General features: G+C 36.6%; 20 protein-coding genes, 1 long non-coding RNA gene and 10 other non-coding genes across 41 annotated transcripts; 24 read left to right on the forward strand and 7 right to left on the reverse strand.

Moving 5' to 3' along the window:
* The first annotated feature begins 7,924 nt into the window (after positions 1–7,924).
* On the forward strand, positions 7,925–9,040 carry LOC115996962. Its single transcript, XM_031236405.1, has one exon. The coding sequence runs from the start codon at positions 7,925–7,927 to the stop codon at positions 9,038–9,040; it is 1,116 nt and encodes a 371-aa protein (XP_031092265.1).
* A 14,891-nt stretch (positions 9,041–23,931) lies between these two features.
* LOC115997337 (secretory carrier-associated membrane protein 1-like) lies at positions 23,932–27,590 on the forward strand. Of its 2 annotated transcripts, none has more exons than XM_031236880.1 (13): positions 23,932–24,132; positions 24,651–24,689; positions 25,344–25,442; positions 25,564–25,626; positions 25,843–25,876; positions 25,968–26,090; positions 26,181–26,246; positions 26,310–26,403; positions 26,589–26,634; positions 26,741–26,808; positions 26,919–26,967; positions 27,045–27,110; positions 27,201–27,590. In XM_031236880.1, the coding sequence occupies exons 1-13, from the start codon at positions 24,079–24,081 to the stop codon at positions 27,285–27,287; spliced, it is 888 nt and encodes a 295-aa protein (XP_031092740.1). In that variant the 5' UTR covers positions 23,932–24,078; the 3' UTR covers positions 27,288–27,590. The 2 variants fall into 2 exon arrangements, with proteins under 2 accessions (XP_031092740.1, XP_031092741.1); XM_031236881.1 differs by having other exon boundaries at positions 26,352–26,403.
* Positions 27,591–33,708: 6,118 nt separating this feature from the next.
* Positions 33,709–36,724, forward strand: LOC116033986 (beta-glucuronosyltransferase GlcAT14A-like). Its single transcript, XM_031276544.1, has 4 exons — positions 33,709–35,124; positions 35,393–35,468; positions 35,557–35,672; positions 35,949–36,724. The coding sequence occupies exons 1-4, from the start codon at positions 34,527–34,529 to the stop codon at positions 36,464–36,466; spliced, it is 1,308 nt and encodes a 435-aa protein (XP_031132404.1). The 5' UTR covers positions 33,709–34,526; the 3' UTR covers positions 36,467–36,724.
* A 395-nt stretch (positions 36,725–37,119) lies between these two features.
* Positions 37,120–40,792, forward strand: LOC115997058 (H/ACA ribonucleoprotein complex non-core subunit NAF1-like). Its single transcript, XM_031236521.1, has 3 exons — positions 37,120–38,131; positions 39,047–39,124; positions 39,273–40,792. Exons 1-3 carry the CDS (start codon positions 37,232–37,234, stop codon positions 40,545–40,547), a joined length of 2,253 nt encoding a protein of 750 aa, XP_031092381.1. The 5' UTR covers positions 37,120–37,231; the 3' UTR covers positions 40,548–40,792.
* An 8,560-nt stretch (positions 40,793–49,352) lies between these two features.
* On the forward strand, positions 49,353–52,895 carry LOC115997263 (protein ULTRAPETALA 1). 2 transcript variants are annotated; one of them, XM_031236781.1, is made up of 4 exons: positions 49,353–49,506; positions 49,803–50,054; positions 51,469–51,793; positions 52,479–52,895. In XM_031236781.1, exons 2-4 carry the CDS (start codon positions 49,838–49,840, stop codon positions 52,651–52,653), a joined length of 717 nt encoding a protein of 238 aa, XP_031092641.1. In that variant the 5' UTR covers positions 49,353–49,506; positions 49,803–49,837; the 3' UTR covers positions 52,654–52,895. The 2 variants fall into 2 exon arrangements, with proteins under 2 accessions (XP_031092641.1, XP_031092640.1); XM_031236780.1 differs by lacking the exon at positions 49,353–49,506 and adding an exon at positions 49,516–49,649.
* A 1,121-nt stretch (positions 52,896–54,016) lies between these two features.
* On the forward strand, positions 54,017–55,825 carry LOC115995792. Its single transcript, XM_031234936.1, has 2 exons — positions 54,017–54,227; positions 54,362–55,825. Exons 1-2 carry the CDS (start codon positions 54,042–54,044, stop codon positions 55,715–55,717), a joined length of 1,542 nt encoding a protein of 513 aa, XP_031090796.1. The 5' UTR covers positions 54,017–54,041; the 3' UTR covers positions 55,718–55,825.
* A 153-nt stretch (positions 55,826–55,978) lies between these two features.
* Positions 55,979–58,418, reverse strand: LOC115995793. Of its 2 annotated transcripts, none has more exons than XM_031234938.1 (4): positions 58,213–58,418; positions 57,999–58,069; positions 56,864–56,950; positions 55,979–56,292 (listed from the first exon to the last, which is right to left on the reverse strand). In XM_031234938.1, the coding sequence occupies exons 1-4, from the start codon at positions 58,334–58,336 to the stop codon at positions 56,281–56,283; spliced, it is 294 nt and encodes a 97-aa protein (XP_031090798.1). In that variant the 5' UTR covers positions 58,337–58,418; the 3' UTR covers positions 55,979–56,280. The 2 variants fall into 2 exon arrangements, with proteins under 2 accessions (XP_031090798.1, XP_031090797.1); XM_031234937.1 differs by having other exon boundaries at positions 55,979–56,304; positions 58,213–58,417.
* A 2,246-nt stretch (positions 58,419–60,664) lies between these two features.
* LOC115997470 (phenolic glucoside malonyltransferase 1-like) lies at positions 60,665–62,363 on the forward strand. The gene has a single exon (XM_031237025.1). It carries the CDS (start codon positions 60,696–60,698, stop codon positions 62,097–62,099), a length of 1,404 nt encoding a protein of 467 aa, XP_031092885.1. The 5' UTR covers positions 60,665–60,695; the 3' UTR covers positions 62,100–62,363.
* A 253-nt stretch (positions 62,364–62,616) lies between these two features.
* Positions 62,617–62,705, forward strand: TRNAY-GUA. The gene is given in 2 exon segments: positions 62,617–62,653; positions 62,670–62,705. It is a non-coding gene; the product is annotated as a tRNA-Tyr (tRNA).
* A 347-nt stretch (positions 62,706–63,052) lies between these two features.
* Positions 63,053–65,222, forward strand: LOC115996210 (F-box/kelch-repeat protein At3g23880-like). 2 transcript variants are annotated; one of them, XM_031235357.1, is made up of 2 exons: positions 63,053–64,328; positions 64,956–65,222. In XM_031235357.1, exon 1 carries the CDS (start codon positions 63,136–63,138, stop codon positions 64,309–64,311), a length of 1,176 nt encoding a protein of 391 aa, XP_031091217.1. In that variant the 5' UTR covers positions 63,053–63,135; the 3' UTR covers positions 64,312–64,328; positions 64,956–65,222. The 2 variants fall into 2 exon arrangements, with proteins under 2 accessions (XP_031091217.1, XP_031091218.1); XM_031235358.1 differs by having other exon boundaries at positions 64,959–65,222.
* A 3,073-nt stretch (positions 65,223–68,295) lies between these two features.
* LOC115996967 (homeobox-leucine zipper protein HOX15-like) lies at positions 68,296–69,319 on the forward strand. The gene is made up of 3 exons (XM_031236413.1): positions 68,296–68,667; positions 68,746–68,825; positions 69,040–69,319. Exons 1-3 carry the CDS (start codon positions 68,296–68,298, stop codon positions 69,317–69,319), a joined length of 732 nt encoding a protein of 243 aa, XP_031092273.1.
* Positions 69,320–69,603: 284 nt separating this feature from the next.
* Positions 69,604–74,371, reverse strand: LOC115997044 (protein LAZ1-like). 2 transcript variants are annotated; one of them, XM_031236494.1, is made up of 8 exons: positions 73,992–74,367; positions 73,849–73,905; positions 72,109–72,217; positions 71,729–71,913; positions 71,531–71,619; positions 70,992–71,253; positions 70,462–70,713; positions 69,604–70,295 (listed from the first exon to the last, which is right to left on the reverse strand). In XM_031236494.1, the coding sequence occupies exons 1-8, from the start codon at positions 74,181–74,183 to the stop codon at positions 69,945–69,947; spliced, it is 1,497 nt and encodes a 498-aa protein (XP_031092354.1). In that variant the 5' UTR covers positions 74,184–74,367; the 3' UTR covers positions 69,604–69,944. The 2 variants fall into 2 exon arrangements, with proteins under 2 accessions (XP_031092354.1, XP_031092355.1); XM_031236495.1 differs by having other exon boundaries at positions 70,155–70,295; positions 70,458–70,713; positions 73,992–74,371.
* A 1,664-nt stretch (positions 74,372–76,035) lies between these two features.
* On the reverse strand, positions 76,036–80,240 carry LOC115997046 (putative pentatricopeptide repeat-containing protein At1g03510). Of its 6 annotated transcripts, none has more exons than XM_031236498.1 (3): positions 78,816–80,240; positions 76,778–77,042; positions 76,036–76,634 (listed from the first exon to the last, which is right to left on the reverse strand). In XM_031236498.1, exon 1 carries the CDS (start codon positions 80,158–80,160, stop codon positions 78,871–78,873), a length of 1,290 nt encoding a protein of 429 aa, XP_031092358.1. In that variant the 5' UTR covers positions 80,161–80,240; the 3' UTR covers positions 76,036–76,634; positions 76,778–77,042; positions 78,816–78,870. The 6 variants fall into 6 exon arrangements, with proteins under 6 accessions (XP_031092358.1, XP_031092360.1, XP_031092359.1 ...); XM_031236500.1 differs by having other exon boundaries at positions 76,036–76,378; positions 76,456–77,042; XM_031236499.1 differs by having other exon boundaries at positions 76,036–76,210; positions 76,311–77,042.
* LOC115997045 (putative F-box protein At1g49610) lies at positions 76,368–78,060 on the forward strand. The gene is made up of 3 exons (XM_031236496.1): positions 76,368–77,312; positions 77,383–77,556; positions 77,647–78,060. The coding sequence occupies exons 1-3, from the start codon at positions 76,386–76,388 to the stop codon at positions 78,016–78,018; spliced, it is 1,473 nt and encodes a 490-aa protein (XP_031092356.1). The 5' UTR covers positions 76,368–76,385; the 3' UTR covers positions 78,019–78,060.
* Positions 80,241–81,572: 1,332 nt separating the features above from the next.
* LOC115997048 lies at positions 81,573–84,913 on the forward strand. The gene is made up of 2 exons (XR_004093682.1): positions 81,573–81,737; positions 82,948–84,913. It is a non-coding gene; the product is annotated as an uncharacterized LOC115997048 (long non-coding RNA).
* LOC115997703 lies at positions 81,791–81,940 on the forward strand. Its single transcript, XR_004093798.1, has one exon. It is a non-coding gene; the product is annotated as a small nucleolar RNA snoR134 (small nucleolar RNA).
* On the forward strand, positions 82,031–82,118 carry LOC115997702. The gene has a single exon (XR_004093797.1). It is a non-coding gene; the product is annotated as a small nucleolar RNA U36a (small nucleolar RNA).
* Positions 82,157–82,248, forward strand: LOC115997691. Its single transcript, XR_004093786.1, has one exon. It is a non-coding gene; the product is annotated as a small nucleolar RNA Z223 (small nucleolar RNA).
* LOC115997701 lies at positions 82,811–82,893 on the forward strand. The gene has a single exon (XR_004093796.1). It is a non-coding gene; the product is annotated as a small nucleolar RNA U31b (small nucleolar RNA).
* LOC115997689 lies at positions 82,975–83,055 on the forward strand. Its single transcript, XR_004093784.1, has one exon. It is a non-coding gene; the product is annotated as a small nucleolar RNA Z195/SNORD33/SNORD32 family (small nucleolar RNA).
* LOC115997690 lies at positions 83,100–83,184 on the forward strand. The gene has a single exon (XR_004093785.1). It is a non-coding gene; the product is annotated as a small nucleolar RNA Z196/R39/R59 family (small nucleolar RNA).
* Positions 83,322–83,461, forward strand: LOC115997700. Its single transcript, XR_004093795.1, has one exon. It is a non-coding gene; the product is annotated as a small nucleolar RNA F1/F2/snoR5a (small nucleolar RNA).
* Positions 83,740–83,806, forward strand: LOC115997694. Its single transcript, XR_004093789.1, has one exon. It is a non-coding gene; the product is annotated as a small nucleolar RNA Z267 (small nucleolar RNA).
* On the forward strand, positions 83,950–84,034 carry LOC115997699. The gene has a single exon (XR_004093794.1). It is a non-coding gene; the product is annotated as a small nucleolar RNA R44/J54/Z268 family (small nucleolar RNA).
* Positions 84,914–85,544: 631 nt separating the features above from the next.
* LOC115997411 (external alternative NAD(P)H-ubiquinone oxidoreductase B1, mitochondrial-like) lies at positions 85,545–90,300 on the forward strand. Its single transcript, XM_031236965.1, has 10 exons — positions 85,545–85,728; positions 86,769–87,045; positions 87,145–87,351; positions 87,515–87,765; positions 87,939–88,158; positions 88,252–88,356; positions 88,817–89,080; positions 89,197–89,318; positions 89,825–89,944; positions 90,034–90,300. The coding sequence occupies exons 1-10, from the start codon at positions 85,646–85,648 to the stop codon at positions 90,119–90,121; spliced, it is 1,737 nt and encodes a 578-aa protein (XP_031092825.1). The 5' UTR covers positions 85,545–85,645; the 3' UTR covers positions 90,122–90,300.
* A 653-nt stretch (positions 90,301–90,953) lies between these two features.
* Positions 90,954–92,747, reverse strand: LOC115996467. The gene has a single exon (XM_031235691.1). It carries the CDS (start codon positions 92,630–92,632, stop codon positions 91,238–91,240), a length of 1,395 nt encoding a protein of 464 aa, XP_031091551.1. The 5' UTR covers positions 92,633–92,747; the 3' UTR covers positions 90,954–91,237.
* A 3,023-nt stretch (positions 92,748–95,770) lies between these two features.
* Positions 95,771–97,447, reverse strand: LOC115996418 (malonyl-coenzyme A:anthocyanin 3-O-glucoside-6''-O-malonyltransferase-like). The gene has a single exon (XM_031235622.1). It carries the CDS (start codon positions 97,293–97,295, stop codon positions 95,922–95,924), a length of 1,374 nt encoding a protein of 457 aa, XP_031091482.1. The 5' UTR covers positions 97,296–97,447; the 3' UTR covers positions 95,771–95,921.
* A 6,304-nt stretch (positions 97,448–103,751) lies between these two features.
* On the forward strand, positions 103,752–105,375 carry LOC115997665 (phenolic glucoside malonyltransferase 1-like). Its single transcript, XM_031237258.1, has one exon. It carries the CDS (start codon positions 103,783–103,785, stop codon positions 105,178–105,180), a length of 1,398 nt encoding a protein of 465 aa, XP_031093118.1. The 5' UTR covers positions 103,752–103,782; the 3' UTR covers positions 105,181–105,375.
* A 5,105-nt stretch (positions 105,376–110,480) lies between these two features.
* On the reverse strand, positions 110,481–111,692 carry LOC115996968. The gene has a single exon (XM_031236414.1). The coding sequence runs from the start codon at positions 111,690–111,692 to the stop codon at positions 110,481–110,483; it is 1,212 nt and encodes a 403-aa protein (XP_031092274.1).
* A 2,861-nt stretch (positions 111,693–114,553) lies between these two features.
* On the forward strand, positions 114,554–115,837 carry LOC115996969 (phenolic glucoside malonyltransferase 1-like). Its single transcript, XM_031236415.1, has one exon. It carries the CDS (start codon positions 114,554–114,556, stop codon positions 115,835–115,837), a length of 1,284 nt encoding a protein of 427 aa, XP_031092275.1.
* Positions 115,838–130,488: 14,651 nt separating this feature from the next.
* LOC115996970 (protein RKD1-like) lies at positions 130,489–131,498 on the reverse strand. The gene is made up of 3 exons (XM_031236417.1): positions 131,285–131,498; positions 130,846–131,210; positions 130,489–130,785 (listed from the first exon to the last, which is right to left on the reverse strand). Exons 1-3 carry the CDS (start codon positions 131,496–131,498, stop codon positions 130,489–130,491), a joined length of 876 nt encoding a protein of 291 aa, XP_031092277.1.
* Positions 131,499–132,168: the final 670 nt, after the last annotated feature.

The following is a 132,168-nucleotide window of genomic DNA, read 5'->3' on the forward strand; positions in this document are numbered from 1 at the left end:
TGTTTATGTATCTAATTGCAAATTTAAACAGTTTGAGGGCCTAATTGACTGTACAGATAAAGTTTGATGTCTTATTTGATACATTTTATGCCAAAAAAAGTGACATATTTATTTACCTGTTATTACAGGTCACTAACAGGTAATCATGCCTTGATTACTAAATCGACATGTTTATGTATCTAATTGCAAATTTAAAAAGTTTGAGAGCCTAATTGACTGTATAGATAAAGTTTGATGGCCTATTTAATACATTTTATGCCAAAAAAAGTGACATTTTTATTTACCTGTTATTACAGGTCACTAATAAGTAATCATGCCTTGTTAACAAAATTTACATGTTTATGTATCTAATTGCAAATTTAAACAGTTTGAGGGCCTAACTGACTTTACATATAAAGTTTGATTTCTTATTTGATACATTTTATGCCAAAAAAAAGTGACATATTTATTTACCTGTTATTACAGGTCACTAACAGGTAATCATGCCTTGATTACTAAATTGACATGTTTATGTATCTAATTGAAAATTTAAAAAGTTTGAGGGCCTAGTTTACTGTACAGATAAAGTTTGATGGCCAATTTGATACATTTTATGCCAAAAAAAGTGAAAATTTTATTTACCTGTTATTATAGGTCACTAATAGTTAATCATGCATTGATGACTAAATTGACATGTTTATGTATCTACTTGTAAATGTAAAAAGGTTTTGGGCCTAAATGACTATACTGATAAAGTTTGATGGCCTATTTGATACATTTTATTCCAAAAAAAGTGACATTTTTATTTACCTGTTATTACAGGTCACTAACAAGTAATTATGCCTTGATGAATAAATTGACATGTTTATTTATCTAATTGAAAAATTAAAAAGTTTGAGCGCCTAATTGACTGTACAGATAAAGTTTGATGGCCTACGTGATACATTTTATGCCAAAAAAAGTGACATTTTCATTTACCTGTTATTACAAGTCACTAACAGGTAATCGTGCCTTGATGACAAAATTGACATGTTTATGTATCTAATTGCAAATTTAAATTGTTTGGGGGCCAAATCGACTGTACAGATAAAGTTTGATAGCATATTTGATACATTTTATTCCAAAACAAAAAAGGACATTTTTATTTTACTTGTTATTACAGGTCACTAACAGGTAATCATGCCTTGATGACTAAACTTACATATTTATGTATCTAATTGCAAATTTAAAAAGTTTTATGGCCTAATTGACTGTACTGATAAAGTTTGATGGCCTATTTTATACATTTTATGCCTAAAAAGTGACATTTTTATTTACATGTTATTACAGGTTACTAATAGATAATCATGCATTGATGACAAAATTGACATGTTTATGAATCTAATTGCAAAATTTAAAAAGTTTGAGTGCCTAATTGACTGTACAGATAAAGTTTGATGGCCTATTTGATACATGCTATGCCAAAAAAAGTGACATTTTTATTTACCAGTTATTAAGGATCACTAACAGGTAATCGTGTCTTGATGATTAAATTGACATGTTTATTTATCTCATTGCAAAATTAAAAAGTTTTAGGGCCTAATTGACTGTACAAATAAAGTTTGATGGGCTACTTGATACATTTTATGTCAAAAAAAGTGAAATTTTCATTTACCTGTTATTACAAGTCACGAACAGGTAATCATGCATTGATAACAAAATTTACTTGTTTATGTATCTAATTGCAAATTTAAACAGTTTGAGGGCCTAATTGACTGTACAGATAAAGTTTGATGTCTTATTTGATACATTTTATGCCAAAAAAAGTGACATATTTATTTACCTGTTATTACAGGTCACTAACAGGTAATCATGCCTTGATTACTAAATTGACATGTTTATGTATCTAAATGCAAATTTAAAAAGTTTGAGGGTCTAGTTTACTGTACAGATAAAGTTTGATGGCCTATTTGATACATTTTATGCCAAAAAAAGTGAAAATTTTATTTACATGTTATTAAGGGTCACTAACAGGTAATCGTGTTTTATTTACATGTTATTAAGGGTCACTAACAGGTAATCGTGTCTTATTTACATGTTATTAAGGGTCACTAACAGGTAATCGTGTCTTGATGATTAAATTGACATGTTTATTTATCTCATTGCAAAATTAAAAAGTTTGAGGGACTAATTGACTATACAAATAAAGTTTGATGGGCTACTTGATACATTTTATGCCAAAAAAAGTGAAATTTTGATTTACCTGTTATTACAAGTCACTAACAGGTAATCATGCCTTGATGACTAAAGTGATATGTTTATGAATCTAATTGCAAATTTAAAAAGTTTGAGAGCCTAATTGACTGTATAGATAAAGTTTGATGGCCTATTTAATACATTTTATGCCAAAAAAAGTGACATTTTTATTTACCTGTTATTACAGGTCACTAATAAGTAATCATGCATTGATGACTAAATTGACATGTTTATGAATCTAAGTGCGAATTTAAAAAGTTTGTGGGTCTAATAGATTGTATTGATAAAGTTTGATGGCCTATTTGAAACATTTTATGCCAAAAAAAGTGACATTTTTATTTACCTGTTATTACAGGTCACTAACAGGTAATCTTGCATTGATGAATAAAATGACATGTTTATGAATCTAATTGCAAAATTTAAAAAGTTTGAGTGCCCAATTGACTATACAGATAAAGTTTGATGGCCTATTTGTTACATGCTATGCCAAAAAAAGTGACATTTTTATTTACATGTTATTAAGGGTCACTAACAGGTAATCGTGTTTTATTTACATGTTATTAAGGGTCACTAACAGGTAATCGTGTCTTATTTACATGTTATTAAGGGTCACTAACAGGTAATCGTGTCTTGATGATTAAATTGACATGTTTATTTATCTCATTGCAAAATTAAAAAGTTTGAGGGCCTAATTGACTGTACAAATAAAGTTTGATGAGCTACTTGATACATTTTATGCCAAAAAAAGTGAAATTTTCATTTACCTGTTATTACAAGTCACTAACAGGTAATCATGCATTGATAACAAAATTTACTTGTTTATGTATCTAATTGCAAATTTAAACAGTTTGAGGGCCTAATTGACTGTACAGATAAAGTTTGATGTCTTATTTTATACATTTTATGCCAAAAAAGTGACATTTTTATTTACCTGTTATTACAGGTCACTAATAGGTAATCATGCCTTGATTACTAAATTGACATGTTTATGTATCTAATTGCAAATTTAAAAAGTTTGAGGGCCTAGTTTACTGTATAGATAAAGTTTGATGGCCTATTTGATACATTTATTCCAAAAAAAAGTGAAAATTTTATTTACCTGTTATTACAGGTCACTAATAGTTAATCAGACATTGATGACTAAATTGACATGTTTATGTATCTAATTGCAAATTTAAAAAGGTTTTGGGCCTAAATGACTGTACTGATAAAGTTTGATGTCCTATTTGATACATTTTATGCCAAAAAAAGTGACATTTTTATTTACCTGTTATTACAGGTCACTAACAGGTAATTATGCCTTGATGACTAAATTGACATGTTTATTTATCTAATTGCGAATTTAAAAAGTTTGAGGACCTAGTTTACTGTACAGATAAAGTTTGATGGCCTATTTGATACATTTTATGCCAAAAAAAGTGAAAATTTTATTTACCTGTTATTACAGGTCACTAATAGTTAATCATGCATTGATGACTAAATTGACATTTCTATGTATCTAATTGGAAATTTAAAAAGGTTTAGGGCCTAAATAACTGTACTGATAAAGTTTGATGGCCTATTTGATACATTTTATGCCAAAAAAATGGACATTTTTATTTACCTGTTATTACAGGTCACTAACAGGTAATTATGCCTTGATGACTAAATTGACATGTTTATGTATCTAATTGCAAATTTAAAAAGTTTGAGGGCCTAATTGACTGTACAGATAAAATTTAATGGCCTATTTGATATATTTTATGCCAAAAAAAAGTGACATTTTTATTTACCTGTTATTACAGGTCACTAACAGGTAATTATGCCTTGATGACTAAATTGACATGTTTATGAATCTAAGTGCAAATTTAAAAAGTTTGTGGGTCTAATTGATTGTATTGATAAAGTCTGATGGCCGATTTGAAACATTTTATGCCAAAAAAAGTGACATTTTTATTTACATGTTATTACAGGTCACTAACACGTAATCATGCATTGATGACTAAACTGACATGTTTACGTATCTAATTGCAAAATTTAAAAAGTTTGAGGGCCTAATTGACGGTACAGATAAAGTTTGATGGCCTATTTGATACATGCTATGCCAAAAAAAAGTGACATTTTTATTTACCTGTTATTACAGGTCACTAACAGGTAATCGTGCCATGATGACTAAATTGACATGTTTATTTATCTAATTGCAAAATTAAAAAGTTTGAGAGCCTAATTGACTGTACAAATAAAGTTTGATGGGCTACTTGATACATTTTATGCCAAAAAAAGTGAAATTTTCATTTACCTATTATTACAAGTCACTAACAGGTAATCTTGCCTTGATAACAAAATTTACATGTTTATTTATCTAATTGCAAATTTAAACAGTTTGAGAGCCTAATTGACTTTACAGATAAAGTTTGATGTCTTATTTGATACATTTTATGCCAAAAAAAGTGTCATTTTTATTTACATGTTATTACAGGTCACTAACAGGTAATCATGCCTTGATTACTAAATTGACATGTTTATTTATCTAATTGCAAATTTAAAAAGTTTGAGGTCATAATTGACTGTACAGATAAAATTTGATGGGCTACTTGATACATTTTATGCCAAAAAAAGTGAAATTTTCGTTTACCTGTTATTACAAGTCACTAACAGGTAATCATGCCTTGATAACAAACTTTACATGTTTATGTATCTAATTGCAAATTTAAACAGTTTGAGGGCCTAATTAACTTTACAGATAAAGTTTGATGTCTTATTTGATACATTTTATGCCAAAAAAAGTAACATTTTTATTTACCAATTATTATAGGTCACTAACAGGTAATCATGCATTGATTACTAAATTGACATGTTTATGTATCTAATTGCAAATTTAAAAAGTTTAAAGGCCTAGTTTGCTGTACAAATAAAGTTTGATGGCCGATTTCATACATTTTATTCCAAAAAAAGTGAAAATTTTATTTACATGTTATTACATGTCACTAATAGTTAATCATGCATTGATGACTAAATTGACATGTTTATGTATCTAATTGCAAATTTAAAAAGTATGGGGGCCTAATTGACTGTACTGATAAAGTTTGATGGCCTATTTTATACATTTTATGCCAAATAAGTGACATTTTTATTTACCTGTTATTACAGGTCACTAACAGGTAATTATGCCTTGATGACTAAATTTACATGTTTATGTATCTAATTGCAAAATTAAAAAGTTTGAGGGCCTAATTTACTGTACAAATAAAGTTTGATGGGCTACTTGATACATTTTATGCCAAAAAAAGTGAAATTTTCATTTACCTGTTATTACAAGTCACTAACAGGTAATCATGCCTTGATAACAAAATTTACATGTTTATTTATCTAATTGCAAATTTAAACGGTTTGAGAGTCTAATTGACTTTACAGATAAAGTTTAATGTCTTATTTGATACATTTTATGCCAAAAAAAGTGACATTTTTATTTACATGTTATTACAGGTCACTAACAGATAATCATGCCTTAATTACTAAATTGACATGTTTATTTATCTAATTGCAAATTTAAAAAGTTTGAGGGCATAATTGACTGTACAGATAAAATTTGATGGGCTACTTGATACATTTTATGCCAAAAAAAGTGAAATTTTCATTTACATGTTATTACAAGTCACTAACAGGTAATCATGCTGATAGTGAATATACTCCAGGACCGGTAGGATGCACTCCAGACCCGATCTTTTGCTTTCGGTCGGGGAGTCGGCTGGTCGGGATTCTGATGTGGGCTCGGCCGTCACGGGTCGAACAGTGCCCCGGCGGGCTCATGATTCGGCGTGCCAAGGACTGCCACGTACTCCTTGCCGCTTGGGCGTAGAGTGAAGAGGGCGCATGCGCGCCACGTTCCCGCCATGCCGGAGGTCCGGCAACCGTACCTTTTCCTCCCTTATAGATAGCACATTTATGAGGAAGGGGAGGATCTTTTGACTGTTTCTAGACGAAGACTTAAAGAGAGCTCGGAAAGTAGGAAAACCCACTGCCGACCTGCCGAGCCCTTTGAGCATTTATTGACTTGTAACCGGGTTTGGATCCTGGAGTTAATAAAGATCGTATTTTCCGGTTTTACTTGGTGCACGTATTTTACCACATCATTTTGGCGCCGTCCGTGGGGAGACGCGACTTAAAAGCGGTCGTTTGCGGTCCTACCATGTATCCGAACATGGATTTTTATGATAACCAAGAAGCCGACGACAATTACGATCTTCGCTCTCACCTGAGCTCCCGACTGGATCACAACAACATGGCTGGAGTGCCGCCACCGGAACCAGTAAACGTTATCCACCAAGAGGTCCCTTTCCCGATCCCTAGGGGCTCGGTACCCTACCATTACCCTATGCCCGGGGGACCGATGCCGTACCAGTATTCAATGGACCCAACCATGCAATGGTGGCTAACTTCTCCGAGGTTTTACCCGCATCCATATGGTTATCCGCCTATGCAGCCAATGTATCCCGCCATGCCCGTTAGGCCGGACGCGACGAAGGCCGAGACGACCCCTGCTGTCCCACCTGCACTGCACCGTTCCCAATCCGAGCGACGATCCCGTGGGTCTGAAACCATGCCCACGGCACCGGCTCGGAGGTCGGCACTATCTCGGCTTAGTACGTCGGACCGGCCTAGGGGGGTGCCACATGCGGGGGCATCGCAGGCGCGGACAAGTGCTTTCGATCGGATTAATCATCCCAATATCCGTTCGCGTGGACGTGCCGCCCGAGAACCTCAACCGATGAGCACCTCAACAGCCAGTCATTCCAGCGAAACGAGCTCTTCATACACGAAGCCGAAGAAGGATCGCCATGATGGGACGAGCCGGGGCCTGGCTCGGGGAGTTCTGGACCAAGTGCGAGCAGAATTCAACAAATTGAAGAAGGAACAGGCTGAGGTCGGCCCCGGAGGAATGGAAAGCAATTTATTCCGGGCCCGTTCACTCAAGACATNGGAGGAATGGAAAGCAATTTATTCCGGGCCGTTCACTCAAGACATCATGGACCAGCCGTACCCGATGGACCTTCGTGTGCCGGGAAGTAAAGACTACTCTAGGCAAACTGATCCGGAGGAACACATTAACTTTTACCACGGGAACATGTTGATGATGGGGGTGTCTGATGCGGTGATGTGTCGAGCGTTCTATTCGACTTTGACTGGTCGGGCGGCCGAGTGGTTTGCCTCCCTCGAACCAGGATCCATTGCTGACTTCGCCGAGCTGGCGAGGAAATTCATCCACCGTTTTGCAATCTCTCGAGCTGCCAAGAAACACTTCACCTCCCTGGAGAAGGCCAAGCAACGAGAAGGCGAGTCCCTGACCCTTTTTAGCGAGGCCAAGCAACGAGAAGGCGAGTCCCTGACCCTTTTTAGCGAAAGGTGGAAGGCCGCTGTGGCGGAGATAGAGCCGGTAGACGATCGCACCGCGGTTAACCTACTGCTCTCTGCGCTACGGGCGGGGCCTTTGTATCAGGACCTTGTTCTTCACCAGCCGAACACTTATCAAGAAGCCTTGAAGAGGATGGCCGATCACGCGGTGGCCGAAGAAGCCAACGCTGCCAAGCGCCTGTTGGAGACCGAAGGACAAGGTCGGAGAGATATGCGACGACAACCCGATCCCCGGAGGAAGGATCAGGATGGGAATCCGATCTACACTCCCTTATCAAGGCCAATCGGCGAGATCCTGGAGTACGCCTAGTCCTGCAATATGATCCAACTTCCGGCCCAGGCGAGAGATGGCCCCGACAAGGACAAATACTGCGCCTATCACAGGAACCGAGGACACGAGACTGATGAATGCCATGTCCTCAAAGGGCTTATCGAAGACCTCTTGCGCTCGAGAGAATTGGCGCAGTTTGCGGCCGAGAAGAAGAAGAACCGACGCCGGGGGTGGAAGAAGTACTTCAAGAAATCTGACAAAGAGAAGAAGGACAAGGGACCAGAACCCGACCATGACCCTCCTGCCGCCGGGTCGAAACAAATCATTCATGTTATCTTCAGCGGGCCGGAGGGGGGCGACAACTCGGAGCGCCGACGAGCTTGGTCGAGGGACTTGCCCGTATGTTCGATCAGTACCAGTCAACCTGGGAAGAGAATGAAAGATGAGCCGATAACTTTCACCGACCGAGACCTTCCCCAGGGCGGAGATCAATCTGCCGAAGCCCTGGTCATCACGGTCGACATCTGTGGAGCCGAGGTCCGACGGGTGATGGTGGACACTGGTAGCAGCGTTAATGTGCTGTACTTAGAGGCCGTCCAAAAGCTGAGAATTGAGAGATCAGCACTAACGCCGGTCCGAACACCGCTGTCGGGATTCACGGGCGATATGGTCCACCCAGAGGGAATGGTCGTTCTCCCGGTGGAAGTCGGAGTCTACCCGAAAATTCTGAAAGTAGAGATAGAGTTTATCGTCGTCAATCTGGCATGCGTACACAATGTGATCTTAGGACGCCCAGGGATAGCTCAGATGAGGGCAATCATCTCCATGCCCCATCTCTGCATGAAGTTCCCGACCCCGGAAGGCGTCGGAACAGTCCGGGGAGATCCACGGTCGGCCAGATTGTGCTACGTTCAGGCAGTAGAAAAGCAAGCTGTGAGCACGTCCCGTGTGAACACCATTGCTCAACGGAAGGATGAAGAAAGGAAGGAGCAGCCTGGGCCCTCCGAGCCCGTGGAAGAAGTGCCTCTGGAGTTGGAGCGACCGGGACGATGCATCAGAATCGGAACATCCCTGGACCCGGACCTAAGGCGATCGATTCTTANTCAGCCCGACCTCCAAGCCTGTCAAACAAAAGCAAAGGCACTTATCCGTCGATCGACGTGAGTTTGTTAAAGGGGAAGTCAAGGCCCTGCTCTCGGCAGGACACGTCCGAGAGGTTACGTACCCAGAATGGGTCGCGAATGTAGTCCTGGTCCCCAAGCCACCGGCTTGGCGGATGTGTATTGATTACACCGACCTCAACCGCGCATGCCCCCTTGACCCGTATCCGCTCCCGAGCATTCACCAGATGGTTGAAGAGACGGCGGGGGCAGAACTCATGAGCTTCATGGATGCCTTCAAAGGGTACCACCAGATCATGATGGCCGAGGCCGATGAGGAGAAGACTGCCTTCGTAACACCGGACGGGCTATACTGTTAACGAGTGATGCCGTTCGGATTGAGAAACGCCGGGGCTACGTATCAGCGAATGATTAATTCGGTGTTCGGGGGACTGCTCGGACGATCTATGGAGGCTTACATTGACGATATGCTCGTCAAGAGCACTACTCGGGCCGAGCATCCAGGTCATCTCCGAGCTTGTTTCCAAGTCATGCGCGAACATCGATTAAGGTTGAACCCAAAGAAGTGCACTTTTGCCGTACAGACTGGGAAGTTTTTTGGCTACATGATGACCAGACGCGGAATAGAGCCGAACCCGACCAAAATTCAAGCCATCCTGGATATGCGGCCCCCGACCAGCATTAGGGAAGTGGAGCAACTCACCGGCCGATTGGCCGCGCTCAGCCGATTCCTCTCTAAGCTAGCCGATCGAGCTCATCCCTTCTTCAAAATCTTGAAAAAGTCCAACGGCTTCACTTGGGATGATGACAGCCGGGCAGCTTTCGAAGACCTCAAAGCCTATTTGGCGTCCCCGATTGTCTTGTCAAAGCCCGAGCCAGGAGAGGATCTTGAGGTATATCTTGCTGTTTCCGATCGGGCCGTCAGTGCGGTCTTGTGCCGGGTTGATAATGAAGGACTACAACAACCGGTGTACTACGTCAGCTACGCTTTGCAGGGACCGGAATTCCGATACACTCGGCTGGAGAAAGTGGTGTTCGCGCTAGTCACGGCGGCGAAATGACTGACGCCTTATTTTCAAGGTCGGAATATTCGAGTGTTAACAGATCAGCCGATTGGGGGCATCCTCAGGACCTCAACCTCTTCGGGACGCCTGGTCAAGTGGGCAATGATGCTGACGCAGTTTGCATTAGAGTATAAGCCCCGACCATCCATCAAGGCCCAAGCTCTAGCTGACTTCATGGTGGAGTGCACCGCGCGAGACACTGAAGCCGACCAGAATAATCCCCATGCCCCTGAATGGTGGGAAGTTAGTACCGACGGGTCCAGCGGGAAGAAGGGAGCGAGGGCGGGGATAGTCATCACGACCCCCGAGGGCTTTAAGGCTTATTACGCTATCTTGCTCCACTTCTCGCCGACCAACAATGAGGTCGAGTATGAGGCCCTAATCGCCGAACTACAACGAGCGAGACAACTGGGGGCGAAGGCCGTCCGAGCGAAAACGGATTCCGCGCTAGTCGTTGGACAGGTTAACGGCGAGTTCGTCACCAACGGGGATAAGCTGATGATCTACAAAGATCGGGCGTTGGCCATCCTGCGACAGTTTGAGGCTCATGAGCTCACTCACATCCCCAGGTCAGACAACGCTGATGCCGACATGTTATCCCGGTTGGTACATGAGGCCCCCGAGCATATATCGAAGATAGCCCACATCGAGGAAGCGACTGCGCCTTGCATCGACGCCCTTGAGGTGGAGCCGGTCGGAGCGGAACAGGACCTATGGATAACCGACCTCAAGGAATACCTCCAAGATGGGAAAATGCCTGACGAAGCAGATCGAGTGCGGAAAGTGAAGCTCCGAGCCCCCAGGTTTCAGGTCGTGGACGACCGGTTATACCGACGATCCTACAGGGGCCCTTTGATGAGGTGCTTGAACGCATTCGAGGCGGATGTCGTCATGAAGGAGCTGCACTCAGGCCTATGCTCGGCACACCAAGGGGGCCGATCACTCGCACGCCGGATCATGGTTATGGGATATTATTGGCCGTCCATCCAATTTGATTGTGAAAGCCTTGTCAGAGCGTGCGAGCCTTGTCAGAAATTTGCAAAGACTCCCGGTCGGCCGGCGACCTTTTACCAACCAATCAACACGGCTATCCCATTCGCACGCTGGGGGGTGGACATCATAGGTCCGTTCCCGATCCTGGCAGCTCGGAAGAAGTTTGTGATCGTCGCCATCGATTACTTTTCAAAGTGGATTGAGGCGGAACCCTTGGCGACCATAATGGCTCAGCAGTGCGCACGTTTTGTATGGAGGAACGTCATCGCCCGCTTCGGAGTCCCCGTGCACCTGATCACGGATAATGGAAGGCAGTTTGAGAGCCAGTACTTTCAAAATTTTCTAGCTACGGTCGGCACGAAGTCCATCCGATCGTCTGTGGCGTATCCCCAAGGCAATGGACAGGTCGAGAACGCGAACCGAACGATCTTAGATGGGCTGAAGAAGAAGCTGTTTGATGCTGGTCGAAGCTGGGCGGATGAATTGCCTTATGTATTGTGGGCGTATCGGACGACTCCTCGGGAGGCCACCAAGGAAACCCCCTTTGCACTAGTCTATGGTGCTGAAGCTCGGCTGCCGATCGAAGCTTGGATCCCGACGTCCCGAGAGCGGGGTATGACGAGGATAGCAACGAGCGAATGATGATTGCCGAGCTTGACGCCGTGGAGGAAAGAAGGGAGGTCGCGGCCCGGAGAATCGTTGAATATCAGAACAAAATAAAGCAGACCCGAGACCTTCGAGTTCGGCCGAGATATTTCCAAGTGGGAGATTATGTCCTTCGAGAGCGAAAGGCTAGCCGACCAAATGAGGGCGGAAAGTTCGCACAGACTTGGAAAGGACCATATGTCATCTCCGCGGTGATCCGACCTGGCACTTACAAGCTGGAAACAGCCACGGGGAAGCCAGTGGATCGGATTTGGAACTCAGAGCATCTTGTCTTGTTCCACCACTAGTTAGGAGGTTGGATAATGTAATCGGGCCAAAAGGAGCCCCCCTTAGTGTAACGAGTCTACGTTGGTTGAATGAAGAGCTCCGGCTCAGTTTGTTTGGACATTGTTGCTCTGAATCGAGAGTAAGGTGCCCGATTATGCTGGCCAGCCGACCCTGTGGCCCTCGAGGCCGATGGGAGCAAGGTGCCCATCTCGGGAGCAAGGTGCCCGATCACGTAGGTCTACCGACCTTATGGCCTTCGAGGCCGATGGGAGCAAGGTGCCCGATCTTGTAAATCTAAGGAAAATAAGTAATGCACTAAGCTAGAACCAAAAGTTTTAGTTAAAACCGTTTGAGGTGCTCGGCACATAGCGGGCCGAGCTCCGCGCGTTCGAAATGTTACAAAACCCTCCATTTGGCCGTTCATTCCGAGGGGCCTGACTTAGAATAAGGCCTAGGGCCGGGGTCGGCCACCTCGCCAGGGAGCAGGGCCAGCACGGCCGGGAGATCTATCTCCTCAAGGCCCTCGGTCAGGGCCGTGTGAACTTGCTCCTGTATGGTTCGGCAGCCCGAGGAAAAGGCCCATTGCCCATACACCCAAGTGAGCTTATCGCCAACCTCCGTGTTGATGAACGCGGTGAGGAACTCCTTGGCGATGGCCTCGTCGGTGCAGATAAACCGAGCAAGGCTACTGGCATCCCTCATTTTGTCAATGGCCTCCTTCTCGGCCCGCTCCGCCTTCTCGGTTCGGCCCTCGGCTTCGCCGAGCTTCTTCTCAGCCTTCTCGGCTCGGTCCTCGGCGGCTGCAAGCTCCTTCTCCAGCTCCAGAATCCTTCGCTCGGCCGCGGAGACTTGCTTCTGGAGTGGCACGACCTCTTTCTCTCGGACGCCTTCCAATGCCCGAGCCCGGCTAAAGAGGTTGGTCGTCGTGTGTGTGAGCTGAAGGAGACAAAGAAGGTTAGGCACCCGTACCCGATCAAAGGATGATATAATATTTTGATAACGGAAACTTACCCGGAGGATATCCTCGGCGATCTGCTCGCCGAGCCGGTTGCACGACTACCCCATGATGGTTTCCATGCAGGGGACCTTGTCCCTTATCTGGTCGACGAGGGTGGAGGCTAGTGCGTCCCTCTCTCGAAGGCCTTCTTGGAGATCAGAAGATCGGGTGCTGGCAGGGCGCTTGGTACGCTTCAGAGCGAGGACCTCCTCGATCTCCGCCTCTTGGCGCTTTTCTTTCCCTCACCGGCTCGGGCCGAGGGCAACTGGAAGGTCGGGGGCTGCGCCTCCACCTGACGAAGCGTCAGTGGGGGCGGGATCGGGAACATCGATGATCGGGGGATCGGCGGTTGTCTTGGGGGCGGCTCTCTTCGCGCCAAGGGCCACCTTCGTCTTAGGGCGAGGGGCGGCGATCGGGGCGATGAATGTTCGGTCGGGCGACATACCTGCACGAGTAACAACGGGTTAGTTCGAATGATCGGACTGTAAAGACCAATCTGGAGGAGTTTGAGTCTGGCAAAAGCAGTTTCGACGACCTTGACTCGCCCCGGCCAAAGAACCTTCGGCGACTGGAATGGCGATCGGCACTGGCTCATACTTCCCGTCACGGCCATAGTCGGGGGGTTCGAGGTTGGCGTTCTTGTAACTCTCCGGGGTGCGGAAAATCAGGTAGTCGTACACCTCAGAGGAGATCTTCGCGGCCGCGTCGGTGAGAGCTCGGGTCCGCTTGGGAAAGCTATGCGCGGTAAAATGCGTAGACCACACTCGGGGGACCGGTAACCTCCACTTGTACTCGACCGAGAGTATTCGATTCTTCCACCCCTTGTTGCTATTGGGCACGTTGGTGAGAGTGCAATGGTGCCCTCGGGACTGAAGCATCAAATAACCCCCGCCGTGTTTGGCCGAGAGGGGTCTGACGGCGTAAAGAAAGTTGAACAGTTCCATCGTGCACATCAGCCCGTGCCGAGTGCAGATCTGGGGAAAGCACGCGATCATCCGATGAGCGTTCGAAATGATCTGCCCCGGAAGGACCTCATAGTACTTCAAGAAAGCAAGAAGAAAAGGAGAGAAGGGGAAGGTCAGAGGCGCCTTCAGGGAGTCCAGATGAATCCCGAGCCAGTCGTCGACGTGTCGATCGATAACGTTGCCGAGCGACCGACTGACCTTGTAAGGAATCCGACCGCGTAACAACGCGTGGATTTCGTCTACCTCGGCTCGGGTGAGCAAGCACTTCTGCTGTTGAACGACCTCGCTGTTGAGGAAGAGCATCTTCTTCCGGGTCGCGGAAGGTTCGTTGGCGGTCTGATCGGCCTCTGCTGGGGTCGGATCCGACGAGCTGGTTACCGCTGGGGCGTGCGATGCTGACGACTGGCGGGGGTTCGGCGCTGATGGACTCGCTTCGCCAGGGGCCGGGAGTGCGCGGGGTCGGGATGAAGCCTCGGGGCCCAAGGCACGCCCTGGGGCTTGTAACTTCCGAGGGACGCCCTTCCGAGCTAAAGAGACGGCAATCTCCTCCACGGCGCGGGGGCTGAGATGAGGGAATATCTTCGAAACCACTGCTCGTGGCGATTTGCCCCGGCCCGACGAGCTAACACCTTCGGTGGAGGCTGAGGGTCGCGGCGGCCCTTCGTTTTCCTCGGCGATTGGAGAGACGTGTTCCACCTCGTCGATCTGATCGAAAGTGGAGCCTCCCGTTGAAGGAGAAGAGCTTTCGCTGACCGCTTCGTCGCCTTCGTCGTAATCCCGAGTCAATACGTTCTGGCTGTCCGAGTCCGACATCCTAATTCCTATTTAAGCGAAGGGATTGGGGTTCAGCTGGGAGGCGTGGCCGACCTAAACTACGGGGTCTAATCTTGCTAAAAAGGAGCAGGATAGAAGGCTTACCGAGTATGGGGGCAGCGGAAGAGAGCAAAGACTTCGCGATGTGACACGGCGATTATCCTTCGTTTCCGCTCGGGAGGCTCTGATCTCCGAATAGCTGTGGAGGCGAAAGTAGGCGTCGAAAAGTGGAGCGCTTATTTATTGGCGGGGAGGGGTAAGCGACGGCCGCGGTGACGGTTCGGTTTTCGAGGGTTTTCCCGCCAAAGGTGTTCTCCGCCGTGGGCGAGCCCTCACCAAGTTCCGGTACATCCGCGCAGGAGAACCACGACGACAAGTAGCAACGCGGTCTGCTTGACCTGAGTTTTCACCCCAAACCACTCACTCGTGCTTCCGCTCGTCGCGCTTTGGGGTGAGGGGGCTAGATGATAGTGAATATACTCCAGGACCGGTCGGATGCACTCCAGACCCGGTCTTTTGCTTTCGGTCGGGGAGTCGGCTGGTCGGGATTCTGATGTGGGCTCGGCCGTCACGGGTCGAACAGTGCCCCCGGCGGGCTCACGACTCGGCGTGCCAAGGACTGCCACGTACTCCTTCCCGCTTAGGCGTAGAGGAAAGAGGGCGCATGCGCGCCACGTTCCCGCCATGCCGGAGGTCGGCAACCGTACCTTTTCCTCCCTTATAAATAGCACATTTATGAGGAAGGGGAGGATCTTTTGACTGTTTCTAGACGAAGACTTAAAGAGAGCTCGGAAAGTAGGAAAGCCCACTGCCAACCTGCCGAGACCTTTGAGCATTTATTGACTTGTAACCGGGTTTGGATCCTGGAGTTAATAAAGATCGTATTTTCCGGTTTTACTTGGTGCACGTATTTTACCACATCACATGCCTTGATAACAAAATTTACATGTTTATGTATCTAATTGCAAATTTAAACAGTTTGAGGGCCTAATTGACTTTACAGATAAAGTTTGATGTCTTATTTGATACATTTTATGCCAAAAAAAGTAACATTTTTATTTACCTGTTATTATAGGTCACTAACAGGTAATCATGCCTTGATTACTAAATTGACATGTTTATGTATCTAATTGCAAATTTAAAAAGTTTAAAGGCCTAGTTTACTGTACAGATAAAGTTTGATGGCCTATTTGATACATTTTATTCCAAAAAAAGTGAAAATTTTATTTACCTGTTATTACAGGTCAGTAATAGTTAATCATGCATTGATGACTAAATTGACATGTTTATGTATCTAATTGCAAATTTAAAAAGGTTTAGGGCCTAAATGACTGTACTGATAAAGTTTGATGGCCTATTTGATACATTTTATGCCAAAAAAAGTGACATTTTTATTTACCTGTTATTACAGGTCACTAACAGGTAATTATGCCTTGATGACTAAATTGACATGTTTATTTATCTAATTGAAAAATTAAAAAGTTTGAGGGCCTAATTGACTGTACAGATAAAGTTTGATGGCCTACTTGATACATTTTATGCCAAAAAAAGTGAAATTTTCATTTACCTGTTATTACAAGTCACTAACAGGTAATCATGCCTTGATGACAAAATTGACATGTTTATGTATCTAATTGTAAATTTAAAAAGTTTGGGGGCCAAATCGACTGTACAGATAAAGTTTGATAGCCTATTTGATACATTTTATTCCAAAAAAAAAGGAAATTTTTATTTACCTGTTATTACAGGTCACTAACAGGTAATCATGCATTGATGACTAGACTTACATGTTTATGTATCTAATTGCAAATTTAAAAAGTTTTAGGGCCTAATTGACTGTACTGATAAAGTTTGATGGCCTATTTTATACATTTTGTGCCAAAAAAGTGACATTTTTATTTACCTGTTATTACAGGTCACTAAAAAAAGTGACATTTTTATTTACCTGTTATTACAGGTCACTAACAGGTAATCATGCCTTGATGACTAAATTAACATGTTTATGTATCTAATTGCGAATTTAAAAAGTTTGAGAGCCTAATTGACTGTATAGATAAAGTTTGATGGCCTATTTGATACATGCTATGCCAAAAAAAGTGACATTTTTATTTACTTGTTATTACAGGTCATTAACAGGTAATCGTGCCATGATGACTAAATTGACATGTTTATTTATCTAATTGCAAAATTAAAAAGTTTGAGGACCTAATTGACTGTACAAATAAAGTTTGATGGGCTACTTGATACCTAATTGACTGTACAAATAAAGTTTGATGGGCTACTTGATACATTTTATACTGTACAAATAAAGTTTGATGGGCTACTTGATACATTTTATGCCAAACAAATAAAGTTTGATGGGCTACTTGATACATTTTATGCCAAAAAAAGTGAAATTTTCATTTACCTGTTATTACAAGTCACTAACAGGTAATCATGCATTGATAACAAAATTTACATGTTTATGTATCTAATTGCAAATTTAAACAGTTTGAGCGCCTAATTAACTTTACACATAAGGTTCGATGTCTTATTTGATACATTTTATGCCAAAAAAGTGATATATTTATTACCTGTTATTACAGGTCACTAACAGGTAATTATGCCTTGATGACTAAATTGACATGTTTATTTATCTAATTGAAAATTTAAAATGTTTGAGGGCCTAATTGACTGTACAGATAAAATTTGATGGCCTACTTGATACATTTTATGCCAAAAAAAGTGAAATTTTCATTTACCTGTTATTACAAGTCAACAGGTAATCATGCCTTGATGACAAAATTGACATGTTTATTTATCTAATTGCAAATTTAAAAAGTTTGAGGGCCTAATTGACTGTACAGATAAAGTTTGATGGCCTATTTGATACATTTTATGCCAAAAAAAGTGACATTTTTATTTACCTGTTATTACAGGTTACTAACAGGTAATAATGACTTGATTACTAAATTGAGATGTTTATGTATCTAATTGCAAATTTAAAAAGTTTGAGGGCCTAGTTTACTGTACAGATAAAGTTTGATGGCCTATTTGATACATTTTATGCCAAAAAAAGTGAAAATTTTATTTACCTGTTATTACAGGTAACTAATAGTTAATCATGCATTGATGACTAAATTGACATGTTTATGTATCTAATTGAAAATTTAAAAGGGTTTAGGACCTAAATGACTGTACTGATAAAATTTGATGGCCTATTTGATATATTTTACGCCAAAAAAAGTGACATTTTTATTTACCTGTTATTACATGTCATTAATAGGTAATTATGCCTTGATGACTAAGTTGACATGTATATTTATCTAATTGCAAATTTAAAAAGTTTGAGGGCATAATTGACTGTACAGATAAAATTTGATGGCCTACTTGATACATTTTATACCAAAAAAAGTGAAATTTTCATTTACATGTTATTACAAGTCAACATGTAATCATGCCTTGATGACAAAATTGACATGTTTATGTATCTAGTTGCAAATTTAAAAAGTTTGAAGGCCTAATTGACTGTACAGATAAAGTTTGATGGCCAATTTGATACATTTTATGCCAAAAAAAAAGTGACAATTTTATTTACATGTTATTACAGGTCACTAACAGGTAATTATGCCTTAATGACTAAATTGACATGTTATTTATCTAATTCAAAATTTAAAAAGTTTGAAGGTCTAATTGACTGTACAGATAAAATTTGATGGCCTACTTGATACATTTTATGCCAAAAAAAGTGACATTTTTATTTACCTATTATTACAGGTCACTAACATGTAATCATACTTTGATGACAAAATTGACATGTTTATGTATCTAATTGAAACCTTAAAAAGTTTGAGGTTCTAATTGACTGTACAGATAAATTTTGATGGCCTATTTGATACATTTTATGCCAAAAAAGGGACATTTTTATTTACCTGTTATTACAGGTCAGTAACAGGTAATCATGCATTGATGACTAAATTGACATGTTTATGAATCTAATTTCAAATTTAAAAAGTTTGAAGGCCAAATTGACTGTACAGATAAAGTTTGATAACTTATTTAATACATTTTATGGAGAAAAAAAAAGGGACATTTTTATTTACCTGTTATTACAGGTCACTAATAGGTAACTCTGGCTTGATGACTAAATTGACATGTTTATGTATCTAATTGCAATTTTAAAAAGTTTGAGGGCCAAATATACTGTTCAGATAAAATTTGATGGCCTACTTGATACATTTTATGCCAAAAAAAAGAGAAATTTTCATTTACCTATTATTACAAGTCAACAGGTAATCATGCCTTGATGACAAAATTGACATGTTTATCTATCTAATTTCAAATTTAAAAAGTTTGAGGCCTAATTGACTGTACAGATAAAGTTTGATGGCCTATTTGATACATTTTATGCCAAAAAAAAAGTGACATTTTTATTTACCTGTTATTACAGGTCACTAACAAGTAATCATAACTTGATTACTAAATTGACTTGTTTCTGTATCTAATTGAAACCTTAAAAAGTTTGAGATTCTAATTGACTGTACAGGGCCTATTTGATACATTTTATGCCAAAAAAAGATACATTTTTATTTACATGTTATTACAGGTCACTAACATGTAATCATGCATTGATGACTAAACTGACATGTTTATGTATCTAATTGCAAAATTTAATAAGTTTAAGTGCCTAATTGACTGTACAGAAAAAGTTTGATGGCCTATTTGATACATTTTATGCCAAAAAAAGTGACATTTTTATTTACCTGTTATTACAGGTCACTAACAGGTAATTATGACGTGATGACTAAATTGACATGTTTATATATCTAATTGCAAATTTAAAAAGTTTGAGGGCCAAATTTACTGTACAGATAAAGTTTGATAGCCTATTTGATACATTTTATGCCAAAAAAAGTGACATTTTTATTTACCTGTTATTACAGGTCACTAACAGGTAATTATGACGTGATGACTAAATTGACATGTTTATATATCTAATTGCAAATTTAAAAAGTTTGAGGGCCAAATTTACTGTACAGATAAAGTTTGATAGCCTATTTGATACATTTTATACCAAAAAAAGTGACATTTTTGTTTACCTGTTATTACAGGTCACTAATAAGTAATAATGCATTGATGACTAAATTGACATGTTTATTAATCTAAGTGTAAATTTAAAAAGTTTGTGGGTCTAATTGATTGTATTGATAAAGTTTGATGGCCTATTTGAAACATTTTATGCCAAAAAAAGTGACATTTTTATTTACCTGTTAACATTTTATGCCAAAAAAAGTGACATTTTTATTTACCTGTTATTACAGGTCACTAACAGGTAATCATGCATTGATGACTAAACTGACATGTTTATGTATCTAATTGCAAAATTTAAAAAGTTTGAGTGCCTAATTGACTGTACAGATAAAGTTTGATGGCCTATTTGATACATGCTATGCCAAAAAAAAGTGACATTTTATTTACCTGTTATTACAGGTCACTAACAGATAATCGTGCCATGATGACTAATTTGACATGTTTATTTATCTAATTGCAAAATTAAAAAGTTTGAGGGCCTAATTGACTGTTCTAATTGCAAAATTAAAAAGTTTGAGGGCCTAATTGACTGTACAAATAAAGTTTGATGGGCTACTTGATACATTTTATGCCAAAAAAAGTGAAATTCTCATTTACCTGTTACTACAAGTCACTAACAGGTAATCATGCCTTGATAACAAAATTTACATGTTTATGTATCTAATTGCAAATTTAAACAGTTTGAGGGCCTAATTGACTTTACAGATAAAGTTTGATGTCTTATTTGATACATTTTATGCCAAAAAAGTGACATTTTTATTTACCTGTTATTACAGATCAGTAACAGGTAATCATGCCTTCATTACTAAATTGACATGTTTATTTATCTAATTGCAAATTTAAAAAGTTTGAGGGCCTAGTTTACTGTACAGATAAAGTTTGATGGCCTATTTGATACATTTTATGCCAAAAAAAGTGAAAATTTTATTTACCTGTTATTACAGGTCACTAATAGTTAATCATGCATTGATGACTAAATTGACATGTTTATGTATCTAATTGCAAATTTAAAAAGGTTTAGGGCCTAAATGACTATACTGATAAAGTTTGATGACCTATTTGATACATTTTATGCCAAAAAAAGTGACATTTTTATCCTATTTGATACATTTTATGCCAAAAAAAGTGACATTTTTATTTACCTTGATACATTTTATGCCAAAAAAAGTGACATTTTTATTTACCTGTATACATTTTATGCCAAAAAAAGTGACATTTTTATTTACCTGTTATTACAGGTCGCCAAAAAAAGTGACATTTTTATTTACCTGTTATTACAGGTCACTAACAGGTAATCATGCATTGATGACTAAATTGACATGTTTATGAATCTAATTTCAAATTTAAAAAGTTTGAGGGCCAAATTGACTGTACAAATAAAGTTTGATAGCCTATTTAATACATTTTATGCAAAAAAAAAACGGGACATTTTTATTTACCTGTTATTACAGGTCACTAATAGATAATTCTGGCTTGATGACTAAATTGACATGTTTATGTATCTAATTGCAAATCTTGATGACTAAATTGACATGTTTATGTATCTAATTGCAAATTTAAAAGACTAAATTGACATGTTTATGTATCTAATTGCAAATTTAAAAAGTTTGAGGGCCAAATTTACTGTACAGATAAAGTTTGATAGCCTATTTGATACATATTATGCCAAAAAAAGGGACTTTTTTATTTACCTGTTATTACAGGTCATTAATAAGTAATCATGTATTGATGACTAAATTGACATGTTTATGAATCTAAGTGCAAATTTAAAAAGTTTGTGGATCTAATTGATTGTATTGATAAAGTTTGATGGCCTATTTGAAACATTTTATGCCAAAAAAAGTGACATTTTTATTTACCTATTATTACAGGTCACTAACAGGTAATCATGCATTGATGACTAAACTGACATGTTTATGTATCTAATTGCAAAATTTAAAAAGTTTGAGTGCCTAATTAACTGTACAGATAAAGTTTGATGGCCTATTTGATACATGCTATGTCAAAAAAAGTGACATTTTTATTTACCTGCTATTACAGGTCACTAACAGGTAATCATGCCATGATAACTAAATTGACATGTTTATTTATCTAATTGCAAAATTAAAAAGTTTGAGTGCCTAATTGACTGTACAAATAAAGTTTGATGGGCTACTTGATACATTTTATGCCAAAAAAAGTGAAATTTTCATTTACCTGTTATTACAAGTCACTAACAGGTAATCATGCCTTGATAACAAAATTTACATGTTTATGTATCTAATTGCAAATTTAAACAGTTTGAGGGCCTAATTGAGTTTACAGATAAAGTTTGACGTCTTATTTGATACATTTTATGCCAAAAAAAGTGACATTTTTATTTACCTGTTATTACAGGTCACTAACAGGTAATCATGCCTTCATTACTAAATTGACATGTTTATGTATCTAATTACAAATTTAAAAAGTTTGAGAGCCTAGTTTACTGTACAGATAAAGTTTGATGGCCTATTTGATACATTTTATGCCAAAAAAAGTGAAAATTTTAATTACTAGTTATTACAGGTCACTAATAGTTAATCATGCATTGATGACTAAATTGACATGTTTATGTATCTAATTGAAAATTTAAAAAGGTTTAGGGCCTAAATGACTGTACAGATAAAGTTTGATGGCCTATTTGATACATTTTATGCAAAAAAAAAGTGACATTTTTATTTACCTGTTATTACAGGTCACTAACCTGTAATTATTCTTTTATGAACTAAATTGACATGTTTATGTACCTAATTGTAACTTTTAAAAGTTTGAAGGCCTAATTGACTTTACACGTAAAGTTTGATGGCCTATTTGATACATTTTTTGCAAAAAAAAAGTGACACTTATATTTACCTGATATTAAAGGTCAATAACAGATAATTATGCCTTGATGAACTAAATTGACATGTTTATGTACCTAATTGCAACTTTAAAAAGTTTGAGAGCCTAATTGACTTTACAGATAAAGTTTGATGGCCTATTTGATACATTTTATGCAAAAAAAAAAAAAAAAAAAAAAGTTACATTTATATTTACCTGGTATTACAGGTCACTAACAGGTAATTATGCATTGATGACTAAATTGACATGTTTATGTATCTAATTATTCATTTAAAAAGTTTGAGGGCCTAATTGACTTTAACGATAATGTTTGATGGCCTATTTGATACATTTTATGCCAAAAAACAAAAAAAAAAAAAAAAGTGACATTTATATTACCTGGTATTATAGGTCATTAACAGGTAATTATGTCTTGATGACTAAATTGACATATTTAAGTAACTAATTGCAACTTTAAAAAGCTTAAAGGCCTAATTTACTTTACAGATAAGGTTTGATGGCCTATTTGACACATTTTATGTAAAAAAAAAAAAAAAAAAAAAAAAAGTGACATTTATATTTACCTGGATTACAGGTCACTACCTGGTAGTTATGCATTGACGAACTAAATAGACATGTTTATGTAACTAATTGCAACTTTAAAAAGTTTGATGACCTAATTGACTTTAGATGTAAAGTTTGATAACCTATTTGACACATTTTATGTAAAAAAAATATAAAATAAATAAATAAAGTGACATTATATTTACTTGGTATTACAGGTCACTAATAGGTAATTATGTCTTTGTGAACTATATTGACATGTTTATGTATCTAATTGTAACTTTAAAAAGTTTGAGGGCGTAATTGATTTTTCAGGTAATGTTCGATGGCATATTTGACACATTTTTTGCAAAATAAGTGATATTTACATTTATCTGATATTCAGGTCACTAATAAGTAATTATGACTTGATGAACTAAATTGATCTGTTTATGTACATAATTGCCACTTTATATCCTAACTCTTATTTTATTTTTATTTGAATTTTTAAAGTCAAGCAGTCTAAGTTTGGTTGACACCTATGACCTATATAAGCACAATCGCGCCTGTTTTCGCTCCCACTCAGGAATCGCGGGATTCGGCGTCGAAGGCTGACAAAATTTCTATAAAAGGAAAACATAAAAACTGAAACTTTAACGTCTCTTCCTAATCAATCGTCTATCGTCCTGAGCACAATACCGCATTTTTTCAATCTAAAAATTCTAAACTCCATGCTCTCCCACATTCAATCAAAATTATACCCATTTTCCCTTTTTCCCTTTTTTTCTTTAATCAGATCTGCCAAAGTTTTCCAAAAAGCGTGAATTTCATATTGTTGTTCTTGATACTGTGCTGATTCGTTCTCATGGCGTATGATAATCCATTCGACGAAGAAGAAGAAGAAGTTAACCCGTTTGGGGTATTTCCCCATTTCCATGCAAACATGCTATATATGTTATTGCGGCTTTGATTTTATGGTTTTAGTTTTGAAGATTGTCCGTCGCTTTGGATTTTAGGCCTGTTTTATTTGCATTAGGGAGCTTATGGATTGATTTTTAGTGAAAGTGCATTTTGTTGGTCTGTACTGAAATTTCAAATTGAGATTCTTGCTATTTGATTAGCTGTTTGGCCTCAGAAGAATATAGTCAATGTCTTTTTATATGATAGGGACAATGTTTTTTTTTTATATGTTGTCTTTGTCAATGAAATTGGTTATTCATTTTCTGGCAACATGGTTGTCCTTTCAGATGTGAAATTCTCTGAGAGAAAGATATGAATCATCATGTGATGATGTGAATGATACGTTGGTGAGCTTTAAATGTGATGTTTTTTTTGTTTTCTGAGTCATGGCATGAAGAATGTGTGGCTTTCCATTTGATTTTTCAATGAAATGTTCATAACTCACACTTTAAGCATGATGTTTGCTTCTGATTTTAGGACCAAAGCACTCAAGGTAGCGGTCCATTTAATATGGCAGTAAGTTTATTCTTTTTCTTTTGAATTGTGTCCTTTGTAATCTCTTCTTATCCTGGAAATTATTTCTGCTTTTCTTTGAGAACTTTAACATGGTAGCTTCTTTTTTTTTTCTTCTTCCCTGTTATTGTATTGGAATTGTATAATTAAAGGCCCATTTGGTTCCTTGCTACTTTGCATTAAAGAAATGATGGAAACTTTTTTTTTTTTTTTATGTTAATGATGAATTGAACACAGTGGACTTAATGTACATTACAACGGGAACGAAACCTTCCTAGTAATTGTGCTGAGCATGTAGAATTGGTCTTGACTTGCTGCTATCGAGCCAGTTGTGGTTGTGCATTAGTGCTGGTTCTGGTATTGCTAATGCTACTGACCCTTTTTTCACCTCAGATTGTGCTCTCCCAAAGCCTAAATGGTTATGGGAATTTGGGAAGGTTCATTGTTCAATTCAAATTCAATCTGTATTTCTGTAACATTTAACTCACAAATTTTTGCTCTAATAAGACAGCTTTACTTCTGTATTTCTGTATTTCTGTATTTCAATTCAAATTCAATCTGTATTTCTGAATTGGTGATATTCTGTAGTTCATGTATATAAGCTGTTCACCGATAATTTCATTGCTTATGAATTACTGTTCTTGCTGAAATCACCAGAATCCTGGGAGCAAGCCGTCTGCATCAAGCTCAAGACTTTCCCCTCTTCCACCTGAACGTGCTGATACTGTAGATATTCCTATTGATAGTACCGCCATGGTGAAAAACAGTGCTATTGATCTTTTTCAAAGATTTTAGATACATTTTATAGTGTATAGGATACTTTTTTACTCTCTCAAGGATTACAATTAAAATGGCTTGTTTAATTCTATGAATCCAGGAATTAAAGAGGAAGGAGGAGGAACTTCATGCTAGGGAGGCTGAACTGAAGAAGAGGGAACAAGTAGGATTCTGAATTTTATTTTGCATTCTTTTGATGCTATAATACACTAACATAATCTCAAAGTTGTCATCTATAAGATTGATTTTGTATGTGGAATGAACTTTTGCTTGCCATATCTTGTCATTTGGGGTTCTTATTTGTAGCCTGAATTCCTATCCTTTTCAATTCTTCATCTGTATACAAACATATGTAATATATTCTTGGTGTTTTATTTAGGAACTGAAAAGGAAAGAAGATGCCATAGCACGGGGTAGGTCTCTGTAATGTCTTTGTATACTTTTAAGTCTTATATAGAACTTGTTTAAATTAAGCTCTCCACTGCACTTTTTGTATTTGCTCAGCTGGGATCGTTATAGAGGAAAAGAATTTTCCACCATTCTTCCCTATTATTCACCACGATATTGCGAATGAAATTCCAGTTCATCTACAGAAGATGCAATATGTGGCATTCCTGACACTATTGGGTAAGCCTAACTCAGTTGAAGAGTTTTACAGGATAACAATCTTAATACGCTACTGTGGTAGGTTCACATTTACTTTTTGGTGATGAGCAGGTCTTGTTGTCTGTCTTGCCTGGAACATTGTTGCCGTTGCCTTAGCAGCTTGGGTGAATGAAGAAGGTTGGTTTCTGGAATTCGATTATGTTTAGCGACTTCAATAAGGTTAACTTGTGTTTTTTACAGGTCCAATGATCTTCTTTCTTGCTATCATCTACTTCATAACAGGTGTCCCTGGAGCCTATGTGTTGTGGTATCGCCCTCTCTATCGTGCGATGAAGTACTTATCTCTGCTTCTCCCTTCATCTATTTATTAATATTTTAAATCTGCACATTTAGCTGAACTACTGTAAACAAAGTCCCATAAAACAGTGCATGATAGGTTCCTCTGATTGTCACAAAGTTTAAATTTGTTAAGAACGACTTGATGAATGGATGTATTGTTTTTAACTGCACTGAATGCAGGAGCGATAGTGCATTGAAGTTAGTTTGGTTTTTCTTGAGTTACATGGTAAATGCTTCTCCTCCTATTTTCGTCTTTCTGCTTGATCGAAACCCTTGAACTGTTGCATGTGTTGACGTTTGATTTCCTTTTTCTTTAATTCTTCGCGGTGAAGTTTCACATTGGATTCTGTGTTGTTGCTGCTGTTGCGCCTCCCATCTTTTTTAAGGGGAAATCTTTGACGTAAGCTGCTCTGCTTCATCCCTGAATTCAGTACATTATTATTCGGTGTCACCATTTAATTTTCCAGAATGTGGACTCATAGTACTTCCTCTTGATCTTCCTATTCACAGTGGTATCTTGCCTGCACTCGAAGTTTCTTTCAGCAGTTCTTTCGTTGGGGTAAGTGCATATTGCATAAAGATGATCTGCAGAGTGTCTGTATTCGGTTTTCTCATACATTTGCATTTCAACTGCAGATATTCTACTTTATTGGATTCGGGCTATTCGCCATCGAATCACTGATGAGCATATGGGTCATTCAGGTTCAGTTTATATGATCTTCTCGACAAATTTCACCCTGCATGCATGAAACTTGTCGTTTGAAAACGCTCACTGTTCGTTACAATGTGCAGCAAGTGTACATGTATTTCCGGGGAAGTGGCAAAGCGGCAGAGATGAGGAGGGAAGCTGCAAGGCAAACTATGATGGCAGCGCTATGACACCACAGCTGTGGAGTGGCGGTGGGTGGCGGTAGCGCTGGTCTGGGCTTCGGGCTTTGGATTCTTCGATTGCTTTTATATCTTTTCTCCTCTCAATTCAACCTGCAGATCTGAACTGGCCACTGGTACTAGATGAACATATACAGGCTGTTTATATAGTGACACTACATTAGTCCTTGCATAAATGCTGCATTTACTGCATACTCAACATTGAATTTGACTGATAGTTTTTTACCCCCTTTTTCTTTTTCCTCTTTTCTGGTTAGAAGTTTTTGTTTGTTTGTTTTTTGCAACTTTTTCAGATGTATAATATGGCTGAACTTCTTTTTTCATGTATAGTTCGTTGTATATTCGTTTTGACAGAACATAGTAATACCTTAAAAACAATGAATTTTGTGTGATAAATGTTTGTTTTTGAGACTGGTTATAATGGAATGCTGCATATACCGTCGTTATACCGTGGACCATGGTCATGATTAATACTGCAGTTGTATTGAAAGGGAACTGCAGTTGCGCATAACAGAGGCCGTTTCATCCGTTAACACAACTGCAGTATCAGTTCAACTGCAGTTCCAGATGGACGAAACGGCCTTGTTCCGCGCAACGCAATTCCCTTTCAACACAACTGCAATATCAACAATGACCATAGTTTACAATGCAGTGTGGACCATGGTCCACAGTATAATTTGCCTTGCCCAGATGCTTTAGTTTTTATGTCCACTTTCTGTACCTAGTACTTATAGTTAATTGTTTCTGTACATATCAACAAATAACTTGATAATTGCTAGCACATAATATGATAACTATAAATACAGAATGTGTCAACTATAAATACAAAATTTGAATGTTATTTTTATACAGTGTAATCAAATGTTAAAATTGTTAACGTTTGCGAGCAATGTTGCAAAAATCCTGCCTAGGCGCTAGGCGTTGGTCGACCGCCTAGCGTATCACATTAAATGGTTGTCTAGGCGGCTGGCTGGCTAGGCGACCGCCTAAGCTCCGCCTAGGCCACCAAAGCACCGCCTAGGCGTCGACTAGACCGACTAGGCATCGACTAGGCCTTCTAGTCGGTCGATTAACTATTGTTCTTTTTTCTGAATGAGTTATTTCACTCAAAACAACATCGTTTTGAGCGAAATAATCCTAAATTGTACAAACTTTAGATATTTTTTAGGTTAATATTTAATATTTTAGTATTAACTATTAAAGTATTATATAATTTATAATTATTAGTCTTTAAAAATTAAAAATACTTAAACAAATTTTTAAAAAATAAAAAATAAAATAAAAAATACACGGACGCCTAGACACCGATTAATCCTCGACTAGGCGTCCTAAACGCTAGGCGCTTCCCGAGCACCTAGGGAGAGCCTAGCGATTTTTTAACCATGTTTGCGAGACAGATGTAAATTGTCGCTCAGGAAGACCGGGTACAAGTGGCCAAGTGGGGCATGCGATTAATTAATAGGTCATAGAAGAATGTGTTTCCAGTTGGCACTTTAACCTACCTTAATTCCAGCTGGACAATTTCAAACCGTCCTAAAGTTATTGCTTAGCCCAATTGGGTCACAGGTGTATGGCCTTGATTCATTCCTTTAGCCGGACTATTGTAGTTTGGTGTGGAGTAGTAATTTTACCGGCCCCCTATCACATTGAGTATACCAAAAAAATATCATTAAAAACAATTAAATATACCTATAAAAATGCAAAGTCAAACACCTATCCAATTTCATTTATACAACATTTATTTCATTTACAATATCCAAATCTAGTAATTTTTTAAAAAATTATAAATTATAAAAAAAAATTATAACTTTTAATATGACATATACATCAATTATTGACCATTTAACCTTACAATTGTATTAATAATCATTTTATCATATGCTACAAGCTTGAATATTGTGATTTGTGATTTGTGGTGATGAATTCATTGACCATTTATGTGGCAAATTATATCATGCACCTTAGGATTCACCTTGTGATGTAAACAAATTTTTGCCATCCAAGGTATAAGTATTGACATTTTTTTTGTTTGCACGGGTAGCTCAATTTGATTTCTGTGTGGTAGATTGTGGGCAAAGACACAGTATTAAGCTATAGCAGTTGCAATGTGAAAGTTATACAAAATGTGGTGGGCTCCTTGTGGACGCTATCTTAGATATTGCGACCTAATAGGTCACTAATAAGCCACCGTGATTTACCACAACCATAAATTTTGTCAGGCCAAGGTGTGAAGGCCCTATAATAAAAGATTTCATCTTTTGTAAGCAATTATTGACAATTCAGTCCACCAAGTAAAAAAATTTCCAATATTTTCATTATCTTATCCGACTTGGATGTATGTTATCTTTGTTCTCTAAAAAAAAATAATTTTAAAAAATATGAGTTGACCTTAAAAATTCAATTTCATAATGTTTTCAATTGCCAAAAGAATAATTGGGGGGAAAAAAAAAATTAAAGTCAACAGCTAAGGCTCAACTGCCCACTGCAGGGATTTTAACTCCCCCCCGCGTAAGTGAGCGTAACTGTATTCTCTTCACGTGCCTATAAATACCTCACCACCAAATAGAACCTCCATTCATAACTTCTCACAACTACACCCTTCATCTACCAATCCCTCTCTCCAATTCAACAATGGTCTGCTTCTGCTTCCTGGTCGATCAGACGAAGCAGGTCCGCCGGAGCAAGCCGGCGGCCGGCACGTGCTCCCGCTGCGGCGGCGGCGCTAGCGTCGCCGACATGAAGACCGCTACGCGCTTCTGCCACGTGCCGTTCTACTGGAAAAACTGGAAGGCCATCGTCTGCACCTTCTGCGGCGCCATGCTCAGATCTTACCACTGAAAAACCAATCCGATCAGTTTTCCGATCAATTAGGAAGGCTTTCGGATTTTCCGGCCAGCGCCTGCTGCCCTAGGCCCTAGCTTTAATTTTAGCTCGCCTGCTTGTACTAATAATTCATAAATTCATTTTTTCATTTATTTTTTTTCTGAATGATTTCTCCTTATGTATGTGATTTGGCATAGGGAAATCATAGCTAGGTATAATGTAATCCGCTAACAATTACGGAGTATTATTATTAGCATTAGTATTATTACGTTAAGTTGGTCCATTTCCAGTAATGTGAATTCAAAAAAAATATATAATATAATAATTTTTTTTTGTAATTTTGGTGATACTACATTACTACCACAAAATATCATAAAAGTGATTTCGAATTTGATTTTTGTTGTTACTAATATACAATGATTACACCCAGTCACTAACCATATAATATTACATAGCTGTCATATTTAAAGCTTTATAAAATTTCAGAAGCATTCACAACAACTTACAACACTGAAATTGTACTCTTCTCACACAACCATTAATATACAAGCTGGTGGAAATGAATTCGTATGGAATTGGTTGAGTCAATTGAGATAGCCATTAATATACAAGCTGGTGATTTCCAGCAGTGTGAATTCATATGGAATTGATTGAGTCAATTGAGATTAATGTCGAGTTCAAATTTTATTGTTTTGTCGATTTTATAAGAATTTTAATTTTGTAATACGTGATAATTATACAAAGTAGTATTTAAAAAAAATATTAATATATTAAAAGAGATTATCGAGCGAATAACGAATAAATGCATAAGAATTTTCTAAAATAATTAAAAAAAAAAAAAAAAGAATGTTCTAATAAAGTTTACCAATAATAATTCAGGCAGTCACATGCAAAGCCATTATGCATGCCTGGGATGGAAGGAAACGCATAGCTGTAATTTCGCTGTCCATATTTAATGTGAATGCCAAGTAGCTAGACGTCTTTCCCCATCTATCATTTTTTATGTTGATATAATAATTATTATAAGAGTGATCTTTAACTTTACTTTTAAATATTTATCTCGACATTACATGATTGGTTTGTTTTAATTTGTACTACGTATTTGATTAGTAAGTGAATTTTTCAATTTGCGATGGAATCCACAAACCAAATCATAAATGAGAAATGTTGTAAATTCCTCTTGGATTTTTTCTATAAATTTCTTGGTCCCCTAATGTGTCATCATGTGATTGGTAGTTAAATTTATTTATTAATTAGTGGTTAGTCAATTCATTAGCACCGGATGAATGAAATACATATACCATATAAGGGAACAGTTTGGAGCTTGTAAAAATTAAGAAGAGAAATAAGCATTATTTTTCTACATAAATAACTAATAAATATAAATAGTTCTATTGTTCCGTAGGATAATGATTAATGCATATAAATATTAGAAAGTAAATTTATGAGCGAAAAATGAGTAGTAGTTTTTAACTATTCATGGTATATAAAAAAATGATAATCATATGGTTGAAGAATTAAAGAACCTTAAGAGTGCCCTTGCAGAATTAGCTAAGCTTAAGCTCATTCCATTAGGTTCGTTACAGAATTCACTAAGCTCATTAGGGAACTAATTCAATTGAAATACTCAAACATAATAACACTAGTTAATTAATACCTAATTCAATTAAAGCCATTGCACTACAAGTTTGACTTGCCAATTTGGATATCCGCGTCGCCATTTAGTCGCCCCAAGAATTGCTTCAAATGGTTGACTTCTTTTTTTTCATCTAATTTATTATTTTCATTATATATATGAACAAATGCGAACATACCTTCCTGTGTGGACGTGCGGTCATGCACCACCAGGTATGCATAAATGCGTCACCACGTGTTCAAAAATGTACCAGAGTGAAATGCACAAATGCACTACACCCGATTACATTTCTGAACACGTGGTAGTGCATTATTGCATACCTGGTGATGCATGACTGCATGTCCACACGAGAACCATATATATATGTCCTCGTTAATATATTTATGCTTGATGGAAACATATTGGGTATTTAACAATTTGTTAATAACTGATTGTGTTAGTCGGTTTGACCAGCTACATATATTAATATGTTACAAAAACGTGTTTGATAAATTAATTGTTTGTAATGATTTTATGTAAAATGACATGTAAGAGTATAAGTGTATTATGTTACGGAGTATTTACTAACTCTTAAAGTATTATTTGACCAGTCACATAAACTAAACATTGACTAATAAATAAAATTTTTATATCATCACTACAAAAGACATAACATTAGTTCGCTAAATATTCAACACAATAGAATTTCGTCGAAATTAAATTGAGGCCCATTGGATAATGTCCTATCAAGAGGATATTCCTAGCCCAAACATTATTGTTTTGTTGGATTAAAGTCCATTCATCCATAGCCCAATAAGACATTTGGCCCATCTTGTGGCAACCGACAAATTTTACTATGGACCATGGTCCATGTAGCAACGTAAATCATGAAGAAAGTATCATTTTAATTATATATAAATTTCATTTGACAATATTGTTATATTTTTTAGTTTTATTTTTTAATTTTTATACACACTAGTTTCATTATAGCAATATTAAATTATCATTTTTTTAGTATATTAAAGTATCATTTTAATTCTACTACAGTTTTTTTTTTTTTTAAATTCTACTACAGTTTAATTTGACAATATACATTATTGCATGAGCTCTATTTTTAAGTTTTGTTTTCCAGAAACACTAATTTAATTATAGTAATGTTGATATATTATTTTAATTACATTTCACACTCATCTGACAATATATGTTATTATATGGGTTCTGAATTTTATTTTCATTTTTCACACACTAGTTTCGTTATAGTAATATTAAAATATCAATTTAATTATACTACGATTTCATTTGACGATATACGTTATTGAATTAGCTATACTTTTCAATTTCATTTTTCACACACAATAGTTTCGTTATAGCAACATTAAAGTATCATTTTAATTATATTATACTTTCATTTAATAACCATGGTAAACCAACATTGTATACATAGCTGGATAACTTAAACCAATAAAGCTAATATAGTAATAGGTCGCTCCCATTATGAATTAAATTTGTAACTGATTACAACTTTCCCAGCTTCATTGGACTAATTCTAAACAAATAAGACATTGCCCCTATAACCTCTTTGGAGCCCACCACTCCCACCAGTAAGATCCTAGTATTCAATGTTATTCGATTCTCCACTGCCGCTTCTAATTATGACATTTAAATTAGGCGATGAGCCAATTACCTTAAATCCTGAGAAACAAATTTTGATCTTATAATTGTAGTAGCAGTTTATTTATGGAACACTTTGTATTAAAATTAATTTTTTATAAAAAGTCAAAATTCCAATTTTGTACTAGTGTTACTGTGTTAGTGTACTGCCTATGAATACGAGGGAAGACCATGGACAGCGAAAGACCACTGTCTACTTTACTTCCTTGCCTTACAAACCAGCCGTCAAAATCAGGGAGGCGTATGAATAAAGCTTTTCCCATAAACTGGTGTGTTTTTTATTCTAAACTCCAACTAAAACTCTTAATTACTGCATATAAAATTGCTAAGCATTAAGCAATAGTAATAAAATACTCCAATCTTTTTGTCTTACCCACAATTTAAGCAATCTGTACGGTCCCCTCTCTTTCTCTCTGTGTTTGGTGCCTTTTGTTTTTTTTTTTTACAGCTACTCTTCTCGTTCAAATTGTAAAGAGTCCCGTCTCTTCTGGATTGCAAGTTGTAGAAACTATTTTACCCTGTTTTGATATGGGGAAGAGAAGAAAGTTTCTTGATCTTTAGTGTCCCTTTGTTTTTCAATGGCATTTCCTTTTTCTTTCAGCTCTGCTGGCATTTTCTGTCTAAAGATGAGGTCTTGAATCAGAAACACTTTTCTTTTTGAGTTTATTTTGTTCTCTTTATTTAATCCTGTGTTATCTCTCTGTTTAAGAAGATTTCCAATAAATCTTTGAAGGGTTTGGTTCTGCTATTCTGTGTTATTCATTGGATCTGATTTTGAGAAGTTTGAGCTGAGAAATCTGTTTATTGATTTGTGTAGAATCTAACTGTTTGGTTTGGGTTTTGTTTTCCATATGAATTGCTCCATTATCAGCTTTTGCTTTGCTGTTGTTACCTTTTCATTTGTAAATTGGACCCCCCCTTTGGTGCCATTGATTTGTAAGGTTAGCTTCCTTAGTAGTGGAATTGATTTAGGGTTCTTGTGAACTTCAGCTCTATTGTTAATCAATTTGGTTCCCCAGTAACCATCTTATCAACACTAAAGTTTGAAGCTTTAGAATTCTTCATTTTTCAATTCATTTGAAGCTTGAGGCCTTCTCTGTATAAAGAACCTGAGTGTTACTATGAGGAAAATTGTGAATTCTCACTCAGGAAGGGTGTTCAGTGACAGAAAGTGGAAAGTTCCATTCTTTACATGTTTGCTTGTATCAGTTACTCTATTTAGTGCAACCATTTGTGCGCTATACTCGTCGTCTTATGGTAGGGATCAGGTGGAATTCAATGTGATTCCATTTGATGAGCCAGAAGACTCGAGTGAATATTTTGTGGAATCAGATTTGAGATCAACAGTGTCAAATGCAGTTCCAAGAACGGAACCCCCTAGGTTTGCTTATCTTATATCGGGAACCAAGGGGGATAGTCAAAGACTGTTGAGGACTTTGCAAGCGGTTTATCATCCGAGAAATCAGTATATTCTGCATATGGATCTCGAGGCTCCGCCTCGTGAGAGGTTGAATTTGACAATGTCGGTGAAGAACGACCCTACTTTCCGTGAAGTGAAGAATGTCCGGTTAATGGAACAATCCAACTTGGTGACTTACAAAGGCCCTACCATGATTGCTACTACACTTCAAGCTATATCAATAATGTTGAAGGAAAGTTCAGATTGGGACTGGTTTATCAATCTCAGTGCTTCTGATTACCCTCTAATGACTCAGGATGGTTAGTGCTTTTGCTCTTTTGATACTTCTTTGATCATTATTTTGCCTCTTCAATGCTTTACAATTACAACAATTGTTTCTATATTCATTATTTTGTTAAAGTGGTACTGATAATAGTTAAAGAAAAGCTGAAATTGTTTTACTTTGAAAAATTTGAGAGTAGTGCTTGTTGAGAATGTATTGCTTTTCACCAAAATGGAACATCGCCATTGTTGAACATTTCTTCTGAATTGCTACGAAAGCACTTAATTGAGTACCGATTACTGCAGATCTACTTCATGTTTTCTCAAATTTGTCCAGAAGTGTGAATTTCATTGAAAACGGGCAGCTTTATGGCTGGAAATTGTAAGTTATTCAATACGGAACTGCTGGTACATAAGTCTAATCTTCGCCCCAATTATCATTAATTAATTTAGTTTACTGATGTTTTCAGAAGCCACAGAGGAAAGTCGATCATAATTGATCCCGGTCTGTATTTGTCCAAGAAATCTGATCTTGCTATGACTTCTCAACGTCGATCACTTCCAACATCTTTCAAGGTGTTCACTGGTAAGTTCTCTGAACATATACTCCGTAGCTTTTTTCTGCTTCGGTTTTATTCAATTTCATTCTATAACACAACATTTATTAACAGTATGAATTGAACTAAATGTATATGTCGTTTAGAGTGATTGTTTTGTTATCGTATGTATATTTCTCGATAGTAGAAATAAACAGAGGACCTAGGAAGGTAATTTTATGTCTGCATTGCGTTTATGTCTATGAGTTTCCCATACCCATTCCTGATTCTGGCCATTTGAGCAAAATGTTCGATTTACTGCACAGGCTCAGCGTGGGTAATATTAACTCGTTCTTTCGTGGAATATTGCATATGGGGATGGGATAACCTGCCTCGGACCATACTCATGTACTACACGAACTGTATATCCTCACCCGAAGGCTATTTCCACACTGTCATTTGCAACACGGAAGAGTTTCGGGACACTGCCATAGGCCACGATCTGCACTACATTGCCTGGGACAACCCGCCCAAACAGCACCCTATCGTGCTGACGCTCAAGGACTTCAACAAAATGGTGAACAGCAGCGCTGCATTCGCTAGGAAATTTCGCAAGGACGACCCGGTTCTAGACAAGATCGACGTCGAGCTGCTCGGTCGCAAGAATCGGTTTGCACCCGGGGCTTGGTGCGTTGGAGGCGCAGAAAACGGAGCTGATCCTTGCTCTGTGCGCGGGGATGATTCGGTGTTTAGGCCCAGCCCTGGCGCGAAGAGACTGGAGGGCTTAATGCAGAAACTACTATCCGAAGATTTTCGTAGTAAGCAATGCATGGGAAGAAGTTGATCTGGGAGGCATTATGTTTGTTTTCTGAGGCAATTTTCATGGCAGAAAAAGGGAGAAGCTCTGCAGAAAAAAGGATTGTTGCAGTTTGAGAAGCTCTTGACAATTTTCAAATGCAGATAGTTTTCTCACAAAGGTGAGAATCTGGATAGCCCAAATTGTACATTGTTGTAACAACAGATCATAGTTGAAGTGTAAAGATTTTGGAATTTGATTTCATCATTAATTTTTCTTTAAATAAACTATGCTCTTCATATTTTAGCGGTTGCCGGCTTTCCCATAAATTAAAGAATAAGTCTTATATAGCCTATTCTTGATAGGCCCCATTTCAAACAATTCTCTTATGGCACGTTTGGTTCGCGGAATAGTCCTGAAATGGAATAGCATTCTCAGTAATAAACCTATTTCGCTGTTTGGTATATTAAAAATGTATTTTTTGTTATAGTCCACAGCACTATGTGGACCATGGTCCACATAATTATTTGCCGGGGGCGAATTTGCATGTCATGTCTTCCTTTATGCAATCTTAGGCAGCTAGGCCCAACATCAAAGCCCAATTAAATATTTTGTTTTTATAATTTTTTTTTGCTCGGAAAAATATTGACTCATTCGCCCAATATATAAATGCTAAAACCCTAGCCCGAAGAATTAGGGCTTTTCTCTCCTACGTTCTAAATCCGGCGTACGTGCTTATATACACACAGCTTTACTTCCATAACGCTACCATGAAATTGACTCTTCCAGAGCTCAATACTTCTGTGATCGACCATGGTGGGGTTTGTGCACAGTCCACCCGGTGAACAGGGAAGTTCAGAGCCAAAAACTCAATCCGTTTCAGAGCAGGGGAAAGCAAGCGACCCGCTTGTTGAGCAGTTGCTATTGGACGTGGAAGACTATTCTTTGTCTTTCACTAATTCTTTTCTTGATTTTGATTATTTAAACGACTGGATTGACCCGAGATCTGACCCGTATAGTATGGAGGCAGGCGATTTCGGTGCTGTCAATGCCGGTGGTGATTTCAGTAGTAATGGAGCTTGTGAACAGGTAGAATATTCAGAGGGACGTGAAAAGATGGGTTCTTTGAGCTGTTTGGGACCTGAGAAGAGTGTGCATGGGAGTTTGGACAAGGGAGTGGAAATAGATTGTGGTGGGGAAGTTAAAGTGAAGGAGGAGATATTGGTGAGCTGTGGAGATGGGAAGGTGGGGGAGTTGGGTTGCTTGATTGAGGAGGAGATGGGGAAAGTTAATTTAAATGGTGTCTTAAATGTAAAGGAGGAAGATGGAGTTATGGACAGAGATATGAACAGTGTGGGGATTATAGAAGATGGAGGTGAGGGTATTGCCATGAATAATGGAAACGAGAAAGGAGTAACTAGTAATGAGTTAGTGCTTGGTGAAGATGAGAGCAGTGGTGATTCTGATTCTGGGTCTGAGACTGAAAGTTCATCTTCTTCATCTTCTTCTGCCTCCAGCAGTGATGATGATGACGAGGAGGAAGAAGACGAGGGCGAGGACAATGATAATAGCAATAGAAGGGGTTCAGAAATGGAAGAAGGTGAGATCCTAGCAGGTAGTGCATATGATATAGTTGCTTGGAGTGCAGATGAAGATGATGATGTTGATGAGAGTGGTCCTAAGGGCCCAATAAGGTCTAAGAATGAGCTTAAGGTAAAATCAATGTTGCCTTTGTATTCTATTACCTTGATTGTGTTGTGAAAAGTCACGTCTCATTTTGTTTGCTTAATGCTTGTGCAATTGTGCATATGCCCCTAAATAACTTATGCTTAAGTTTGCAGTTTGCTTCATAGATTTAAATGGGAGATAATTAGGTTCCTGATATAGCAGATTACACTTGACCATTTAGCTAACTCTGTACTAATATATTATGTAAGAAACAAAGCTGCAAAGAGATGCTTTCTAAGTGTTGAGTCATTTTGACAGTTTATAAGGATGTCTGCTTGACATTTTTGGGTGGATGCTAGACAGTTCTATTTCAAGGAAACAGTGACTTCAACTGTTTTCAACTTCTTGAGATTCTTCACATATTTTCTAAAGAAATAAGCAATGAACCTGTTTTCTTATGTAGAAATTTTGAAATTCTAGATGTTATTCTATGATCAACATGTGCTTCTGACATTTGCCCAGACAAGCATTGTGGCTATACTATTTCTGTACGCATTTACATGTAAAATAGTGCTTATGCTCTGCACCATATTGAATATTGTAATGTAATTCTTTGAAATCTCAAGATTTTCATAGCTAGCTCAAGCCCTCGCATTCCCTTCTTTCTCCTGTTTAGTTCAACATTATGTTGAGTGTAGTCAGCATTGGTTGGTGAGTTTTTTTTGAGCTAAATGAGTTGGTCAGTGTCAATTACATTTTGTGTCAGTTATCTTGGAAAATCAAGTAAATCATTCTGTTTGTCAAACCTGGTAAATAATATGCATGACTACAGAAATTTGACAAGTTTATACGTTGTGGATCCCTGATGAATTCAGCCACGCACAATTCGTGCATTTCATTTTCACGTTCTACTATGCCACCAGGAAGAAGCTTGAATTTTGCTTATTTTATGTTGTGCAGGACCTCCCTTATGTTCCTCCTGTGAATGTGACTATACAACCACATCACCAGACCTTGCCAGTCGGAAATATTTCTTCGGTAAGGCCATGAAACCAAGAAATAAATGAGACTATTAGATAGCTATAATGTATCACATGCTATTCACTTGCTATTTGAACTTGAATGTTTATATATATGCCTATATAGGTTCAGATGTCTTATCTTACTTGTCGATGTTATGATGCAGATAATTGGGGCCCAAGTCATTGTTGAGGGGGTGGAGAAGCACAATCCTCTCAACGAGGGTTCCATTCTGTGGATCACTGAAAGCAGATCCCCACTTGGGATAGTGGATGAAATATTTGGGCCCGTGAAGAACCCATACTACATTGTTAGGTACAATTCTGAAAATGATGTACCTGTAGGAATCCAACAAGGCACTTCAATTTCTTTTGTCCAGGAATTCGCAAATCATGTCCTTAATGACAAAAATATTTACAAAAAGGGATATGATGCATCCGGAGATAATGATGAAGAATTATCTGAAGAGGCAGAATTTTCAGATGATGAAAAGGAAGCTGAATACAAGAGATTGATGAAAATGAAAAAGAGGGGCACAAGTGAACAGAAATTTGGAAACAAGACAATGGACAAGAAGAAAGTAAAAAATCGACCAGTGAATCAGAAACAGAATCAAGCATTTGCTCCACAAGCATCAACTGGTAATGTTAGTGGAAACCTTAGCGTTCCGGTTGACCAAAGCCAGCAATGTGTTCCACCTTTTGCAGCATCGGGTGATCAAAGGAAGAATGTAAGCACTGGTGGCCAAGCACAAGGTTCTGGCAATGGTCCTTGGTCAGATCCCGCATTGCCTCAGATGGCACAATTCCACAGTTACGGTGCACCTTCTAGTGGACTGGGAATGAATGGAATCCCTTGTCAGCAGCCACAGAACGCTGGGCTTCCTTCTTTCCCTGCACCAACCCAGTCCCTCGGTTTTGTTACACCTCCCGGGGTTTTGACAACTGGAGTTCCACCTCAGCAGCAGCAGCAAAGGATGCCCTTTCCGAGTGTCTTACCTGCTATAAACATGCAATGGCCACAGCAGAGTCATCCCCAGCCTTTTTTTCAAATGCCCTTTCCAAATATGTTACCACTTCAGCAACAAATGAGTGCTGGTCAAATGTTTCCTTCTAACTTTATGCCAGGTGGACAACCAGGTTTCAGCACAGGCTCAGTTGCACTGGGACAAGGGATATTCAACCAACCACCATTTGGATTGGGCTTACATAACCAAAACACTCCTCTCCCAATGAATTCGGGCCAGCAAGTGGTGCCACCCAATGGACCTCAAAGTGGATCCAACAATGATTCATGGCCACCTCCTTCCATTTCCACCACTCCCGACTCCTCTTGGAATTCTAATCAGCCTAGGCACTCTCACGGTGGCAGGCAAGCAAACCGCAGGGGTGGTGGTGGTGGTCGTTTTAGAGGTGGACGAGGTAGGCGACACAACAATTGACTTTTCAAGCAAGTGGTATGCACGGCCACTGCCCCAAGAATAGAAAAAAATTGTAGGGAGGAGTATTGTGTGATCATATAAAGCTCTTGTTAGTTCTGGCTATATTACCAGAATACAATATGTGGATGCTATGCCTTTCCAAATAGGCGTTTTATGAATTCATATTAAAGTGAGAATGTTAGCATTATTACATTGTGTTAGGGAAAACAAATGAATGAGTTGTATCCAGCCAGTTTTTTTGTTTTTGTTTGTTTGTTTTTTTTTTTTCCACAAATCACTGCCTTAATAGTCAATAGTTCATGTTCATTTACATACCGAATGTTCACAATACATTTTAAATATATTCGGAATAAGTTTTTCTAGTTCAATGTCAATCTTGTTTTTCTTGCATATATAAAAAACACACAAAAAGATTATGAAAAAGTTACCAAAATAGGGTATTGGGGTGACATGATATGTGAACATATCTTCTCATCAATTGATGGATTTTATTGTCCAATGTAGGGCCTCTGCCAAGATACTACAAGCATGCCAAGCCTAAAACGAAACTAAAGGTTGCCTGCCATTATAGTTTGTTTTGGACGAGGCACCAGACAACAGTTGAGTTCCGATCTGGCTACTTGTTTGCCACCTTTGTTACTTGTTTTCGTTTTCTTGCAGGTTTTTTAGGGTGTCATTTTGCCCTACATCTAACCAGAAACCACCACTTAACGTATGTTGCTATGTATTTTTGTTGGTATAAATTAATTCAGTGGTTCAATTATAAACTGAGTAATCGAATTAAATAAAGAGAATAAGTTGAGAATTCGGGCTGAGCCGAAGGTCTTATGTTATTAGAATAGTAGAGTATGACATTACCTCACATTTTGGTTATATATGGCTTAATTAATTAATGCGGATGGAGTAACAGTAGTTCAAAGCTGTTAGCATTTATTAAGGTTTCATTACTTGACCTAGGTTGAGGTGGAACTTATGGTTCAGAGAAATGATATCTCAATAACAGCTACCAGATTTCTCTCCCGGACATACGCTGTCACGATAGTTGTTTGATTATTAATGATGATTTGATGGATGAGCAGATCATACTGTGTGGGTTTTGAAAAAATTTAATGCTTTTTAGGTAACTTTGAAAATTGTTGTTTTACACAATTCAATGGTATTTGGTGTAGTACAGGTATATATAGATTTTTGGGTTTTCTCTCATGTGCCAATCTGATACCTAGTAGAATTAGAGAAATAGATATATTATTGACCCGGTTCACCTTGTCACAATTTATATAAATAATTTAAATTGTGGACATTCAATATGTAAGTTGTGAATATTTAATTATGAAAATTCAGTATATAAATTGTGTATCACCTTGTAATATAGATGCGGGTCCATAAAATAATTTGCTGAATTTAAGATGGTCATTATTTTAAAAATCGGTAAACAATTTAGTTTCTTGTTTTAAGAGAAAATTCAAAAAACGAAATCAGGGATGAAGATTAATTTGTAATCTATGTCCGCTGGGTTGATGATTTTTATTATTTCTTAAATAATGAGTTATTAGTTTATGGTCAAAGTGTAGGAAGGGAATTGGGGATTTTCAACTCTCATAAAATCTTCGTGAGGACGGGAGTGAAGAAAATTTTTAATCATCTCTGATAAGGATGAGAACATGGGCAGGGAGCGAGTGTGAAATTGTCAGGGACACGCATATTCCTTACATGGTGACTATTTCTAAGTACAACTAAAATATTTGCATGGTTGTACCAAGTACCATACAAAACCCTAAAAGTTCTTATAGATTTTATTAAATTGAATAATTTTTTTTTTCATCAATTTTATTAAATATTGATATTGATATCAAAATAGAATCTTATTGATTTAATTTATTAGAAAAGATGTTTGACAATAAATTATATATTTATATATATAATGTAAAAGGGAAATCTTTTAGCATATGGTAGTGCAATCTCATGAAAAAGCATGGGAATAAAGGTAGCAAGTCCATAAACAAATTACAAAAGACAGCTGACTAACTTTATATATATATATATATATATAATTTGAGACTTCAGATCAAATATTTAATATAATTTCATCTAATTAATTAATTCATTCATACTGGTTTGATTAATTAGCTCCTAATACTTTTAGAGTGTAAATTATATTATGAATTAGGGTCCATCTTATATTATGGAATTTGACCTAAAATGAGCCCCTTTTATATTAAGTTGTTAATCACATCAATTAGTGCATTATGTTTACTAACATTCATCTTACACATTCATAATTTATCATGTTCATAATTTTTGTTATATAAATTCATAAATATAAACATTAAATTGCGATTATATCTTATATATAGACATGCACTATAGTTACTATACTATCAACACACAAACCTTCTACTTATTAACGGATTTTCATTGTCTAAATAGTAGTTTGATTGTGTTTTTTAACAAAAAATTGGTAGCCGTTGTTCGAATATGGACTGTGATATGGATCAAACTCGTTTTATGTACATAATTGATATATAAAAAGATCACAATGAGATAAATCAGCATGTCTATGTTGACAATAGTTGATCAGCGAGCTCAAGTAAATACGGCTAATTGAGAGTTTTATTGAGAATTAAACTTAATTGAAACCTTATAGTTAGCAAGTGAACTGTCCGACCAATTTAGTTAGGTTATATATCTTAGTTAACTTAATTGATTGGATTATAAAACTGTTCCATTATTCAACTGAAAAGAAAGATAACTAATTATCAAATCATGATTAGGGAAAGCGAGCAATGCAATTAGGGTAGGTGGGTACACGCAGAAGCTACATGAACATACATGAATATGAATATGAATATATGAGCATGAACTAACGTGAAACAAGAAGACATGGAGAGTAGAATAGGTAGATGATAGGTCGGCCAACCATATGCCAATTTTGAAAGTGTTTTCGGCAGAATTGATGTTAAAGTCTTTCCTTTTTGAAAATTCTCTGTTAACCTTTTTACTTGTCGAAAAGATTGCCGTGTCCACAGCTTGCGTACGTGTTGCCTTTTCAACCCCTCCGAATCTTTCAACACTTATCTCTTACTGTTCCTTCCTACATATACATACCCATACGGAATAACCTCCGGGGAGTATGAGTGTATTTACTTAGTACGTATCACATGAGAGACACTTATCGATCTTAATTGACTTCGTATAGGTTCATTTAGACCCGAATTGAGGTACAGATTCATCCTTTTAGATTATTAGTTATTGCACAATACCTTTCAAGCTAAGCTCGGTCTCAACCTTAGCTTGATGACCGGACAGCGCGAGTACCACTATCAGAATGCCTTCCACACTAGAGGGTAAAGTATCAATAACACCGCTTTGCCCAACCACCTCATAATTAGACTCGTCATGAATCATTCCCTACATGGACTTACTAGAGGAGCCGCCGACCATACCAGTGCAGTGGAACATGTAGTGAACATGCCGAACACTCGTCGTATGTCCCCTCCTAACCCCTATAAATAATGCATTTAATGCATGTGGGAATGATTTTTTTTTTTTAATTCTCTTATTGGAAATATCTTTTAGCTTGAGAACGTCTGACCCAAGTCACCCGAGCTCACACACCTACTTCATAGTCTATACGTAGGAATATTTCCATATCCTTGTATATTTCCCACATCACATACATTAGTTTCTCTGCCAACTTTTAATTTACTAAAAAGTATGTCACCCTATCTGAATTGGTTCTGGATGAAGTTCATCTTATAACTCTAATAAAAAAGAACTACAATAAGAAAAATCAGAGTACACCCAGAGTCCATTGTTGACCAATGAATAACTCTAAACTTAAAATTAAAAAGTGCTTATAATTGATTGACACAAACTAAGAATGTCAATATATAGATAATTAACTTAGAACTATGTTTCTTTGCCAACTTGTCAATTATTAACTTGTATCTCTGCAGGATGTACGTAGAATAGTCAAACAACGTTAGTTACGTTTCTGTTTGCATGATCTGATCTGGGCTACCTGTAGAGAAAGAATATGAAATAACATGGCTTTGGTTGGTTGATTGGTTGGTTTCTTGAATGTGCAGAGAGGGTGAAAGGCAGATGACAGCACACGATGATTTAGCAGTAAAAAGTATAGTATATATTACCCTATCATCATAAGCCTGTCTAGTCACAATAGACTTGATTTTGAAAAACAATGCATTATTATAAGCTTTTTTAAACTTTTAAAAGAAATGCTTAAGAATATATGGATATTTTGCAATGACAATTATTATAAATAAAAACGATTGTATTTTGTAAATAAAATAACAATTTTATTCTTAATATTTACAAAAAAAATATCGTTATTCCATTTATTTATAATAATTGATGATTTTACTATTCAATAACATAATTTTTTTTCTAAAGGATTATATCTCAATCTCAAGGCCCTTATCATTCTGTCCTAATCTCTTAAAGATTTGGTATGAAAAGTTAATCAGGAGATGGGTCTCAACTAACAATCTAGTACCATAAACTATGGTCTACAGTGCAATGTTAACAATTGACATACATGTTCATTTTTAATATATTGAAGATTCATTTATATACTACAAGTTCATTTTTTAAGGTTAATATTTGTATATTGCAAGTTTATTTGTAGTATGTTTAAAATGAGCATTTATCAATGATATACTTTACAATGTGGGACATAATTTGCCATCAATTGAATTTAGCCGTAGGCCATCTACATTAGTAGTTTTCGGACCAAATTTTGAGAAAATTTTGGTGAGGGGGAGGTCCAAGAAGAGAGGTATGATAGAGATAAAGGTAGAGATCCTCTTCCAAGGATGTGATTTTTCGCAAAAATGTGGGACCCACTGCATTAATAGGTCATTCGTGCACGCTACGCGTGGCTGTCACAATTGCGCCTAGTTGTGGTTGTTACAATTGTGCCTAGCTAGAGCATGCACCGCACGCGCCCGCGGGGCACGTTAATGGCGATGTGTTTAATTACTTTGTTGTTGTTGTTGTTGAAATCAATTTTTTTTCCCATTTTCCTACCATCTTCTCTTTCCTAATCACACTTACAAAAACTCCTAAAAAAATCACACTATTAAGGATGGCTCTAATATAACTCTATTTGTTAATATTTTTTAAATATTATATTATATTATAAAAGGGCTAATTATTGATATGGCTGGGCTAAATAGAACAACATTGTATGCAAATTGCAAGACTAATCAAAGAAGGTAGCTAGGATGGTGTAGTGGGGGTACGGTTATGAATAATTAATTAAAGACAGCCACTTAAAAACATGGTATTAATCTCCCCATGCCATGATATTGATACCACCCCACGCCGCAAGTCCAAGGTTAAGATCGAATCTTTCAACATTAAACAAACAAATTAAAGCAAAATACCAAACTACTTGCTAGCAAGTTGTCATGCAATAATTAATTAATATTAATTATATAAACAGTGCATTTATAGAGCATTATAATATGCAGAGCTAAGTGGTTAATATATTACATAGTACACAACTACACATTAAAACACCATAAAATATTAGCATTTCACACTTGATTCGATGATTACAATTAACCCTTGTGGGTTGTTCTTCTCCATGTCTCCATCACTATTCACTACTACTATTCATTTTAGTTGCAGATTTGGAAAAAAAAAAATAGCGACTTTGAAGCGATGAATGCATGGTGTATTATTACAAATTGCACCTGAGTAAAATTAAAGAACATTATACTTGATGGTACATACAAATGCACTCAACATATATGACTCAAAATGTATTTGATGATATATCTAAACGTGCATTGCACTTTCTCTTATTACTTGATGTACTTGTAGTATTGTTCGGTGCACTTTCTAATCTTAGTCATTGCATCTTAAAATTTGAGATATTTATCAAAAAGTTAGCACATTTTTTCATTGCTTTAGAGCTGGTGATTATTCTCAATTTAAATCAACAGGATATGCCATAAATAATATATATAATGAAATTATGAAAATCAAATAAATAATAGTTAGTCTTATTATTAACTTAATTAGGCGTGTAAAAATAATTAGAATACAATTGTCTATAAAATCAAATCTATAAATAACAATGCAAATAGTAAAAGTTAAATCTAGATACAAGATGTGAAACTATATATATCAACGTTGCCCTTGAATATTAAACATCTAGTTAAACATCTCATTACAATAATTTCAAAGTAAATTATTGTCTTCAGTGACGTTTAATGCTATCAGTAAACACATACCATCAAACTTAAACTATCACAAGTTTGGATCGTTACATTGGGCTAAATCTAAATCAAATCTTAGTTCAATAATATTCCATCAATAAAAAAAAATTATTCACTTATATAAAGTTTGAATTAACCTTTCAAATAATTTTATCATTCTAAGAATCTGATTAGAATTATTAAGAAAATTTCCAGTCAGACTCCAATCAGTACGTCCATCATACATCTGATCTTTTATGAGGTTGTGCTATTTCATGTCCCTAAGGGGCATTTGGTTCACGGAATGTTAGATTACCTTAGGGAATGTTAGATAACTGTGTTTGGTTTAAAATTGAAGTAGGCAAATAAGACAACAGAAATAAGATAAATTGATTAAAATTTCAAAAGCTCAATATTAGGAATAAGATAAGGGAATGTGAGATCACCTAAGAAATCGGGGTGTATCTCACATTCCCTTCCAATAGCTAAAAACTTCCTCGGGAGGTTATGTTACATTCCTGAGAATCTTACATAACTTGAACCAAACATAGGAATCATATATTCCCAAACAAATATAACCTTAGTTATCTTATATAACTTAAACCAAACGCCCCCTAAATACAACCTCATACCACAACATACGAGGCATATCTCCCTATCGAATTTCTTCGTACAAACTTTTTCCCTATACAATAGTTGCCTCTCCCTTAAACCTTAGGGTTCTTTATACATATAGGTTATGATTCACAGACCTCTCCGTAGAGACGTACAGTCATGTACCATTAAGTATGTAAGAATGCACCACAACGTGTTTAGAAATGCATCAGGGTACAATGTATTTGTGCATTTTATAGCTCGTAGTAGCGGAAGCAGAAACCGTGTAGATATGCAGGGTGTTAGCCGTTTTGACCCGCGCTTAACTCAGAACCATGATGGTTTATTGATATTTTCTGAGTAGTATGAATACCATAACTTTAGGTGTTATATAATTGTGTGTCCTGCATCCCATCAATACATGCTTTGTATATGCATAATGGTGGAATATGGACAAAACTTAAATGTCCAATCCAATCAACTACTTAATGAGCCTAGTCCACTTGCATCACATAATTAAGACACACAATATATAATAGATATTATATGAGAAAAATCTTACATTTTACCGTAATGCATTTATGAATACATGATGGTGCATTTATACATACCTGGTGGTAAATAACTGCACGTCCTAGGGTGAGGTGCATTTGTGCATTTTCTCTTGGTGCATTTTTTAACACGTTGTGATACACTTATGCATACCTAATGGTTAAGATATGTAGGAAGACCATTCGCACTGAACTGGTTTAAATTTGTATTTATCAAGCAAGTTAGAAAGTTAATTCCCCGTAAAGCTTTTCGCGCTGCCTTAATTATTGTATTACAACATATATAGACTAATTAGTTGTCTATTGTCACCAACCAAAAGCCCAACAAACTATAACACACACTGGTCATATCAACAAATATAAATAAGATCTCGCTTGTATGATCCATATATCTTCTACTCTATACTACCACTTGTGCTAAGAATTAAAGTATCTCTTCCATCTCAACTAAAAAGTTAAGTTTGATCATAATATCTTTTTTTATTGGGTGACGTGAAAATGTTGATTCTAATACCAAATTGAAACATCTTGCTTCATTTCAACTCAAATTTAAGCTGGTAGTTAGTTGAGTTACACATTTTTATATATTATATATGCTCAACACTAAGCAAATATCATAATAATATATCATAATTGATGTGATAAATGCATTGATTCTCACAAATACGTATGAGTATTGATGTCAGATTGATTCCCACAAATACGTATAAATATTGAGGTCAGATCGCGTAAAGATCCTTCTCTAGTCTGCTCGGTGGTTTAAGTTTGTAAGCTCGGGGAATTGCATGGAGGTTGGACGATCTCGAGCTTGTGTATGATAGGTGGAAATGCCAAAAGTCCCTCTTCCTCGCCATAAATGCGGTATCTATAAAGGGGTAAAGGGGCACATGCTGGGAGCCCGGCATGACTGCCACGTGTAACACATGTACCAAGTAAGCTTGGGAACAACACCTTGACGCCCACAGGGCTTAGATTCTTAACTACCCACAGAAGAGTCTATGTTCAGATCTCAAAGTAGCCTTACTTGGGTCACGCGTCCCAACCCAAAGTGGTCTGGCCCAGACTCTAACCGTCGAAGCACTACTATAACTCCTAATTACCTCAGTTATCACATTTAGGTCAGCGCGATCAAGCGTATAATCAGTCTAGTTTGAAAATGATTCCCCTGACCAAATACCAAACAGATGTATAGCGTATATAGAAAAGTATGCTCAAAAAATATTCTCTATTAGTATAAGTCTAAACCTTTATCATTAATTGGTCCGTTTTATACTCCCACTGATAATACAATAAAACTATTCAACTCATATAAGTCATAACTCTCAACCACTTGACCACCAAAAGTCGAAATTCCACAAATGTAGTTTATTAATAAAATAAATAAATAAATCCCAAATGACTTTTTCTCTCTCTAAAACAAAACCCAACCCAGTTCTGCTGTAGCTGTACAGTCCAGTCTCGCTCTATAAAAAGCGGTAAAGCATATATTTTTCAACGCTTTCTCCACCAGATCTCTTGGACTCGCCTCTTGGAGATGCGTGCTCGCTGAAGCTGTTTCTATCATCATCGCCATCGCCACCCATCTGGGTCTATTCTCTTTCTCTCTCTTCTCTACCGTTGCGTTTCTTTCTTACACACAATATTAGCTCTGTGACGCCGCTCCGGTCGGCTATTGAAATATATATTAGATGTATGTATTGCGCATAAGCATATGTGTGTGTCAGTGGGTGGTATGTATATGACTATATAAGGGCATTTATTGTGTTTGATTTTCCTTGTTGTTTTCTCTCTGGAAAGGTTCGATTTTGATGCGATATACTTTATTTTTTGTTGCAATAATCCCTTGTTTTGTTTGCCGTGTTGCGATAATAAAACTAATACAGAGCGTTGTTCGAGGGGGAGGGGGATAGAGAGAGAGATGGAGAATGGAGTGGAGAAGAGGCAGCGTGTGATGGCGGCGATGTTCAGCGATGAGGAGGTGGGCGATATAAGCGGCGTGAAGATAGGGGATGATTACGTGGAGGTGACGTGTGGGTGCACCAGCCACCGCTACGGTGATGCTGTTGGGAGACTTAGGGTTTTCTCCACTGGTGAGCTTGAAATCACCTGCGAATGCACTCCTGGGTGCCAAGAAGGTCTCTACTTTTTGTTTCTTTATCGCTCTTTTTGTCATCTTTGCCTCTTCTTCTCGAATGGGCTTGCGTTAGAATGCATGTTTCATGTGTTCCTATGCTCAGATTTTATCTTAGGCCCTGTGTTTATCTTCTTCTTGGCTTTCCTACTACCATTTCAAAGTCAGTGTTTTGTTTAGGATATGCATTTCCAACTGTATGTTAATTTGCCTGAGAGAACATAAGTCATAGTAGATGTATATAGTCAAGCTACATGGCCTGCTATATGCTTGTTTAAGTAGGTTGTTCATTGCATTCTTGTGTGAAGTTTAGATTGAGCAATCTGTTGTAGGTCCAAACTTGAAGGTTATTGAGCTGAAGAGAAGAACCTGCATTGTGGTTTTTCAATATGAGAAAACTTTCTTAAAAGGGTTTTGTGGCAAAAGCATCTATCTTTGATGCAGAGTTTTCTTTGATGATCATTATGTGTGCCTTTCCCTATAAGGGTTCTTGGATATGACATCATGGTTGATGGTTGTTTTTTCGTTGTTAGATCGTTATGTGTGATTGTGAAGGAGAGTGCCTTGGCGTTGCAGTTTATACTGATGTTATGTTGGGACCATGATAACTTGCTGGAAGTCACCATTTCCTTGTGAATGTTTAGTTGAACTGCCATGTGGGTAGGTTGTTAGGTTTTTCTTTGCTTATTTATAGCTTCAAATGTGAACATGATAGAATTAGGTTTTACATCATGGCTGGATTGGTTATGGTGTGCAGCAAAGGAAAGAAGTCCCATGACTCTGGTACATGATATAAATTAGCTTTTATACACTGTAGAGTAACAAGCCAAACAGGCACACAATTGTTCTTAACAAATAACTTGCCACTGGGGATATTGAATTTCTTCATCAATCATTTGCTTATGTTTCCAAAGTCTCAAAGGAGGTGTATTTATATCAAACTCAAAACTAAATCAACAAACTCCACTTTTTTAAGTGCTGATCAAAGAAATTCACCTATCACCCAATTTGGTATTTTAGTAGCAATCTAGCAGTCTCTTGAATTGTTAGTTTAATAAGCTAAAAGTCTATACTAGCTGGTATCGATCGATCACCTTTTGTGTTGTTTTTGCATGCTTATCTGGAAGTTATAGGATACTATATGAATTTAATCCATGCTGTGAAAAATGATTGCCCAGTCTAGACGTTGCGTTGCTGTATTGTATAAATTTATTGATCTGTTGAAGGACAAAAGGGGAATAGTCACCAAAGTATATACCGGTATCATACTTGCAGTATAATCAGTGTTGATTGGCTGTCTTCATATCTTCTTTACCCTTTTGCTGTTAATGTCTCATATCTATTTATCATTTAGCACAACCTATTTACGATACTTCTTCAAATCTTTCTAGTAATATTTTCTGTGTTTTTGTGAATAGACAAGATGACACCAGCTGCTTTTGAGAAGCATTCTGGAAGAGAAACTGCTAGGAAATGGAAGAATAATATTTGGGTTATTGCTAATGGTGAGAAGGTTCCTGTGGTAAAGACTGCACTGCTCAAATATTATATTCAATCTTCGAAACATGCAAATGGCTCAAATAGATCAAGCAATGGAAAAGCCTGCCATCGTGATGAATTTATCCGATGTACTGTCTGTAACAAAGAGCGCAGGTTCCGTCTTCGTACGAGGGAGGAATGCCGAAGTCTCCATGATGCTTTGGCTAATGCTAATTGGAAATGCTCTGATATGCCTCGTGACAAGTATGTTTCTGCTTCCAACTGTCTACCATTATTTAGTTATGAAGCATGACCTTTGACAGTATTAAATGAATAGTAGCCCTGGGTGATCTATTGCCAGTTAGGCTGAGAGGAACCTTGTCTCCTTTCCCTAGTGTTTAAGAAACAGAGCTAGTGCTGCCTATACAATTTTCTAGCTGGGCTTTTATGCAGTGCATAGCCCCACAGGCCACACTATATTATTTCTTGGGATGAACTGCCCTTTAACTATTACAACTTCTCAGTCCAATTCCTTAATTGACTAGTTCTATGATAAGAAATAGTAGTTTTTATTAGATATCATGCTGTAGACTCTCTGCATTCTAGCATGCTACCTGTAGATTTTTTGCCCATGCATTCTTTTAACTGCAGTCTCGCTTTCTGTCATATTAGAACCATTGATTTATGCGTGTTTTTTTGGGCTTTGACCGGAAATTTACAGACTATACCACCTTATAATATCTGTGCCGTGAGATTTGAGCAAAATCCATTTCTATTCTTTCTTGATTTAATGTGTCATAGAAATGCCAAGGCAGCTGTCCCACCCAATAGAGGTGCCTACAATCCAGTGAGGTGGTTAGTCAAAACCTTGGGCTACACCAAAAAAAAAAAAAAAAAAAGAAACTCCTGTCAAAATTTTAACATGCATTGCGGTTATGTTGTGTTGTAGAGTTACATGTGATGACGATGAGGAGCGAGCAAGCCGGAGGGTGTACAGAGGATGCTCCCGCTCTCCAACGTGCAGAGGCTGCACCACCTGCGTGTGTTTTGGATGCGAGGTCTGCCGATTCCCGGACTGCAGTTGCCAGACTTGTATCGATTTCACTAGGAATGTCAAAGCTTGAGGGGAGGGGCCAAACAGCCCAACCATTTCCCTAATGCCTTAAAAGTTTTAGCTTTATAATCCCCAATTTGAACATTCTCTCCACGATTAATTTATTTAAACTCTGCACAGATGTTCTGCAGGGAGCTGTTGCTAATCTTCTCTTATAAGGTTTGCCTTCATTTCCAGTGATCACTTTGCCAGTATACATAACTCTTTGTTTCTTAGCAGAAGATTGAAATTTCATTCTTTGAATTATTTAAATGCCCATCTTTGGGTTCATACCAACACATGCATGATACTCTATGTCTAAAGACATTCATGGAACATAATTTTTACATAATACTTATGATGCAAGTGACTACGTTCTCTCACAAATTTACAAGAATTTTCACAAATTTACAGGAATTATTGTTAGTGATTTTACGTTCTTTCATAAATTTATGAAAATTTTAAAATTTCATAAAAATAAAATGTTTCAGTATAGCTGTTACATGAATTTATGCATGAAAAGAAGTTTATTCAAATGGCTTATACATTAACAATTTTTTACCATAAATATCACCGCATTATATGAATTCATGCGTCTCGTGTGTGGGCCATGATCGTTGTCGTATGAATTTATGCCCCAAAAAAAAAGAATGAAATTATGGAAAAAAGTTTATTCAAATGAGAATTCATCTTAGCAACTTTTACACGAGTGTCACTATGAATTCACACTTCTGGTATGTGTGGATTATATTGAACTATGGCACATTGTCATATGAATCTATGGCCAAAAATTGAGATCATAAAAAATATTTTATTCAAATTACTTATACCTTAGCAACTAATAACCCAAAAAAAAAAAAATATAGAGAGATCATGACAAAAAGTTGATTCAAATGGCTTAAACCTGAATTCAAGGCTAGACCTCGTTAGTCACGACAGATCACAAGCATCCTTTCGTTGTACTCCTAATTAATGTCTGTTATGGCCAATTTGCAAGAAGATTTGACCGTTCAAATTTACATTGGAAAACAGCCAATTTTAAAAAAAAAAGAAAAACTGGAGAATAAAGTACGGAGTAAATGTTTTGGAGTTGTATTAATTGATCTGAAGATGAAGTAGTTACTGAAAAGAAGTGAAAGTAAAAAGTGGGAAGAGAACGGGCTGCCTGCGATTGCCATTTGCCAATGATTTTGCATGCATTTTGCTAATGTTCATACTACGTGGCAACCACTCATTAAGAATGAAGACAAAAGCGAGGGGGGTGGGGGTGGGGTGGTGGATGGCAGTTCGAAAGCGTATTTCTGATGACACTCAACACGCAAGCTGTGCTGCTACTGCTGTGTATCTGCGTGTATATATATATAGAGAGAGAGAGGGAGAAGAAGGATAGAGACTAGAGAGGGAGAGAGAGAGAGAGAGATGGCGGTGAAAGGCGGACACGGAAATGGCAGCAGGGGAAGATCGTATGGGCTGCTGTTGATGCTGGCTTTTGGAGCTGCCATTTTTGGGGTTATGATTCTTCACAAGCTCAGAGAGAGGCGCATCTACAACCTCCTCGTTCAAGAGAAAGATCATCAGCTCCACTCCCTTCAGCTTCTTTTACAGGTACCGTTACTGTATATGCATGCATAATATATCTCGAAATTTTGAGATCAGATAATTATATATGTATATGTGTATATATATGTCTCTCGAATCTTAACGATTGAAGTGGAACGAGTTTGATCGATGTGTTGCAGAAGGAAAAGGATAATGCGAAAGATGCGAAGCGGCAAGTGGAAGAGACGAAAGCAAAAATGCAGAAGCTTCGAACTAAGAAATTGAATCTGGAAACCGCGATCTTAGAAATGGAGTCCACCATTTCTTCTCTCAGAGAAGAACAGAGAACGATAGCGTCGACGCTGGAGGAGAAGCAGAACGAGATCAAGACGCTGATGGATCGTAACCGCGGCGGGGAGAATCGAGAGAGTGCTAGGTTTTCGGCGATGGAGGAAGCATTGCGGCAGAAGGAAGCTGAAATTGAGGAACTGAAGCAGCGAGTTGAATCGCCGGTTAAGGTGTGGTCAGTCAGCGTCGACGATCCATCAAATCTGCCGATCAATTTGACCGCCAAAGCCGCCGGAAAGTTGAGCAATGCAGACGCCGACGCCGGCTCTAATGAAAACATCAACAACAACAACGGCGGGGAAACTGGAGCACAAACTGAAGTTTCCAGTAAAAAGTATCACAAAAAGGAGGATTCACAAGAAGTTTCTAGTAACACAAGTATGGGGAATACCATTAACAGGAGTGAAGTGAGAACCATTATAGGCGGCGATCAGGCAGGAAACATTGTTAATTCTGAAAGGAATGGAGTTATGAAGCTTGGGAAGGCGTATAGCTCTGAAATCCTAGGGAGAAGAACACGGGGAAAGAGGAGGCGGATAAGCATTACGAACAGAGGTGGTTCTGAGATCAGTCTCATGAAATCTGAAACTGAAGGAGTTGATAGCATGAGAAGTAGGAAACCATTTACAGAATCAATGGAAAGTGAAAGGGATAAGAGAACAGAAGATGGCAGAGAAAGGAGAAATGAATATACTCTTGAAGATCCAAAAGCAGAACTACCCAACAGATTAGATGCTGAAACTGTGAAATCCAACCTGGACAGAAACGACATTGATGCCATAATAGCAGCAAATGAAAAGTCTGCTGCAGATACAGGAGACAAGCACGGCAGAATTGATAATGGCAAGACTGAACAGCAGATGGATGAAGGTCAGGAAATTAAGGTCACAAGCACAGAGTATGAGAAATCTCCAAGCAATCTGCAAAACATGCCTGCAAATTCAACAGTTTATGAAGACAGCAGATTATTGAACAAAACTGAGAATCAGAAATCAGAAGAAAATGGGCAACCTGAGGTAACCAACACAATAAGGGACAACAAGGACACAGAGGATCATGAAGCTTCAAGGATTACTGAAAGGGACCTCAAAGAAGATGATCCTGAGGTTGAGGATGATCAAGAAACAGAAACAGAAATAGACACAGAAGCAGTAACTTCAAGAAATTCAACCTCTGATGCAGAAGAAGATGATGAGACTGAATTTTAGTCTGCTTTCCGAAACACTTCATGTTTTGCCTTATTGTAAGACAATTTCACATTTGTTACTATTACTACTATGACAGTATGAGATGCTATTTATAGCTCATTTCACCAATCTCTTCTTCCTTGCAATTGTAGACAATTTGCAATTGTAGACAATTTGTATTTGCCTCTATAAATCAGCCGACATCTAATATTTGCCACAGACCATAGAGCTCAACAAGGTTCATAGAGAGTATCATACAGTTCTTCATCAAAGATCATTTAGTTGTAAATAAAATATCATTGAGCCATTTTATTAGTAAGGGGTACATTTTGGCTTTAGCAGGCATTGCAGATTGAAATTGAAAAGAATGCCAACTAAACCAATGTTGATGCTATCCATCAAAAAACTTGTGCAATAATCTTCAACATTTAGGGTCCATTAGCTGTCAATTAGCATTGCACATAAATGGGGAAAGATCAAAACAATACACATGGTGTCTGAAACAACTGCATTATTACAGGGAAGTTTCCCAAGCTGTGGCTCGCAAAATTCCGAACTCACTAATGCATCCCAAGATTCTGGCATTAATGAGACGCCTGCACCAAATTCTGTCAAATGAAAAAGATAATTCAAACTCAAAATAGTGAAAGAGAGACAACAGAGTCAGCAGGAATAAGCTCCAAATGCTGATGCATCCGATTTAAAACCTTAAATGTGTAAAATAATTTTAATATTAGGTTAAACTTAAACAAGTGAAATTTTTGAGTCTTCCAGATCCTCTTTGCTAATGCATTATGAACTAAAATCCCTAACTCCCAATCATAGAGGAGAGGAATTAAGGCCATAACCAAGGAAGGCTGACTCATGTTGTCCAAACCCTGCCAAGTCTAGATGACCTCCTTGTATAATTTTGTGCTGAACACAATGTCATCAATGTTTGCCTAACAGATTAGTGAGAGTACTTAAGCTTGTTTGTTACAATATTATTACTCATATACCCTCTAAAAATTTCACATTTCCCCAATTATGAAGTTCAGAACCTTAGTCTACAAGACACCAGCTAAGGCAGATGTATAAAATACTCCGTAATAAAAAAATATATATACATGTTAAAGCAAACCAAATGACAAGATACGGAGATCATAGTTTTTGAAGGAAGAAATGTACCTCTTCCTTATTTTTCTTCCCTCCTGTGAAGAACTTGTATCCACCATAGAAAACCAAACCCCATCCGGACAAAGAGATAAGTACAAACTGCATAGCAATAATCCAGTCAAACATGCAAATTTTACATTTTCTCAAGAGTCAAGATGTACTGAAAGCTCTAACACAAAAGGTGAAACTGAATCATTCAAGGAATAAGATACAAATTTATTCTTGGCAATATTCTTTTGGTGGATTCCCTGAATTTTCTCATTATATTATTGGGGTTGGAGATATCGGTGATTGTATCATTACCACAAATTCAAAACCAATAAATTAGTCCAGTTAACAGAACAAAAACTAGCCACACCCATTCCTAGCCCCCCTGGCTCATGAGAAATGGAAGAAAGAAAAACAAATGCATTTTTCAGATACTTTAATTCAACAAATTTTCTATAATGGCATAGTAAGGTTTTGTAAAACTGCATGACATAACATATGAAAAATCCACTCCACAAAAAAATGCATGGAGATAATGAAATAAACATTGCATAAGCAAATACTCAAAAGAGCACTGCACATAGAAGAATGAACACTACAAATAGAAGTACAGGTTCAAATTCAGAACTACACTTATTTGGTGAAATTTATATCCCCGTTTAGTTTTCCGGAATATCAGAGTAGTTCTAGAGTATCAAATTTCAAGGATGTAATGTGGAAATCATGAGAAGGCAATATTGTAAGTGGAACTTCAAACAACTTAGGCAAACAAAATGTATAGAAGTCCATTATATGTATACGAAATAATAAATATATGTGATTGGCTCAGATGAAAAAAACCATGAAGTTCAAAATTTTTACAAAACAAGTGAGATTTTCAGTTCTTAGCTCAATAGCCAAAAAGCTAAATGCTAACAATGTTTCGGTAACGCCATTATAGTATCAGGCTATCAGCACATAATTTTATGCACTTTCTGTTCCAGAGAGGAAAACTAATTAGAATAATTAACCAAAATTTAATTCCTTTCAGAATTATGACATTGCTCCTCTAAAAATTGCTGCACTAGAATATTTTTCATCTGATTATTTCTGTCACACGTAACAAATTAAAATTGCAACGACTAACATAATGTCTAAGCAGGGACAAAGGAACACTCACATGTTCTTCCTTCCATTTAGACGGACTCGTCGGATCTGACCAAAAATTCACCTTTGGAGGTCCATGGTGATCTGGAATCACCCAAAAGAGTTACTTATATCGAAGCGTATGCTCACGATTTCGTGATCCGTACAGTATCCAAATACGCAAGAAATTATGAACGCATAACCGAGAATTAGATCAAAATGAAATTGAGATTGAGAGAGACGAGTACCAGCAGCACCAGCGAGGCCGCGGCGGGGGACAAACGAAGCAGCTTGAGCTGCTGAACCAGACGTCGGAATTCGATAGAAGGCAGCGGCTCGACGAGCCGTCATCATTGCCAAAGAAGTAGCCATGGCGTCGCGATTGCTCTCTCAGAGACTCGGCGATGGGAACTGTACGGAAAGACGAGATGGAAAATGGGAAATAACCTCTAGATATTGACCACGTAGAAAAATGGGGCTCTACGCAGTTTAAACGACGTCGTTGAAACCCCACTTTACGGATAAATTTATTACTCTGTATATACTAAACTCCCCCATTTTCAAAAAAAAAAAAAAAAAAAAAAAAAAAAAAAACTCCCCACAAATTTAAAAATAGAGAAAATATCATTTTTACTCCATCGACTATAATACATATACTAAGTATTAATTTTTGTCTTTGACTATTAAAATTTTTAAATTAAGTGCATGACTATTCAATTTGTATCACATTTGATCCTTGACTATTAACGTTTTCAAATTAGGTGTATGACTATTCAATTTTTATTATATTTGATCTTGTTGTTAAATTTTTCAGTCAAATTTTTGGTGAAGTCACCGGTGATCGGTTAGTTTATTTAATTTTTATTTTAAAAATTATTTTAATAAGTTTTAAATAAAAAACTTTAAAATAAACAAAAATAAAAAAGAAAACGCCCCTCCCCCCGTCAACCCTCCTCCTTCGTCCCCGTTTACCCGAGACGGAGGAGTTCAGAAGGGTGGGGTCACCGATAATAGCAAGTTCCGTCCTAGTGTGGCCCGGACCCTTGGTAGATGACCCATTGGCCCTTGGTTATAGCTATAACCTCTATTGGATAGTAACCTTCTTGTCCCATCATCCTAGGGCGGGCATAGAAACGGCCGGTTGACGTCTGATAAAGCCGCTTACCTGAACTCCTTCCCCTCGGCCCTTCACCTCTCCTCCCATAGAGTGAGGTTGAGTTTCAGGGTAATTTCCAGTAATACGGGTCGCATTGCGGCATAGACGACGTTGGGTCCTCTCTCGCATCACTTCATCCACCTGCACAGATGCTTAGGCCACTTGACCTTGAATCCCTGCCACCAATTGAGTTAGAGCTGTCGTTGCCTACTGAATGACCTAGGTCGTCGCTTGGAGATCCACAAGCGGTACCTGTGCCCTAAGCTCTTGTTGTTCTCCACCACAATCATTGTTGAGTTGGTCTCAAAGGTCACCCTAGTGGTTGTTGTTGAGCTGGTCCCGAAGGTCGCTCGAATTTGTTGGTTGGGCATCCATGTGAGCACTGCAGTTGTTGTTGATGTTCAGACTAAGGGTTGTTCGTTCTAGATCGTGCTATTTTTCAAGCTTGTCGATGAAATTGAAAGATGCATGTTGTACCCTTGAGTTGATCTCATACTCTCAACGAGAGCACCAATGACGGTAAATATGGTTACCGTAGTATATTTGTGTATAAGTTAGCAGAGACAATCTTATTGTTATAATTTGTGTACAAGAAACAAAGCATGTCCCCCTACTTGTGACAAGATGGTTGGCGCATGCTATTACTAAGGAAAGGGCGCGAGTGCGACTCCTACTAGCAGTAGGCCTGGTTATATCAGGAACCATTTTCATATATTTTTAATGTGTTTTATTTTTTATCTATATCCAACAATATTTATGACTATATTCCTTTTAAGTGATTCAATTTATAATGTGTTTTCTATTTGAATTATTTTATCAAATTAATTTAAGTGATTCAATTTATAATGTGTTTTCTATTTGAATTATTATGTTTCATATTGTTATTAATATTTTTATAAAGTTTTATTGTGTTTTATTTTTTGTGTACATCCAATAATATTTATGACTATATTCCTTTTAAGTGATTATTTTTTAAACTACATCTTTTATGTTTCGCCCCCACCGAAAATTTTTTTTGGGTCCGCCACGGGATGAGACGGTGCTCTTAATATGGCTTCTCATAACCGTTCCACCGGCTCTCGACCATTACTGTTTGACTGTCATCACTGCTTTGATGAGTTAGACCAAGTGTATCGGATTGGAACCATCACCTTTTCCAATTATCCTGTTACTTAGTATATATGAAATCAGTTAGTGTTATTGTGTGGAGGGACATATGCATCTAGCTACTTAGCTAGTAACCTTTGACTTGCCTGCCCTCTGATCTTAAACACCAATAAACAAGCAATATTGGAAGCAGTTGCCGTTTAGGCATCATATCGCGATTGTTGGGGTGTGTGGCGAATTCGCATTCCACGTACGTAAAAAACATGCAGTAGAGATCGAGAGAGATATATCATCTAAAGGAAGTCGTTGGGGGGTCTGAGCGACTATGGCGATATGATGTTACATAGTTTGGAGTCCAAATTCCGCAAACCCTTAATTCGGTCAATATATAAGAGCTAGCTTAGCTAATAGCTAGGCATTCAAATTCACACAAATCATATCATATAACCATCAATTAACCATATATATATGGCTCAATCATCTCCACCCAGTTACGCCGCCGTGCTTGAGCAATGCTCAGTAGCGCCGCCTCCCGGAAAAGTCGCCGCCTTTTCTCTTCCTCTCACATTTTTAGACCTACAATGGCTCCATTCCTCCCCTGCCCATCGCCTTATCTTCTACCAACACCCCATCTCCACAACACACTTCAAAGATACTATCATTCCCCATCTCAAAACTTCCTTCTCCATTGCCCTCCAATATTACCCTCTCCTAGCAGCCAAATTGGCCGTTCCTTCCGACAATTCCACCCCGCCTGAATTTGTATACGGTGACGGTGACGGCGTTTCTCTTGTCTTCGCCGTGTCGGACGATAACGGCCGTTTTGATCGTTTATCGTCGAACCATGCAAGAAACTGTAACGAATTTTATCCCCTTATTCCCACGTTACCGTCAGTTACACGTGGTATGTTTGCCGTCAAAGTGACGCTATTCCCAAACGCCGGAATTTGCGTCGGAATCGCCAGCTACCATGTAGCCGCAGACGATAGTAGTAATTTTGGGTTCATGAAGGCGTGGACTGCGCTTTCTATACTCGCGCACAAATCGTCACCCCTTTCACTTTCCGATGAATATCTGCCGTTTCTGGATAGAACCGCCATTGAAGACTACCCTAAAGGACTCAAAACTGTGGCGTGGAACCAAATGAAGCATATCAAGATTATTAACGATGACGGTGACGGTGACTGTGTTCCCTTCGCTGACGTCACCGGCAAGGCACGTGCCACGTTTATCGTTACGCGAAACGACGTTGAGAAACTGAAAACTCACGTGATCTCGAGCGGGACCAAAAAAACATCCTCGTTCGTGGTGACGTGTGCGTACGTGTGGATCTGTTTGCTGAGGTCACAATGCTTGGGCCCTAGCGTCAACCGTGACGGAGATGATGACGACGACGACGACACCGTGTACTTCGTTTGCGCGGCTGATTGTCGGGCGCGTTTGGACACGCCATTGCCGGCGAAGTACTTCGGGAACTGCGTCGTGCCGTGCATAGCACGCGCGAAGGCCGGGCGGCTTATTGCGGCGGAGGAAGGCCTTGCGGTGGCGGCGGAGGCGATCGGGGACGCCATTAAGTGGCAGTTGCAGGGCGAGGAGGGGGTCCTTAGAGGAGCCGAAAACTGGATGAGTTTCTTCGCTACAGTGAATCATGAACGGATCCTGAGTGTTTCTGGTTCTCCCAGGTTTGACTATTATGAAATGGATTTTGGGTGGGGAAAGCCTAAGAAGACGGAGATTACTTCCATAGATAATTCAGGAGGATTCCAGGTTGGGTGCGCTAAGGAATCCTTGGATATTGAGGTTGGTGTGTCTGTACCTGCGACCAAAATGCATCTTCTCAAGACGCTTTTCGATGAGGGCCTTCAAGCTTGATCGAGTTGGCTTGAATGTTTTAATAAACTCATTTAAAATCCCAGTCTTTATTTTACTCCATGCATGTTCTTGTTTCTTGGCTGATATAATAGCCATTATATTCCTGATCGAAGTTGTTTGGTATGCACTAGAATAACTCAATAATACATTATCATATACTGTATTTTATCCAGTCAATTGATTGTGTTTCATATTTTATAGTAAATATGGAGTATATGTTTATAGCTTTGCTCCATTTCCCACTTAATTTTCCAATGTGATTGTATTCAAACCTTACAATGTGTATTTTTATACTAAAAGCAATAATACATAGTGTGAATACAAACTTTTACCTTTTATCTATTTTGCACTATTACAACCCATATGCAATAAGTTCTTTTTTTCTATATATACCCTTCCATATCATTTGTGTCATTGTTATAATGGAGTGACACATTTATGTATATAATGCTAAATTTCGTCTATTCTCATCAAACTATATTAATATATACTATTGCTCTAGACCAAAAGCCCAATTCCGACCTTAGCTCAGTTGGTAGAGCGGAGGACTGTAGTTGAATTCAAGCTGAAATCCTTAGGTCGCTGGTTCGAATCCGGCAGGTCGGATATCTTTTTACTCTGCGAAGAAAGCGCAAAACTTGCTAAACTAAAACAACAAAACTACGCCGTACCGGGGATCGAACCCGGGTCACCCGCGTGACAGGCGGGAATACTCACCACTATACTACAACGACTTTTGTTTTTTGGATCGAAAATGATTATTCAAAAGTGATAAAGTAAAGGAATCGACAACAAAACAGTTCGCCGTTGCCGGAGATCGAACCCGGATCACCCGGGTGACAGGCGGGAATACTCACCACTATACTACAACGACTTACGGTGTCCGCTGAAACAATCTATTAAAAACCTTCTGAATTAAAAAAAACTCGACGATACATTCTGGGCTTGCTGTCTGCGGGTTATCATCTTCGACTCTAAACGGAAGAGTTAGGGTTTCGTGCTCACAAGTTGCAGAGTCAAATTTCCAAATTGAACAATGTCTGATCACCGCCATTTCCCGGAGGAACTCCAGATCGAAATCCTCAAAAGGCTCCCAGTCAAACCCCTTCTACGCTTCACCGCCGTTTCCAAATCCTGGTACTTCATCATCACCAGCCCCGCCTTCATCTCCGCCCATCGCCGCCACCATAGGAACGGTAACTCCGCCACTAACCTCCTCCTCCGACGTTATGACAAATCCTGCAAAGTGGAAAAATATTCCGTACTCAACGACACTGACCACCAATCACTCACCCTCAGTAATTCCATCGAACTCAGCTTCCCAATTTCATGCGGAATCGGGTATTTTCGTACTGTTGGTTTCTATAATGGCGTAGTTTGTTTATCGGATGATTATTTTAATGATTGGCATACTATAACCCTGTGGAATCCCAGTATTCAGAAGCTTAGGACCTTACCTTCTCCCTCTATCAGGCCAACATACCCATTTAGGTTTGTATTTGGATTCGGTGCTAGTCAACGAAGTGAGAATGATCTTAAGGTGGTGAGAATTGTGTATGAAAGGAAAGGTGTTCATTTGGATAAATGCCGAATCCCGCCTGTGGTCGAGATCTATTCTCTCAGCACTGGGCTGTGGAGAAGGATAGCAGCAACTGGGGTTAACTACTATATGGTCGATTACATTTGGACTCAGGTTTTTGTCAATGGAGCTGTACATTGGATTGGGTACAAATTGCTTGAGGATGAAAGGGTTCAGAGTTTGATAGCAGTTTTCACCATGGCTGATGAGTTGTTTGATGAGATTATGCTCCCAGATGAATTGGCTGCGGAGAACCCATCAAATTTATCTATTATGGTGTTTGAGGAGCTTGTTGCAGTTGTTAAGTATAGTAGAGAGCTACATGGTGGTTCATGTGAATTGTGGATAATGAAAGAGTATGGAGTTGTGGATTCTTGGACTAGGCTGCATACTATAGAATTGGTGGGAGGTATGGAAAAAATTGTTGGCTTTAGGAAAAACGGTGAATTATTGCTATGTACTAACAAAAGTGAGCTGGTTTCTTACTGTCCAAATACTAGAGTCATTAATGATCTTGGCATTCCTGGAAACAGCCGCTCATTTTATGTGGACAAATATTTGGAATCCCTTGTTTTGCTTCAACAGCAAAACCACCTTGTAGATGGGCGATATGAAGAAATCAGAAATCTGTGAATTGAAGACGAGATAGGGTGAGCCAGTTTTTTAAAAACATGAAGGTGTTTTCAGTATATCTAATTTTTTGGAATTTTAATGTCATGTACTAGTGTGGGTTGTGATGTTTAATTTACCTGTGTGCTCCCTTGCGCCAAGGGCAAGGAACTACAACCTGTTGAAAATAATGACACCCTTTCAAAACTAGTTATACAATGTTTTAGAAAATTACATAGGTAGAAAAGGTAGGAGAGTAGAGAAAGTATAGACTACATAAGCATCTAAAATTTCACCAAATTACAGAGTATTGTTATATTTTGTCTGAATCCTGCTAAATTCTACTGGCTGCTTAACTTTTTTCCGATGGCAAAATTTTTTTTAATCCTTTTCTTGCATCTTTTTCTCCTTGGGTTATTCCGGAAAATAATAAGAAAGGCTTAATGGTTTGATAAATTCTATGGCTTAAGCTTTAACATGTTTATAACATTTTTGCTCTTAGGGCATGCCAGTATGGATTTGGACAAATTATCATTAATGTTTTGAGCTGAATTAATTCTGTGCTTGAATTATATCTGGACAAATTATCATTAATGTTTTGAGCTGAATTAATTTAGTGCTTGAATTATATTCTGATTGAGATGAACTGCGTTGCTTTTTATTTATAGCAGGTTAGACTGCACCTGTACACAATGGCAAAGCAATTGCAAAACAAGCCCTTCATAATGCACTTTTTACAACTCTTTTAAATCAAATTGACATACTAAGATGCAGCAATATATTGTATGCTTTATAATTTAGAGATGAATCTTCCTTGCTCACTCAAAGTATTTGGTATTTTGGTTGTGGATGGAAAATGTTAGTGATATTGTCTTCGATATTAAGATTGATTTAGTAATTTGGTGTCAAAATTTAAAATTCTTTTTTTTATTCAATTGATTACATTTTTGAAATGCTTTCAGAAATATATGTTATAGATTTTGATGAGCCAAAAATGTATGTTTAATTTGAAAAATTATATTACCAAATTTATTTGTAAATTGTTTACTCAAAATTATTCTAAGTGTCAAGAAGATCTTATGAGTAGAAAAGTTTTTTCAGAAACAGCAAAGTTCTTAAAAGATTTAGAGAAGCAACAAATATTTTGGAAGATTTCATATAAATTAATAAGGAGAGTTTTTAAAAATTAATGAGGAGAAAGGAAAATAATTTTCAGAAAAAATTAATAAGGAGAAGATTAAAAATTAATGAGGAGAAGGAAAATAATTTTCAGAAAAAATTAATAAGGAGAAGAGTTTTCAAAAATTGTTAAAGAGGAGTTTTTGAAATGTCAATGAGCAGAAGAAATTTTTTGAATTTACTCAGGAGTTTAGATTTTTTAAATTAACTCTAGAGCAAAGAAATTTTTAGAAACTAGTGCATCAGATCAAGCTACTACAACAGTCAAAATTACATATAAGATTGACAACTATCGAGAATTAGGCTATGTTTGACAAACCTAGCTGAAAAGGTAGCTGAAAGCTGAAAAGTAGCTGAAAACTGAAAAGCTATAAGCTCGAAGCTGAAATCTGAAGAGTTGTTAAACTAGCTGTTATGCTTAAAAGTGTTTGGTAAATTAGTTTTTTGATAAGCTGATAAATGTAAAAAGACTAAAAAGGACATCTTCATACAATTTAAATAGTTTTCAATTTAAATAGGTTTGTTTATATATTAAAATATAAAATAGTGAAATCAATATATTTTAATAAAATATAAAGTAAGAAATATATTTGAAAACATATAAAGTAAAACAAAATATTTATAATTTATAAGAAATTCGTCAAATTGAAATTATAACCAAACATATTGAAGAGAAAAAGTAAAAAAGGTTTAGCCAAAAAAGTTTTAATTGGGAAGGGTAAATGATGTCATTTCTTTAAAATAATAAGGTTAAAGATGGAAAAAAACTTAGGAAGCTACTAGCTTATTTTGAAAAAGGTAGCGTTCAAAAATAAGCTCTTATTTTAAGTTATTAGCTTATTTTTAGAACATTACCAAACAGAGCTTATAGCTTATTAGTAGCTTAAAATAAGCTATAAGCTCCTAAATAAGCTCTGTCAAACAGAGCCTTAAAAATCAAAACTATCTTACAGAATCAGATAGATTTGATTAACTATATAAGGGCATGAAGACTTAAAAAAGAAAAAAAGAATGTGAACAAGAAATAAGAAGTATACGAAGCAATACAACAAGAAAATACGTGAGAGCAATCATATATGATGATCTTCAAGTTCTGATAAAATCATTCATCATAGAAAATATCCAATAGAAAAGAGATTAATCTTTCTTAAAGTCTCAAAGAGTTGGAGAGAAAAATTATTTTTCTTGTATTTCAGATATCTACCAGGTTAGATAGAAGATCGAGTAACAAGAAGAGCTTGTGAAAATCTGGTGAAGTGCAAGCTTGGTATAAAAACACTCAGAGTTGTAAAAGTGCTGAGTAGATAAATTAGCTCTTGATTTATTTTTATTTTTTTTGAAAACAATTAGCTCTTGATTATTCAGTATTGTATATGGGTGATTGACATAGTGAATTCCTCCTGAAGATATGAGGATAGTGGATTAGAAAGATTATATAGACCTTCAAACCACTATAAATATTTTGTCTCACTACTTTATTTAACTCTTTTACGTATTGCATGCTTCTTATAATCACAATCATCTAAGTTTCTAAGCATTATTATACTTTACATACGTTTATTCCACAACGTACAATTTAAGTTTTAGATTATTTTATAAGACTAAGCATTGAATAATCTTCATATTTATTCCTCTTATCTAGCTTTCTAAGAGCTAGATCTGAAAAAAAATTGAAAAATCTATTCATCCCTTTCTAGACTTTTCACCTCTTTATCGTGACCAACAATTTTTCCATTAAATGATTAAACACTATTTGTTAATAAAAAATTAATTATTTTAATATATATCTTAATTAATTAATTTTTTTTGAGCACAAGTAGCTATGGTGTAATAATATTAAAATAATTAGAAAAAAATAGGATTAAAATTGTACGAATGACATAAAAGATAAATGTTTAAAATTTGTTGACCAATGAGTCTGAGTATTATTATGCTATAACATTATTATTTTTTGGTAATGTCCGAATATTAGTATATTTATTTATACCAATTTTTTCTTTTTGTAGTGAGAGAAATCTGCAATCTCTACTATAATATGTCAATATGTGCATTGGCTAAATTTCACTGATATGTAATAGCCATCAAATTACACATAAGAGGTAAATATACTATAAACTTTTTGAGACGAATTCGACTGAGATGGTGTTGGCAATAATTGAACTCGATACTAAGAAAAGAAACGAACACGAATTACACAATGTGACCACACCAATATTTCCAAATTATAGTATCCACTTTTGGTTCAATTAAAAAGAAAGAAAAAACCCTGAAAAGTCAGGATCAAAGTTTGATTTTTGTTAATGGGTAATTAATACTTGTGTGAGACCGTGTCTCAATTCGTGAGACATGTCGGAACTTTGATTAATGGGTCAAATTTTTGACATAATTAATCAAAGATCCGACATGTCTCACGAATTGAGACCCATGAGACGGTTTCACACAAATTTTTACCATTATTAAATGTTAATACCTTCTCAGTCAAGTTTGGTTTACCAAGTGGGGTTTCTCTTGTGACTAAAAAAACATTATACCATTCATTCTCTTTCTCCCAGAGGATTCCTGTTTCCATTATAAGTGAGTGTTTTAATAACTGATTCATTGATGATGAATTATGATAATCCTCTCAGGTTGACAGTTTTAAGAGAGCAACACAAAAAAACATAGCCACAGGTAAAAGATGTGAAGAACCAAAGAAAAGCAGTCAAAAGCCTTAATTGGTTTCTTGATTGCACCCAAGTCTTACTCATAACTGATGCCATAATTGCATATTATCTCACTTTGTAACTTTTCCCAGACTCTCACTAATAAATACCCACACCTTTCCTGCAAATGCACATCACCATTGCTAAAACCTGCACCCATATAATGCTCTTCATCCTTCCAGCCATGGCAGAAGATGACCAAAAGCTTGATCTCAGGCTGGGATTGGGTCACTGCACTCTGCCAAAGGAGGATAATAACTCACCAAAGAAAACAAGTGGTTTTGGTGTTTCTTTGGATCTCTCCCTTCCATCACACTCAAATGACCAGAGTGGTGACATTATTGAGAGCTCCAAAACCTATGAGGTTGAGGGAATGGAATCCCAGAATTCTTACAGCACCAAAAGCCATACTGGGCTTATGAGGAAGAAGTTGAGGTTAAATAAAGAACAGTCAGCATTGCTTGAAGAATGTTTCAAACACCATACCACCCTTACCATGGTATTAATGGGTTCATTACCTTTAATTTCCTTCCATAGTTTCTTGTTTTGTTTCTTCTAAAAACATACATAATTGTAGGGTCGAAAACATGAACTTGCAACAAAGTTGAATCTCAGGCCAAGACAAGTGGAAGTTTGGTTTCAGAACAGGAGAGCAAGGTGATTCATTCATTCTCTTTGCTTCATATCTTTTTTTTTTTCTTTTTCTTTTGATCACGAGGAAACCCTCGCCACCATTTCGAGAGTATGCATTGAATAAATTCTATCTTGTAATCCTAACCAGATCTTTGGTTACAAAGCCAGAAACCTAACCAACTTAACTGGAATTGCATGATCTTATTTCCAGAGAGTTTAATTACATCTTCATTTACAGGACTAAACTGAAGCAAACTGAGGTGGATTGCAACCTCTTGAAGAAGTACTGCGAGAGTCTGAATTACGAATACTGCCGGCTGAAAAGAGAGTTGCATGAGCTACGATCGTCGTTAAAAGTCGACCGGCCGCCGCCATTTTCCGATCAGCTTCCTAAGGCTAAGACTACTGCGACTTGTCCATCGTGTGAAAAGACGATCGGACTCTCAGGTGCCGGCAGCGACCACAAGGATGAAACTGAATTGGTGGATACAGTTTTGGAACTTAAAACTGATCCATAAAATAATCTAACAAAATATAATTCTATACTTTTTAACTTATGCATATTCATGCAATTGAAATTGAGTATCTTAATCATACATATTCACTTGAATACATGTTACATCCGTAATATACTTATTCATATCTATATATTCACCCAAACTCGAAACTTTAGTTCAACCAGGCTCGAGAATTTATATATTAACTAAATACTTATTCAGATCTATATATTCACACAAAGCTCAAACAACTCGAAACTTTAGTTGGACCAAGCTCTAAAGTTTGCCGTGTTCAGACTTGACTCTTCTCGATAACACCTCTGTGAAATTATTAAGATTTTAATATTACGCACAATAATAGAATTACAAGCCATTTTGTTAGGCCGTTATGTGTGTGTGTTACAACAATTATACACAGGTAGGTCTATATTCAAACACAAACACTTTGATCATCCAAGGAGATGATGGCACAGCCTCTGGACAAAAGCTTTAAGTTGAGCAGAAAGCAACATTATATTGCAGTGATCTGTTGTTGGGGTAGAAGTGAATTGAAAGTCTGGTCTCATCAGCCCAACTTGATGCCAAGATGTTTTAGCTATTCTCCTCAATCTTCCTTCTTTTGGATGGTCAGGATTCTTCTTCCTACCTAGTCTTTGGTAACCCACCTGCGGCCGCGTATTTGGAAACCACCAGAAGTACAATCGCTGCTGCTTTCGCCACCGCTTTCGCTTGTGTATCCTGTTTTCCGACGTTGTTTCTTTTTCCTAGAGGGTGTCCCGCTGTCACTGAAGCTTCCGTTTAAAAGAGGGTCGTCTATTCCACGTATAACCCTCTGGGTTTGGGATGATGTCGCCATGGAACTATCATCCTTGGCTCTCTTGTTTTTGGCGTGCTTCATGTTTTGAGAGATTTTATGCAGTTTCTGATTGAACTTTGTGAATCCCTTCTCCATAGGCTCCACGGCTTGATTTACAGTGAACTTCACATCATTCACAATCTGGAGACAAAGGCGTCTCATTAATAAGCATACACATCGATCAAGTGACTCTTAAGCGGGATTAAAATGTTAATAAGAAAAGTTAACTAGGTCAGCACTCAGTATACCTGCCTTCCTATCAAAAGAGGCTCGCGAAGAAATTCACAAGAGAAGAGGACATACTTACATATTCACCAGCACCAATAAAAACATCCCGAGCACTCTCTCTGATTGCTGTTTTGTTAGAATCATCAATACCGGGATGGGGAAGACGCAGTTTAGTTGGACGCTCGCTGTCTCTAAGCTCCTCGGGATCTATTGGGCAGTCAGCAGATAGGTAGTCCCCTAGTACTGATACAGCACCAGCAAAGCGCTCACCCATCAACTCGTATGGTTTTGCAGGAAAAACATACATGTGTACCACAGAAGCGATGCCCATCTGCGCTGGACAATTGCACAGGCATGTCAAACTTATATTTTATGGTGATTAAGAAACAACCCTTGCACTACAGAAATTAGATGAACCTGATTATTGAGGAAACATTAGCTAATCTTCCATAAAAATGTGGAGTTCCCAATACGGAGTAAACAAAATGTAAATAAAAACTGAGAATTACCCAAGAATAATTGGTATATGTAAAAACACCAACATAGTTAATGAACATCCGAAAATATATATGTACACACACACAGATGTCCAGCTCTAAGAAAAATTACCTCAATACAAATAATAAAGTCCTGAATGCTTGATTCAAACTGCAATGCTTGAGCAATTGGGCTTTTGAAGATACCAAGACTACAAAAAAGGGCAATAGCCACACCTTGCCACCAAGTCAAAAACACGATTGACTTGAATGTCAAAAATTTGTACAGTGGATTGATATGAGACAACTCATTCTTTGTAATGGTATAGAATTGAACCAAGCAATACAATGCCCATGACTGAGTGAAATTTAAAACCACAGCCAAGTAAGGGTACCTAGAAAGAAAAGAGAAAGGTGAAGTAACAAATACATATAGATATAGTGTATTTCTCAGAAACTATGTATGCTAAAGTCTCAAATCAGTGAGATGATAATGAATCTGAAAAAATCATACACAAATCCACTCTTAAAGCTAACGAATAACACAAGCAAATAGATACTGAAAATATTTCTCTGAATTTGTGTAAAAAGAATAAGGTGTTTATAACAAAATATTGCAGTAATTGCGACTTTCGAGGCAGTATCTATTAAGTAAGAATAAGTTTTCCATACCCACAGTTCCATTTGAATTCTCCTTCACAATAGACATTGAAAGCTTGAAGAATTACTGCTGCAATAGCAGTGAATGCTTTTATTATCATCTGCCAACAAAAATTCACATGTTCTCCATAATTTACACCATTCAAAAAATAAAAATTGACAGCTTACAATGGCATCATATCAAAGTTGTTGGTCAAAGTGCACACTTACATATTGAACAATCCCAAACTTTATAACTTCATAAACCCCTCGGTCCAGTTTCCATGGCTTTAAAATGTAATTCATCGGAAAAGGATGGTTTATAATTCCCCTCTCATGACCATCTTCTAGTAGTGGTACCTTTGAACCTATGCGTCCTTCCCTCTCCATAAATTCTAGTGTTCTCTCTTCCCCACCTTTTGCAGAATACATATATTGAGAAATTAAAAGAGAGTTTTTGGAAGCATGAATAAAGAAACTTTTAGGAAATCCTAAAATAAAAAAAGAAGGAAATGAATATATGAAGCTTGACAATTTCTACTTTGCTCAACCAATATGGCAGTTGTGAAAAAGTAAATAAAAACTTACAAAAGACAATGTAAAAGCAATACCTAAACAGGCAACAAGATATCTTCCAAAGCAGTACATAGCAAAGGACTCATATCCATCACGTAATATCTCGATGTAGACACTGATTGATGGATTCAGCAGGGACACAAACTGAATGAGAAATCCACAGTAGCATACAGATTAATGAATGTTACAGATTCTTCGAAAGAGGATAATATGCACACTTCTAAGTTCTAACTAGTTCTTCAACTAAATTTGCACCATAATCAATCCATGCAGGGAAGAAATTTTCAACAGAATAGTATAACAAAACAAAATTATATTATACAACATCATTTTGTACAAGGACAACCAAACCATGTGAATTGATATGCTGAATCCTAGATAAGATAGAATTTCAGGAAAGGAAGAAAGCATAAGCAAAAAGAGAGAGGATACCAGGAGTAGAACAAAAATAATAAAATAAACTAAACAGACACCCCAAACAAATGAAGCAAAAAATGGCTTCCTGAGATCATTTCCAGCAGCCAAAAGCTAAACTAGTCCTGTCAACATAATGCTTTTCCAACTTCCAAGCATTACTGGCCATGCAGGGCTTCAAAACATAAAGTTTTAATCCTATTCTTCTCAGAAAGTACAGTTTGGCATTTGAACTCTATTTACATTAGAACTGACAACTATGCCAAATGCATCAGATTATTGAAATTGAAGGTTGCTATCCTTGTGATAAGCATGGTAGATATGCAAGTCAATACCAAGTCAATTTTAGTCCAGAACCGGAGGAATTTTCAGCCGCAACCAGGGGCAGATCCAGAAATTTTTGAAATGGGGCAATGTATGTACTACTATACTAAAAAATAGAAATGTAACTGTAAGAGGTAAAATTTAGTTAAAAATTAGTCTTAATACATGTTTTTAGTGAAAATAAAATTAGGGTTTCAAAATTTTGACTCAAGTAAAGATGTCACTTAAGAATAAAATTGGCTTTTTCTTTAAAGAAAAAAAAAACAGCTCATATTAGTTCATGATGGATTCATGGGTGTAACATTCAATTTGGAGCAATAACAAAGTTGTTTCCCACTGTTTCTCCCTTTTTATGTATCACATCCCTTTAGATATTACTACATATTAGATATCTTTTCGCTTGAAAATTAGTATCTTAAACAAGCATGGTTAACTTATTCCATTTATTGGTTCTTTTTTGTTCCCTTCTTTTTCTATCTCAATCAAAAAGGAAAGCACATGCATGCAGTTCTCGACATCTTTCAGTTTATTTGACACTATTAACTGAAGTACTTATTATTATTGGCTAAAGTTGAGAACCAAAATAAATATGCAGATCTAAACATGCTTGAATCAACTTTAAAACAATTTCTGGGCAACAAAACCCACAAATTTATAAATTTTTTTAACTGACATCATCTTTGAACAAAAGCCAGTCCACTAGGGAAGAGCTTGGCCAGAACTAAAATAACCCATTTATCAGCCAATCACAGGTAACCATGCTTTTCCTTGTGTTGGCATTCAAACCTTCTAAAAACACCTCAAGTTTTGCCAACATATTAGACAAACATTAGGAAATAGGAATCCAATCTCCACATCAGTATCAATATATCATCATTTTCCACAATCCACTAATCCTTCTAACATATGCTTCTTTAAGGGCTATGCAATTTGAAAAGCTCATCATAGAGCCAAAAACACATAAACATTGAAATGAATTTACATTTGAATAAATAAATAAACAAACAAAATCCCATTTCGAGTCAAACTAAACTCACAGATTCAATAGCATAGCACGGCACCATCAATATTACTCCAATCAAAAACTTTTGCTCCTGCCAACATAATCCAAACACAATTACAACACAATCACTTCTAAAGGAAAAAAACATACAAAAACACAGACAATTGACTTATTGACCTCGGGGTTCTTGTAAGCAGAGAGGTGCTCGAGCAGGAGGTAAATAGACAGGGCGAGAGAGAGAAGAGTGAAGAATCCTCCGATCAGAGTTGCCCATATAGGAGTCGAGTAGCTGCTTAGCAAGCTCTGCCCGACCCAATCGGAAGCCCAGTGCTCGAATGACGATGATAACAGTGAGGTCATCCACCGCATCAGTGAAGAATTGGGGATCGTTTGCTACGGGTTTTAGGGCTTCGATTATGATCAGCTGAGTTCATAGGAGTTCGAAACTTTGAATTCTGCTCCGATAACTTTCGCAAAACAAAAATTTGAAAAAAAAAAGAAAAAGAAAATGTTGGGGAAGTTCAGACGACGACGGAACTGACAGGGCGATAGATTTCGTCTTGGACAGTCAAAATGTTTGTTCAACTTTTTTTCCATTTTTCGTGATTATCTACTCTATTTCAAAAATAAATAAAATTATATATTACAGAATAATTACTACAAGAAACCTTTTTTATAATGTTGTCGTGAAAAGATCACCATCTTTTTTTGTGACGAAGAATCACAATTATTATGTAAGAATGCGCGCTTGTTAAATTTTACTTTATATAATAGTTTACAACTTATAGTAAATTGTATTAAAAATATTTGTGTAATTGTATAACATGCTTGATTGATAAAATGTTAACAATAATTAAATTTGTAATTTTTTGACAAAAATTATTATTTATTATATAGTATGATAACAACTCTGTTAGTTTATCATTTCAAATGGTGGTCATACGATCAAACCTTGGAGCATTGATTTTGTGAGCAAAAAAATTTTGTTGAAATATAAATAGATATTACATTATAAGTGAGGATTATATTATATAATGATAATGTCCAACTTCTATTACAATAATGATCAAAATAACTTATAACAAATATTACTTACTATATTTTTATAGTACGGAGTAATATACTATTAATAATTTTTGGTAATGTAATTTGGCACTTAACTGCCGCACTATATTTTTATACTAATAATCTTACTCTCTTTTCTTTTCTTTTCTTTTCTTTTCTTTTTTTTTTTAATGATTCTATTCAACCAATCTCATCATAGGTAATCAAAAATATTTTAGCCAACAGTACAAGAATTAAATAAGTTGGAAGATAAGGTGCTAGTGACTTAGTGCCCTTAGTATTAATTACTATGAATACATTTATTTTTTCATCAAGTTTTGATAAACAAATATGATTAAGGAAAATATTTAAAATATTTTTTTATTGCCTACAACATTTACTATCTTTACCATTGTGATATTAATTCAAATCTGACTCCATAAAGTTTGATTAAAATAGTTTTATTGAAACAAAGCATCTACTATTTGACTAATAAATAACTCTTTAATTTAACAAATAGTCAACTAAAACATGTGATGTCAAACGACAGTATGCATAACATTAAGCCACAGAAATAAAGGATACTGCACTTAATTTTATTCTGTTTATAAATGTTAGTTGAATCTTAATGTTTAAGAAAAATGTGGGTTTGGTTGATAATGAAATAACGAAAGGTCAGTATGAGTTCATGAAACACGAAACAATAAGAAAAAAAAAATTATTAAATTATCAATTCAGAGTTTGGTGCACCGACGCAACCAATCATATAGTGTGAAGAACTGGAAAAGGCATGCAGAGAAAAAACGAAAATGTCATTGGCCCATTATTAAAGAATCTGATTTGTGTTTTCCATGTGATTGTAAACAAGAAAATAAGGAGGATTCAGTTTCTTTGGGTACTCACCTACCCGGGCTTCATATTCTCGGAGTTTAGCTGATTATATTGGGCCGATATTTGATCAATATTAGTTGTTTGACTTTGTTAAACAATTAATATAAGTGTTTGATTTAATTAATTTTTTGTAGCAACTTATTGCTACAAAATGTTAAAATTCAAAATCGATCAACTTTTTGAAAAAGTCATTTTGCATGTAATCAACTATTAACTAACAGCTAATTTATCAAACATATTTCTACAATCACATAATAATATCAACTAGTCAAATCCACTAACTCAATCAGCTAATAGCTATTTACCATACACCTCCAAAATCATTCTAACATTTATCATTGTTAGGCAGAATTTGTCAGTCTTTAGAGGGGGGAATCATCAGCCGGCTGGAACAGTTGATGGAATAAGGAATTCACCTATTTTATGCTGAGGAATTATCCCTCAGTCCAAAATAAAGGCAACTAAAACATTAACCATATGAGAACAAAATCATGATATCATCAAGCCTTGATCATATCAATCAAGGAGTTTTAGAACAAAGCATGTGGGAAAAGTGAAAACCTCTTTATTTGTTCACAAGGTTGTTCCCTGATTCTCTCTGCCTTAGCCATCATTGTATGTTGAAAAGCCTGCAAAATGGATGCCAAGAGATGCAGAACTTTAAGGGATCAAGAAAAAGGCAATGAAGACAGGCTGAGTGTACTACCAGATTCCATTCTTCTTCTCATACTATCACTTTTGCCTACCAGAGATGCCATCAAGACAAGCACCCTCTCAAGAAGGTGGGACCGGTTATGGACCTCTGTGTCTAATCTGAAATTCCATCTACCATCAGAACAGAAGACGCCAAAGAATTTCATAACTTCTGTGCACCGCGCCCTTCTTCTACATGAAGGTCAATGCATCTCTAAGTTTTCTATCAGATTCTACTACAAGGAAAAGTTTGCTTCTCATGTTGATGCATGGATCCGCTTTGCAACAAGGAAAAGTGTGGAAGTGCTTCATTTAGATTTCACAGACAGGTGTACCTATACTGTTGGACGAGATGTTCCCTATGCGATGCCTCGTCATTTCTTCAACAATGAAACGTTCACCGAGCTGAAGTTGAACTTCTGTTCTTTCAAGATGCATGGAGTGCAACTTTCCTGGAAATCACTCAGAAAGCTATCTCTCAGGCAATTTGTACTAAGTGATGACATGGTTAATGGTATTCTAGCTGGATGCCCCATACTAGAATGCTTGGTTCTTGAGCAATGTTCCAGCTTGACTTTCCTGAGCATCCCTTCTGCAAAACTGAAAAGCTTGACGCTATGTAATATGCAAACTGAGATTAAAATTTATGCATCTCATTTGTTGTCACTAACACTTTCAGGCTACATGCACGAAGCTGAACATTCCATTGTAGATTTATCACGTCTGGAGTATGCCAAGATTGATTTTAATTTAATGTTTTTCGATGTCGTGGATGAATGCGAAGTTGAGTACTTTTGCAGGAAATTAAGAAACATCATTAGAAATGTGTGTCATGCAAAGACTCTAGCACTATGTCAATCGTGTGTCCAGGTAAATCTCATCTGATTTTAAACAACTTACGTATTTTGCTCTTTAACTAATTGTTTTGGCATGTGTAAAGCTGTTAACAGCTTGTGAGGTTTACAGCATTCAAATTCCCATATTGAAGTGCAAGTCTCTGACACTGGAAACAAGTTTCCGTAAACACGAACTCATTGGGATAACCAGTTTACTGCAGAACTCACCCGGTTTGGAAAACCTAATAATTATAGCCAGTAACTTGTATGGGTTTTGGGTATGTTCTCTCCTCTTTCCTCCCTTTGATTTTGTTTTTCATTATTTAAGATAAACTTCCTTAGTTTAGAATTTACTCGTGTTCTTTCAGTGTGAAAGTGATCTAACAAGAAAACATCCTGTTGATGAGCAAAGATTTTGGGATTCACAGACTGATGCTTTCTCTTCTTCACTTCACCATTTGAGGACTGTTAGATTGTACAGTTTTATGAGCTGGGGTGTTGGATCAGGCTGTGATATCATGGATATGAGCTTAGGGAAATTGCAGAAGAAAATTGCAAGGGAATTAAACCTTGTGAAGTTTTTATTAACAAATTTTACAGTCATAGAGAGGGTGGATTTTTACATCAAGAAGGACCAGAACTCCAAAATTACCAAACTGAGAGAGATAATACATACTGTTTCCCAAGCTATATTGGTATGCCCAAAAGCTTCATCCCTTGTGGAAGTGGTCTTCTGGTAGGGCCTACCTATGTATTTGTATGATGCAAGAATGTAACATTATATGCACAAGGATGGCTTCTTTTATCTTTTCTACTCAATGATGGTTCTATAAATTAAAAATAAATACAAACTAAAATAATCTCAAGCTATTTTGACTCCGCAATTGTTCAAGCCTGCCGGTATCTGTTTTATTAAACCAGAGGTATGTGTTGTAAAGTAAGAACTTGAACCTCTTGATGAGGCACTAAAAAGCAAATAGGATTTTTTTTTTCAAAAATACTCAGTTTCAAAGATAGTAAAGTGTTTGTGGGACAGTGAAGGACGAAAAACTGGATAATACTTGATTGTTTCAGATATATAGGTGTAGACAAGTGCCATTCAAAACATTTAAAGGACAAAAGAAATCTATAGTCTTGCTTTTAATGCAATGAAATGTGGCATTCTCTAAGTCTGAAGTTTTTGTAGTAATCTTGGAGTCATATATGATTTAGATTTATAAAAGAGCTTGAGCTCTTACCATTTTGATCTGAGTTATTTGTTTCTATCAGAAAACTAGCAAGGCTAAACAAATCCCAAACAGAATTAAACGGCATTTGTCTACTATCACCACAGTATCATAAATAGAAAAGAAAAGGTAGTGTACAAGTCTTTAACAGCTATGCCTGAAAGGGTATTAATCAAATTGTAAAAAATATGACACCAGCTTCAATTTTTGTGACACATACAAGAAAAGCATGTATTTTAAGATAAGTTAAAAGAATAATGAAAAAGCGTTTGATTAAGGCAAGCTAGTAGAAGAAATGGCAATGGTTTTACCTTTACCATATAAGTCTCATCAAATATTTGTAAGGATGGCATGTTTGACATGTGCTCATACTGAATCTTGATGTACAACCCAACTGCTACCAGGAGCTGTTCTAACACCCCTCTCTTTCATTTCTCGTCTTAGTTTCTGTGTTTCCTCGTACCGACCCTTGCTAGCATAAATTCTTGCTAATGCAACAAAGTTAGCAGGATTGTCAGATTCTATTTCAAATAACGCTTTTGCAGCAACTTCTGCTAGCTCTACTTCTCCATATGTTCGGCAAGCTGTCAGAAGTGCTCCCCAAGCTTTTGCAGTCACCTTTACAGGCATTTGCTTGATAACATCATATGCCTCGTATAATTTGCCTGCCCTACTCAAGACATCCACTAAGCAAGCGTAATGATCACTAGTTGCTTCCACACCATAACGATCTTGCATGCGAGAAAAATGCATTCTTGCTTCGTCAGCTAAACCTGCGTGGCTACAAGCTTTCAACACCACAAGAAAAGTGATCCCATCTGGCTTTATGTTTGCCATTTCCATTTGATCAAAAATTTCGAGTGCAATTCTCGCCTCTCCATGTAGTGCATAAGCTGAAATCAAGCTGCTCCATGCAACTACATCCTTTTCTCTCATACTCCAAAACACAGTACGCGCATTGCCAAGGCAACCACACCTACCATAGGCCTCCACTAGTCCACTCCTCAATTGCGGGTGTGGATCAATGTCATTCCTTATTGAAAAACCATGAATTTCTTTGGTCAAATTCAATGCCGCTATTCCCACAGAAGCACGTAATAATGCAAGAACTGTAATCAAAGTCGGTTTCAGAGCCATCCTCTGCATCTTTCTATAAATAACTATGGCCTTAGAAAACCCATCCTCCGTGTCCAAAAGCCCAGCTATAATGCAGTTGAAAGTGGACTCATTTGGCAAAATATCCATAACACGGAGCAACTCCAACGCAGCTGGCATATTCCCAGCATGGGTGTAAAGCGAAATCATCGAGTTCCAAACAACTATATTTCTCACGGGAACCTCATCAAACAGTTGGTGGGCATGGGCAATCGAGACGCATTTCCCGTACATGTCCACAAGCGCACACGCTACGAACGGGTTGGATATGAAATTCACTTTGTGCAGATGGGCATGAAGGGCAGCGCCAAGGAAGGGGCGGCGGAGGGCGGCGCATGACTTGAGGACTAGCGGAAAGACGAAAGGGTCAAGGGGAAGGGTGGCACGGATATGGCGGAAGAGTGAAAGTGCCTTCTCGTGGCGGGCTTCATTCACATGAGAAGTCAGAAGCTTTGTGTAAGAAAGTAAACGCAAGTAGTTGGAAGAGTAGGAGCCCATCATTCATGGACATGAACGTCCTGAATCAACATTTTCATGATCGAGCTAACATGTCAATTTGTGTAAGCAAATTTCTTAGCCAGACCCCAACACCGCCCATTAGGATAACGTTAATGGTTACCTGAATAAACATATATACTTCAATTTGTATAATTATAAATTAAGGTGATTTTATTGTTAAATATGAATTCCCATGTATGTAATTTTATTGTAAGTCACTACATTTTAAAGGAAATATAAAAGTTTGCTATATGGGAAATACTTCTTTGTCTTTTATGGCCTTCATTTTTTTAAGGGTTTAAGTTGAAACAGTATTAAGTGTCCTACAAAATACCAGAGTCACAAAATAACTTTGTTGGTAAATAAAACATTTATTTTAAATCTTAAAGCTAAAACCTAACATGCTCAACCTAGCTACCGAAACAAGATTTCTATGACATTATGGAACATACAGACAATTATAGAAGCTTGTATCCAACTTAATTATAGAAGTTTCAATGCCTTCAATCATAGATTTCGTCATGTTTCCCATGAAAATAACCTTTTCATTTTTCATTGGAGGTAGAAACATCATAAATTCATGCACAATGTTAGAAACATGAGTTATAGCACCAATGACTAACCACCAGGTATTAAAAGGAACATCAATAAGATTGGATTCAAACCATACTTAAACTGATTATTTCCCATCCAAGTTTTTCTCTTAAGGCATTAAGCCTTATTGTGATAGGTTTGTTATAGATATAGCGTTTATACATTTTCTGAGCTGCACCTTGTACCTTTATAGGATACTCACCCTTATTTTTACTTTTACTTTTTGCCATTACCACCAACATTAGAACCACCATGAAAAGTCAAGTGAGCAACATAGGGTTTGGAACCTAAAATCCCAATTTGCATTGACTCCTCCTAAATCATATTATTCTAATTTATAAAATATATTATTTTATCGCACAAATTTAAGTATTCTAACACATATAAATTACATTATTCTAATATATATAGTACATTATTATAACTCATAAAATACATTATCTTACCCCAAAATATTAATTATTCTAACACGTGGGCGGAGTAAAAAAAATTTTAAACATCAAAACTGCGTCGTTTTAGACCGTGATCCACACAATAATTTTGTCATAAATTTTATACCTCGTTATTTTAATCCAAGATCCATAACTCGATTGCCTGGCCCATGCTATAAATTGTCTTGTGCTTGTGCCAAACTTAATGGGCTAGGCTAATTGATCCATTTCAACTAGGTTACATCGGATCTCTATTTGTTAACCCGTTTCTTTCATCCTATCAGGCCCAAGACATCGACATTAGGGTTTTAGAAGCAGCTCCTTCCTCTCCTCTGCTGCTATATATCAGTGACGGTAAAGCCCTAACTCGCAGGCTCGCAGTACACTCTGAGCATCTCTGCGAACATGTATCCGTTTCTTCCCATCGCTAATTAAGCGTGCTTTAGTAATATAGGTCGCCAACGGTCGATCTAGTCCGCCGGAGCAGATATGGTAGTCAGATGTATATCTTTAGCGTGGAGCTGAAATATTTCTTTCTCTCGCTTTCTCCTATCAGTAAGTGTTTTTGAATAGTTTTTTTTTTTCTTTAATTTTATTTTAATAGTTGCCTGCACGTAGTCTCCCGGGCAATTCCGAGATACAGTATGAAGAAAGAGCCCTATACTCGTGCCAAAAAGACGTCGCTGTCTGTGTTGCAGTCTAGCCATTGTACCACTTTTTATCCATAGCTACTCTGTGTCAATTCGACGGCTACATTTTTCTATCTTGTTCTATCTATTTGTTTCTGTGCATGTTGCTGGAAATATACTACGCATCATAGATTGTATTTACATATAATTTTAATGATTTGGCTATGATTAAATTGTTTTATCCGCGCTTCAGAGAGCAATCTATGAAGTATATGATAGTGATGGTTGAATTTCTTAATATGAGCCAAAAATATGTTTTTTTAAAAATTAATTTACTTGCTTGATGAGATGCAATGAAGATAATAAATCAGCTTTAACGCCAGTTCTGCTTCTGAATGTCATTGATTGAAAGAGCTGTTTATTTTTCTGAGCATCACACTGTTTCTTCTATCTATTGGTTTTATATGTATTTGTTCAACATGGAGCTTATATCTGTGTGCTTTGTAGATTTGTAATAATTCTTGTTTCTCCAGGAATTCTAATGGGATGGTGTAGTTTTATTAAACACAATTAATTGCTGGCATGTGAGAAGTTGTTATGTGTGTTTCCTAAATTTAGAAGTCAGTGATGAATTTCAATTTTGCTGGATAGTATATGAGATGCATTGGTCTCAAGGCCCTGTATTTCAGGGAGAACCTCTTGGGGTTAATGCATTTTTTATGAAATAATTTTGCTATTCTGAGGCTTCTTGATTTGTTTAGGATTGTAATTTTTGTTTTGGTTTGTTCAGAGTAGTTGGCAGTGATGATATAAATCCATGTAGTATGAGGTGTAGTGGATCCAGGTCCCTGCTTTGCAGGGGGAACCTCCTGGTGAAACTACATTGCAAATGATTGTAATGGATTTTACTGAGTCCAAGCAATTGTTTCCTTTTATCATTTTGTTTACTGGTGGTTGTTGTTTGTCACACTTTTGATTTTGTTTACTGGTGCAAATAAGGAAGATGATGATTGTTATTTGTCGCCCCAGTCTTAGTTGTGTCCATTGATGCAACATGGTGATTGACATGTCATTTCTGATTCCATTTTGTGTGTTTTCAGTTTCATTTGACATTTGGTTTTGTTAATTACTTCTAGTTAGGTGCTTATATATGAAGATATGCAAGGAGGCGTGATGATTCTTATCCACTTAAATCTGTATGTTTCAGTGATGATTTCCAAACATGCACTACCATCTGATCTCTGTTGTATATCTCATGTTTTTAGTGTTGTATTCATGAATTTGGTAATGCAATCAATGATGCTATTTACCCATATCTTCTGATTTATTGTGATTGTCATTGAAATTATCACCATCTTTCGACTGAGGTTGCAAATTTAGTTTAGCTATGTTCTTCACATCCCTGTTTTCAATTTCTTCAAATTTTCATTCTCTCTGTTCTCTAGTCCTAAGCCAACATCAATGTTTAATATTAAGTGTGATTTTATTTGAAATTGACCAGAGTGTTTTTTGTTGCCCGTGGTATCTAATGTCTAGAGTGTTTGTGTTGCTGGATGTTTCGTTTTGAGGGCAGAAATATAAAGCAGATCTTGCGACACAGTTAGCTTCATTTGTAATAAGCTTTCTGTTACATTATGCCTGCTTACATTGAAATTCATTTTTTTGCTGATTAAGAATTTGATTCCTATATTGTTGACAACTCAAATAATTTGTTTTTATTCACAACTCAAATTGATTAATTAAATTTTCATTATGTATGAACTTTTAGAGGTGCAGATGATGATGTTTTAGAATCTTACTCCTTCTGGAGAAAGATGAAATTGTATTCAAAGGAAATCAGAATCTCTGATGCATTCATTAATTTTTTATTGAATTATTTTTCTTTACTCTTTTTATTGTGTAATTTTTTGCTATGTAGTGTTATGCCTTTTGCCTATGATGGCATTAAATATACTTTGAGTATCTCACTCTGAAAAGAACTTAAACCTGAGGTATCAAGGCTTAATTCACTCATTTTTTTGACAGAAGGATGGTTGGAATTGTATTACTGTTTTTCTCATTTGTTAAAAGATTGTTTTTCTGTTAGAGCTTTTTCTCTTCAGTGATTTTGAATGTTTGTGCTTCTGGTGAATGTGGTTTGTGCATATGATGATAAACAGACAGGGACATCAGGACTCTAAAAGAGGATGTTGATTTGTCAGATGGGAATCTCTCTGATGCACAGTTTAATCATATCTTTTAAAACAATCTGAGCATTTTAATGCACAGTTTAGGCCTTGTATAACTAAGGCTTCCTATTTGTTGTCCCTCCTATCAAATGATCATACATCACAATTTACAAAGTGAAACCATGATTCCCTTTGTCTTTATTTTTATGTTTTTTGTTATTATTATTATTATTGTTGTGATGTGGCTTGTTTGGTCTCCCTCACACATTTTGAACTGTTTGCCTATGATGCATTTCTAATGTTAGTATTATCAGATCAAGGATGATGATACTTAAAATTGTCACTACCTCTGAGGCAAGCACACCTATGTATTCTTCCAGCCCAAAGCCTTAAATTTTCTTGCTTTGCTTCTTTTCCATTTAACTTTCTCTTTTTAATCTATGTTGGGCAATATAAAAGTTATGATATATATATATATATATATATATATATATATAGATTTGCAGTTCTTTCAAGCTGAGTACACAGGTTTTGCTACTTCAATTCTGATTTTAATTGTCTACTTAGAGTGGTGTTGACAGTTCCTTGTGGATTTGAGCATATTGATTTTGGACAACCTACTAGATAATGCAGTTGCTGTTAGTTCTTGCTGGTGTCATTTAGCTGAACGGGCTGACTGGTTAACATTCAGATGATTGGGTCCTGGGCTCCTGGCAACCCATTTTTTCTTGATGATCGTGTTCCTGTTCGTGGTGTTGGATTGTGCTGTGGGAACGTTTTTTTTTTTTGTGTGTATGTCTCGTAGTTGTTTTTGTTATAAAAAAGTTTGATGTATAAATGCATTTGATGATAAAGATTAGTTTGTGAAATTTGTAGTTCTTAATGAACATTATTTTTAGTTTTAAAAAATCAAATAAATGAGGTTGTTCTAACACAACAAGTGTTTATTATTGGTGTATTGAGTTAATTTTTTTTATTCTAGATTTATAGTTGTCATTTTATTGTTATTTTTGTCTTTCTTATATGACATCATCATTTTTTTTGACTAACTCTATAATTTTTTTAATACAATTAACTCTATCAATTTTTTTTAATAAAATTAACTTTATTACATTGTAGTATCTGTTTAAATATACTCTTTCAATCTATTGGCTATGATATTATCTTTTATTGGTTCTTATATTATTATCACTTGTCATCCTGTCAACACATGTTTAAATTGATGTCAAATACAACTACATTAATCATTTGTCTTCAATTGTAATTTGTGCAATAGTGGAATGACATATAAATCTAGGGTATTTAAAATTGATTATGCAAGAATAATACTAGTACGTATTTATATAGTTATAAAAGCAATGAAATTAGGAGGAGATTATTTCAATGATTTACCCTTCTTTAATGGTGAGAGTGAAAGGAGGGTAAGATCTGAGAATGCGGTGGTGAAGACCGTAGACTCGTATAAGCCGTATTCCAAGGGGCTGGACCCGGATAAAACTGCCACATGTCGTCAATGAAGAAGACATAATTATCAAATAAATAAATAACCAAAATGCCGTTTACTAGGAAAAGCTGTAATAACCGATTCAGGTAGTTTTCTTTCAGACACTCTTTGAGTGGCAGGTGAGAATTGAGAGCGTTGAAAGGCAAAGAGAAGAAGAAAAAGATGGGTGCTTTCTCATTTTTGAGCAGAGTTCTGCATACCAAGCCTTCTAACTACTCCAAGCTTCTTATTCTCGTCTCTGTCAGGTTCTCTTTCATCCTTCTTTTTTCGTTTTTAGTTTTTTTTTTTCCCATTAATTTTGCTGAAAATGTTGCGTTTTGGCTAGATCTCTCCTGGGTTCTTGGAATTCCCACTTTTTTGGCTTATTTTTTCTTCAATTTTCCTGACAATTTGTAATCAGAGGATCGCATTTTGTCATTTTTTGCTTATCTTGAGTTTCTTATAGCTTCTGTGGGAATACAGATTCATTTCCCCCTTTTTTTGGTTCCTAGAGTATGTATGAAAGAAATTCTTTGAGCTCAGGTTGATGGTCTTCAGCTTGAACCCACCTCTCTTTCTCTCTCTCTCTCTCTCTCTCTCTCTCTCTCTCTTCACCTCCTGAAAAGCTGCTTTTTTATCCTAGAAAGAAGTTTAGAAATGAAGAAATTTCACATATTCTATGTGGTCAAAGTGGCTATTATGCCGGGTAGGGCCTATTTGCCTTTCCGGTCAGCTATGACCAACTTAGCCTGGTTTACCATGTATGATCCTTTACCCGTTACAGTCATCGGACGAGTTTACTATGTATGATCTTTTACTGGTTAGAGTCACTAGATGGAATTTATCTGTTGCGCACATCCTCGCATAGTAGTTGTGGGTTTCCTCATCACTTAAAAAAGTGGCTATTATGCTTGTCCATGGGGAGAACACTGATATCAGAATCTATCATTAGAAGGTGGATCAAATATTCATATTGGCATTTGTTTTGAATGACTCAACAGGGATCATTAGGATTTTGACTTGAATTACAAATGACAATACTTTGATCCAGTTATTATGAGGTTCTTTGTGTTCTTATATGACTGGCAGATCATTAGAATGTTTGTTTGCGGATCCTTTTGATTTGCTAATAGTTGGATATTTCCCAATCTGAATCAATTGAAAGGTATAAACTTGCATCTGTCATGAGTAAGGGGAAAGTTACATATTATGGAGTTGACATATAATCCCTTAAGTTAATCAAGTTTCTATTCTTTATGTGAAAGTTCTATTTGGCCTTGATTTTTAACCCTACTGTGTTTTGCAGTAGTGGAGGCCTGATTGCGTATGCAGAAGCCCATTCAAACAACGAAACGAAAATTGTGGAACAAAGTCAGCCAGAACCGAAGAAAAAAAAAGTGGTGGTGCTTGGAACAGGGTGGGCTAGCATTAGTTTCCTAAAGGATTTGGATGTTTCATCCTATGATGTTCAAGTGGTCTCCCCTCGAAATTATTTTGCATTTACTCCGTTGTTACCTAGTGTGACATGTGGAACAGTTGAGGCACGAAGCATAGTTGAGCCTATAAGGAACATATTAAAGAAGGTAAGCAAATTATAAGATGGAAGTAATTGTTTCGTTCCTAACTTCCTATTCCAAAAACATCGTATAGAGTAGAGCATTAACTTGTAACCCCCTTGGCAGGGAAATGGAAAAATTCAATTTTGGGAAGCAGAATGCTTGAAGATTGATGCAAAGGAAAAGAAAGTACACTGTCGTTCTCATATTGATGAAAATTTAGTCGGGAAAAACGATTTCTCACTAGATTATGACTATCTGATTGTAGCAGTTGGAGCAAGAGTGAACACTTTTAACACCCCTGGTGTCTTGGAGTATTGCCACTTTCTGAAGGTAGAGTTCTCATTTCTTAAAGAAATATTAAATATACGCACATGAGAGCACTTGCAGAATAGATGCATTTCGTTCTTTTCAGAGATGACATATTTCCTGCAACTAAAATATTTTTGTGAATTCCTATGTTTTTTTAAGCAAAAGAAAATATTCTGCTATACAGGAAGTAGAAGATGCTCAAAGGATTCGCCGAGCTGTAATTGATTGTTTTGAAAAGGCAGTCCTTCCAGGGTTAAGTGACGAAGAGCGGAGAACCAACCTCCATTTTGTCATCGTAGGGGGCGGGCCAACTGGAATAGAATTTGCTGCAGAGTTGCATGACTTTGTTCATGAAGATTTAGTGAGAATTTACCCAGGAGTGAAAGATCTAGCGAAAATAACTATTATCCAATCTGGAGATCATATTTTAAACACGTAAGATTTATCATTCCACCTTTGTATTTTAATTCGTTTGCTGTATATATGCAACGTTGCTTCTATGTGATTGGGAGAAATTGTTTGATAACAATTCATGTTTCAGCTGGTTTAGAATTAGTTGTGTATCACATTCTCAAACCAATCATTACCTTAACTTTATGTCTTGGCAGGTTTGATGAAAGAATTAGTACTTTTGCTGAGCGGAAATTTCAAAGAGATGGAATCGAGGTTTTGACAGGATGCCGAGTGGTTAGTGTTTCTGATAAGTTCATTAACATGAAAGTTAAAGCCACTGCAGAAAACGTTAAAGTGCCACATGGAATGGTTGTGTGGTCGACTGGGGTTGGTACTCGCCCGGTCGTGACAGACTTTATGGAACAAATTGGTCAGGTACCTTCGTTTTATATTCCGTTTGCTTAGATCAACAATGCTTTGTTACGGGTAGTTTTTCTAATACCGATTCTTATATTTCTTCTTATGAAGACCAACAGGCGTGCTCTTGCAACAGATGAATGGTTAAGAGTAAAAGGCTGTGAGGGTGCCTATGCTCTTGGTGATTGTGCAACCGTAGATCAACGCAAAATAATGGTACGCAACATTTAAAATTTAAACTATTCATGGAAAATTTTACCCATTGTCCTTAATACTTGGTTAATCCCGTCACTTGACCTATGCAACAAATCCAACCTTTTAGATTCAGTGGAATGAGTTCATGCATCGTTGTTTTTTTTGTCGGTTTTTTAGGTTTTCTTTCTAGCGGACTATTTAAATCTTCCAAACATATTCAATACTTAGAAGACCAGAATATCTTGGCAGAGTACATAATATATGTCTTTTAAGTTAAAAGGACTAACTGACATAGAAAATGGAAAACATACAGACGAAAAAAGTGCAGTCTGTAAGGCTAGTCGATAAAGTTGAAGGATTATATGCACACCTGATTTCTCTTTTATACTTGGCATGTGGTTACATTAATTTTCCAAAAATCCCAAACGCTACCCGCCTTTTGCTTCTCTTTCACACTTCTGTAAAACATTTTGCGGTTCAGGAAGATATTACGACCATTTTCAAAGCAGCAGATAAAGATAATTCTGGCACCTTAACTGTTGATGAATTTGAAGACGTTATTGAAGATATCATCATTAGGTACCCCCAAGTTGAACTGTATGTGAAGAGCAAGCATCTGCTCGAAGTGGTAGACTTGCTAAGAGATTACGAGGGAAACAAACAAGGTGAGATAGATATTGAGGGGTTTAAGTTAGCCCTCTCTCATGTAGATTCTCAGACGAAGTCTCTTCCTGCGACTGCTCAGGTGTCTCTTTCTTTTTTTCGTTTTTCCCCTTTCTTTGTGTTTTTTTTTACCATCTCTTCCTTCTCCGTTTCTTTGTATATCGCTCCAATTTATAGTTACTATATTTGACTTGCTAGGTTGCTGCACAACAAGGTGCATATCTGTCTAGTTGCTTTAACCGTTGGGAACAGTGTAAAAGTAATCCAGAAGGCCCTCGTCGTTTCAAGAGTTCTGGACGCCATGAATTCCGCCCTTTCAGGTATGCTTTATTTGTTTTTGTGCCTTTTATTTTTCCATAACATCTTATTTGCTCAGTTAATTTATTCATCCCTATTAGACAGTACCCTTTAGCCATCTATCATTAAAGAACCATCCTTACACTGCATATCAGGTTCTTGCATCTAACAAAGTCTGAATATGTGAACTTCAAAACGTGAAAACTAAACTCTTGAGCCTAAGACTAATTATCCTTATAAGGGCCCAGTCAAGTTAGTTAAGCTGTTGACTTGGTAACCACAAGATTACAAGTTTGACTGATCGACTCCCAACAGGAGTGGCTTATTGGCATTCTTTGTTTGCGCTAGTCAGCTATGGGTAACTAAAGCTGGTTTATTTTCTTGTGATCCTTTGTCGGCTAAGATCACAAGGCGGGGTTTACCACACTCTCAAATAGTAGTTGCGGATTTTTCTCGTCACTCAAAAAATATGTATGACATGAACTCTTTCCATTAACTGATGAAGACATTCGAATAAATTGCACTCCAGGTATAGGCATCTCGGGCAATTTGCTCCCTTAGGTGGGGATCAAGCGGCAGCAGAGCTTCCTGGAGACTGGGTTTCCATGGGCCGAAGCACGCAGTGGCTATGGTATTCTGTATATGCAAGGTGATCATCAAGAGCCTCTTTGAGATCATCATGCCTGTAAGTTAATAATATCTCTAATCAATTTGCCTTGATGCTGTGTTTCCATTCAGCAAGCAAGTTAGCTGGCGCACGAGAATCCTTGTTGTGGCTGATTGGACAAGAAGATATATCTTTGGAAGGGATTCGAGCCGTATTTGATGCAAGGTCCCCCATGGAAATACTTTTATGTGTGCTTCTCTTCTGTGTGTATTCTGTTTCTCTTCTGTGTGTATTATGTTTCTTTCTGGTTGTTTAAACCCAAAATGACTGCATCTTTGTATGTCTTTTGGCTCAGACAGTGACATCATGAATATATTAATTCAAATTGCTATTCTCAACCTTGTTGGTTTTAGATTAAATTAGTCTACGGTTGGCTAACATAATCAATTGGAAACAAAGTATAATGCTAAAGAAATATGGTATTATTATCGCTTAGAGTGAAAAAGATTACAAAGTTCCTTACCAGTCTTTTTCCAAGGTATTTATACCTCTTAAACTACCAAAATAACACACTCAGCCTAAATATGAATAGTAAATCTCTTGAATCAATTATCATGAATTGATCTCCTAAATCTGATCCCCCAATTCTATTTTTTGTAAGACAATGTGTCCTTCAAGTTTCAGAGCATAATGGGTCAATGCTGACCACTTGGGTGGAATCCAACCACTTGAACCGAGCATAATGGGTCTATGATGACCACTTGGACAAAATCCAATCACTTGAACCGAGATTAAATACCAGATCACCTGTATCGAACCTATCACATCTAACTCAAACCGAGCATAATAGATCTAGTATAGAGCCAGACCACCTGTATCGAACCTATCACATCTGACCACTTGGACAGAATTCAATCACTCGAACCGAGACCAAATACCAAACCACCTGTATTGAACCCATCATACGTTTAATGATGAAAGAACATCATTTGGTTCATTAGATCATGAATAATGAAAAGCAGAAAATAGAGGAGAAACTTGAAGCAGAAAATAGAGGAGAAACTTGAAGCAGAAAAAACTGAAATTAGAATATGCATTGTGTGCAGAGTTACACTTATTCAAACTCACCATACAACTAATAGAGCCAGAAGCTCAAAGGAAAGCACAAGAATGCTTGCTAAACACATAAGAAAAATTTTTTAAAAGCAGAGTTGATATTTGAGAGATGGCAGTTTGGGTGCCTTTTCCATGTTCTGCTACTTAAACACATCTTCATTTGCAGAACTCAAAGCTTCATCCTTCATCTGCAAAACTCAAAGCTTGACAGTTTGTTACTTAAGCATCTTCATTTGCAGAACTCAAAGCTTCTTCTTCTTCTTCATCTTCATCTGCAAAACTCAAAGCTTGACACACTGCTGGCTCCACAACATCTTCTTCATCCTTGCTGAAAAATGATTTCTTTCCTACCAATTCAGCCACCCTTTTTGCAGGTCCAGAATCCCTAGGACTCTCTTTCACACATCGAGCGATCCTGATTCTCGGAAGCATATCAGGCACCACAGAAGTGCTGCTCCCTGGGGATTTCTCAGACTCTGCCTCCTCTCTGTGCAACACAATCTCATCTGGTATTTCCCATTTCTTTTTCGCCCGGGTTTCAGTCCCCACATTCTTTATCTCTGCTTGAGCTGCACCCGATTTGCCAATCGATAGTGATCGTTTCTTGTCACATCTCTTACCATCATCCTTGTCATTTTCTGGGAAAGACCTCTTTCTCATTGATGAGGACACAACTGTGGTGTTCTGATTATATCGGCTCGCCACGATCCTCCCTTGCTTTAGTGGCTTCTTGGTGGCACCAAGAACAGACTTTTCACCATCTCTGAATAATTTCTTGGGCTGAACTGAGCTAAGAACCACTTCATCTTTCTTCACAGTTTTCTTGGATTGAACTGTGGTAATTGCCTGCCTAGGAGGAAGGGTTTTCGCCATGGTCTTTCTGGATTTGGGACTCAGACTTCTATGATTCTCCTCATCAATTTCTTGGAGCTTCCAAAGACACGATTTTCGCCGGTTCTGTATGGATTGAATCGGAGTAATCATCCCTTGCTTGCACAATTGCGGCGACTTGGATGCAGAAAAGATCTCCGACGGCCCCATACTTAAACCTCTCCTTATTCCGGCGGATATCTCCGACGGCCCCAAACTAAGCCCTCTTCTCTGAGCTTTCGATTTCGCGCTCACTGATAAACTCTGTTTGGGCTCCATAAACTTCGCCGTCACAACCCTTCCTCTCTTTTCCACATTTTTCACGCACTTCTCAGCCTTTTCCATTCTCAGAGCCTTCAATCTTGAAGATAACCGGGTGATCTCCATCTCAACCTCCTCAATTTCCTTGTCAATCTTCTTCTCATCCCGAATCTCCTCTCCTAAAGTCTCGTTCTTGGAAACCAAACCCGGTTTCAGATTCACAACGCCGGAAGAATTTTCCGGCTGAATTGGCTTGAAGACAGGTCTCGGAGAGTCGGCACAAACAGCCGGATTTTCAAGAAGAGGGATCTGATTCTCCTTGCCCGACACAGATTCAAACGATTCTGAGTTCTTCAGCGAAAGGGGTTCCAGAGGAGGCCAAGAACGCTCCAGATCCTCGGATTCTCCATGATCGAACGCTGCATTGTTCCAAACCTGAAGATCTGAGGGGTTTATCCCTTGTGGGTACTGCAAAACACTCATTTTTCTTCGATGGGTAGTGAAGATTTCGTCGGAAGAATATAATCAATGGATTCTTTCTTTGTTTCTTGAGTTCTGAGAGAAAGAGATTTTGAGAAATTTGGTGTACATTGTTTTAACATTTTGTGTGGGTTTTTGTATTTTCAAGTTTTTCGACCGTTGGTATGAAAATTAAACGTTGGGGGAATCCGCTCCATCGCGACCGTTGGTCAGTAAATGGCTCCGATAGACGCTCCGATTATGATTAAAAAGTCAAAAATAAAAATAACAGCCTATTCTTACTCACCAATCAAATCTAAGTTCCTAAATTCCAATTGTGGATACATGCAAAAGATTCAAATAGACAGCTAAAATTTTAAAAAAAAATCAATTAGACACCTAAACTTTTAAAAGAGCCAATTAAATTCAATCCGTTAACATGTCAAATTGAGGCAATGAAACTTAATAACCGGTAAATGACCTATAATTACAGGTCATTTAAGTTCAGGCCGTTGCCGATCGCCATCTCCGGTGGAAGGCGACCAGAAACGCCGCCTTCTCCGGGAGAAGGTGACACTCACATCGTGACCGTGACCATCCACTTTGTACAAAAGTTTTGGTTTCTAAGCCATTTATCACCTTGTAGACGTCAGAATTGGACTTTTGTTGTCTTCATAGAACTTGTAGCTATTTGAAATATCTTTCAATTCCATTGAAATCACTTAATTTGGACATTTCTATGATGAGATATGCTTAAAATATCGAGACATCTTCTGATAGAGAAAAATGGAGAGCATAATGAAGTCACGCTGGCACTACGGCGTTAATGCCAGCGTGAGTCATGATCTTCACTTCAAAATGCATATTTCTTCATCTTCTTTGTTCCTTTAGGTCTCCAGGTCATGTCATTATACTTCTAACTTGCTCTTTTTCATTTTCTTGATCTCTCATGACTCTCAGATCATGTCGTTGTGTCAAGATGACTTTAAAACACATCAAAGTGAGCTCCAATTTACATGATGTTACCATCAATGTCCCCAAATCACCTAAATGACACAAAGGAATCAAATAAACACATACTTAGCTTCCAATGAATATGAAAACATATAAGATTGATATCAATTGCGCACATAAAAGTACTAAGAATTAGTGCTTATCAATCCTTGTGGAGGAGTCTTGTGTTTCTATCTTGTTGATTCCTGGTGTGCAACAGGAATTGACTTGCTTTTGGATAGTTCTTCTCATAATGAGAGTTGGGGAATGAACTTAAAGCCTCCCCCTTCACAACCCAATTTCTCTATATGAAAGTATGAGAAAATTTAGAATTTTAATGCATTTGTGCCTTAAGGGTTTAGAGTTGATATGCCATGAAAGTGTGAAAACTCTTGCTCTAATCTTTGATTGAGAGATTATGAATTCTTGTGTACATTATCATAAACCCTTGGTAGGAAATTCTTCCCCAATTTCATTGAATTATCCTAGCATTTAGAAGGTAGTTGATGCCCTATTCCAAAAAAAAAAAAGAAAAAGAAAGAAGGTAGTTGCCCTATTCCAAAAAAATGAAGGTATGTAGTTGCCCTAAGTTGACCCATTGAATTGTCCTAGCATTTTGTGTGTGTGTGTATATATATATATATATATGCATGCGTGTGTGTATAGAGGGGGCAGGGGGCGGGGGGCGGGGGTCGGGGGCGGGCACACCATGGTGGAAATGAGGTAGCACACCCATGTTGGCATCCATATTTTATTTCTTCCTTTTTTTTTAAAAGAATATTTTATTTCTTCCTTTTATAATCTTCAATTCCAATATCTCAATCATGCTTGCTCTTATTCTAAAAAGAAAACTCCTTTTAACCAACACAAAGTGTGATGACCATGTAAATAGTACTCCAACCATTATTACGCTAAACATCAAACAATGTTAATTGAACCATATTTATTAAAGTCATACATAACTATATATCATTAGAACTCAAGAAAAAAAGAATTAATTTTATTTTGTACTTAAAATTTAAGTATGTTTCAAGACTTCAACAATTATTTATCAATATATTTTATTAAATAATTGTTAAAAAAGAAAAAAAGGCAGCGATTGAACCATCCAAATCGCACGTTTTACACCAAAACTTATTATGCAACCTAACTTTTCTTCCTCTTTGTATAAGTCATATTTATATGACGTTTGACGGTTCGACCGACAAAATCTTTTGCCAAAATAATGAAACAGATACGCTTACGAGGATGCTACCACTGCACTCATTGTTTACCAAAATAATATATTCCCAGGATAATGGAGCAAGAAATGATTGATCTGCTTTCATAGGAGATTATATTCTGACTCACTAAAATCCACATAAAAAATGCAATATTAAAAATATATTTATAATACATCATTGATTGATTGAGTTTGACGTATTAAAAATGTATTTAATTTTTTGAAAAACAAAAAATGTATTTAATTTATTCTTAAATTAATTTTGTTAGGTTGATCCTGTGATCCATGCTGGGCTGGGTTTTATTATTATTATTATTATTATTATTATGTCATCAAGATCCAAGACGATATAGATAGTTAGATATTGGTCAGTTTAGTATATTAAAAATATATATTGTATTCATAAAAATTACATTATTTGAGTACAGAAAATATATTATTTCGTATAATATATATTCAGTACATGAATAATATACTTTTAGTATATTAAAAATATACTTTTTGTAATGGTCCACACAATGATTTTTCCCCTTAAATTCACTACCTATATACACGCCCATATATTATAATACTCATATTTGTGTGGTATACAATAATAAAATTATTGCACTTCAACACGTGTGTCTTGTCATATTCAAATTTAGAATATACATATATATGCCAAATAATCTTTAAAAAAAGAGTAATTTTTATATTATTATAAATATAAGCTAGTTTTCATTCTGTATTGAATTGATTGAATGAAACAAAAAACATTCTGCAGAATCTATCCCTATCAATCAACCAACAAGATTTAACATGACATGGAAGTGCAAATTAAAGAATCTCAACTAAAAATTTAAACTGATAGTTGAATTACACATTTATGTTTATATATTGTGTGACTTTTTTATGGGCTTTAAACAACACATGAATCAGACTCTGATATCAAATTGAAACATATGCTCCACTTCAACTAAAATTTTAAATTGATAGTTGAATTGCACATTTATCTTATATATTATATGCTCAACATCAACAGCAACAAGAAGGATGACAAATTTTCATGGTACCAAAATGGCTAAAAATTTCCCAAAAGAAAAATATGCAAATTTGAATTCACAATAAACTTTTGAGACCTTCATCGAAGAGAGAAGCAAAAGCATCCATTTTAGGCTTTGGGAGACTCAACCCAATCTCGATGCCACCGATAATGTCTCTGCTTTCACACAGGGACACTGCATGTGTTTTATCAATTGAGATTTCTTCTATCTTCTTGGGTCTGCCCCACCCGAAGTCAAGCCCGTATAGGTCCACTTTTGGGGACCCGGTCACCATTACGTGGGGGCCCGGCCCGGAGAACACGCTCCAATCCGATATCCAATTTTCCGCCCCGCCCAAAACATCCTCGTCCAGTTTCTTGATTGTGTCCCCTATTGCTTTTGCGGCGAACACGACTCCGTTTTCTCCGGTCAGCTCGTTTTGCCTCGCCGTTGCTCGGCCGAATGCGACGCAGTTGCCGACGTAACTCCTTGGTACCGGGTAATCCAGTCGGGTTAGCCCACCGGCTATGAATCCGAAGTAACGGAGCTCCGTGGGTTGAATGGGTTTGTGGTTATTTGACCCGGTTGTTTTCATCAAACAGACCCATAAATATGCACAGGTTAGAACGTAAGGTGAGAGGAGCAAGTGGGTTGACCCGAACAGTTTCTTGGACCGGATCAGGATCCATGATTTGATCATCTCCATTTCCGGGCGACCCATTGTAAACGTGGCCCGAACCATCGGGTCGTCCGGGCCCGGCCCGGTCAAAGAGTGTGAATCTCTGAAACGCCACCATTCTTCCAGGAGGATAGGATAAACCCCGCCGGAGTCTTGAATTACCGACCTGTCATAGATGGGCACGCTCTTGCTCAGGACCGGCTTGTGGAGCTCTATTCCCACCTTGAAAATGGCCGCCCAAGTTTTCAAGAATTGGTCGAACGTCCTCTCATCGGACGCCACGTTGCGCAACGAGAACCCAATCGAAATCCCATTTTGGGCAAAAAGTGTAATCTGAACAGCCAAGAGCGGCGAGGAATGAGCCGCCGCCGGAAACTCCGGGACAAGGCGGCGGAAATCTACGGCATCCCTCTGGTGGTGGCCGGAGAGGCGTTGGAAGTCACCGGCCGACTCGGCAACGGTCAACACAACAAAATCCCCGCCGCTGCAGGAGAGGTAAGGCCTGGCCGGCCTGGGCGGCGTAACGAGGTTTCCGGCGAGGGGGAAATAATACTGCAGGGCGAGGGAGAGGGAGGTTTTCAAGCCGGGAAGAATGGAGTCTCTGAAATGCGAGTTAGAGTGGGGGAAATCGTAGAAGAAGAGAGGCTGGGTGGGAGAGAAAAGCAGCCACGGAATATCAAGAAATGTGAGTGGCAGAGTGGTGGCCTGAACTGAGGCAATTGGAGGTGAAATCTCGAAATTTTCGAGAACATTTGTCATCGGAGAAGCCATTTTGTCGTCGGAGCTGAGTGCCTCGTACCTTAGTATATGTTTCGCCGTGGTCGGGCCGGGAACATTATGGGAAGTGGACAGGCGTGCGTGGTGGTGGGGATGCAAGTTAACGTGGTTCTCTACAAAGAGATGCCCCCAGAACAAAGTTGAATATGCTACTATATAAAAGCTTCTCAATCATCATCTTCATTATGCAATATTTTATATTCTGGCTATCCACATCTGAGATATCATTTTCGCCCCTAAAATTTGTCATTCTATTCATTTTCCCCCATCATACTTTTCTGTTTTTTTTTTCTTAGAATTTTTTTTTAAATTTCACATTTAACTAGTGGTTCAATTAATTTAGGGGTTGTGTTGAAAATCTAAAAAATAATTTCTGAACTTTTTTTTTTTTTTGTTTAGCTATCAAAGAAAAATGAAGTTAACATTAAATACTCATTCTAGACAAAGAAAACATAACTCATTTTACTATTTTAGTACTTGTGCCTAGATTTTTAATTGAATGCATTTATGCTTTCCTAACCCTTAGTACTTACTCTCTATTTGCGTGTTATCAAATGAGATGATTGACCAGCTCATATGTTTAATTATTATTTAAACGGCCTAACTCTTAGTACTCTATATTTGAGTGTTGCCAAATGAGATGGTTGACCCGCTCATATGTTTAAGGAGAAATTATAAGTTTTGCCCCTCCATAATATGCCAATTATCAATGTCACTCTTGATGAATTATTAGTGGTGTAAATGTTGTCTCTCAATTTTAAAAAACGGTACATATATTGCCCCTCCCGTAACGAAGGAGGGGCAATATATGTACCGTTTTTTAAAATTGAGGGGCAATATTTACACCGCAATAATTCAGGAGTGACATTAATAATTGACATATTATGGAGGGGCATAAATTACAATTTTCCCTATGTTTAATTACTATTTATGTTGTGATGGGCTGGTTAAGTTAAAATATAGGTCAGATCGGACTAAACTGTTAAATTACAATTGTTTTTCTCCGATTTCTTTAATTTTGAGTTATTACATTTACAATCGTATAATTAATTAAATATGGATTATATTGAGTCAAGCCAAACAATAACAGTTTTGGCATAATCCAATCACATTCCAATTTTTTTTAAAAAGTTACGGAGTACAATTTATATTTATCTATTTATACATTTATATCTATTTAATAATAATTTATGTACGTCTTTTTATTATAATTATTTTTATAAAATTTAATTTATAACTATATTTAAATGTAAGTAATAATTATTATCATTATTAAAATAATTATTTTTTATAAGAAATAATTTTATATAAATAATAATTTTTTCTCTATTTATTTCTATTTTTTCTTTTGTGATAAGAATTAAATTAAATATAATAATATTTACTTAATTTGATTTATTTTAATAAAATAATAATGACGGACCAACAATTCCAAAATAAAAAATAAAAATTGAGTGGTGATCAACGTACAAGGGGACCATAAAATAACGAAGGGATACATGTGTTTGTTTTGCACCTAGATATCTTATGCCCGCTTATCAGATATGTGGACCACATTTTCATGTTATATTATTATTTATGAAAAATTTTACAGCATAATTGATACCGTGCGTGTAATTCATATTTATTTGGAAATATAAAGTAAATTTTACTCTTGTAAAAATCACGATTGTAAAAATCACGATTATTATGTGACTTGACCACTCTTTCTAGAGCTGGTACGGCCGCACGGGTCATATGTGTTCACTGCGACAACAAAGAGCTCCAAATTTTTGAGAGCTTAAAAAATATTTTATATATAATTTATTATTTTATATTTGATAATTATGTTTTTAGAATTCATGTATTGATTTTAATTGCAATTGAGTATAAAATTTTAGAAAAAAATTAGCATAAAAATTTTGACGAATAATTTTATATTTGGATATACACAAAGAACGCCATTTTTATATTAAATTTTAAATTAAATTTTTCTTTGTTATATTTTTATGCATTATATTTTAATAAAAAAACAATTTTTATTTTATATTTACTCTTATGTAATAATTTTTAAAAATGATCATAATTGAATTATTATTCGAGAGTCTTATTTTTTAAAGAAAGGTGCTGACTCTTTCGATCACAACAATATTTAGAATTATTATTATGTGGTTGGTATCCATCCAATATAATGTGATTCACGTATGATATTTCGAGGACAACATTATTCATGTGGATGAACTTTTTCGTTTAATAACATTATTTTAGTGTCACTTTTTTTTTCTAACGTCAACTCATAAATTAAGAAATAGAAAATAAATACTGAATACAAAAAGAGTAGAAAAGTTCCAAACTAATGAACTAAACTGCACTGTACAATCCTCCCTCAGGCTGGTCACATGAGTTTGGAAAATGTTCTGTCTCAGTTGTTGGTTTTCAAAGATAAAAAAAAAAAAAAATTAAAACAAAATTGTACAATCCTAGCAAGGGAGTTAGCTAACATATTCTATGAAAATTTTCCTTAATCATTCTAATTTCATCTATGAAATATGACATTACACGAAAGAAAATATGCAAGGTAACCTTGTCTTTTGAATTCCTTTTCTTTTTGTACAATAAAATGTATAAAAATATAGAATTAAAATGTCTAATTGAAATAACCTAAACGACAATTATATTGATATTTTTAAAATTTTTAAAAATAAATCTACAAGTACATAAACTCATCATTACATTAAACGCATAAATTTGGTTCATAAAAATTAAGAAATAAAAGAGTCAAATTGACTTCTAAGTCAAACAAATAGTGCAATTGAGTTCTAAGTAAAAAAAAAACTCCATTTCAATCCTCTAAACCTTTTAAAATGTTCAATTAAGTCCAAAATTACCTGTTTGACAGGTTGGTGCTTTCTAATGTTGACACATATCTCTTTTTTTTTTTTTTTTTTTTTTTTTAATTTCACCTCCTCCTTCTTCAGCATCGACACGTCCACCTTAAAAATGTGAACTTTTGACGTCGCTTTCCAATCGATGGCGTTTGAGAAGCCTTGGAATGGACTGTGGCTATTGGACAACCATGACTGTCATTTTTGACAGCATTATTGATTATATTAAAGAAGATGCAGATTAGTTTACTGATATTAGCTTTCATTTTGTTAAGCGATTTGTGAATCGTGCAGCTTATAGCATTGATAGGGAGTCCGTTTCTATGTTAGATTGCGAGATGTATTTCCTCCGTCTTTTATTGTTGATGTTTTGAACACTAGAATAATAAATTAAGTTGTTTGTTTGTTTTAAAAACTAATATTGTAAATATATAAATTCACTACTTTATACCTATAAATTCACTAATATAAAAAAATAGAATCACTATTGGTAATATTGTTTTGATATACATACAGAACTACTTTTATATATTTACATTATTAGATTTATTTACATGAGTCTAATGAACTCAGATTCACTGCCACGTTTTACTGTTGCATAAAATTAGGGAGTATAAAATTATAAATGGTGCATTATTTTGCCTTTTTTTGGGGCACTGTTAATGCTATTTGGGGCACTGTTAATGCTATATACAATGTAAGGACTAAGAGCAAGGCCATCAATGAATATTGTGGAGTTAATGTCAGATTCAATGCCTACATGGAAGGGAGAGAGAGGGGGATAGAGAAGATTGGGAATCATCTGCAAATTTGGAGATTATAGCTGACAAGTGGAGTAGGGCATTAATGGGGGTGAACGCATGTTGTGTGCGTATCACGCGCAGCAGTGCCCACTCGGGCGCGTTGGCTGTTCAGTTTTTTAATATATATATATATTTTTAAATTTTTTTTTCTTCTCTTTTCACTTTCTCTTTCCTAATCACACTTACAAAAACCCTCAAGAACCGTGAAATAATCCCATTGATAAGGATGCTCTAAGGAGTATGTACAATGTTTTACTACGTATCTTTACTGTTTTTCATTTCTTATGACATTTACAATGCTAAAAGACACACATATGACACCCGTGACCCAACACACACACAATAAATAAATAAATAAATTATATATATATATATATATATATATATATATATATATATATATATATATATACACACACACACACACACAAAAAAAAAAAAAAAAAAATATATATATATATATATATATATATATATATATATATATATATATATATATATATATATATATATATATATATATATATATATATATATATATATATATATATATATATATATATATATATATATATATATATATATATATATATATATATATATATATATATATATATATATATATATATATATATATATATATATATATATATATATATATATATATATACACACACACACACACACACAATAAAAAAGGAAAAACAAGATTGTTAAAAAAGTGTCAGACAACCACCAGTTTTTTGCGCCCAACAAAGTGCTACTCACAGTCCCACACCTTCATAGAGATTGCATTTTCTTTCTCTTTTTTTTTTCTTTTTTTTCTTATATAAAAAATTTTGGACAAGGTGCAGAGTTTCTATTCACTTTGATTGAAAGTTATAAAATGTTTTTCTCTCCTGTTACTTGAAATTCTGAAAATTATTATTATTTTTATTTGATTCATTTGTTAAAAAATGAAAATAAATTTGTTATTAAGTTATTTCTTATAAAATACTATAGTTATTTCAATGATCATAATAATTACTATTTGTATTAATATAAAATTAGTAATAGTTATAAACATTAGTAATAATTATAATAAAATATGTAAATAAATAATTTTCATTTGTAATATATATATATTTTTAAAAAGTAATTTTTCTTATAGGGATGTGGGCCGGGCTGTTCATTTTTTAGGGTGGTGGGTTATACTAATAATTTCATTGTTTAGTCCAGCCCAACAACATGGAGTAAAAAATCTAGCACTCATTTATTTAGATAACGGATGTTGAACTTAAATAACAGGAAGTAATGCAAAATGTTTTACATAGCGGAAACCTAAAAGGGGAAAATCACAGTTTTCTTTTGACTTTTGGGCTACAAGTACGGGAGGTTTTCCTACCAAGGGGAATGATGAAGAAGAGGTTCCCATAAAGCACGTTGGGCTACAGAGGGCCGGGCCGGGCCTGGGAATGAGTTACCATGATGAGCCCATCCATTAATGCTTGGGAAAATTTACTGTAGATGCGTGGACCAGGGTATACACTTTCTTTTAGTTTCGTTTTATATCATCACTAGTATCACACTATCACTATAGTAACGCTGACATATCATTTTAATTGCAATTCATGTATTTGTTATCCAGTTTTATTTTATACTCACAATAAATTCATTATAACAACACTAAAGTGACTAGGGTTGACTATAATAATTATATTAACGACTAATTTGGATTAGAATAATCTTGTGAACCAGACTATTAATCTATCACTTGGATAGATCTTTGATGTTTTTAAGTCATTGAAGTTAAATCAATAATATTATAATTTTTAAACATTTATTTTTAATAAAATTTATAAATATCTAATTAGTCGTATTAATTTTAGTGTTATGAAAAAGTAAATTATAAACAATTTAAATCAAACTTTAATTATTGAATCTAGCATATAAAATGATAGAGATTGAGAGTGTGTTCCATTTCACCAAGTTACAGGGAAATGCCTGAAAATGAAAAGTCACTTGTTATCCACTCAGGAACGGAAGTGATAAATACTCAATCATATCAAGTATATAATGTACCCAACTGAGACTATCTTATGCAGCTTCAATCAAATTGGTTAATAATTTTTTAATTATAAGATTTTATAATTGACTCCACGTGAAAATTGTTTATTAATTATTTTACCTATAATGCATTTTGAATAGTAATTACACCATTTCTTTTAAATAAAAAGTGGTCCAATAATACCTTTAATGCCTTTTCCTCTTGACCTTATCTACCTCAGGATTGTGGAACATGGTCACAAAACGACATCGTTTCAGTAAGTGAGAGAAACGGCGGTCGTTAATCGTAACGAAGTTCCGTAACTGATATTACATTTCATCTCAAAAGATACTGCCTCACATTTGTTTATTATTATTATTATTATTATTATAGAATGAAACCGCAGTTACATTAAAAAAGGAGTTGCAATTGTGTTAAAAGGGAATTAGAGTTACGCGAGATGGAGACCATTTCAATCATTTATTTTTATTAGTCAAAACGATGTCATTTTGATATGTGATCCACAATTTATTGTGGACGGGCAGTCCACAGTAAAATTTGCACATCGGGCCAACCTTAAAGAGACCAAACCAGAAAGGGAAAATGGAATAGGCTTTGTCCAATGAATGGAAAATGGAATATCCCTCGTGTGAAATTTGAAACCTTATCTAGACACGTGTCCACTAGAGATTGTCCAAATCTCCAAGATAAAAGATGGAATCCCAGGTCCAAATATACAAAATTAAATTTATATTGAGCAAGTGCAAAGTTTAATTAACATTACTCCAATGGCCACCAGCAACGCCGTCACCGTTCTGGAGCATATTCCGGTGCCACCACCGCCGGAAGCGACACCCAAACTCACTCTTCCTCTCACGTTTCTCGACTTGTTATGTCTGCACATGATCCCAGTTCACCGCCTCATCTTCTATCAACACCCCATCTCAAAAACCCACTTCCTAGACACCCTAATTCCCACCATAAAAAACTCCTTATCCCTTACCCTTCAACACTACGCTCCCCTCGCCGGCAGACTAATCGCTTCACCCGACAATTCAACCCTGCCGGAAATTCGATACGAGGAAGGCGACACCGTCCCGTTAGTCCTTGCCGAGGCCAATTCAGGCGAGTGTCATTTTAATGATCTCACGTCGGGAGATCCAAGAATTTGTACTGAATTCCATCCTCTTGTCCCGAGCTTACCGCCGGCTTCGCGGGCCCCAGACGGCTCGGTTATCGTCCCCGTGCTTGCGTTACAAGTGACGTTATTTTCCGGCGTCGGGATTTGCATCGGAATAACTAACCACCACGCCGTCGGTGACGCTAGTAGCATCTTTGGCTTCATGAAGGCTTGGGCTTTGGTTTCTAGTCACGAATCTCCGGTTTCTTTACCCGCTGAAATCCAACCGTTTTACGACAGGACAGTGATCAGAGACGAGAAAGGACTGGAAACATTTTTCTGGGACAACGTTAAACAAATCAAGGTTGAGGATAGGCACGTTCATCGCCTCCCACAAATCACGGACAGGATCCGTGCCACGTTTACACTGACACGTGACAACATCCAACGGCTCAAGAATCGTATCCTCTCTGGGCGGCCAAATCTGGCACATATCTCCTCCTTTACAACCACTTGTTCGTACATATGGATTTGCTGGGTAAAATCTCGATACGAATCAGATACAGATAAAATCGGCGACGATGAAGACGAGTTTTTCAATTGCGCCGCTGATTGCCGGTTACGTTTGGACCCACCTGTCCCCGGAAACTACTTCGGCAACTGCCTGGTGGCCTGTTTCGGATATGCAAAGACTAAGCGACTGAGAGGGGAGGAGGGGTTGCTGGATGCGGCTGAGGGGATCGGAGAAGCTATTCGCCGGCGATTGTACGATAAGGAGCGTGGAGTGTTGGGAGGAGCTGAAGATTGGTTTAAACTGATGTCTAAGCTGAAGATTGATCGAGTATTGACTGTGATTGGGTCGCCCAGATTCGATTATTATGAACTAGATTTTGGATGGGGAAACCCTAAAATGTTTCAAATGCCTTCCACTGATTTATCTCGTGGCATATCACTTAGTAAAGCCAAGGACCATGAAGGTGGTGGCCTGGAGATTGGTTTGTCACTTCCCGCCACACAATTTGACAATTTTACCAGGATTTTCACCAAAGATTTGGAGGCCCTCTAATTAGAGTGGTTTAGTTTACGATTGGTTAATGTTATATTTTAAGTTATATGGTTTAATTGTCCAAAAAAAACAAATTCACAATGTGGAATAGGTTAGTCACATACTGATATTTATTACTCTGGATTCCTCAATTACTATGTACACATCACAATACCTAATATGCATACTTTTTAGTGAAGAATTTAATCTTTTAAATTGTTAGTGCCTCTAGGTTGTCTATTTAAGGTTAATATATACGCATCACAATACTTAATATGAATACTTTTTAGTGAAGAATTGCACCACATTGGATACGATTGCACTGCAAAGTCCTTCAGACTTGTCTGGGAGCCATTGCGGTGCAATCCTCCAGTAGTTCGCAGATTAAGGCTGATTCGCATTTGATCCCTAATAAGGATGACAATTTTCCCCGTCCACGATGGGGATCCCCGACGGGGACGAGGACTAAAGAATATGTGTAATTTTCCATTGGGGGCGGGGACGGGGATACCCCTCCCCAATCCCCACCATGTCCCATTCCGTCGTCATCCCCGAATAATTATTATATATATATATATGAAATTAGAAATTAGATTTTATTTATTTATTAAACATTCCACTAATTTAAAATTTTGACTAGGAGTTAATTAGGGACGGAGATTGAAAAATTTTCCAATTGTCACCGGGAACGAGGATGGTGTTGGGGTCACAGGACGGGGACGGTGAGTATAATCCCCGCCCTCAACCCATTGCCATCCCTAATCCCAAGTATATATAGAGAGAGAGCGCAAAAGATTTATAGTAAAATTGAAGTAAAGAGATCAAGACTATTTCAATGACTAGTTAAAGAATCTTAAGCTTAAAGAGATTGTAATTTGAAAAGATTAAAAAAATCACTGCTTTTTTATATTTGGAAATAAAAACTAAAAAAAAAATACTCCATATCACTTTTGAAGGCCAACAGTGTGTAATAATTGTTCCAAAAATTGAGTTGTTGAATCGTACCATAAGTCAATAATTGAAAGCATTTGAGGACTTTGAGGCCACATACATACTTACATAGGGTTGAGGTATGTATGTGATATATCTTTTTAATAAATTTTTAGAGCAGAAAGTAGTGACAGGTCTTTAATTTGGGATTTAAACTTTATAATTGAAAGATAAATAGTCTATTTTTGGAAGAAAAAAAAATTGCGAATCACTTTTTTTTTTTTTTTTTTTTTTTTTANTTTTTTTTTTTTTTTTTTTTTTTGAAAACAAACGGAACTAAATATATTAAGTAGAGTCTAGCTCCAAAGCATGAACAACAGAAACAAAAGGGACAACAAAGGTGTCCGCACAGTCAGACTTGGACAAGGCTTCCCGAGCTAACAGATGGGCAACCTTGTTCGCGGACCGTTTAGCAAACAAAAAGCATATGTTGGTAAAAACATTAGCTAGTTCTCTAACATCATTTAAAATAAGATCAAACGAAGTCTGCATCTTCTGAGTATGAATCGTCGAAATGATCTTACTGCAATCTGTCTCAATCTGCACTGGATCCGTAGTGATTTCCTTGAGCCATTTTAGAGCTTCTCTCACTCCAAGAGCCTCTGTTTCGTCTGGTTTATACACTCCATTCCAAGGGACTTGTCTCGCAGCAACAAATCGGCCTTCTTCATTCCGCAACACAAAGCCAAAGCCCATTTTCTTGTTGTTGACATCTAAGGCTGCATCAACGTTGAGTTTCTTCCAGCCTTCCGGTGGTTTCTGCCATGTTGCCTCTCTGTCAGACCTACGATCTTGTTGCATGTGTCCTTGGTTGATAGCTTGCCATTCATGGAGGTAGATAGTAGCACTGCTCACCACTGCATTAATAGGGATGACCACCTGGTTCCATATTTTGTCATTTCTTGCCTCCCATATCTTCCAGCAAATAGCAATCAAACGGCACAGAGCATTGTCATCCAGATTAATAAAGTTACTTTCAAGCCACTCCATGAAATTACTGCAAGATTGATGAGTGTTATTTCCAATAGAATCCCAGCATCCTCTAGCCAAATGACATCTAACAAACAAATGATCTGCTGACTCCCCTTCTCCATTGCATATTTGACATAGCTCAGGGACCGAAACTCTCTTTGCTATTAACCGATCCTGTGTAGGAAGAGATCCAGAACACACTTGCCAGAGGAAAGACTTGATCTTTGGTGGCAGTTTCAGCTTCCAAACTTTTGCCCAGAAAATAGTATTGTCAACATGCATGTGACTCATGAGTTTCTTGTAGCAGCTTTTAACCGTGTATTCCTCGCTCTCATCTTCCACCCAAATAATTTTGTCAGCGCGGTTAACTTCTGCAATGGGGATAGTTCTGATCTGATCAACCTCCTGTCTGTTGAATAGGTTCTCCAGCAGATTATCCTCCCAACCTGTTCTTGTCTGATTAAGCAAATCCTCCACTGTTGTCACCATGGTGTGATCTGTCATAGAGGATTGAATATAAGGAGAGGAGTTATTTGGTAACCAAGGATCTTCCCACACTCTTATAGAAGCCCCATCCCCTACTCTCCATCTAATTCCCCTTCTAATAACATCTTGGGCTTCAAGAATACTGCGCCATATAAAAGAAGGATTCCCTCCAATCTGAGCATCAAGGAAAGATTGTCTAGGATAATATTTGGCTTTATACACTTTAGCAAATAAAGACTCCGGGGATTGTATTAATCTCCAAGCTTGTTTGCCCAATAGGGCCACATTAAATTCCCGGATTCTCCTAAAACCCATACCACCCCTGTCCTTAAAAACACACAAATCTTCCCATCTCTTCCACCTAATGCCTCTCGACCTCTCACCCTCACAACCCCACCAAAATCCATTCATAATCCTTTCTATTTCCTTGGTCAACTCAAGGGGGATTAAAAACACACTCATAGCATAGGTAGGGATTGCCTGGATTACATTTTTCAATAGGACCTCTCTTCCTGCACGGGATAAGAATTTGTGTGTCCAACTCTTAATTCTACCCACTACCTTTTCTTTAATAAAACCAAGGATCTCTCTTTTGTTTCTACCAATTAAAGAGGGCAATCCCAAGTAATTCCCACTCATACTACCCTCCCTCATATTCAGAATATCACAAATAGCTCTTCTATTCTCAACCAACACATTCTTGTTAAAAGTCACAGTGGATTTAGAAAAATTTACAGCCTGTCCCGAGGCTTTTGCAAATATCTCAATCACTTGCTTGATAACAGTTACTTCCTGGCTACTAGCTCTACAAAACACATAGTAGTCATCTGCAAAGAAAAGGTTTGTGATTATATGGGCACCCCTAGCAATAGAGATACCATGAATGAAACTCTCCCTAAGTTTGTTCTGAATCAGAATGTGAAAGACCTCCATGACAAGGATAAATAGATAAGGAGAGATGGGATCCCCCTGACGAAGACCCCTCCCAGGAGAAACAGACCCTATTTCCCTACCTTCCAACAGAAAACGATACTCCATAGTAGAAATCAACTCCGTTACCAGATTAATAACATGGGTAGAGAAACCTAGCCTGTTAAGGACCCCACCCAGAAACTCCCAGCAGACTCTATCGTAGGCTTTACTCATGTCTAGTTTAAGCCTAATAAAATCAGTGTTACCCTGTCTCTTTCTCTTGAGATAATGATTAATTTCGTAAGCAACCATGACATTATCGGTGATAAGTCTACCCGGAACAAAAGCAGTTTGGGAATCTGAAACAATATGACTGAGAAGGGGTTTGATACGGTTGGCTAGAATTTTAGAAACTAGTTTATACAAGATATTACACAGGGCAATGGGTCTAAGGTCCCCAACTGTTTCAGGCTTAGCTTTTTTTGGAATAAGGACAACATGTGTTGAATTAATCCCTTCAGGCAGTTTCCCCGTCCTTATACAATTGGAACAAAAATTCAGCAATTCAGGACCTAATACATCCCAAAAATGTTGGAAAAATTCCGGGTTAAGCCCGTCAGGGCCCGGAGATTTATCCGGTTTCATATCAAATAGAGCATCCTTAACTTCCTGTAAGGCCACTCTACGATTCAACAAAGAATTATCAGCTTCAGATAGTTTAGGCTCAATGCAATCCAGAACACAATTTGTATGAATCTCCGAAGGCGTAAATAAATTGCTGAAATAAGAAGTTACTAGGGTATCAAGTCCAGTACCTCGTTCAATCCACGCCCCATCTTCATTCTTGAGACCAGCAATGTTATTAGTCTGTCTGCGCCTTCGCACTGCATTGTGAAAGAAAGAGGAATTTGTATCTCCCTCCTTCAACCAGAACTGTTTGGCTCTCTGACGCCAATAATCATTTTGATGATGAAGGGCTCTCAGGTAATGGTATTGTGCTTCCTTATAAGAAGAAATTCCTTGAGGATCCCGTCTATGTTGCATCCTTTCCATTCTGCTTCTCCAGTAAACAATCCTGCGATTAAAATTTGTCGCAAAACCCTTTCCCCAATTCCAAGTCGCCTTGCCACAAGCCCCAATTCTATCAATTAAACTTTGGCCCTGAGATTTAGCCCAACTCTCAACCATAATATCTCTGCAAATTGATTCACGCAGCCACAGGTTCTCAAAGTGAAATCTTGATTTAGGTCTGAACGTATCGCTTGGAATAACCTGTAGGTGGATAGGCAAGTGGTCACTCATAGCAGCAGCAATAGAACATCCCTTGGCTTGTTTGAATAGCTCACACCAAGAATCCGAAGCCAAAATCCGATCCAATTTCGATTCAACCCAGCTAGGTGTTCCTTTCGATCTTCCCCAGGTGAATTGATAACCACCAAAGCCAAAATCTCTTAAACCGCTCCATTCAACAGCTTCGTGAAATCCGTCAATTAAATTTAGAGGTTGTGGATTTCCGCCTCTTTTCTCCTCTGGTTGCAGAATGTCGTTGAAGTCTCCCATTACCACCCAGGGGAGGTGGTTTTGGGTTGATAGGTGCTTCAAGAGAGACCAAGATTCTTGTCGTTTTTGACTTTCGGGTAATCCATAAAATCCAGTGAACCTCCATGATTCTTCTCCAGGACTTAAACATATCTCAGCATCAATGTGATTTGGGGAGTAAGACTTAATAGTGACGTCTGTTCCTTCCTTCCATAGTAGAGCAATACCCCCTTTATGTCCAACACAATCAACAGTAAAACAACCCATAAACCCAAGTCTGGACTTAATGGACTGGAGTTTACTTAGGCCCAGAAACGTTTTAGAAAGAAAAATTAAATTGGGTTTCTTAGAATGGACTAGGTCCAACAACACCTGAACCGTCGATGGGTTCCCAAGCCCACGACAATTCCAAGCCAAGAGACTCATTGATCTGGGCGGGCCTGATCCGCAGGTCCCGCCCTCAGCCCGTTTTTTTGAAAAGAAACAGATGAAGAAAGATCCAGATCCTGAAAGTTGGGCTCATCAGATGGGCCGCCAACCTCAACTCTCCTACGTTTCTGTTCAGCAATAACCAGCCCAATTTCAGCACCAATGTTTTCCTTTTGCTCCAACATGGAAATATCAGGAGAGAGACAAAAGTCTGTTGTCTTGTTTTGGGGATTAGAAGACACGTGGTCTGCACTGCCCATCTCCGTATCTTTGTTGTCCTTTGTACCCGGCGCAGTATCATGCATCGTACTGCCACCACCCTCTGTCACTGCCACGACCTCCCTCTGGCCTGGCATCTGTCTCAAACCGTACCGGCTCACTTGATCTGAGACCAACCATCGGTTTCCCGACGACGGCGAAGTCCGACGATTAGCAGCACGCATCCATGGACCATAATCCTTCTCTGTAACCGGAATCATTCCTTCGAATAACTTCGGACAAAACTTTTCGGTATGGCCGATGAGCCCACAAGTGAAACAAAAGTGGGGGAGACGTTCGTATCGGAATGATATCCACGACCATTCACCTCCGTTTTGTTTAATCCTCATTTTGTTCATCAGGGGTTTAGTAACATCGATTGAGACTCGAATACGCAGATGAGACCTCCCCCATCCATCAAAGCTATTTTCGTCAGTGCACACGAACTTGCCTATAAAGTCTCCAATGGCTTTTGCAGTCTTTTCCGGAAAAAAGCCCATTGGTAAATCATGAACTTGGATCCAGAAATCAGTTCTATTCAAGTCCATAGTTAGAGGAGAGATGTTAGGTTGAAACCTGGTAAGGATAAGTAGGTTCTTTTCGAACGACCATGGGCCATCATTGAGGATGCGCTGAACATCAATCTCATGGAAAAACTGGAACAGAAATATGTTGTTTGTAAGCTCCTTCACCGCCATCCCTTTACCTGGACGCCAAACGGTTGCCATTGTATCTCTCATAAAAGGAAACTTTACCGTTTTATCAGTGATAAGTTTTCCCACCAGAGAGAATCTGAGATCTTCTTCTTGGTCAAGGGTAAAGTCCTCTAGCTCATCATCATTCAGTTCCAAAGCAGCATATGCAACTTCCAGATCTTCAGATATATCATTGGGATCTTTTGGTGCTGGGGGTGGTAGGATCGGAGGTACCAGTGAAGGGTCACCCATCGGGGCTTTTGAGTTTGATGATTCACCTATCTGGTGCGCCATAGCAAGAGGAGAAGAAAAAAAACAGATGGAAACGAGAGATGGATGAAAGCTAAAAACAGCTAAAACAATGGGAAATGGCGGAAGAAAGACGAAAGAAAAGCTTGTCACATAGACAAGGAGCAGGGGCTAACCATAGAAGGTAGGTCCATAAGTAAAAATTAAAAATGAAGTATAAATTGAGATGTGTAGTAAAAATTTAAAATGAAGTATAAAGTATAAACATCACGTGTAGTATAAATGGTAGGTCCATCGTATCTTTATGGCAAAGTAGAGCCAGACGGGCTAGACATGCATTTATAAAATGTCAAATACGCTTCATCTAGTTTAGCGGTGATTTATTACCTGATTTGATATAGATCATAATGCGAGGTCGGGTCTGGTTCCTACTGGAAACATAAATAGGAAAAATGTTTAAGATAATGGAAGGTATAGATTGATTTTTTTGTTTGTTCATGAAAATTAGGATATGACTGATGAATTGATTGTGCAATTCGTGATTTACCTTCACTTGATAGGCGTGGTATTGTGGGCTTAGAACTAACCCAACAAAATAATATAAAAAAGTGAGATATTGTAATCTTACGGTGTGGTTGGAAACAAAGAAAATGATTTCTGAAAAATGTGTTATTTTTCAAAAAATATTTTCATTTCTGCTGTTTGGTTGTATTGCAGAAAACTCTCTTTATTTGTTTAGTTTATTTTTTGGAAAATAATTATAAGTATCAAATTATATCTATTTTTTTGGGTCAAATATAGAATTTTCACATACTTTGATGAGTTAAAATTTATATTTTAAAATTACTTTTATTAATAAATATTTCTATTTTTATTAATTCTTTTTATTAATTTCAATATTGAGCTTAAATTTTTGAACATAATATGTAAATATTTCTTTTTTAATTGAGTGATGAAGAAAACAAACTATCACTATTAGAAAGTGTGCATTAGATACACCCACATTATAATCCTACGAATAAAAATTCCTAGTATTTAATACATGAAGCTAAAAATTTAAAAAATAAAATAAAAAGGATTTTATTAATTTTACATACCATAACTGCGCAACTAGGTAGTCTATGACTACCAAAGGCCTTGTGGTTAAGTAATATGAAGTGATTCTCCCAAGTAGGAGGTCATGGGTTCGAGCCTCAGTGGGGGCAATGTTGACTTTGTTGGGCTTTAGTATATTACATGTAACAGTGTCAATAGTATTCAAAAAAAAAAAAAGAAGGTAGTCTATGACTATTTCGACATTTTTCGCTGTCCGTCATTTTCTTGTCATAAATTGTAATACCAAAAATTTATTTCCAACATTTTCTCCCTCAATTAGTGAGTAAAGTATAAACACATTTTAATCATTATTATTGTGTGACCTATTTTTGTATACTTTTAATTTAAAAAAGAGTTAATTCCATTTTTGGTCCTAGATTTATAGGTGACATTCCACTTTTAGTCCTTTTTTTTTCAAAACATCCACTTTTGATCCTAGTATTATTGTGGCATGACCATTTTTGGTCCTCCATCAACAAAACAGTTTAAATTTCGTCAAATACAAGAGCATTTCAGTCTTCAATTTTGATTTTGTTTCAAAAAATAAACATAAAAAATATAGCGGGTCAACCTACTTTGTATAAAAAAGATCAAAATGTCATTGTATTTAACGGCATTTTAATGATTTTATTGACGGAGGACTAAAAATGGTAATGCCACAATAATACTAGGACTAAAAGTGGATGTTTTGAAAAAAAAAGGGACTAAAAGTGGAATGTCACCTATAAATTTAAGACCAAAAATGAAATTATTATGATACTTTTTGCAATGTACTTATTAATCAAATAAAAAAAAATCAAATCTTGCAATGTGAGGAGGTTAAATCAGGAGAAGAGTGTAACATTATTATTTTTTAAAAAGAAAATTGTGTTTTTGTCTACTAGTTATACATGTGGTACGGACTTAGTCCCTGAGTTATATGTGTGACTAATTATTGACAATTTTAGTTCTTGAAAGACCAAATCAGACACTTTATTAAGTGAATATTTAGTGTTAGAAATAGTCATCGGGGGCCTAATATTTCTATGACCCTCTCTTATACGCAAAAGTTTAACTGTGAAACTGTCATTCATCCTAATTTTTAACTATAAAACCAATTATCCATCACCCATAAAGTAAAAGTAAACCGTAGCCACAAAGTAGAGGGTGTTAGTGATTGAGTGAACTATAATTTTCAAACATAAAGATCACGAGTTCAATTACTACTGATACTACCAATCGACTTCATTAGAAAAGGGTCTTCTTAGAAAGAAAAATAAAGAAATAAAAAAGAAAATAAATTGTGTTAACTTTTTACTTTTAAAAAAAAAAAATTAAATGTCAACAAATCTACAATGGAGTTGTTGAATCGTATGTAATAAATAAAATTAAAAGAATAAAAATGGCATTTCAATGTGATCTTTTTACGAGATTACGGTAACATCTTTAGGGCCAGCAAATCGTCAGCGACAAATTACAGTTTACTAACATTCCTAGAAATTCTTCAAATAAAATAAAAAAGCATTCGTAGAAAGGAAATTTTGGGCAGGCAAAGTAGACCCATCGTATTAATTACTCCGTAATAACAGAATTCTATAAATATCTTCTGACCCTATACGACTGAGTCATCCAATCTGAAATTTCAAATTAAATATTAACCAACCGCACGATATCCAATAGCGATCTCCAAAGGCGTCACCGTTCTGGAGCAGATTCCGGTGGCACCACCGCCGGAAGGGACACCCAAAATCACTCTTCGCCTCACGTTTCTCGACGTGTTATGGCTGCACATGGGCCCTGTCCACCGCCTCATCTTCTACCAACACCCCATCTCAAGAACCCACTTCCTAGAAACCCTAATTCCGGCGATGAAACATTCTTTATCTCTCACCCTTCGCCACTACACTCCCCTCGCCGGCAGGGTGATTGTTTCTGCCGACAATTCTATCCTGCCGGAAATTCGTTACGAGGAAGGCGACACTGTCCTGTTAGTCCTGGCGGAGTCTGAGGGTGATTTTGATCATCTCACCTCCGACCATGCAAAAAGCTGTACTGATTTTCATCCTCTTGTTCCGGCCTTACCGCAGGTTTCGCGTGCACCGGACGGCTCCGCCGTAGTCCCCGTGCTTGCGCTACAAGTGACGCTGTTCCCGGACGTCGGGATTTGTGTCGGCGTGACAAACCACCATGCAACCGGCGACGCTAATAGCATCTTCCGTTTCATGAAGGCCTGGGAATTCTTCTCTAATCTCGCCGACAAGAAAACATCGTCAGTCTCGTTACCACCGGAATTTCTGCCGTCGTACGACAGAACAGTGATCAGAGATCCGAAAGAGCTGGAATCTCTGTTCTGGGACAACATTAAAAACATCAAAATTGAGGACACACACGTCCATCGTCTTCCGTTAATCACCAACCGTGCCCGCCTCACATTCATTCTCACCCGGGACGAAATCCAAAGGCTGAAGAATCACATCCTCGCGCACCGACCGGAACTAAAACATGTCTCCTCATTTACAGTGATTTGTTCCTACGTATGGACTTGCTTAGTAAAATCGCGATATGGTGCAGAAACAGACAACATCGACGACGATGAAGACGAGCTCTTCTGCTGCGCGGCGGAATGCCGGGCACGGTTGGATCCACCGGCGCCTGAAAACTACTTCGGAAATTGCCTCACCGCCGTCACTGAATTCGTGAAGACGAAGCAACTGAGGGGTGAGAAAGCGTTGGTAGACATTTCCGCCATTATCGGAGACAAGATTCGCGGGCAACTGTACGACAAGGAGTCTGGAGTTTTCAAAGGCGCTGAAGATTGGTTTGCATTTTTATCCGCGGTGAAACCCGAACGATTATTGAGCGTGGCTGGGTCGCCTAAATTCGATTACTATGAATTGGATTTCGGATGGGGAAGGCCTAAAAAGTTCGAATTTGCTTCCATTGATTTATCTGGTGCCTTTTCTTTGAGTAAAGCCAGGGACATTGAAGGTGGTCTGGAGGTTGGTTTATCAGTGTTAGTCACACAAATTGACAGTTTTTCCACAATTTTCACCCATGGTTTGAAGGCTTTATAGGTTTATATATGCATTTTCAATTTAGTAAGTCTGATCTGCTTCTGGGATTTTGTTTTATAAATAAGGAGAAAAAAGTGAGGTTCTTTTTATAAATATAAAGGTTTTAGTACACAATTATAAAATTTATCCTATATTTTTTGTTTTATTGAAACCTTCAATTATTAATGAACTAGGAGCAACTGATATTAGTCCTCACTTTTTATGGAAGGACCACATGTTCTCACTTAGTTATGCCCAACAACGCGCACACATATAGAAAGCGACTCAAGTTCTTTCCTCACGAATTAACACTTTTGGTGTGTGAGTGTGTGTATTGGTGCACCTAAAGCAACCTGATGCCCTCAGAACCTCTTGGAAGAGGTGCCAACTGTCGGCAGAATAGTTTAGCAGCAAAATGAACAGTGCAGTGCAGCAATTTGTACAGGAAAAATGCAGCTATTTCTACAGGAAATTGCAGCTGCAATTTCAATAGTGCAGTCCAAATTTTTTGCTATAAATAGGCACTTCATTTGCATTCTAAATCATCCCAAATCATTCTATTCTTCCCTCATATACTAGAGATATTAGAGAGTTTGTTGAGTGTATTTCTCCTTCCTAGCAAGAGAGAATTATCCTTGTTTTCTCCTTGTTAGTTAGAGAGTGGTTGTAACTCCTATTTTCTCATAGTGAAATTCTTCTACCCTTGCCTGTGGTTTTTACCCTAATTTGTTTAGGGGTTTTCCACGTAAAATCTGTGCCTCATTTATTTTTCTTTCTCAAATTATTGTTGCAATCTGATCTATCCCACTTCCGCGGGCGCAACAATTGGTATCAGAGCCTTCAGATATATTGTTCAGAATTTGTTTCAAGAACAATATGGCAGCGAAATTTGAGATTGAAAAATTCAATGGGAAAAATTTCTCATTGTGGAAATTGAAGGTGAAGGCTATCCTGAGGAAAGACAACTGTCTAGCAGCTATCAGTGAAAGGCCGGTGGATTGTACTGATGACAAAAAATGGAGCGAGATGAACGAGGATGCTATGGCGGATCTATACCTATCAATAGCAGATGGAGTATTGTCAAGCATCGAGGAGAAGAAGACGGCCAAGGAGATTTGGGATCACCTCAATCGGTTGTACGAGGCCAAGTCACTGCACAACAAAATTTTCCTTAAGAGGAAATTATATACTCTTCGTATGTCAGAATCTACTTCAGTGACGGAACACTTAAATACGCTGAATACTCTATTTTCCCAGCTTACATCTCTAAGCTGTAAAATAGAGCCACAGGAGCGTGCGGAATTTCTACTTCAGAGTCTACCTGATTCGTATGATCAGCTCATCATCAACTTAACAAACAACATCCTTACAGACTATCTAGTCTTCGATGATGTTGCAGATGCGGTTCTTGAAGAAGAAAGTCGGCGCAAGAACAAGGAGGACAGACAAGTCAATCTGCAACAGGCAGAGGCGTTAATGGTGATGAGAGGAAGGTCAACAGAACGTGGCCAAAGTAGTGGTCGTGGTAGATCAAAATCAAGTAAGAAGAATTTAAAGTGTTACAACTGTGGAAAGAAGGGTCACCTGAAGAAAGATTGTTGGAATTTACCTCAGAATTCCAATCCTCAAGGAAATGTTGCAAGTACCTCAGATGATGGAAGTGCTCTCTGTTGCGAAGCATCAATAGCCAGAGAAGGCAGAAAAAGGTTCGCGGATATATGGCTTATAGACTCGGGAGCCACATATCACATGACCTCAAGAAGAGAATGGTTCCATCATTATGAACCAATCTCAGGAGGATCTGTGTACAGCTGCGACGATCATGCCTTGGAGATTATCGGCATTGGAACCATCAAGCTGAAGATGTACGATGGAATAGTCCAAACTGTTCAGGATGTGCGGCACGTGAAGGGCTTGAAGAAAAATCTATTATCCTATGGAATATTGGATAATAGTGCAACCAAGATTGAAACACAGAAAGGAGTCATGAAGATTTTCCAAGGAGCGCTTGTGGTGATGAAAGGGGAGAAGATAGCTGCAAATCTATACATGCTGAAGGGAGAGACTTTGCAAGAAGCAGAGGCATCGGTTGCCGCATGTAGTCCAGACTCTACGCTGCTATGGCATCAGAAACTTGGACACATGTCAGAACAAGGAATGAAGATTCTTGTGGAGCAAAAGCTACTTCCGGGGTTAACAAAGGTATCACCTCCTTTGTGTGAGCATTGTATAACAAGTAAGCAGCATCGTCTTAAATTCAGCACATCAAATTCTAGAGGCAAGGTTGTTCTAGAATTGGTTCACTCTGATGTGTGGCAAGCACCGGTTCCATCCCTAGGAGGGGCAAAGTATTTTGTCTCATTCATCGACGATTACTCTAGGAGATGCTGGGTGTACCCTATCAAGAAGAAGTCAGATGTGTTTGCGACTTTCAAAGCCTTCAAAGCACGGGTGGAACTTGATTCCGGGAAGAAGATCAAGTGTTTCAGGACAGATAATGGAGGGGAATATACAAGTGAGGAATTTGATGACTTCTGCAAGAAGGAAGGCATCAAAAGGCAGTTCACGGTGGCATACACTCCTCAACAAAATGGAGTGGCAGAGCGGATGAACAGAACCTTGCTGGAAAGGACAAGAGCAATGTTGAGGGCTGCGGGCTTAGAAAAATCATTCTGGGCAGAAGCAGTCAATACCGCCTGTTATTTGGTGAATCGAGCTCCATCAATTGCAATCGAGCTGAAGACACCAATGGAGATGTGGACTGGTAAGCCTGTTGATTATTCAAACCTCCATATATTTGGAAGCATTGTGTATGCAATGTACAATGCCCAGGAAATTACAAAGTTAGATCCGAAGTCCAGGAAATGTAGATTCTTGGGGTATGCTGATGGAGTAAAGGGGTATCGCTTGTGGGATCCCACTGCCCACAAAGTTGTCATCAGCAGGGATGTTATCTTTGTAGAGGACAAGCTACAAAGAGGAGAAGTTGATGATAGCACGGAAAAGGAGAAGCCAGAAACTACTCAGATACAGGTAGAGGAGGAATTTGAACAAGATTCGTCTGAAGCAGAACCGGCGCACGAGGAACCAGAACCAGAACGCTCTAGAGCTCCAACAACTCGTCAATCAGACCGTGAAAGAAGACGTCCCACTTGGCACTCAGATTATGTTATGGAAGGGAATGTTGCATACTGCCTTCTAACAGAGGATGGTGAGCCATCAACCTTTCAGGAGGCGATAAACAGCTCAGATGTTTCTCAATGGACGGCAGCAATGCAGGAAGAAATAGAAGCTCTCCATAAAAATAATACATGGGAACTTGTGCCACTACCACAAAGAAGGAAGCCAATTGGTAACAAATGGGTCTTCAAAATCAAAAGGAATGGTGACGATCAAGTGGAGCGGTATCGTGCAAGACTGGTGGTGAAGGGATATGCTCAGAAAGAAGGTATTGATTTCAATGAAATATTTTCACCTGTGGTTCGACTAACAACAGTTCGTGTAGTTTTGGCGATGTGTGCTACATTCAACTTACATCTAGAGCAGCTAGATGTGAAAACGGCTTTTCTTCATGGAGATCTTGAAGAAGAGATATATATGCTCGAGCCTGAAGGATTTGAAGACAAAGAGAATCAGAACTTGGTTTGCAAGTTGAACAAATCTCTGTACGGTTTAAAGCAGGCGCCAAGGTGTTGGTATAAGAGATTTGATTCCTTCATCATGTGCCTTGGATACAACAGACTGAATGCAGACCCTTGTGCATATTTCAAGAGGTTTGGAAAAGATAACTTTGTTATATTGCTGTTGTATGTAGATGACATGTTGGTCGCAGGCCCCAACAAAGATCACATTGATGAATTGAAGGCACAACTGGCTAGGGAATTCGAAATGAAGGACTTGGGACCAGCAAACAAGATTCTAGGGATGCAAATTCACCGAGACAGAGGTAATAGGAAGATTTGGCTTTCTCAAAAGAATTATTTAAAGAAAATCTTGTCACGTTTCAGCATGCAAGATTGTAAGCGAATTTCTACCCCTCTTCCTATTAATCTCAAAGTATCCTCAAGTATGAGTCCTAGCAATGAAGAAGGGAGGATGGAAATGTCTCGAGTACCGTATGCATCAGCAGTGTGGAGTCTAATGTTCGCTATGATATGTACAAGACCAGACATTGCGCAAGTAGTGGGAGTAGTTAGTCGGTACATGGCGAATCCAGGCAGAGAGCATTGGAACTGTGTGAAGAGGATCCTAAGATACATCAAGGGGACCTCAGATGCTGCATTATGTTATGGAGGATTAGACTTTATTATCAACGGGTATGTGGATTCTGACTATGCAGGGGATTTGGATAAAAGTAAATCTACGACAGGATATGTGTTCAAAGTTGCTGGTGGAGCTGTAAGCTGGGTTTCAAAACTGCAAGCAGTTGTGGCTACGTCAACAACAGAAGCAGAATACGTAGCAGCTACACAAGCCAGTAAAGAAGCAATTTGGTTGAAAATGCTATTGGAGGAGCTCGGGCACAAACAAGAGTTTGTCTCTTTGTTTTGTGACAGTCAGAGTGCCTTGCATCTAGCAAGGAATCCTGCATTTCATTCAAGGACGAAACACATACGAGTGCAGTACCATTTCATCCGAGAGAAGGTGGAAGAAAGGACAGTAGATTTGCAGAAAATCCATACCACGGACAACGTAGCAGATTTCCTAACAAAGGTAATCAATGTTGATAAGTTTACTTGGTGTCGATCTTCCTGTGGCCTGATAGAGACGTAAGCGGCATGGAAAGTGCAAGGTAGAAAGAATGGTGTGAAGATATGATTGTTACAATCATAATCTTCAAGTGGGAGATTGTCGGCAGAATAGTTTAGCAGCAAAATGAACAGTGCAGTGCAGCAATTTGTACAGGAAAAATGCAGCTATTTCTACAGGAAATTGCAGCTGCAATTTCAATAGTGCAGTCCAAATTTTTTGCTATAAATAGGCACTTCATTTGCATTCTAAATCATCCCAAATCATTATATTCTTCCTTCATATACTAGAGATATTAGAGAGTTTGTTGAGTGTATTTCTCCTTCCTAGCAAGAGAGAATTATCCTTGTTTTCTCCTTGTTAGTTAGAGAGTGGTTGTAACTCCTATTTTCTCATAGTGAAATTCTTCTACCCTTGCCTGTGGTTTTTACCCTAATTTGTTTAGGGGTTTTCCACGTAAAATCTGTGCCTCATTTATTTTTCTTTCTCAAATTATTGTTGCAATCTGATCTATCCTACTTCCGCGGGCGCAACATTGCATGCCAAACACTAACTGTTACATTATTTCAGAACATGACAAACTCCAAAAATGTGTAGTTGGGATGAATTCTCTTGACAATTCAAAGTGGGAGTCGCTGCTTTTGTCCTTGAGAGCCTAAGGGGTGGTTGAGCAACTTAAAAAAATAGAAGATTTTTCAAAAAAAATAAAAATGAAGAAATAGGGAAGCGGAAAAATGAAAAATAGAAAACTTGTTTACTAAAACTAATTCTCTAAAATGATTTTCCATCTCCATTCTTCCATTTCTATACAAATTTAGAGAGAGTCAAAATGGACTTCTCCATTTTTCCAAATGAAAAACGGGCGGGTGAACAGTACGTCGGTACCCGTACTTCGCTAATTCGGAGGTCCCAAGTTCGAAACTTGTTGGGCGTGGCCTTCTTAAGCTAATTTCTTCTTTTCTTTTTCTTGCGCTGCATGCTTTGCTGACCCTGAGGTCCCACGTCCGAAACCTGTTAGGCTAATTTCTTTTCTTCTTCTTACGCTGTAGCCATGTATCTTTATTATCATATTCTTTTCCTTTTCTTCTTGTTAAGCTAATTTCTTTTGTTCTAAAAAAAAGCTAATTTCTATTATTATTATTATTATTATTATTATTATTATTATTATTGTTGTTGTTGTTGTTGTTGTTGTTGTTATTATTATTATTATTGTTGTTGTTGTTGTTGTTGTTGTTGTTATTATTATTATTATTGTTGTTGTTGTTGTTGTTGTTGTTGTTATTATTGTTATTATTATTATCTTTATTATTATTATTATTATTGTTAATATTATTATTATTATTATTGTTGTTGTTGTTGTTGTTGTTGTTGTTATTATTGTTATTATTGTTGTTGTTGTTGTTGTTGTTGTTGTTATTATTATTATTATTGTTGTTGTTGTTGTTGTTGTTGTTGTTATTATTGTTATTATTATTATCTTTATTATTATTATTATTATTGTTAATATTATTATTATTGTTGTTGTTGTTATTATTATTGTTATTATTATTATTATTATTATTATCTTTGTTGTTTAAATATACAAATGTTATATGGGATGATTGTATTTAATGAAGTTTTGAGTATTTTGTTTTGTAATCAAACTATGTACTAAAACTAACGAAATAAAAAAAAATTGAAGAAATGGAAAAGGAAAATTGGAAAACTAGAGGAACGGAGAAGAAAAAATGGAAAATTGGAGAAATGGAAATGGAAAAACAGAAAAATAAGTAAACGATCCCTAATTCTCTCCTCCAATGACATTGGCAATTGCTCATGAGTGTAGCTGAACAACAACATTGCAAAACCCTCTGTCCCTATCGTTTCTAAGACCCTTTCTTAGACGCCAAAATTCGGTCGAAAACTATTAGTCATCTTAATTTTAACTATAAAACCAATTATCCATCACCCATAAAGTAAAAGTAGAGTAAAGAGTAACCACAAAGTAGAAGGAGTTAGTGATTGAGTGAACTATAATTTTCGTATAGTATATATAAAGATTACGAGTTCAATTACTATTGACACTATCAATTCACTTCATCACAAAAGAGTTGTTAGAAAGAAAAAAAACAAATAAAAAGAAAAAGTAGAGTAAAGTGATTATAAATGGTGTTAACTTTTTTACTTTTAACAAAATATTAAAATGTCAACAAATCAACAATAATGGAGTTGTTTAATCATATGTAATACGGAGAATAAAATTAAAGTAATAAAATAGGCATTTCAATGTAGTCTTTTTACGAAATTACGTTAACATCTTTAGTGCCAGGCCAGCAAATAGTCATTGACAAATTACAGTGTACTAACATTCGTAATTTCGGGCAGGCAGTGTTAGGCAAAGTTGGGCCATCGTATTAATTACTCCCTATCACAATGTTTTTGAAAGAATTCCCTATCAGAATTATATAAACACTAGCGGTGGCACGCGCGATGCGCGTAGTATAATGCCCAATAAAGATCGAATAAATACAATGATATTAAAAAATATGTTAAAATTTAAATTCTTTGGTATTTATTTTGTAATTTTTTTTGTTTAAATTTGAATTTAATTAAGAGGTCAAGAGTGTTATTTCAATAGTTATGTACGATATAAATATAAAGAGCTAGTTTATTTTTGTCAAACGGAGATTCATACATACAAGTTTATTGATAATAAATAGAGTTGTAGCATTTATATATACAAGTTTATTAAAATTGTAGTTCATTCTCCTACATCATTGTTAGTGTCCTACTTTGGGTTTTTTTTCGTACAGTTTCTAAAACAAACATAGAAACTTGTGTTTTTGGTTGTTCATATCTCATATTCAAATAAATGTACTAACATGTAATGCTTTTATTTCTTTAAATAAAGTTAGTTGTGTTGCACGAAAGAAAACATAAACAATTTGAAATGAAGACTTATACATGCATTTAAATTCTTGTCCATCTCAATAAAAAAAAAGTTGTGTCAAATTGCATCAATGTATAATAAAAAATATAAAAGTACGAATCGAACATGTACAAAATGATCTCCAAATGATTCGTTTCATTCAGCTTCGATAAATTCCTAAATCACGTGAAAAAGCATTTAACATAGTTTGAGTTTTTGCTTGTAAACAAATTTGCATATTAAACAAACTAAACATAAGTAGTGCTAATAGTCTACCTCGTCTAACAAGTTAATGTCTCCTTCTGGTTCAAGATACCAATTGTTTTGTTTTTTTTTTATAACCTCAGGACAGTAAAGGCTGACTAATGTTTGATTATTTATTATCTTTGTTACGAAGAAGGGAGCGTATCTGTTTTCCAATTGTTCCCTTTTCACCTCAACCATAAATAACATGCCAAGTCCAACCAATGATTGTATTTCTTTTGGCAGTTGAGGGGTTATGCGCTTATGCTTTGCTCGGAGGTCTCATGCTGTTCTGCCTATCAGTTGGATGCAGTCTTTGTCCACCAATTTCAATTTTGCATTTCCATTGGCATCTTCTACTTGAAGCTTTAAATTGTACTTGTCGATGCCCTTTGTCCAATTTGTCAAACATTTTTTGCACTCATATTCACCAGGAGGAAGGGGAATGAGTCGACTATTACAATCGTTTGCTTGGCAGCACACAGCAAACCAGTTGTAAGAGTTCTCTACTGCAACAATTTTTCCACCAATCCAAAATTCACCAGCCTTACAATTATAAACAAAGTTTTATTAAATTTATATTCATGCTAACACATTAAAAAATATGTTCTAGAGTGCGCTATTTGAATGTAAATATCACGAGATTATGATAAAGTGGTCCTATTTTTCAACCCAATGCAACTTACTTTTCCTTTTTCGTAGATATCTTTAATTGAGACAATATGCATGAGAGCATTGCTTAAGTCCTGTAGTGTCTTTTCATTAGTTGAAGTCATACTTGTGCTTTGAGGCTCTGTAAGCAGGGAAAATAGAAACAAAATTGTTTAAGGCATTTAATTATAAATAAATTCTATTTGTTTGACAATAAAATATGTAGTAACATAATCATTTGCTCAATTGTGTTGATACTACATAATAATGGTCGAGTTTGTGTTACTAAAAGATATTTAAATAAGAAGAAGTAACTCACGTAGGATTGTCAGGTTATAAGAATGAAATTTTATGTTAAAGATAGCTCACCGCTTAATGGATACGTAAAAGTGGGGAAATTCGCAGCATCTAATTCTCTGACAAGTGTTCTCAAAGACAAGTTTAACATGTACTTGTGATTGGTTGTCTTGTGTTTGTGCACATTAGTCGTCACCACAAATTTTTTTATGCGATAAACTCGGCCCTCTTTAAATTTCTTCGCATACTTTCGAACACATTCATTCGGAATATGGATGTTAATAAAGGTGCCCTGTTGTGTAAATGCAGTTAACACCTTTAACAGAATCTATATGCAATAAGAAAGAGTTTAATAAAACACAATGTTACAAGTGAATTACCTCTTCATCGTGGAAGATGTATTGTAAAGAATCAGGTTCAGAGTAATTTGTGTCGACGAGGTACAACATTTGTATGAACTTGACGTGTATCGATTCCGTTGTGTTCGTTGGAGAAATATAACGTAAGAGAATGTTCATAGAAGCCATGAGTGCTAGAAACAATTACAAGTATACGATACTATGTGAATACTTTTACCCTAAAAATTTAGAACGCAGAAGTTATAGTAACTATAATGAAGTCTATATATACAGTTTGAAAGTTTGTAAATTTGCCAGTTATAATTAATGATTAGTAAGAATAAAAGAATAAAAAGTAATATAATGATGTATTTTATACTTACAGTTTAGGAAGTCGTTAGAGTTAACAAGTATCAGAATTGGTTGAATTGGTAGTAATGCTCAACTGGTGTTGCTTACAGTTTTGGTGGAGGTGGACAAGGCCAGCTGAAAAAACCAAAGAAAATGGAGAGTTATGAGATTTTGCTTTATAATCAACTCATAACATTTAATTGTAAAACAACTTACATTATAAAGCATGAAAACATCAGCAAAACCAGATGGTGCAGAGATAAGAGAAAATCAAGTATCGTAGTCCATTTTGTTTCCTTAACCAGGTAACAGGGTTGGACGCCTTTCCACAAAAAAGCAATAAACTTTTATTTTTTTTTCAGCAAAGGACAAGGTTGAGCATCAATCACGAAACAGGAAAGCAGCCAATCTTATTTTTTTTTTGTCTTAAGCACTACAAAAAAAATATACTCAGCCACTCATGTTTTTTTTATTCAGCAGTCACAAAAAGACACTCAACCACTCTTGTTTAAGGTGATAATGGAGTTAGTGGATTTTAACTATTTTTTTTTTCATATTTTCAATAATTACTAATGATAGGTAATGTGGTAATTGGATCCCTAATTTAAGTGATAATAGAGTTAGTGGAAGTAATAATTTTAAGTGATAACGATGACAAATATTTATCAATCATTTATTGTCATTCAATGATGCAAATATATGAGTACAATAGACATTTATAAACATAAACAATTTTTAGCTATTACCTTGAGTGGGTATCTTATGGTAATAAATCATTTATGTGTCTAAACTTTAATTTATATGTCTTTGTCAAGATAAACATATGGAGTAAATGATTATTTAGCATTATGGTATATTATATTCCGTGTATTACAAAGTTAAATATTTGCCATATCTAAAAAGTGTTACAAGTTTAATAAAGTGATAAATCTAAGAACAAAGACAAAACAACAAACAATGTGAGTTACACTTAAGAAGATTTTAATGCCAATCAAATCATTAATTTATATAAAAGTTTAACAGTTTAATTAAACATCATGTGAGACTATTGAAGACTTTTGATTATTTCGAGGGAAATTGGTGTGCCAATCAAGAAAATTTAATGTGCAGAAGTTGTATAAAAACAGTAGATTTTTTTTTTGGAAACAGTCGTGCAAATTGTCAACGTAGCTGTCCTTTCGAACAATAGATGTCATTTTACCATATACAGTAGCCGTCGGTTGATGAGGATGCTCCATTTGGGGTATATTTTCTTCAGTTTATTAAATTGTTGTTCACATCTTTTTTATATTTTCAACATTTTTATTATAAGTTCTCTTCTTAGTTTTATCTTTTTGTTTATGATTTTTCATAATGGCAAGTCATTCTACTTCCTCTCTTCCTCACAAAAATGACTCAACCGATGATCATTCATTTTGGAATGATTTTCAAATATCACCATTGAGGACTAATGTATCTCAAACGAGTATGGATTTAGCCTATGTTCAAGATATAGTGGATTTACAATTAGAGTTCAACGAAGTTGTTGGTAAGTGTTACACTTTTTCATAAACTTTACTTCTTGTGATATATATTGTTTTAATGGGTAAATTCTTATTAAGGTGATCTAGCTACGAACGTTGTGGCTAAAAATCAGAATAATATTGCATTTATGGAGGAGAATAATGCCACTTCTGGGATAGCTGTAGGAAGTATTAGTAATGATGTCTTACTTGGGAAAAATAGGATTAAAAATTCCTTTCGTAATCCCAACACAATAACTAAAGAAGAGATGCTTCAGTATTTACATCTGCAACAAGCTGACGCTGCAAAGAAATTATTGATTAGCTCATCTACTTTAAGGAGGGTATGTAGGAAATTAGGAATTTCCGAATGGCCTAACCGGAAATTCTTGACTTTGGAAAGGATGGTAAAAAATATCCAGGTATTTGCAGTTTATTTATCAACTTAGTAATTGATATTTTTGAATGAGAGATAACAATTTCCTTTTTGTAGGAATTTGGGAATATTCAGGATGAAGCGGAGGTTGAAAGGATAAAGAGTGATTTGGAAAATAAGAAGAAAATGTTGCTTGATAATCCAACAATGAAATTGGATAAGGCAACTAATAAACTTAGAGTTACTATTAATAGTAATATTTCGTATAGGAAAAAATGCAATAAATGTAAACGTTCTTCTTCTTATTACCTTCCTGTAACCCAACCTGAGAGTTCATTACATGTTCCTCAATTTTTTGATAATCTAGAATTAAATCCTCAGCAAATAGATGAGGTACTTGATTTTTTGCATAACGATGAATAAAAATATATTCTGAATCAATACTCCATACTTTTATCGTTTGGTTCTATCAAGTACATAACCCTTAAAATTATGCATCAGTTTATATATTTTGGCTTATACTTTATTTCTTTCACATAGTATTTAGCAAATTGGACATAATTATATATTTATCCCATAATTTTGATAAGCATATCGAAAATGAGTTTAGTGGGAAAATCTAACATTTAGGACCTATAACACATATTTATTATCTGAAAAATACTTTACCGATGATTCACATAATTATAGAGCAAACTGTGACACAAAAATAATTATCACATAACAATTATCATGTAAAGTATGAAATTGTAATTTCTAAAATACTCATTGCAATATTTCATATTTTAAATGATGTTATAATTGAATCATAAATCTGTGATTTCAAACATGAGTACAACAATGAATGTAAACTTCTGCTATTTGCTACTACTATTTTAGATTCAAATAAATGGACAAATAGCTAATATAATGTAAAAAAAATACATTGTTGCATTCATTAAAACATAAACAATTTCAAATGAAGACTTATACATGCATATAAATTCTTGTCAATCTTAATCTAAAAAAAAGTTATGCCAAACTCAAAATTTTTCATAATAGTTCTATTCCACAAAAAAAACTGAAAAAAAAAATGTATAAAAGTTTTGTGAACTGTTCTTTTGACTTTTGTTGTTGCATGTGAATCCTCGGGATACGCGTATAATTTGAAATTGCCAGTTGTTATGCTCCATTCCTTCCTTATTAAATAAAGCAAATGACTGCCTCCAACCTTGCATTTTCTAAACTATCGATTGTATTATCCTATGTTCCTTCTTCGTTGTTAAAGTAATATACCTGCAGAATGGCACATTATGCCTTTTCTTCATCTTCTCCTAATCAGGTTGAATGCCCTTGTAGTGATTACTCAGAGCATTATATCTGGGATTACCAGTATGAGGCACTTCCATTGATGCCTACAAATAAAACTATTGGCTTTGCAAAACAATTCTCAGAGATTGGTAAAGGTAAAACGTGTAATTACTTATACCCTTATACATTTAATGTATTAACACATTTTTTTTATACAGAGTTTGATGGCTTATGGGATTTCAAACCTGAAGCAGAACGATTCAATTTAATTGCTGGTAAAGGATTTTACTTTCTTAAAATGAACAATAATGACATCTTTATATGTAGTTGTATTCATAATATATATATATATATATATATATATATATATATATATATATATATATATATATATATATATATATTTATTTATTTATTTATTTATTTGTTGCAGATGTTGCAACTACTGAAGCTGTAAATGTCGAAGAAATTTCAACCGTAGTTATAGGGAATGATAGCACACCATCCAAACGACTTTGGAATTTCGAAATGGTTTCTAAATACTTCCATATGCCTATGAATCAAGCGGTGAAAGAGTTAAAGATTAAGGAAGCTTCTTTGAAGAAGATATGTAAGAAGGTTGGAATTAATCAATGGCCATATAAGAAGTTGCGTACCTTGGAGCGATTAGCAAAAAATGTCCAAGGGAATACTGATCATAGAGAAATTATAAATGAGCTAGAAAATCAAAGGGAGCAAATGTTAAAGGATCCTAATCTTCAATCAGGCATAGAAAGAAATAAACTTGAAGTTTCATACTTTAAGAAGAGAAAGTATCGAAATTTGACGGAACTTTCTTACTATGCTCCTCTTGCGAGCTCATGTTATGTTTCTGGTAATCCTCTCCCAAAAACTAAGAATGAAGATACAATGTAGCTTTCCTGCACTTAATATTATTTTAATAATGAAAATATTTCCTGTTTTATAGTGCAAACTCTTGAAAATTCAATAACAAATAATTCAAATGTAAAAAAAAATAACCATCAAAGGTGAGGTAAGAATGAAATTAGGTGAGGAATAATATCCATTATCGGAGTGATATAGATATGTTAAAAACTTGAGAAATAGAGCAAACTCTTGAAAATTCAATAACAAGTAATTCAAATGTAAAAAAAAATAACCATAAAAGGTGAGGTAAGAATGAAATTAGGTGACGAATAATATCCATTATCGGAGTGATATAGATATGTTAAAAACTTGAGAAATAGAGAATTCATATTAACCACCAAGGGTGGTGTATAAACCATCCACTAAGAAATGGAAGGAGATAACCTTAGCTATAGATGCGGTATGTACGTAAAGTATATGTTTACCTTCTTCCTTATGAACTACAGTTTTAAGTATTTGAAAAAATTGAAGTAAATTATAATCATAACATCTCTTTATTTCCTATATTTGGCTGAAAACCAAACAAATGATCTATCAACCAAATTCTTTTACAATTCCAGGTTAGTTTTGAACTTCGTGTGTAAAAGTTCTATTTTTTTGGGATAAATTTAGTATGATTAGTGACATCTTACAAAGAACTATTGCGCTTGTCACAACTCACAACCTCACATAAGCACCTCACATAAACTTATTATGACAATAAAATATTGTAAGTCCTTATGTCACTTTTGATGAATATGGTGCATGTGATTGGTAAATTGAGAACATATTTTATTTTTGTTTAGTGGATATGATAAATCTAAAACCGCAAGTTCGGGAGCAAACCACTTTGTTCGTTGGAGCTAGGGTTTAGTTTAAAAATGACAATTGGGTATTAAGATAAGATAGATATGCATTTAAAAAAAATTTCATACATTTATATAGACATATTTGCATTATTATACATTCATACATGCATTTGGGCAATATATTTTGCATGGTATTTTTTACAAAATTGATAATATTAAAATTTCTTAGAGAATTGATATTATAAAAAAATGTTATTGGAAGCCATCAAGCAAAAGCTGAAACGATTCATTTTCTTCCATCGCTCGTGAAGGTGGATCCACAGTTAAAGGAAGAATATGATCAACCACAAATGAAGGAACAGGAAGGGTACAAGGAGAAATAAAACTCATCATTTCTCTGTGCCTTTTCTTTCTGGTACATGCATCTCTAAGCTTTATTTCGGCTGGATGCAATTTCAAATGTGGATTTGTTAGCATCATTTCTCTTCTATCTTTTATTTCTTTGAGTACTTCTCTCAGTTCAGGGTCATCTTCAATGCTACCCAATTCCTGTATAACGGTTGATTAATACTGATCGAATGATGTTAAAGTGTAATAAAAAAAATTTACCTTAACATTTTCGGATAATTTTTGTAAGCTGACTAATTGTCGATGAGGCCATCTGAAGATTCCTAATTCCTCACACCTTCTTTTCAAGATTCTGTACTCAACTCTTAGTTCCTTAGCGGCTTTATAAATGGGCATATGGAAATAAGTAGAAAGCATTGCCTTGCTTATTGTTGAAGGATCACGAAAAGTTTTTTGCGTCCTCTTGGACTGTCTACGCACTATTTTCTCTATCATGCTCTCCTTTGTACCAGTACTTGTGTCCTGGTTAACAGCTACGGCGTTCGAAGTCGGGGTGATATCCCATTGTATAGGTATAACACTTGCAGAGGGAAGAAGAACCTCATCCATACCTAGTGGATTCAAGGCTGCAACATTGACAATAAGAAATATATATTAAATCATCACATGTGAATGTACAAAATTAAAGTAAGTCGCTTACCGGTGGCCTCGATTAGACGTTCCAGATTACGTTCAAAGTTCCAAAATGGATCAAAGTCCATGTTTAGCAAGGGTTCATCATTATTTTTTGCACTGAAATAAGTCAATGAGAATTGTTCACATTGTGCATCCCAAAACGGATATTCTGAAGCATCTGAGGAAGGGTAGCCAAGTTGATTAGTGAATGCAGAGGAGGAGGAAACATGATTTGCCATCTTTTGATAGAAGAAAGTAAAAGATAACTCTTAAAAGTGAAGAAAATATGCAAGTAATTATTTATTCAGAAGTAAAAGAAGAGGATAGCTGCTTGATTGGTTTAAAGAAAATGGAGCTCTCTAGATCTAAAACGTCAAACACACATTCCAATGATATAAGATACTCCGTATCAAATTTTGGAAAAAGAAAATAGTGCATGGTTGAGAGTCATTGATGTTATTCGTTTTATCAAAAGGTAACAGCATATTGGCCGACAACACAAAAATTGTCAAAAGTGAAATAGTAAAAAGGTAAAAAGTGAGATCGTTTGAAAAATTTTCAGCATAAATTCATTGAAATGCCCAAAAGTTTTAAACAGTTTTTTAATTCAATATTTTCCTTTGACAAAAAAAATTGCTCTTGGAAAAAAAAACTTAACAAGTATTAACCACTTTTTAAATTGTTGTCGAACGTCGCAATAAATTCATGCTTTTGTTCGTTCTTAACACTTATTCACATCCTTAATGTTTTAGCCATTAGAAATTATCAATCACTTAAACATTAACCACATACTTTTCAGAAATGCAAAACTTGTTTCCTTGCTTATATCAGTTTGAACAAAATGATTGTTCTTTGGGTGGTAACAATTCATTTTGGGATGAGATACACTTATCACCACTAAGGGATATT

Source organism: Ipomoea triloba, chromosome 11, assembly GCF_003576645.1.
Source record: "Ipomoea triloba cultivar NCNSP0323 chromosome 11, ASM357664v1".
Lineage (NCBI taxonomy): Eukaryota > Viridiplantae > Streptophyta > Magnoliopsida > Solanales > Convolvulaceae > Ipomoea > Ipomoea triloba.

Bases quoted from the DNA above. Each gene is read 5' to 3' on its own strand.
- LOC115997665 (XM_031237258.1), top strand. From the start codon at position 103,783: ATGGCCACCAGCAACGCCGTCACCGTTCTGGAGCATATTCCGGTGCCA.
- LOC115997337 (XM_031236880.1), top strand. From the start codon at position 24,079: ATGGCGTATGATAATCCATTCGACGAAGAAGAAGAAGAAGTTAACCCG. The intron at 24,690-25,343 runs GTAAGTTTATTC...TGAAATCACCAG, and splicing joins GCGGTCCATTTAATATGGCA to AATCCTGGGAGCAAGCCGTC. The intron at 25,443-25,563 runs GTGAAAAACAGT...CTATGAATCCAG, and splicing joins CTATTGATAGTACCGCCATG to GAATTAAAGAGGAAGGAGGA.
- LOC115996970 (XM_031236417.1), bottom strand. From the start codon at position 131,498: ATGGCAAATCATGTTTCCTCCTCCTCTGCATTCACTAATCAACTTGGC. The intron at 131,211-131,284 runs GTAAGCGACTTA...TCAATGTTGCAG, and splicing joins ACGTCTAATCGAGGCCACCG to CCTTGAATCCACTAGGTATG. The intron at 130,786-130,845 runs GTAAATTTTTTT...ACCGTTATACAG, and splicing joins AATTATCCGAAAATGTTAAG to GAATTGGGTAGCATTGAAGA.
- LOC115997046 (XM_031236501.1), bottom strand. From the start codon at position 80,160: ATGATGGGCTCCTACTCTTCCAACTACTTGCGTTTACTTTCTTACACA.
- LOC115996968 (XM_031236414.1), bottom strand. From the start codon at position 111,692: ATGGGTGACCCTTCACTGGTACCTCCGATCCTACCACCCCCAGCACCA.
- LOC115995793 (XM_031234937.1), bottom strand. From the start codon at position 58,336: ATGGCTACTTCTTTGGCAATGATGACGGCTCGTCGAGCCGCTGCCTTC. The intron at 58,070-58,212 runs GTACTCGTCTCT...GGGTGATTCCAG, and splicing joins CGGCCTCGCTGGTGCTGCTG to ATCACCATGGACCTCCAAAG. The intron at 56,305-56,863 runs GTACATTTCTTC...TTCATTTGACAG, and splicing joins GGAAGAAAAATAAGGAAGAG to AATTTGGTGCAGGCGTCTCA.
- LOC115995792 (XM_031234936.1), top strand. From the start codon at position 54,042: ATGGCGGTGAAAGGCGGACACGGAAATGGCAGCAGGGGAAGATCGTAT. The intron at 54,228-54,361 runs GTACCGTTACTG...GATGTGTTGCAG, and splicing joins CCCTTCAGCTTCTTTTACAG to AAGGAAAAGGATAATGCGAA.
- LOC115996467 (XM_031235691.1), bottom strand. From the start codon at position 92,632: ATGAGTGTTTTGCAGTACCCACAAGGGATAAACCCCTCAGATCTTCAG.
- LOC115997045 (XM_031236496.1), top strand. From the start codon at position 76,386: ATGGATGCCAAGAGATGCAGAACTTTAAGGGATCAAGAAAAAGGCAAT. The intron at 77,313-77,382 runs GTAAATCTCATC...GCATGTGTAAAG, and splicing joins TATGTCAATCGTGTGTCCAG to CTGTTAACAGCTTGTGAGGT. The intron at 77,557-77,646 runs GTATGTTCTCTC...GTGTTCTTTCAG, and splicing joins GTAACTTGTATGGGTTTTGG to TGTGAAAGTGATCTAACAAG.
- LOC115996210 (XM_031235357.1), top strand. From the start codon at position 63,136: ATGTCTGATCACCGCCATTTCCCGGAGGAACTCCAGATCGAAATCCTC.
- LOC115997263 (XM_031236780.1), top strand. The intron at 50,055-51,468 runs GTCTCTACTTTT...TTTTGTGAATAG, and splicing joins CACTCCTGGGTGCCAAGAAG to ACAAGATGACACCAGCTGCT. The intron at 51,794-52,478 runs GTATGTTTCTGC...GTTGTGTTGTAG, and splicing joins TCTGATATGCCTCGTGACAA to AGTTACATGTGATGACGATG.
- LOC115997470 (XM_031237025.1), top strand. From the start codon at position 60,696: ATGGCTCAATCATCTCCACCCAGTTACGCCGCCGTGCTTGAGCAATGC.
- LOC115997058 (XM_031236521.1), top strand. From the start codon at position 37,232: ATGGTGGGGTTTGTGCACAGTCCACCCGGTGAACAGGGAAGTTCAGAG. The intron at 38,132-39,046 runs GTAAAATCAATG...TATGTTGTGCAG, and splicing joins GGTCTAAGAATGAGCTTAAG to GACCTCCCTTATGTTCCTCC. The intron at 39,125-39,272 runs GTAAGGCCATGA...GTTATGATGCAG, and splicing joins CAGTCGGAAATATTTCTTCG to ATAATTGGGGCCCAAGTCAT.
- LOC115996967 (XM_031236413.1), top strand. From the start codon at position 68,296: ATGCACATCACCATTGCTAAAACCTGCACCCATATAATGCTCTTCATC. The intron at 68,668-68,745 runs GTATTAATGGGT...ACATAATTGTAG, and splicing joins ACCATACCACCCTTACCATG to GGTCGAAAACATGAACTTGC. The intron at 68,826-69,039 runs GTGATTCATTCA...CTTCATTTACAG, and splicing joins TTTCAGAACAGGAGAGCAAG to GACTAAACTGAAGCAAACTG.
- LOC115997411 (XM_031236965.1), top strand. From the start codon at position 85,646: ATGGGTGCTTTCTCATTTTTGAGCAGAGTTCTGCATACCAAGCCTTCT. The intron at 88,159-88,251 runs GTACCTTCGTTT...CTTCTTATGAAG, and splicing joins TTATGGAACAAATTGGTCAG to ACCAACAGGCGTGCTCTTGC. The intron at 88,357-88,816 runs GTACGCAACATT...TTTGCGGTTCAG, and splicing joins TAGATCAACGCAAAATAATG to GAAGATATTACGACCATTTT.
- LOC115996418 (XM_031235622.1), bottom strand. From the start codon at position 97,295: ATGGCTTCTCCGATGACAAATGTTCTCGAAAATTTCGAGATTTCACCT.
- LOC116033986 (XM_031276544.1), top strand. From the start codon at position 34,527: ATGAGGAAAATTGTGAATTCTCACTCAGGAAGGGTGTTCAGTGACAGA. The intron at 35,125-35,392 runs GTTAGTGCTTTT...CGATTACTGCAG, and splicing joins CCCTCTAATGACTCAGGATG to ATCTACTTCATGTTTTCTCA. The intron at 35,673-35,948 runs GTAAGTTCTCTG...TTTACTGCACAG, and splicing joins ATCTTTCAAGGTGTTCACTG to GCTCAGCGTGGGTAATATTA.
- LOC115997044 (XM_031236494.1), bottom strand. From the start codon at position 74,183: ATGCGGTGGATGACCTCACTGTTATCATCGTCATTCGAGCACTGGGCT. The intron at 71,620-71,728 runs GTAAGTGTGCAC...TTTTGTTGGCAG, and splicing joins AGTTTGGGATTGTTCAATAT to ATGATAATAAAAGCATTCAC. The intron at 70,714-70,991 runs GTAATTTTTCTT...TGTCCAGCGCAG, and splicing joins ACTTTATTATTTGTATTGAG to ATGGGCATCGCTTCTGTGGT.
- LOC115996969 (XM_031236415.1), top strand. From the start codon at position 114,554: ATGGGCCCTGTCCACCGCCTCATCTTCTACCAACACCCCATCTCAAGA.